The sequence below is a fragment of the Scyliorhinus canicula genome, chromosome 1, assembly GCF_902713615.1.
Source record: "Scyliorhinus canicula chromosome 1, sScyCan1.1, whole genome shotgun sequence".
Taxonomy (NCBI): domain Eukaryota; kingdom Metazoa; phylum Chordata; class Chondrichthyes; order Carcharhiniformes; family Scyliorhinidae; genus Scyliorhinus; species Scyliorhinus canicula.
Genome location: NC_052146.1, coordinates 53693742 through 53837920, shown reverse-complemented (window position 1 = coordinate 53837920; position 144179 = coordinate 53693742). Strand labels below are relative to the sequence as shown.

The following is a 144179-nucleotide window of genomic DNA, read 5'->3' as shown; positions in this document are numbered from 1 at the left end:
TGGTTAATTAGACATTAATCAATGACTCCAAATGAATTAACTGTCCCATGACTTTTGTCCCATGTTCAAACTCCGTTATGTCACACCTGGTCTCAGTTACAATATTGTTTCAGTCTTGTCGAATGTATCTTCCATATCAGAACTTGTAGTACATTATTCATAACATTTGAGACAGCCATGGACAGTATTCAAACAATGATAACTTACTCATATTTCTACAAGTTCAGTAATTTTCTAGAATCATTTTAGCTAATTATTTTAAAGGACCCCCGTCTATAATTGTTGAATCCAACAGGCATACATATAAATGCAGCGTAAATACATAGACACAGGCATTAGATGAAACATACAGGAGTACAGTACTACTCAGTAGAGAAGAGATCAGATCAGTCCAAATGAGGGTCATTCAGGAGGCTGGTAACAGTGGGGAAGAAGCTGTTTTTGAATCTGTTTGTGCATGTTCTCAGCCTTTTGTATCTCCTGCCTAATGGAAGAAGTTGGAACAGTGAATACCCTGGGTGGGAGGGGTCTTTGATTATACTGCCCGCTTTCTCAAGGCAGTGGGAGGTGTAGACAGAGTCAAAAGATGGGAGGTGGGTTCACGTGATGGACTGGGCTGTGTTCACGACTCTCTGTAGTTTCTTAGTCTTAGGCCGAGCAGTTGCCATACCAGGCTTTAATGCAGTCAGATAGGATGCTTTCTATGGTGCATCTGTAAAAGCTGGTAAGAGTCAATGTGGACATGCCAAATTTCCTTACTTTCCTGAGAAAGTATAGGCGCTGTTGTGCTTTCTTGGTCGTAGCATCAGCATGGGTGACCAGGACAGATTGTTGGTGATGTGCACCCCTAGGAATTTGAAGCTGTCAATCATCTCCACCTCAGCACCATTGATGCAAACAGGGGTGCGTACAATACGTTGCTTCCTGAAGTCAATAACCACCTCTTTCGTTTTGCTGGCATTGAGGGAAAGATTTTGTCATTACACCACTCCACTAGGTTTTCTATTTCCCTCCGGTACTCACTCATCATTGTTCGAGATCCAACCCAATATGGTCATGTCATCAGCAAACTTGTAGATGGAGTTGGAGACGAATTTTGCCACACAGTCATGTGTGTGTGTATAGGGAGTAAGACACTAAGGGGCAATTAACCCTTAGGTGGACAATCCACCTAACCTGCACATTTTGGGCTGTAGGAGAAAACCTGAGCACCCGTAGGAAACCCATGTAGACACAGGATGAATGTGCAAACTCAACACAGTCATACAAGGCCAGAATTGAACCCAGGTCCCCGGCACTGTGAGGCAGCATGCTTCTGCAATTAGAAAGAAGAATGCACCATCGAAAACCTGAACATGTGTAAAACTCAACATACTTGAAGGAGCAAAATCATCTCTCCAACAACCTTATCCGTTTTATTCTTTAATATTCAAAATAATTTTCATGCCCAGGGACCTTTAATCTCAGGAGTCGACCTGCTGCTATTCCTGGACTTTCAAGACTTAATCTGTCTCCATGCATGTATGGCCTAGGACTGTTTATATTTTTGTTTGCTTCTCAGTGAAACCAGAAAAAAGCAGAGAAAATGAAAGAAAGGTGAGAGATCAGAGAGAGAAGGAAGAGCAAAACAAGTTTTAAAAGGGCAGCTCAGATGGTGCTTATGGACCACTCAACCGTTTTCTCCCTCCCTCCTCACTGAAGTTGTTGCATGAGCATTGGTCTCTTTATTTTTATTTATATCCTGACTTAAAAACAAAAATTCAGTTTCAAAGAAAAACTCACACTTAATACAAAATTTTTCACAACCTCAGAACATCCCAAAATGTTTTGCAGCAAATGAAGTACTTTTGATGTAGACCCAAGGATCACTCAAGTTCCATCGGAGTTCTATGTATAATGGACCCTACTTAGCTATTGTGCTGCCAAACCACAGTATGAGCTGTCTCAACTGCTCAAGGCTGTTGCATCCCACTTTCATGTACACCAATAGTTTTTTTTTAATCGTAAACTAATTCTAACTTCCATATAACTTGCACTGTCGGATATGTAGTGACATCAGAAGCTGCATGACCTACAAAATAAACATATTCTATGGTGCAAACAAATTACGAGGATTGGTTCAGAAAATGAAAACTATTAAAGTATTTGCATGTTATATCACATCATAAAACTGTTTTGGGTAATTTCTAATCATTTCGTTGCGTTAAACAGCAAAATAAATATTTTATTGAACAATGGTCAATGCTAGAGGTCGAACATTCTGCCACCACCACCAGTCAAACAGTATTCGTAACATGTTATTATTCACAAACGTTTGGGAACAACTATCGAGTTCTCATTGTCAGCAGTATTAGGTTCAGACCCAACTGTCATATGCAACCAAGTAATCTTATCATCCCCACCATTAGCATTCAGACACAGCCAGCAGAGATGAGATATGAACTGTGGGAGTATGCATGTGATTTTCTAATTCCATTCATTTTCACAGTCGTTGCGTTTTTAAATCGACATGCAGCAGCCAGAGACTCAATTCCTATTGTCAGTTTGGTGCTCCTCAGCTCAGTATGGGCTACAAGTGTGTCTCTCATTGTATTAACTACAAACTCTTATTGGTTTTCAAACTTTTCTATGTTGACGGCGCCTTCGAAAAAAATGTTGACATGCCCCCAGGGACTTCTTGACCTAGTTTCAGAAAGGACGGTCAAAGGACAGTAGAGCTGTCAATCCAGCAAACATTGCTATTCACGTACAATAATAGAAAACAAAACATATGCAAGTCAGGTTAACAGTTGTAGAACAAAACATCAATTCTTGAAACTCAGGATGTTCAATCTATGCCAGACTCAAATCTGATAAACCTGGCAAACCTTGTGGGATCTTCTCTCGGACTCCCAGGCCTGCGGACTTCAATTTTAAGATTCTGACCGCAACTAGTTCTTGCTCAAGAATTCAAAGCTATTTAACTCCACACAAACTCTCCTCTCCTTTCATTTTCCTTCCCCTAACATTCTGCAGACCTTTAACATCCGAGATTCATAGTTTGTACTTGAACTTCACTCAGACTAGAATATGGGTCTGCCGTTTGATTGGCTTTGAAGCTCTGCTGCCTCTGGCCTCTCAGGTAATGTTTTAGATGCTTTAGATTTACTTTAAGAGCCTCTTCTGTCTGTGGACCCGCTTCCACCTGGTGATCAGAACCTGATGTTAGACTGGGCGTGTGTGTGGGGGAGGGGGGGTTTGAAGAGGGTGATATAATTAAAAACATTTTGGTTTTTGCCATTGTTCACTTGGTGGTAGCAAGGGTGTCACTGCACCACATTTGGTGAGTGAGGTGGAGAGCAATTTCTTCCCCGAGAATTCCTGAGCAGCCAGGCCTGGGGAATAGATCATCAATAGTCTGCAGCCAGGCCCTTTTGGCATTATCAGATCCCAAAGTGCAGAGCTATTTTTCCTGGAAGAGGTGTCCTAATCCGTCGCCTCCAAGCTCGAAAACAATTGAACCTGTGATGATGTTGGCCCACTAAAGGGGCCATCAGCTTTGACACCTCTGCAGCCCCATTGGCAGAGGCGGACAGGACAGAGATTGGGAGGGCACCTCAGGAATCACCCTTGTAGAGGTAAATTAAAGTAATCTTTCAGGGGCCGCAATCTGTGAGGCACCTTCGATTGGAAGGGAAGTCACTCTGAACGGCGCATTGGGTCTGTTGGAGCAGATGTGCCTGCCCACAGCCCATTCTTTAGGGGATGGGTCCTTGGACGCCGTTTGCTTTCTATATCACCGTAAGGAGGTCACTGCCTCACGTGGCAGGTGACAACTCTGCCACCAGAAAAATTCCTGCGAGCAGGAGAAATCACCCATAACTGGGCATCAGCTTCCAGTCTCTGAGCTGGCAGCCAATCTACCTGCCATCTTGCGCCCAGGGGAGTCCCCAGTAGTAGGAATATGCTAAGGCTGGGAAAGTGCCCGGCCTAGAAATACCTGCTGAAAGTTTTTATCCAACAAAGATTAGTTATCTTGCAGCCATTGATGTGAACTGCCCAACCACAGACTAACTTTACCACAGAATAAAATTTCTCAAAAATGTCCCAGACTTGCTGCAGGCTGATGGCATTTTGTTTGAATTGGAAGTTACCCTCGTTGTTTACATTATATTAAAACATTGCTAATTTTTGCCACCTAGCCTTGTGCAGGAATGAAAACTGCATGGAAATGTTTTTTGTGATACATTTTGCTCGGACCTTTCCTTGTTGTTATATTTTATGGAACCCGCCAAAAGTTGAAGTCAGAAGCAGAATAGAAACCCAGTTTAAGAGATGGAGCTCCTGGATAACAAAATGAAGATTGGTCAATCAAATTATTCTGAAAAAAAGATTTATATTTCCAAACTGGTGACACCATTTGGCATGTACTTTTAAGGTGCAAGAAAATTCCAGAAAAACGCATTGGCCTCTGAAAGCTCGATTCCACCTGAAACTCCGCCTTTCTTTCCATTTTGGACACCAACAGGCCAAATGTGTATTTTCCTGTTTTCTAATTCAGATTAACTGGCGTCCACAGCTTGAATTTACTTAAATAAGTGTCTTTTTCAATATACAATACACAATACAATTTGAAAGATCACCTCTGAAAAACTATTCTTTAAAAAATTGGACTTCCACAGACAAAAATGCCTGGGTTCATTAGAACCATTACCATTGAAGATTGTATCAAGAGGACATATTATTAAATCAAAGGGAAGACATCAAGCAGAGCCAAGTATGGGATGAAGTCAAACAAAAATTCAAAGAAGATTCAAAGAAGATTCATGACTAAATGCTTGAAATAGAAAGGACAATACCAGAACCTTCTATTCTACACAAGTTACAATATTAAAAAATTTAGACTAAGAGTGGCTCAGAGAAGCAAGAAGTAAGGTTTACCTGCATAATTCTCCCATGGCCCCACCAGTCAAGAATTTGGTGGGTACACAAAAATCGATTTATGCCGGCATGAATTTCCCGTGGGATCTTCCACTGGTGCCCGCCATGGTGAATTGAGAAATGTGCTGGAGGCTGGAGTAAAACTGCGCTGCATCCCGCTAATGGGATGCAAATGAAGGACCGACTGGCATCTTTACCCAGTCTCGATTCTCCACGACGGCAGCAGGAAAACACATGGCCCAGAACGTGTCTGGAACAAGGTGGCGTGCAGAAGTCGGGACTCACCTGAACAATGTCTGGGATGCCTCCGGAGTTTGGAATAGAGACCGCCAGCAACCCTGGACCCCAGAGCACCACATAGTGGGAAATTGAAGCATCTCCAGGTGGATATTCCAGATTTAGTGCCATCGAGGAGTTCCATCATCCCACCTCAGAGTGTTCCTGGGGTCCATCTGCCTTTTCAGGAGGTCCATTTTCTTTCTTCAATGGTGGATCAGTTGTGTTTTCACCATGGCACTCAGGTATGGTGGAGAGACGTGTGTCATCATGCCCGCCGCCCCACAGAAATCAGCACTAAATCCCCATGTGCATATTAAATAAGGTTGGAGCCGGAATATATGGTGTGGTTTCCCAGCAGCCTCCACAGCACAAAACAGTCCCCATTCCTGCTCCCGCCATGGGACCTAGACCCTGATTGGATAACTCTGCCCGACATGTTTGGACATTGCTCGGAGAGCAAGTCTTCACTGTCCTCTGTGTTAAGGCAATAAATCATAGCAATAAAAACCTCTTTGGCTGAAGGTTTACATAAGTATCCAATATGGATTCAGAACTAATAATTCTTACAAATCCAGCAACTAGATATTCCAACCACTCACTCAGGGTGTAAACCAAGAGCCACAGTTGGACAGAATTAAAAGAGTCTGAAGATAATGGAAATTATTTTAAATTTGGGCAATGTTGTAAAGTCCTTTGTTATACTTCATGCCCAATTTACGTTTTCATTGATATCAACGGCTCATCATATGTCACCTGTTTTATAACATCATCCAAAGCTAAAATGACTTCCAATTTATTTTTCTAAAAGATGCTGGAGGCTTAAGAGGAAGTATGTAAAAGAGACCTCTGCTAAGTTCATTCATGAAATAAAAAATGAAAATCGCTTATTGTCACGAGTAGGCTTCAATGAAGTTACTGTGAAAAGCCCCTAGTCGCCACATTCCGGCGCCTGTCCAGGGAGGCTGGTACGGGAATCGAACCGTGCTGCTGGCCTGCTTGATCTGCATTAAAAGCCAGCGATTTAGCCCAGTGAGCTAAACCAGCCCCGAGCCATTCACCGTTTTTGCTTCCTTTTTCAACCAGTGCAGACACGATGGGCTGAATGGCTTCTTTCTGTACAGTAATAAATTTTCTACAGTTTTATCACGATTCAAAAATTGAACAGTGTGAAAGACGTAAAATAATAAATGGAGCATTCAGCAGTGATGATTGCAAAAACAATTGCTGACAAACTAACAAGAATTGGCAAACGCTTATAAAATTCATCCATAAGGATGATCAATTCTCCCATTGTTCTTCCAGGAAATCCTTGTCAGAGACTCATTCCTACAGTAGGAGGTCCCGAAGCACGGATGTAAATTGAACCTCCACCACTCGAGTTCACAATGGTTTGTGCTCCTTAAATAGAACGCATGGCATGTGTTGCAAACCATTTGTTTTTTGTTTTAGTATTTATGGAACTAATCTATTTTAAGATATTAAGGAACCTTGACTGGTTAATATTACAAAATGGATGGTTACCTCCCAAAGAATAAACAATTGTCTTTACAATAAGATTACTTGAAAGCACGAAATACAAACATATATGTTAAGCTGAATCATTAGAATGCTTTCAGGATTATGTCCTGGTAACTATCACAAAATCTGTCAGTAATATTATTAATTTCCACAAAGTCTCAAGCTGTAAAATGCTTGCTGGAATTGCATTCCAATAATTTGACCACAGTACTTTATTTGAAAGCAAACCTTTTATTATACCTGCTGTAATGTTCGAGAGTAGCCTGGCACGGGCTGGGCTGGGGGAGCAGCATCTCACCTTCTGGTTAGGCTAGTTGCAGCCCTCGAGATTCAACAATGAATTTGGCAGCTTTAGATTTTGACCTTTCTCCTCCATCGTAAACCCCCTTTTTTCAATATCCTGTACATGTATTGCTTAAGTGCAACCCCCCCCCCCCCCCCCCCCCTTTCCTTCTCACACCAGGCCATCTGTCTTTTGTTCTTAAAGTTGCTAATTTTTGTTGCCGTTTCTACAGTTCTAACACATTCTCCCTCCCTTCAGTTCTGATGAAGAGTCGATGGACTTGAATTGTTAACTCTGTTTTATCTCCTAATAGATGCTGGCAGACCTGCTGAGATTTTCCGGCGTCCTCTGTTCTTGTTGCTGTTATTATACCATTTTGCTATCCGTTTCCCCCAGGAGGGATGGACCTGCAGTGAAGCAGATTAGGGCCGAACTGTAGAAGATGAGTGGCAATCTTTTGATGCTGCTATCCTCTCAGCATGGGATCCAAAATAAGTGATTATGACTGGGACCAGAGTAAAAAATGTACTCTCACATGCAAAATGGCAGACAAACCATTTGTGTCATAAGGGATACTCTGATATATGATGTAGATAATGATGTACTACCGACATCAGTCAGTTAAATGTTAGGCTCCTGAGAGAGAGGTTGGAATCATGTCTAGGAGCTATCTCCCTATCCTGGAACCTGTTTAGATGTAGTACCAATAAACAAGTGTTGAGCAGTGTTATGTTTTTGGGGATTTTATTTTTACTCACGGTATTAAGTCATAGAGGTTTACAACATGGAACCAGACCCTTCGGTCCAACTTGTCCATGCCTCCCAGTTTTTACGACTAAACTAGTCCCAATTGCCCGCATTTGGCCCATATCCCTCTATACCCATCTTTCCCATATAACTATCTCAATTTTTTTTAAAAACAAAATTTCACCTGCCTCTACTACTCGATCTGGCAGCTCATGCCAGACACCCTCTGTGTGAAAAAAGTGTCCCTCTGGAGCCTTTTCTATCTCTCTGCTCTCACCTTAAACCTATGCCCTCTAGTTTTAGACGCCCCTACCTTTGGGAAAAGTTGACGATCTTCCTTATCTATGCCCCTCATTATTTAATAGACCTCGATAAGATCGCCCCAAGCCTCCTACGCTCCAGGAAAAAAGTTCCAGCCTATCCAGCCTCTCATTAAACTCAAACCATCAAGTTCCGGTAGCATCCCAGTAAATCTTTTCTGCACTCTTTCTTGTTAAATAATATCCTTTCTATAATAGCGTGACCAGAACTGTACACAGTATTCAAAGTGTGGCCTTACAAATGTCTTGTACAACTTCAAGACACAGTAAGAAGTCTTACAACACCAGGTTAAAGTCCAACAAGCGTATTTGGGATCACGAGCTTCACTCCGAAAGCTAGTGATTTCAAATAAACTTTTTGGACTCTAATCTGGAGTTGTAAGACTTCTTGCTGTGCCCACCTCAGTCCAACACCGGCATCTCCACATCATGGCTAACTTCAAGACGAACAAAGGATAGCGAGGTTGCTGCACTGTAGGTTACTTAACCAGTTGTTAGAGTTTATTGCAGGGGTGTTGTTGGATCACATCAAAAATGGAGGAGAGGAAAAATCTCCCACTGCCTCTGATCATGTCTCCATGTAATCATGTGACACACTATACAGAGAGGCATTGGTTACAAGCAGATATCAGAGTATGTCTCCAGCCTGCCCAAGAATTAAGTTCCATAGCTGGAATTCAAGGTACAAGCGGAGCACAGTAGTTAGCACTGCTGCCTCACAGCGCCAGGGATCCGGGTTCGATTCCAGTCTTGGGTGACTGTCTGTGTGGTGCTTGCACATTCTCCCTGTGTCTGCATGGGTTTCCCAGTTTGTTTTTCACTCTAGATTTGATTTTAATACACCAGAATCTTCTCCTAGGAGCCCGGCTAATTGACAGGTTTTGGCTTCTGATCAGGCGAGGAACAGTCCACAACAGTCCCCAGGTACTGGGTAGGGGGTCTATTAGCAGTGGTGGGAGGAGGAGAGAGGGATGCTGTTTGACCTAAGGGAAGATGATACGTTTGATGGGCTGGAAGATTGCACTGCTACTCGTTCTGTCCCACAAATAGAGCTGCAAAGGCATAAAACTTCTCCCCATAGCTGTCTTTGCCTTCCTTGAACTGCTCCATTTGCTGAGGTTTGGAAATAGACTAACGTTATGAGGTTAAATCTGAGGCGGCCGACTTCATTAAAATAATTAAGTGCCCAACTCACCTGTTGACAGTGGCTTAGCTGCCATCTCCTTGTCATGCTTCCATCACCATTCAACCCAGAAGTGAGCAAGTTGGTGCCAGTGTTTGAGATTTTTAAAACATCTACTGACCCAACCCATCCATCTTTTGGGGTTAAAATACAACACATTAACTGGACTGACCTCATTAACACTACATCCTGTATGCTTCACCCGATGCCGGTGTTATGTAGTTACATTGTATACCTTGTGTTGCCCTAATATATATTTTCTTTTATTTCCTTTTCTTTTCATGTACTTAATGATCTGTGGAGCTGCTCGCAGAAAAATACTTTTCACTGTACCTTGGTGCACGTGACAATAAACAAAATCCATTCCAATCCAATCCATAGATGTTGCCTGTCCTGCTGTATTTCCAGGATGTTCTGTTTTATTCAAATTCACCTTTCAGAGGATTGGTGCTGACTCGATGGGCCAAATGGCCTCCTTCTGCACTGTAGGCATTCTATGGTTCTATTTTAGTTTCTCGTGTCTTGAAGTTTTATTAAATGTATCTGTTTGTGCAATTCTGGTATTAATGTCCAGACGTTCTCTTAATAAGCTATTATGAAACCTTATTCAAGGATCCCAGTGATTGAATATGCTGCATAAAATATTGTGAATAAATCCCATCAGTAACTTTGCATGCCCAGGTGGCTCAGGGCGCTGCAGTGCGGCGTGGTTAACTCAGCCTCTAGACCAATCGGAGAGCCATCACATGACTGGTCTCAACCAATCGGTCGAGAGACACATGACCGACCAGGGCCAATGGTAAGCCGGTGTTCTGCACCAATGGCAGACAGCTATGCAAATCATACCACCACACCATCGATATGAGTGCAGGACTCATATAGAAAGCATGGAGACCTTTCTTTATGCTTTGAGGTAAGAGTAAACATAAAGAATAAAGTTGCCGCAGTCCCAGATGACCATAGGCTGCTTTCCTCTTTGAGGGGGAGAGCTGTCTGGTGGCGATTGAACCTGAGGATCATCACACTTCAGGCGAGGGGCAAGGTTGAGAAGGCAACTCTTTGAGGTAGACTTTCTCAGACAAACTCATCATTAATTTGTTCATCCAGATTTGCTGCTTCTTTAGAAGTAAAAATAGTAAGAACAGAGAAATAAGAATACTGGTCTGCCCTGGTCTTGTAGACCTTAAAATGGAACACCAGTAAAAACTGGAAAATAAGAGTTCTGGTGCAAACTGTTTTTTTCCCCCCTTCTGCCATGATCTCTGTAACTCGCTTCCCTTTGGCCTCGAATAGATAGCAAAATTCAAATGCCAATGTTGTTAAAGTTCACAACAATGAGAAAAGTGATGTCATACTTCGTTTATTGATGTTTCACTGTAAACTAAGGTTTATATTCACACTGAAGAGAGGGAATATTGCGCGCAATTCAAATAAATACAAGCTACAGAGGCTTTTTATTTCTTTTTGCTCTGGTGCATTTAATTGCTTGGTGGTTACTGTGACTGATGTGCCTGTCCGATTAACTGGGGAGAAAGCTTCATTGATTTTGGTGTGCACTTCTCATTTGCAGTCAAGAAGCGAGCTGCCAGCCTGAATCTCACTGCATATAAAGCAGCTTGCTTTTTTGGACAACGGGAAATCCCATGGGGCAGTGTTCATCATAGAACTACAGCAGTGCCTTAAAGGGGAGGAGTCTTGGGAGTGTATTGGGACTGTAGGTTTCAGTAACATGCAGCAGCATCCACAATGACAATGGGATGAAATTATGGAAAGAAAACCATGAGTGCCAGTACTGCTTCCCGTAATTCCCTCGATAAGGGTGTCGTTACGGCCACACCCAACCTTGACTTCGACCTCACCTGGCCTGTGGGCTGGCTGAGATAGAATCCCTATAGTGTAGAAGGAAGCCTTTAGGCATATTGAGTCTGCAACGACCTCTGAAAGAGCACTCTACCTGGGCCCACTCCCCCGCCCTAGCCCTATAACCCCACTGAATCTGCAGATCCCTGGATACTAAGGGAAAAATTTATCATGGCTAATCCACCTAACCTGCACGTCTTTGGACTGTGGGATGAAACCAGAGCACCCGGAGGAAACCCATGCAGACAGGGGGAGAAAGTGAAAACTCCACACAGCCATCCAAGGTCGGAATTGAACCCGAGTCCCTGGCACTGTAATGCAGCAGTACTAACCACTGTGCCACCGTGATGCCCCCGGAGATGTGTTGTCTTGGTGGGGAGGGGGGATGGGGAGGGTTCTGGCTGATGTTAGCTGGCCTTTATTAGCATACATTAATGAGGCCCGAGCACTGGCCACCTAAACTGAGGTCTACCCAAAGCTTAGAATGTAAATCAAGAGGTTAAAGGGAGAGAGGAACTTGGTGAAATTACAATCACTAAGGAAGTGGTACTGGGCAAACCTATGGAGCTACAAGCTAACAAATCTCTGGATCCTGAAAAACTTTGTCCTAGGGTCTTAAAATAGGTCGTTAATGATATAATTGTTTTTGATTTTTCAAAATTCGACACATTCTGGAAATGTTCCATCAGACTGTAAAGTAACAAATATGACCATTTATGAAGGGAGGGAAGCATAAAACAGTAAATTATAGGCCAGTTATCTTGATGTCTCTCGTGGGGAAAATGTAAAAACTGATCCTTAATGAGGTTACAATTGGGCACTTAGATAAAAAATAAGGTGACATGAAGAGTCAGCATAACTTTGTGAAAGAGAAATCATGGGCGGGATTCTCCAACCCCTGCCAGGTCGGAGAATCTACGGGGGGGGCGGCGCGAATTCCGCCCCGCCGCCCCAACGCCGGCTGCCGTATTCTCCGCCACCATTTTCAGGCAGGAGTGGGATTCACACCATGCCGGTTAGCCCCGCTCCGGCGATTCGCTGGGCCCCAATGGGCCGAGCAGCCGTCCGTTTTTGGCCAATCTCGCCGGCGTGAATTACTCAACTCACGTAATGGCAGGACCTGGCAGGTAAGTCGGCGGGGGCGGTCCTCTGGGGGGTGCGGGGATCTGACCATGTGTGGGGGCCCCCCACGGTGGCCTGGTCCGCGATAGGGGCCCAACGATCTGCGGGTGGGCTTGTTCCGTGGGGGCTCTTCTTCCTTCCACGCCGGCCCCTGTGGGCTCCGCTATGGCCGGCGTGGAGAAGAGAACCCCCCGCATGCACAAACTTGCACCGTCCCTTTGGCGCTGGCTGGAGCGGTGCCAACCCCTCCGGCATCCACCTAGTCCTGAAAGTGCGGAGAATTCCGCACTTCCGGTGGCTGTCGACGCCGGAGTGGTTAGCGCCGGTTCTCCGCCGGTGTGGGGACTTAGTCCCCAGAAGGAAGAAACCCGGCCCGTGTTTGTCCAATTTATTGGAGATCTTTGAAGGAGTAATATGCCTTATGGATAAAGGAGAACCTGTAGATGTATTGTACTTGGATTTCCAGAAGACATTTCAGAAGGTGTCACATCAAAAGTTATTGCGGAAATTAAAAGTTCATGATGTAGGGGTTAACATATTAGCCTGCAGAGAAGATTGGCAAGTTGGCAGGAAGCATAAATGGGTCTTTTTCTGATTGGCAGAATGTAACAAATGAAGTCCCATAGGGGTCTCTGCTGGGGCATCTACTTTTTACAACTTATATCAATGACATAAATGATGGAAACAAAGGCAAGTTACCTAAATTTGCCGATAAAACAAAAATGGAGGAATGTATGTTGTGAAGAGGTCATAAGGGGGTTGTAGATGGATATAGGTTAAATGAGTGGGCAAAAATCTGGCAGAAGGAGTATAATTTGAGAAAATGTGAAGTTGTTGACTTTGGCATGAAAAATTAAAAAGCAGTATATTACTTAAACAGAGTACAACTGCACAATACCAAGGTACAGAAGGATCTATATGTTCTAGAGCATGAATCACAAACAGTTAGAATGCACGTACTGCAAGTAAGTAAGAAGACTAATGGAATGCCAACTTTTACTATTAGAGGAATTGAACATAAATGCTACATTTATACAGAGTATTGGTGGGACCACATCTTAAATGCTGTGTGTAGTTTTGATCCATTTATTTAAGGAAGCATGTAAATGCATTGGAAGTGATTCAGAGGAGGTTTACTGGATTGATCCCTGAAATGAGCAGGTTGTCTTATGAGGAAAGGTTGGATAGATTGGGCTTGCTTCCAATGGAAGTTAGAAGAGTGAGGGGTTTCTTTACTGAAGTATATAAGGTCCTGAATGGTTTTGATGAGGTGGATGTGGAAAGGATATTCCCTCTTGTGGGTGAGTCCAGAACTCGGGGGCACTGTTTTAAAATTAGGGGTCACGCTTTTAGGACATTTTTTTCACAGAGGGTTATGCGACTTTGGAACTTTTTTCCTGAGAAGGCGGTGGAGGCGGGGGTCATGGAATATTTTTAAGATGGAGAGAGATGGATTCTTGTTAGACAAGGGAATCAAAGGTTATTGAGAAAATGGGAATGTAGAATTCGAGACACAAACAGATCAGCCACAATCTTAGTGAATGGTGGAGCAGTTACGAGGGGGCTGAATGGACTACTTCTCCTATTTTGCATATTCATATGTAGTTTGAGAGGAGCGGTAAGCTGCAGCAGAGGGTACGTAACAGACAGTGTTCAACCTGGAACCAACAGTTGAAAATCTTTGAATAAGAATCAGATTTAGCAGCCAGGCCAATGTTGTGTGTTTGGTTTGGTAGCCTTTTGGAAGGCAGAAAGGGTCTCAAGGTCTGCCTGGAGTCCTGTCCTTTCTGGCCTGCATTTGGGTGCCCGCCTCCAGGCTCTGAGAACAGGTTGGAAAACCAGCAAACTGGGTAGTGCGTGCTTTCGGGCCTCGCCTGTCTCCAATTCCGATCTGAGTGGCTCTGAAAATTCAGCCCCAATTAATTCTTTTTAATTGGGAAACTGGGTTTTGGAGGGAAAATCATTTCCTGCCAAGCTTAATTTAAAAAAAATTTAGAGTACCCAATTCATTTTCTTCCAATTAACGGGGCAGTTTAGTGTGGCCAATCAACCTACCTTGCACATCTTTGGGCTGTGGGGGCGAAACCCACGCAAACACGGGGAGAATGTGCAAACTCCACACGGACAGTGAGCTTAATTTTAACCCGTGAAGATTATAGGAGGAAGGAATAATTGGGAAAGAACGATAAAAGTCAAAAATCAAAACAGCAAGGATGGGCTGAAGGGAAGGAATGCATCAATAACTTTTGGCTGTAAAGTAATATCTTGCTTAGCAAGGCTGCAGTTGTTGGAAAACTTGAATAATGGGTAACGAGAGGCTATGGGAGCTGAGAGATCACAACCTTTCTCATCACCGGTCTCCGAGAAAAAAAACTCACCTGGCTCCAGGCCAATTACACTTTTGACTTCATCTGAGGGGTCACGTTTTTACCCTTCAGTCCTTTTGTATTTTTTTTGTAGTGGGAAGGTTTTAATTTATTAATCATGTAATGGTTACCTTCATTGGAGAGGGACTGTAATTTAGTCCATCTGCTTTTCTATTTCTAGTTTTGACAGAAGTTTCATCAGTGGATAGGATCTGAATCACTTCTGTCTTCAGATTCATATCATTTTAACCTCCCTCAGGTCCCGATGAAATCCCAAAGGGCATAGTTTGTCAATATAACACAAAATGCATTACAAGGAGCCGCCGAAACTTTCCATAGTTATATTGACGCATGCCAGCAAGCATTTGAAACACATCTTCAAGATGCCAAAACATCTCTAAATCAAAATGTGAGGCAAACAGCTCCTTTGTCCAGGAATCGGTTACTTTACTGTCACTGTCCCTGAAATATAATGATAGAAAACAGTTATTTGGGTTTTTATAGCTTGTCCACTAGATTTAAGTGCAAAACTACCTCTTTCCAAGATTGCCAACCTAAAGATGTTAGGATCCTATAAGCCGAAGTTGAATTGACATTAATTCTTAACAGTTGCATTAAACCTAGATTGTTGTCGCATATTTTGCTTGATGTAGCTTTTGAATGTTCAGAAAATGAAATCCTTCCATCAGAAGCGGGAGGCTTGACGGACGCAGGAACTTAATTTGGCGGGAGACCAAAAATCAGTTTCCCAAAAGAGGGATGATCCTTGGCAGGTCTAGCTTCCCAACAAACAAGGTAGGGAAGGTCTTTTGCATACATTAGCATGTTGTGTATACTCATTAAAAGGCCAGCTCATCAGAGTTCTGTTCCCCCTCCAAGGCAAGCTCCCTGCCATCATGAAGTGAAAATGTTCACATTTATGACAGTAGATAAGTGACCTGGTGAAGTTGACTCCTTCTGTGATTTTGAAGTGAGTAGCTGCTGCTTTGGCTATCTTGGGGACTGGCCACTTCATTGAGATCAGGCGCCAGTGGATTAAGCTGTATGGAGGGTGGGCACAGGAGGCAGGACTTGGGGGGGGGGGGGGGGAGTGGGGTGGAGGCTGACATAGCTGACAGGCTAAGGGGTTTGGGTGTTGGTGAGGGGAAATTAGACTGGAGCCAGGACAAGGAAGGGAGGACCAACAGGGAAGGGTCAGAGGATGTTAGGGGAAGGAAGACAAACTATCTGGAGGAAAAGGGAGGTTGTCCGAGGAACGAAGACAGATGGTCCGGGAAGGGTGGGAATGCAAGGGTGCAGGAACTTGGGATGGCAGGATGGGGTTTCTTGTTGGAAATTGGGATCCTGCGACTGGGTGGGGAAGCGATTTTCTTTCCGAGAGAGATGGCCCTAGAGGTCAATGTTGGTGCTGTGTTCAGTGGGATCGTGAAGGTTGAACTGAGGGTACTGGGCAATAGAGGGAACAGTCATAATGAAGGGGGGAATGGGATGCATGTAGGGTGGCAGGTCCAGAGGAATAGTTGGAGGATAAAGGGTGTTCAGAATAGCAAGGGTTACTGTGGGGCTGGAGAACACAACTATCCACAGTATGATGTAAAGATATACATGATAGTAGATAGGAGATAGAATTGTATGGAAAGAGTCAAGGAGAAGTCAGGAAATTAGCTCCCAGTTTGAGCTATACTTTGTCCATGTGTGTATCATTCTATGTTACCAGTTAACACAACTGTTCAATCTTAAAAGCCTTTGAACCTGCAGTGAGAGCCACTGAACAAACCCTTACATCAATAGAAAGGTAGCTGATGGTTTCTGAGCAGGCACGTCACAGAAAAGATTGAACAGTTGGTACGGCTAATGAGAGGGGTCAGTGTCAGGGTGGGAATTGGGACAGTAATGAGTGCAAGTTCAGAGGGAGAGAGATGGCGGAGGATGATAATTATAGGTTAAGGCTAATGGGGGGGAATGTTCAACAGTGATGGGGACAAGAGATGATTATATTGGGTGCGTCACGGATGAAGGGTGGGTGGAATTGGTGGGTGGAAGGGGAGGGTAGAAAGTGATGGAATGTGTCTGGCAAGTTATCCATGCCATTTTGTCAAGTCTCTTCTTCACGACACTCTTGTTCTGTGTGTGTGAATCCTTGAAGTGGGGAGAGGGCCTTTTCTGGTGGGTGAAGTTAGAGCTGAGCACAATTGGCCAACCAAAGGGACGCCCTAATAATCACATGTAAACCGCATAAGAACCATGCTCAGCTGTGTTCTCCTCTCTTTGGTGAAGCCCACATTGGTCCACCCACCAATTCCACCCACACTTCATCCTTGACGCACCCAATAGAATCATCCCTTTCCCCCATCACCGTTGAACATTCCCCCCATTAGTCTTAACCTATAATTATCATCCTCCACAGGTTTGCTCCTTGACATCACAACATCAAGATCCCAGCAAGGTCAGGAGCGGCAGTAATCTTAGCTCATGTGATAATCCCCCAGTTCCTGAAATAATTCTGGTGAATTGTGATAGCAACCTCTTCATGTGAGGTCAATCCTTCCCTCGGTAAGGAACAGATCAGAACAGACAGTACTCCAGGTGAGGTCACACCAAGGCTGCAGTCAACTGCTGCCAGACTTCTTTAATCCTACAATCTATTTCTCCTGCAATCAAGGGCAATGTGCTAGTTGCCTTCTCACTTGTTGGGCTGTGCCCCCATATTAACCTTGAGTTACTTTTGAACAAAACGATGAAACAATAATGAGAATGCAGCAAACCCGAACACAGTGTCAAAAAACATAAGAACTAGGAGCAGGAGTCGTCCATCTGGCCCCTCTAGCCTGCTCCGCCATTCAATAAGATCATGACTGATCGTTTTGTGGACTCAGTTCCACTTACCCACCCGCCCACCATAACACTTAATTCCTTTACTTTTAAAAAGACTATCTTTGCCTTGAAAACATTTAACGGCGTAGCCTCAACTGCTTCACTGGGCAGGGAATTCCACAGATTCATAATAAGAACCTTTATTACTGTCAAAAGTAGGCTTACATTAACACTGCAATTAAGTTACTGTGAAAATCCCCCAGTGGCCACATTCTGGTGCCTGTTCGGGTCCACTGAGGGAGAATTCAGAATGTCCAATTCACCTCACAAGCATGCCTTTCAGAACTTGTGGTAGGAAACCGGAGCGCTTTGTGGAAACTCACACAGACAAGGGGAGAAAGTACAGGTTCCGCACAGACAGTGACCCAAGCCAGAATTGAACCTGGGACCCTGGTGAGAAGTTCCTCCTCAACCCAGTCGTAAATCTGCTCACTCTTATTTTGAGGCTATGCCCCCGAGTTCTAGTATTACCCTCCAGGAGTAACAACTTTCCTGATTCTATTTTATCTAGTTCCTTCATAATTTTATATGTTTATACACGTATACACAATGGTTGTACACCTATGCCACCTGTGTGTCTTCAATACTTCCTTATCATTCTTTTCCTATTACCAACCCCAGGTGCAGCCCCAACGTCCACAGCTGAGCTGGAGGCAGCCTGCTGCCTGCTGCCTGCTATGCCCTTCAGCCTCCGGTCCAATCTGCACATGACTGGCATCTCTGCCTAATGTTTCTCCGCCTGTCACTGCATCTCCAACATGTTTCTTCTGGCCATTTCCATAGGCTCGTTTTCTGCATGGGTTGATCAGGGGGCCTGGTCTATATACTTTGGACCGATGATAATTAGGCTGTGTTACCATGCTGATGATACAACATGGCAAGTAAAAGATAGTTGACGGTGCAGGCAAGAATTTCTTACTCACCATGTTGGGAAGCAATGGATTGAATCGGTCACAGTTATCCTGCGATGATATTCAATTCCCGTGTGAGAACCGTGGAACTTCAAAGCACAAAAGGCAGCGTTTGATCAATCATTGTCACTGCACATCTCTCAATGAGAACTATCCACGTCATCCTATTTCCCATACTCTTCTTTTAGTGTCATGTGGGAAACCTACGCAGAAGTCGATTCCTACTATTGTTGCTGGTGAGAACATCCCCTGTCCAAACAACTGCTCAATCCGTAACAGTGGTCATTGCATCATCATATTTCATTTGGTTGAGAAAACTATTGCTGAAGACAATTTTCTGCGTCTGCTTTGAGAATGAGTTCAATTTTCAGGTACGAAGAAAAGTTTCAATAATAGCGATTGAGGCCTATTGGTTGATGGAAGTAAGTTATAGAGAAGAAAAATAAAGTTATTCACATAAATCATCATAAAGTAGCCTCAATGATAAATATTTCACAAATTATATAACCTTGGCAAGATTGCATGTATAGGTATCAGATACAGCTGAAGTTCACTAAAGCCATAATTGAATGACAAGAATGGATTGGAGTAAAAAACAGCTGATCAGGTGGCATTCCCATGGTAAAGCTTTATAAATTCTTTTTTGTGGCCAGAAAGACCACATAGGCCCTCTGAAATATTTAGCATGGTGGTTAGGATTGATAAGTAGGTTATGGATGAAATGTAAACACATATGCTCTGTATTCATTTTGACGATCGAAGATGAAGCGGGAGGTACAAACACTTTAGACATTGACTCCTTGAATGTAAATGAATAAATGACCTTAGCTTGGTTTAAGGCCCCGACGGTTGATCAGGTTGCCGGACCTGATAACATTTAACCTTGAATGCTGTAGAACATCAGAGAGGTACTATGCGATCCATTAATTGAGCTGACCAATATAGTTCTTTGAGACCTGGACTAGTTTGAACTGACTGGAGAAAGAGCTTGATGCATGAATGCTTGCACATATGTAACAAGCCCCATTCATTAGTTTCTAGATCGGAACACAGGAACAAGAATAGGCCATTCAACCCCTTGAGCTTCTTCTGCCATTAAGGCTAATCTGTACTTTAACTCTATTTACCCAGTTTCGTTCCATTTAATGTCAGTAAAGCTTTATAATTCATGTTTTTATATGCTTGAATTACATAATTAAACTGTTGCATAATAAATTTCTAGCTATGCTAAGTAATAACGATTCAATGATTCATAGTTGGAACAAAATGGCAACGTTATCTTTCCTGTAAAACTACGAAAGGTTTGCTGGTGTTTGAGGTCTCAAATGATTAAAACATAGGAAAACAATGTAATAGAATATTGAGGAGGAAGTGTGCAAGGGGTGGAGAGAAGAGTATGTGTGCATGTGTGAGGGGTTATGTGAAGAGAGAGTGTGTGAGGGTGGGGAGGTAGAGGATGGGAGCGGCTGTGAGAAGAGAGAGTGTGCAAGGGGTGGGGAGAAGAGCATGTGTGTGGGTGAGGAGTTGTGCAAAGAGACAGTGTGCGAGAGGTGGAATGAAGAGAGAGTGTGTCAGGGGTAGGGAGAAGAGAGAGTGTGTGAGGGGTAGGGAGAAGAGAGAGTGTGTGAGGGGTAGGGAGAAGAGAGAGTGTGTACGAGGTGTGGAGAGAAGAGAGACCGTGTCAGGGGTAGGGAGAAGAGAGAGTGTGTGAGGGGTAGGGAGAAGAGAGAGTGTGTGAGGGGTATGGAGAAGGGAGAGTGTGTGAGGGGTAGGGAGAAGAGAGAGTGTGTGTAAGGGGTACAGAGATGAAAAAGAGTGTGAGGGGTGGGGAGGAAGAGAAATTGTGTGCAAGGGGTGAGGAGTAGACCAGCAGGGACTGGAGGTCGAGCCCAGGGAGAAACCGCAGGACCAGCCAGATGCTGCAGGACAGGCAGCCGAGGGAAGATCCAGCAAGCCAGACAGCCAGTGAGGCCGTCATACCCGCCTGATTCACTTAGGATGTAACCTGGTCCATCATCGCTACCTTACCCACCTCATCTCCCACCCTCCCTGGGTATGCGTTACATCACTCCAGGGTGCTAGGACTGTGTCGTCACCGTCAGTGGGTCACTGTCGAGGACAGGGGTGGGGAGCGATGACAACCCGCTGAGAGCTGAGCACCAGTGCTCCTCAATCTATGCCTTGGTCTGACCCCTGCCTGTCTGCTGAGTGCTTGTTCACACCCAGCACCTGCACGTGGTGTGCCTGGAAAGGGGGGGATGCCCGGAGAGACGACCAAGGCTTCGGAGGACAGCCTGCATTGTGGAAGAAAGTGACAGAGAAGACATACTGATTTGGCACAAGGGTGTTTATTGTGTTTTACAATTCCCACCCTCCACCCTCACCTCCTCACTCCTCCTCTGGTTCCCTCAGTGATCCTCGATGTGCTTTGCATTCCTAGCTCTAACACTTGGTCTAAGTGTGTCCCGTGGATGCACATCTGAGGTGGAGGCAGCCAGCTGCTTACCTTGTCCCGTGGCCTTCAATGTCCCTGGCGGGCATCCTCTGAAGGCCCTGGGGCCGGAGGTACCCCAGTGCACTTGTCGTCAGCACATGCACAGCCATGCCGCCCTGTTCTGGGCGCTGACAGTGAGGCGCAGCCTGATCAGAGGGGTGGAACTCGGGGAGCTGGTGCCCACTCCTTGGGACAAGTCCGGGTTGCCACCCAGTGCCCCCTTTTCCTGGTGGGTACCCCAAAGGACCATGGGGTTCACCTTGAGATGGAGGGGCAGCTGATTTGAGCCCCTGCTGCTCCTGCATCATTGGGTTCTGCCAGCCTTGGCGGTTCACCATGATCCACATCATAATGTCGACGCCCTGGGCCATGCTCTTCAGTGACAGGGACATGCTCTGCAGTGCCTCGGCAATGCCCACCTGCGACAAGCTCCGAAGCACCTCGACCATGCCCATTTGAGAACGGGACATGTCCCGCAGAACCTCATTAAGGTCAGCTTGGTACTGTGTAACATCCCTCAGTGAATCGGGCATTCTGCTGAGGCCTTTGGATTTTGATTTGATTTATTGTCTCAAGTACCGAAGCACAGTGGAAAGTATTTTTCTGCGTCTGAGAGAATGTACACAGTAGACAAAAAGAATAATCAACAGAGATCATTTACAATTGGTACATCGACAATCAGTGATTGGTTACAGTGCGGAACAAGGGGCCAAACAAAGCAAATACACGAGCCTTCAGTCATGGCTGTCACCGATTGCGCCACGTCTTGGACACCTCCACTAATGGTGCCATGTTGTGCACCAGGCTCACCGCTGCGGTCACCACCATAGGGAGTGTTGGCCTCGTGCCATGCATTGCCGGTGACATCATCCATGCCCGTAGCCTCTGGGACTCCTCCAATTGGCCATGGATCTGGTGGAGTGTCACTGCCATCTCCCTCGTAATGTCCTGACTGCTCCCTATCATCTCCATCAGCTCTGGGAATACCACATCCATAGGCTCAGCATCAGGCTGGGATTCAGCTGGGTCCTGGAATCCAGCAAATCTCCAGCTGCTGTCTCGCCTGGAGGTTCCTGCCTCCACCTAATGTACATCAGCAGCAGTGTGGTGCTCACCAAATTGTGGCCCAGAAACCTGACCACAAGCATTTCCCACCAAGGTGTGCATATCTGTGCTTGGTGGAGGGTGGGGGTGACAGCTGTGATGCTATGAATGTGTCTCCCTTGAAGTTCTCCTCTGAGGTGGTCTCGTGGGAGGCCGGAGAGGGTGTCACACGGGATGGGCCATCGCCATGGGCTGGAGGTCCTGCGGAGAATGGACATATGGTCAGGGGTAGGGAACGGGCGGGCAATAACAACTCACATTTGACAGATCTGAGGGGTGGGTAGTATCTACTCACTCATGCTGCCTGGTGTAGGTCATTGATCTTCTTCCTGCACTGAACGCCAGTCCTCCTGGTCACACCCCCAGAGCTCACAGCTGCTGCCACCTCCTTCTAGACAGCTCTGGCTGCCTTGTGGCTGACCCTCCGGGACCCTCAGGGGTACAGGACATCTCTCTTGGCCTCCACTGTGTCTCGGAGCCTCCTCAGATTGATATCCCCGAAACTTGGGACTTGGGTGGGTGCCATTGTTGCAAGCTGGCTGGGGTTGGCTGAGCAAGTGCAGTTTAAGTGCTGCTCAACCTTGTAAGCGGGGAGCTGGCGAGCACGGCGCCGGCGAATTGGTTGGTGAGCCTTCATTTGCAGCGAGAAGCCCGTGGGGCCTCGTTAAGTGGACCGATTAATGTAGAATAGTGTTGACGGCCTCGCTGGGCCGAGCACCGTAAGCTTGCGGCAGTTCCTGTTCGCTACCAGACTTAGAAATCTTTCTGGAGAATCGTCCCCACTGTGTGCGAGGGATGTGGAGGAAAGGAGTGTGTGCAAGAGGCGGGCTTCATGTTTCAGATCCTGGGATGGGAGGGAGGCCCTGAGAATGAAGCTGAGCACTGGTGGAAGGTGCAGGTGAACATGGTGATGGTGCATTCCTCTGAGGCATCCTCAAAGGTGGGATTGGGAAAGTTTTGATGATTGGGAAAGTTTTGGTGACTGGCCTTCCTTATTGGCCTCTCCCTTTTCTACCTAGAATGGAGTGAAGAAAGATTTAGTGGATGCCCAAGCAGGCTCCCTTATTAAAGCAATGTTTTACTCTTTGGGCACAAATGACAACTGCAGACTGGGAGCAGCACTTGAGAAGTCATATCTCTCCCTCAGCACAGGCATGTTTTGAGTCCTCCCCAGCTAGTTCTGCAGACTCCTTGAATGTAATGAGGATCCAGATGTTTGGCAGTTCCCCACCGGTCTTGAACAACTCCCTCTTGTTGTGTGTGTTCCTGTCTTGCAGACACAAGTATTTTTTTGTCATCCTAATGAGTACATGAGCAGTTTGGGAGTATGCATGTCTCTGGCATCTCCTGAGCTCTCACAGTAAGTGATTAATAAGCAGGATGTCCTGCAAATGATTGTGCATTAAGAGCATGAAGTGGCTGGCACACACTCAATGTACATAGCCCATCTGCTGCTGAATCCTGCAACCCAAAGTCCTGTCCATCACCCCTGTGAACCTTCATACTGACATTGCCTGATGCACTTATGAGTGTCACTTTGCAGTGAGGAGACAGTGCCGATTACCCTGGCAGATCATTCATCCTTTCATATGGACCCCACAGGCTTTGCTTCGACCACCGCCCAAACTGCCATGGTCAGTGGAGGGCTGCCTGCTGCCGCCCTTGGGAAGTAGCCCCTTCTACCTTTCCTGGACACCCTGAAGAAATGTCTGCAGGGAGACTACTAAACTGTGAGGCGGCACGCCGTCTTCTCCGGCACACACTGACTACGATCTGGAGAGTATAGAGCTCTTGGCTTGCAATTGGCAAATCGGTGTCAGGACCTTTGACTCCACAAGGTAACAACAGGGACAGAAACCACCTGACTGTCTCCACTGTGAAATTCACCATGCTCATTGTGGTTGTATATATAATCATCTGAACAGCATGGGTTTGAGTGAAGTCAACCTCTTCCCCTCCCCAGCAGCGGAAATCAGTCACTTCTACTCCCACCACCGAACCTAGACTCCAGAAGGGAAGATTCCCGCCCCCCCCCCCCCCCCCATGTCTAATGGCAGAAAATGGCATGATTGCCAATGGTGGGCAAGAAGGTACAATGACAAGTTCCAATCACCTTTCAGAAACATTCGCAAAACATAAATATACTTTGTGCGCTTCTGTCGCAGAAAAGCTACAGAAGAGCAGGTTTGACACTTCCTCCACCTGTGACGACCAATACAGATTTTAAATTGAAGATGTCACTCTGCTTGTAATTCACAATTGTTCAGTACCGACAGCATGAGGTGTTAATCTTGTCTTCACCAGCACTTTTAAATCGAGTCTATATTTTGCTTTCAGGTCCTTTAAAAAAATTTCTAGCAGTGATTAAGGATGTGTCATGGTCGAAATCTCATAGTTTGATCTCTTCTTTTTGTGCTGGAGATTTAAATACTTAGGGTGAGCTTTCACAACATTGTTCCGATTGTTATCTGCCTTAATGGAAGCTAACTGGGGTATCATCCAGTGTTACATCTATGGATTCATGTCTGTACTGCCATTTTCATTGGGATATTAGGTATAAAGCTTTCAAGAGCTGTGAAGAGAGAATTGTTCTCATTTATCTTTAAACACTGTAGCCTTGATTTTAATTTAGGATTTGGATCCTGCCCAAAGAAGGTTCAGATTTTGGTGAGCCTTCTGGGAGCAGGGGAGAGCCCAAGGAGGGAGAACTAAATATTCTTTGTCAGCTCAAATAGGAGCTCGCCTGCTCATCCTGCCCCCACACAAACAATAAATCAAATACTTTTCTTTAATGGCTTATTTGATCTTGGATCTTTTACCTCTGTCTCTGCTGAAAAGCCACTATGGTTTTCCCCATAGAGCCCAGATTTAAAATGGCAGCTGGGGTCCACTGACATCATCAGAACCTGATCTGCAATCTAAAGAAGGACCCCACCATAGTTCAGGTGGCTGTTTTTGTTACCTGATCAGAAGAGATGGCTACAAATGGAGACTGAGATCCACTCAAGATCGGGTGAGTTACCTGGCAGATTTTAACTGCCCACCTATTGGGTTGTTGTCAGGCTGCTCGTGTTAAACTTGTGCCACATGCCTTTTGACAATGCCTTCAAGAAAACACAAAAATCCTTGCATTATAGATGCTGAAATGGAGAGCAAATAAAACAGTAAATAGATGGCAGAAGTACTTATTGACAGTAAATGTGGCAAAACACTGGGAAATCAAAATAGTTCTGGTTTTAACATTTCAATCCATACAGATAAGAACAAATTTTTTTAAAAAGACAACAATGATTTCTTCAATATATGCATCGGGCTGAATTACAGAATGGATTCTGTTCTGGAAGAGGTATTCATATTATCTTTGTCTATTTCTGTGTATAAAATTTAGTGTCCATTGATACATGGCTATCATGGTTTTCTTCCTGCTTTATTGTTGAGGAGATTCCATATTTATCTGAACAGTTTAAGGGGGGGAAAAAAAGGTCAAAGTATTCTGACTAAATGGATCATGTTCATCTCATATTTTTACAACCAGAGCCTTGAGAATATGTTTTCAATATCCACTCGTCGCTCTATGTTAGTGTTTTACCAAGCGACTAGCTGCAGGGGTCTTGACCTCTCCTGTCTCCCAGGGAAGGGTCAAGCTTTGTCAGAAGACTGGAGGCTGCTGCTTGTGTGACCTGATAGGATAGTGCTTGTTCCTCCCTTCATCTGTAATACAGTTAGCCTTTTAGAAAGAGTTACATTGGTTACACCCAGCAACAGATTACATTACTGCTTGTATGATCAAGATGTTACAAATGGATAGGAGGAACACAATTGACAGCAAATCAATGTTGAGGCAGATATGTTTTGAATCATTCCTTAGATCTGTCTACTAAGGGGGGAATATTTCATTTCTCAATTTGAGTTTGTGTCGCCTCAGCCCGTAGCAGTCAAGGGTTTAGTGCAGAATACCTGTCTCTTTGGATACTGAAAATCAAAACTATGCAGCATGCTTAAAGGTCTCCCCACCTCCCAGGCTCCAGATTTTAATGTCCCTTTGTTCTGTCGGGGACAGACATGGACAAGGCAATTGGGAATCAGATGTGATTTAATTAACTTCTTTGAAATGAAATTAAAGACACTGGATATGGTGATATTGCAGACCTTTTGTATTGAGGTTTTTCATTCCCATTTGTTGTCTCCTCATCATCTCCTGTTACATAGCCTTACAGTCAGGCCAGACGTTTGGTGCATTGCCTGATAGGTTTGTGAGCAGGAGACTGCATTTGGCACATTTCTGTTTGTTTTTAAATCTTGCATGGTTTACTTCTTTGCTGATTTATAATTCATTGTAACTTAAGTGCTGCCTTTGCAAAGTCAGCCTCTGCTCTTTAAACTTGTAGTGCTTTGGTTAGATCTGCTGCTAATGCCTAAACAGATCTGATGGCCAATGCATGATTTGTTAAATAATCCACAAGCACTTTGCGGATGACATTTCTGGACTTGCTTTGCGGTGTGTTTTACTTTCCCTCTGTGCTAATTGCACACACACACACAGAGGGTTTGCTGCTAGGAAGAAGTGATATGTTTGCTCTCAAACACCTCTATTATTTCAGTGGAAGGAAATGCAGATGGTTTAGCTTTGTAGGTTTGAAAATTTAGATCTTGCGTGCGGAGAAATATTTCAGGACACCCAAAATGTGATTTTTAAAAAAAAATAATCATTTATGGGATGTGGGCGTCGCTGGTTAGGAAAGTATTTATTTAGCCCATCCCTAGTTGCTCTTGAACAGGTGGTTGTGAACTGCCTTCTTGAACATCTGCAGTTCTAGAGGTGTAGGTACACCAACAATGCTGTTAGGGAGGGAGTTCCAGGATTTTGACCCAGCGACAGTGAAGGAACAGTGATACATTTCCAAGTCTGGTGGTGAATGACTTGGAGGGAACCTCCAGGTGATGGGGTTCCCAGGTATCTGCTGCTCTTGTCCTTCTGGATGGTAGCGGTTGTGAGTTTGGAAGGTGCTGACTGAGGAACTTTGGCGAGTTACTACAGTGCATCTTGTAGATGGTACACGTGGCTGCCACTATTTGTCGGTGGTGGAGGAAGTGGAAATTTGAATTAGAAAAGTGCAATATTTGCTTGTTCAAAAATGCCCCACACATCAATATAGCATCATATATTTATTATAATTCTATCCAGGAGCTACAAATACAAAATATTAGTTTCAGCAATCTGCAATTGGGCTTTTCTCTTTTAAGAAGAATATGTTAAGCATTGCTCATGTCTACAGTTCTGTGCTGCACATTTATGAGGTGTTTGCCAGAGCTGCCATGAACTTTGATGTGTGCAAATTGTAATCAAGAATGGAACCGAGGATGGTTTGGGTTTGCCCCAGAAGATCTGGTTGTAATGTATTCTGGTTGTAATTGTGGTCTTTAACTTCTGGAAAGTATAAGTAATAACTGCAACAAAAAAAACAAGTGACTGTAAGAGTAACTTGACAGAATTCTGTTAGCGTCTGAGTGAGCATACTTTACATTGTGTCAGTGAGACAAGCCATCTGGTTTATTCACTCTTTGCAATGTACATAGCCCTTTCCCATGCAAGCACACAATGCTCTCCTATTAAATTTTCAACCTGCACAGAAGGCATTCTGAAGCTTTGAGTAAATCTATGGGTAAAAGTCACCATTTGGGAGACAAATGTGGGATTCTCCATAAAGGTTTCTAAGTGTTGTAGCGAGCGGAAATTGTCGCAAGCTTCCCGGCGCTTGAGCCAGCGAGGCCAGCAAAGGTATTCAACCTTAATTGGTCCACTGAAGAAGACCACACGGACTTCTCGCTGTAAATGAAGGTTGGCCAGCTAACTCGCCGGCACCGTGCTCGCCAGCCCCCCGCTAACAAGGTCAGCAGCACGTAAACTGCACTTGTTCAGCAAACCCCAGCCAGCTCGCAATAATGGCACCCAAGAGACCAGCACCACGATTCGGGGTGCTGACCTGGGGAGACTATTCAATGCTATAGAGGCCAGGAGGGATGTCCTGCTCCCCCGAGGATCCCAGAGGGTCAGCCAGAGGGCAACAACTGATGTCTGGGATGAGGTGGCAGCGGCGGCGGTGAGCTCGGGGAGTGCGACCAGGAGGACTGGCCTCCAGTACACGAAGAAGGTCAATGACCTACACCGGGCAGCACAAGTGAGTTGACAACAATCCCCCATCCCTCCACCCTCCCCTCCCCCCCCCCCACCCCACCCCATAGACCTTTCTACCCACACAGGAGAATCCACCCCCCACCTCTCCATACGCCCCCAACCCTCCCTCCAACCTGCATCCCCCTTCAACCCCCCCAACCCCTCCTTCATACTCCCCACCCCCCACCCCCACCCCAACCCCACCACTGTGGACCACGCGTGTGGCTAACAATGCCCTCTGTGTCACCTCAGGAAAAGCTCTCCCACAATCACCGGGAGGGTGCCAAGACTGGAGAAGGTTTGCCAGACATCAGAATTCACACCACCTTCGAGGAGCGTGTCCTAGAGGTGACTGGTGTGGTCGAGGATGGTGCTGGCAGAGGTGAGGACATGTCAAATGTGAGTACTGATTGCCTTACTGACTGACCCATCCCTCCCATTGACCATTGACCACATGCCCATTCTCCCGCAGGTTCCCCAGCCGACAGCGCCGGCTTGTCCCGGGTGGCATCCTCCCCAGTCTCCCATGACACCACCTCAGAGGAGATCTCCAAGGATGCCACCGTAATAGTGGCATCACAGCAATCATCCCCACTATGAGGTGGAGAATTCAGCCCTGTACACGATCAAACCATTTTAGTTCAGAGGCAGCAATGGAGTTTAATTCCTTTACAATCATTTCAGACTCTTCTTATTAATGGAAACAAATGCAGAGGAAGATGACATAAGGATCAAAAGCAAGTGGAGGGTGGTGTGGCTGTTTGGAGAGGGAAGCAAAGGGGAGAACCATACCAGATGGTAGGCAGAAAAAAACATTGAACGACAAGGGATTGAGTCAAAGAAAAGAAGGAGAAAAATGTATAGTAGAAAGAAAAGAAAGAAATTAAGTTGTGGAAAAAAAGACAAAGAGAAGCAATGCAAACTATAATATTAAAGGTAAGGGAAAATTGTTCTCAAAAGGTTAAATCAGAATATGGAAAAGGAACACCATACATTTCGACATTGATTAATCCTATTGCCTGAACACAAGACCAAGATTGGGTGTATATTTTCCTCTGCGTTTTAAGTAAAGGATTGAAATTAAAATAAGCCTCTTTATCTATCTGTGTGTTTTTGTATAATATGGCTTTATTAAAATCTTTAGGCTTCCAATCGCTTAGTATTTTCAGACAAGCAGTTAGTTCGGACATTGAACAGCTCTAAATATTTATTCGTATTTGTCACCAGCATCCATGCTTCTGCCAATTTGAAGCTCATGTCTGCATTGCTTGCTTCATGATGAACTTGGAACCATCTTCATCCTTTCTTCTCCAGTAGGATTCTCCATCCATTATTCTCAAACTCTATTTTGGCTACAGCCTACACTCTCCTTAATGACCTGTTAACTACCTTAATGACCTGTTAAACTCCAAAACCTAGAACTTGGTTCATCAACTGGAGCGTCAACTTCTTGACCCATAGACCACAATCAGTAAGGATAAACAACACCTCCTCCACGATAATCCTCTATAACGAGACCCCGCAAGGCTGCGTACTTAGTTCTCTACTGCACACACGACTGTGTGGCAAAACTTAGCTCCAACTCCGTCTACAAGTTTGCTGATGACATGACGATAGTGGTTCGATCTCCAACAACGATGAGTCAGAGTACAGGAGGGAGATACAGTACCTAGCACCATGGTGCAATAACAACAATCTCTCCCTCAATGTCAGCAAAACAAAGGAGCTGGTCATCGATTTCAGGAAACAAAGTGTCGTACACTTCCCTCTCTGCATCGATGGTGCCGAGGTGGAGATGTTGACAGCTTCAAATTCCGAGGTGTACACATCACTAACAATATTTTAAATTTAATTTAAAAAAAATTAATTTAAAGGAATAATTCATGGCAGGACAGCTCCAAGGCGTGGTCTGCTCCTCTTGCACCATGTGGCAGGCTGGGGTCAGTTCCAGTCCCCAGGGTCAGCAAGTGTGCAGGAAGTGTCTCCAGTTGCACCTCCTGGAAGCTCGAGTTTCAGAGCTGGAGCGGCGGCTGGAGACACTGTGGAGCATCGAGTCGGAGAGCATCGTGGATAGCACGTATAGAGAGGTGGTCACACCGCAGGCTGAGACTCTGCAGGCAGGAAGGGAATGGGTGACCACCAGACAGAGCAAGAAGTGAGGCAGGTAGTGCAGGAATCTCCTGTGGCCATTCCCCTGCAGAACAGATATACCACTTTGGATACTATTGAGGGGAATGGCCTCTCAGGGGGAAACAGCAACACCAAACTCGTGGCACCACGGTTCATTCTGCTGCAGAGGGGAGGGGTGATAAGTGTGACAGTGCAATAATAATAGAGGATTCAATTGTAAGGCAAATAGACAGGTGTTTCTGTGGCCGCAAATGAGACTCCAGGATGGTGTGAGGGTCAAGGATGTCTCGGAGCGGGTACAGGACATGCTGGAGGGGGAGGGTTAACAGCCAGTGGTTGTGGTAAACATCGGTACAAACGACATAGGTAAAAAAAAAAAAGGGATGAGGTTCTAAAAGCAGAATACAGGGAGCTAGGAAGGAAGTTAAGAAATCGAACCTCAAAGGTAGTGATGTACCGGTGCCACATGCTAGTCAGAGTACAAATGACAGGATATATAGGATGAATATGTGGCTGAAGGGATGGTGTCAGGGGGAGGGTTTCAGATTCCTGGGGCATTGGATTGGATTGGATTTGTTCATTGTCACGTGTACCGAGGTACAGTGAATAGTATTTTTCTGCGAGCAGCTCAACAGATCAATAAGTACATGGGAAGAAAAGGGAATAAAAGAAAATACATAATAGGGCAACACAAGATATACAATGTAACTATTTAAGCACTGGCATCGGATGGGACCGGTTCTGGGGGAGGTGGGACCTGTACAAACTGGATGGGTTACACCTGGGCAGGACTGGAATTGATGTCCTGGGGGGGCTATTTTCTAGAGTGGTTGGGGAGTGTTTAAACTAATGTGGCAGGGGGATGGGAACCAATGCAGGAAGTTGGAAGGTAGTAAAACAGGGACAGAAACAAAAGGCAGTAAGGGGGAAAATGTAAGGCAGAGCAGCCACAGTCAAAAATTAAAAAGGGCGACAGTACAAGGTACAGTGACTGAGGGGAGCTCAGTGAATAGGTCCAGTAATACTAAAAGCAATAAAACGGGAAGTAAAAACATAAATTGAAAGTGACGTGGCAGGTTGTTATGTGAAGATATGGTTTCAACGACAAGGAAAATTAGGAGAAAAGTTAAGAGGAAAAATAACTTAGGAGAGGTTACAGATCAAGGTGTTAAGATTCAAAACAGAGGTATAAAAGCCAACATAAGTGTACTTTACCTGAATGCTCGTAGTATTCGGAATAAGGTAAATGAGTTGATGGCACAAATCATCATGAATGACTCTGATTTAGTGGCCATCACTGAAACATGGTTAAAGGATGGTCACGACTGGGAATTAAATATCCAAGGGTATCAAACTATTCGGAAGGACAGAGTGGATGGTAAGCGAGGTGGTGTAGCTCTGTTATTCAAGGATGACATCCGGGCAATAGTAAGGGATGACATCGGTGCTATGGAGGATAAGGTTGAATCCATTTGGGGGGAAATCAGGAATAGTAAGGCAAAAAAGTCACTGATAGGAGTAGTCGAGAGGCTACCAAATAGTAACATTATGGTGGGGCAGGCAATAAACAAAGAAATAACGGATGCATGTAGAAATGGTACAGCAGTTATCATGGGGGATTTTAATCTACATGTCAATTGGTTTAACCAGGTCGGTCAAGGCAGCCTTGAGGAGGAGTTTATAGAATGTATCCGCGATAGTTTCCTCGAACAGTATGTAATGGAACCTACGAGGGAACAAGCAGTCCTCGATCTGGTCCTGTGTAATGAGACAGGATTGATTACCGATCTCATAGTTAGGAAGGAGCGATCACAATATGGTGGTCACAATCAAATACAGATGGAGGGTGAAAAGGTAAAATCAAACACTAGTGTTTTCTGCTTAAACAAAGGATATTACAATGGGATGAGAGAAGAGCTAAGGTAGACTGGGAGCAAAGACTTTATGGTGAAGCAGTTGAGGAACAGTGGAGAACCTTCCAAGCGATTTTTCACAGTGCTCAGCAAAGGTTTATACCAACAAAAAGGAAGGGCGGTAGAAAGGTAAATTTGACCGTGGATATCTAAGGAAATAAGGGAGAGTATCAAATTGAAGGAAAAAGCATACAAAGTGGCAAAGATTAGTGGGAGACTGGAGGACTGGGAAATATTTAGGGGGCAACAGAAAGCTACTAAAAAAGCTATAAAGAAGAGAAAGATAGATTATGAGAGTAAACTTACTCAGAATATAAAAACAGATAGTAAAGGTTTCTACAAATATATAAAACAAAAAAGAGTGGCTGAGGTAAATATTGGTCCTTTAGAGGATGAGAAGGGAGATTTAATAATGGGAGATGAGGACACGGCTGAGGAACTAAACTGGTTTCTTTGGGTCGGTCTTCACAGTGGAAGACACAAATAACATGCCAGTGACTGATGGAAATGAGGCTATGACAGGTGAGGACCTTGAGATGATTGTTATCACTAAGGAGGTAGTGATGGGCAAGCTAATAGGGCTAAAGATAGACAGGTTTCCTAGCCCTGAAAGAATGCACCCCAGAATGGCTAGGGAAATTGCAGATGCACTAGTGATGATTTACCAAAATTCACTAGACTCTGGTGTGGTCCTGGCGGATTAGAAATTAGTGACACCACTGTTTAAAAAAGGAGGTACGCAGAAAGCGGGTAATTATAGGCCAGTTAGCTTAACTTCAGGAGTCAGGAAGATGCTGGAATCTATCATCAAGGAAGAAATAGCGAGGCATCTGGATGGAAATTGTCCCATTGGGCAGATGCAGCATGGGTTCATAAAGGGCAGGTCGTGCCTAACTAATTTTGTGGAATTTTTTGAGGACATTACCAGTGTGGTAGATAACGGGGAGCCAATGGATATGGTATATCTGGATTTCCAGAAAGCCTTTGACAAGGTGCCACACAAAAGATTGCTGCATACGATAAAGATGCATGGCATTAAGGGTAAAGTAGTAGCATGGATAGAGGATTGGTTAATTAATAGAAAGCAAAGAGTGGGGATTAATGAGTGTTTCTTTGGTTGGCAATCAGTAACTAGTGGTGCCCATCAGGGATCAGTGTTGGACCCACAATTGTTCACAATTTACATAGATTATTTGGAGTTGGGGACCAAGGGCAATGTGTCCAAGTTTGCAGACGACACTAAGGTGAGTGGTAAAGCAAAAAGTGCAGAGGATACCGGAAGTCTGCAGAGGGATTTGGATAGGATAAGTGAATGGGATAGGGTCTGACAGATGGAATACAATGTTGAAAAATGTGAAGTTATCCATTTTGGTAGGAATAACAGCAAAAGGGATTATTATTTAAATGATAAAATATTAAACATGCTGCTGTGCAGAGAGACCTGGGCGTGCTAGTGCATGAGTCGCAAAAAGTTGGTTTACAGGTGCAACAGGTGATTAAGAAGGCAAATGGAATTTTGTCCTTCGTTGCTAGAGGGATGAAGTTTAAGACTAGGGAGGTTATGCTGCAATTGTATTAGGTGTTAGTGAGGCCACACCTGGAGTATTGTGTTCAGTTTTGGTCTCCTTACCTGAGAAAGGACGTACTGGCGCTGGAGGGTGTGCAGAGGAGATTCACAAGGTTAATCCCAGAGCTGAAGGGGTTGGATTACAAGGAGAGTTTGAGTAGACTGGGACTGTACTCATTGGAATTTAGAAGGATGGGGGGGGGGGGGGGGGGGGGGGGGGGGATCTTATAGAAATATATAAAATAATGAAGGGAATAGATAGAAGTGTTAACTGGTTTCATAAATAAGCATTGTTTTAATTTAAAAGTACTATGGATCTCTGGTGCACCATACCTGTACAGTAGGCCCGTGTGCTCCCCATTACCACGATCTACTATAAGTTGTGGGTCCGGTGAACGCCATGATACACTTTGGGGTTCTCCAAACCTGGCCCATAACATCATGCATGGAATGATCTGCCTTGTCTGTATGTAAAACAATACTTTTCACTGTACCTCGGTACATGTGACAAATCCACATCTAAATCTAGACCATGCCAGCCCAATGTGGTCACCTCCTTACATTGACACAGCAAGGAGGGACGCTTGCAAGAGACAAGCAAAAATGTAAAGTTGCCATGGTCCATAACCTGCTGTCCCCTTTTGAGGAGGAGAGCTGACTGGTGGTGATTTAACCTGAGGATCACTACACCTTGGGTAAGGGGTAAGGTTGAGAAGGGGGCCTTCTCGGGGTGGCATGGTGGCACAGTGGTTAGCAGTGCTGCCTCACAGCTCCAGGGACCCGGGTTCAATTCCGGCCTCGGGTAACTGTCTGAGTGGAGTTTGCACTTTCTCCCCGTGTCTGTGTGGGTTTTTTTCCAGATGCTCCGGTTTCCTCCCACAGTCCAAAGATGGATTGGCCATGATATATTGTCCTTTAGTGTCCAAGAGGTTGGGTGGGGTTATTGGGTTGCGGGGATGGGGTGGAGGGGTGGGCTTAAGTAGGCTGCTCTTTTGGTGTGCCAGTGTGGATTCAATGGGCCGAATGGCCTCTTTTGCACTGGAAATTCTATGAATAACCTCAGCTGGTGTGGAAATTGAACCCCGTGCTGTTGGACTCGCTCTGCATCACAAACAAGTGTCCAGCCAACTGAGCCAAACCGGCCCCGTAGAGGAGGAGACTGACACTGAAAGAAGGAGAGAAGTGTCACCATGTTGGTGTAAAACAGTGCCAGATTTTGTGTCTTAGTCCCTGTCTCCTGCTCTGGTCCCTTCCCCCTCCACCTGATTCGGCAGCCTTAAGACCCAAGGCTAAAATCTCATCTGAAAGAAGGCACCTACAACTGTGCAGCACACCCTCAGTTCTTCACTCACATCAAACTACATTATGTACTCCGATCTTTTTCTGAGGCTTGAACCTACAGCCTCCTGATTGGTGTGAGTGCTACCGACTGAATCAAGCCGGCTGTGAGATTTATATATAGCTTGTGTACTTTCATACATTTTTTAATTGTTCTCTATTATGTACATTAATATAATGTCAAATGCTAAATACTGTGCATGTTTCACAAGATTTGCATGGCAAAATTGGCTCCTACTCCATCTGCAAATTTGCTGATGACACGGCCGTAGTGGGTAGGATCTCGAACAACGATGAGTCAGAGTACAGGAGGGAGATAGATAACCTAGTGGAGTGGTGTAACGACAACAATCTCTCCCTCAATGCCAGCAAAAGTAAAGAGCTGATCATTGACTTCAGGAAGCACAGCATTGTATACACCCTTGTCTGCATCAATGGGCCAAGGTGGAGATGGTTGACAGCTTCAAATTCCTAGGGGTACACATCACCAAAAATTTGTCCTTGTCCACCCACTTCAACGCTATGACCAAGAGAGCATAACAGCACCTATACTTCCTCAGGAAACTAAGGAAATTCAGCATGTCCATATTGACTCTTACCAACGTTTACAGGTGCACTATACAAAGCAACCTATCTGGCTGCATCACAGCCGGGTATGGCAACTGCTCAGCCCAAGACCGTAAGAAACTACAAAGAGTCGTAAACACCGCCCAGTCCATCACACAAACCCACCTCCCATCCATTGACTCTGTCTGCACCTCCCACTGGCTTGGGAAAGTGGACAGCATAATCAAAGACCCCTCCAACCCGACTTACTCACTCTTCCAACTTCTTCCATTGCGCAGGAGGTGCAAAAGTCTGAGAACATGCATGAACAGACTCAAAAACCGCTTCTTCCCCCCTGTTATCAGACTCCGAAAGGACCCTCTTATGGACTGATCTGATCGCTTCACACATCTTTTCTGCTGAATAGTACTACACCCCTGTATGCTTCACCCGATGCCTCTGTCTATGTATTTACATTGTGTATTTTATGTTCGCCCTATTATGTATTTTTTCATGTACAGAATGAGCTGTTTTAGCTGCATGCACAACAGTACTTTTCACTGTACCTTGGTACACAGGACAATAAATCAATCCAATCCGATCCAGATATAGGAACAGAAGTAAGGCATCCAGCCCCTCAAGCCTGCTCTGTAATTCAATATGATTATTGTTGAATTTTCTACATTAACTCCTCTTCCTTATGATAAAGGGGCTGGTTTAGCACAGTGGGCTAAACAGCTGGCTTGTAATACAGAACAATGCCAGCAGCACGGGTTCAATTCCTACACTGGCCTCCCTGAACAGGCACCAGAATGTGGCGACTAGGGGCTTTTCACAGTAACTTCATTGAAGCCGACTTGTGACAATAAGTAGTTATTATTATTATTATTATTATTTCCATGCCTATTTGTTGTAAAGGTAAAATGGATGCACCTCACTCATTTCTGTTCTGTAACAGCTTGTGGCAGGTTTTTGTATTCACTGATGAAGTAACAGTGTGATACCCATACTGATTAATTTATGTATGTAACTATCATATGCAAGGGTACAAAGGTTCTTCATTCATCATCAAAGCTATGATGAGCAAATAGCACATTACACCTTGATTTTACATTCTCTGTAAACCCATATCAGGAGAGGTGAGCTTCCAGTTCAGTGTTGCATTACGTTGACAGCGCATCATTTTGCAATGTACGTTTGTTTGAATATTTAGCATAAGATCCCATATTGGAGTAAATTATGATTTAATCTTTGTAAAGTCGAGTGGTGGTACAAAATATTTGTCAACTTCTACCAAAGCTGTGGATAAGTGGCAGGCAAGGATAGAGTAAAAGTAAGGAAACCTATTATGCTATTATGGAAGAATATAGTAGAGTCCGTGGTCAACCCCTTAAAATGTCAATCAACCAGACAATTAAGGAATCCATAACAATAGCTATAAGCATTTGACACCTCTTCATCTTGTGTGAATAAATGTTGACCATTGACAAAATAAATCTAAGAAAATGCTGGCAGTCAAGTAATGTTGACTCTTATGTGCAGCTGTTTCAATGAACTCATGGAAGTGTAGGTTCTCAAATTCTCTATTGATACTTTAAAGGTTTGCTTGACTGACACTTTTAGGGTTGTCATAACAGCAGTCATAAGTGGGTGTTTTCTTAAGCTTTTCCATATGCCATTGGTTCTATACAAGAATGTATACTAGGTGAAGTGATTAGTTGGTATGGAGGAAATGAGGAGCCACTGAGGGTGAGTGGGGGCATAGGTTGGCATGAGTTAGCATGGATGGAGTAAGGGGGTAGTGAGGGGACATGAGGGGTTTAGGATGACAACTAGGCCAAAGTCCCAGAGAACTAAGGCTGGCCTTTCAGCAACCCTCCTCAGCATTCAACAGCCCCTATGGCCACCTCCGAGCTGTTTTCAGGGGTGAAAGACCCCATCAACCTTTATCTGCTTCTGAACAAAAATATGCAGCCTGCCACTTTTTCCCAAGCTGGGCCCACCAAGCCAGGAAAATTCCTGACTCGTGTTACCTACCTCTCACGTGAAAATAAGAGCCCATCATGTAACAATGCATTTTACTGACCTTTACCATGCACTGAGGTCATTTTATGGCATGGTTGCCTGGTCCCCACGGCCAGACACCAGAAATTCACTTTCTTGGTCTCCTGATCCTAATCTCTTCTGAGGGTAGTACTTGAGGGCCTCCTGGACCCTCAGAGAAACAAGTCACCTCCATGACTAAAGCCTCCAGCACCTCATCAGTGAACCTGTGAGACCTCTCTCTGTCCTGGCGCTCAATTGTTCTTCAGAATTTCAATAGCATTTAACAGCAGCCTCCCTGATTCAGTGTAGCTGCCTATTAAGAGGGACAGACTGCCTTTGAGAAGAGCAGGTTTCTATACCATGTGCTGACATTGAACGCTACCCAGCTTCCTGCTGAATATCCAGGCAGGCAGCCAAATGGGTCCATGTTTATAAAACTAGTAATGCTTTTGTCATTGTAATAGCAATAATTTGATTTGAATATGTAGTAAATACAGAGATGTGCCCAATTTAGACCTCTGCCTTCACAGGCTCAATGTGAGCCATCTGATATGGCACCAATGTATAATACATACATCTAGGGTGCCCACACCTCATGGAAGAAACCAGAAGGTCTATGGTTGGAGGGAGAGCCCTCCCATCTCAACCTTGCAATGGGGCTGCTCAACAGCATTTTTAGCTGAATGAAATGCCGGGTTACACAATGCTGGTACGCTCCCCTGCCACTATTTTGTCCTCTAGCAAACCTTTAAAAAAAAAATTTAGAATACCCAATTATTTTTTCCAATTAAGGATCAATATAGCATGGCCAATCCCCCTACCCTGCACATCTTTGGGTTGTGGGGGCGAAACCCACGCAGACACGGGGAGAATTTGCAAACACCTCACGGACAGTGACCCAGAGCTGGAATTCGAACCCGGGTCCTCAGCGCCGTGAGGCAGCAATACTAACTACTGCGCCACCGTGCTGCCCCAATCCTCTAGCAAACCTGCTCTCTTCTGGACTACCTGCTCCTGGATAAACAAAACCTGAAGAAAGTTCAAGAAAAGTGAATGCTGATACCATTTCCCTTTTCTAATAACATTGTGCAGGACAGATGGAGGATCAGCCCCTGCAAGACTACCCTGAAAATCTTGGGGCCAAGCCAATGTTTTATATAAGTTAGCTCCAGTCTAAATGCCAGCAAAAAAGGCAGACAACTGGTGTCACAGTGAGAGCCTACCAAAACAGTAGGAAAGCTTTTTGCCATTGTGTACTCTATGTTATGTTGAGTCAATTTTAAAGCAAGTGGGTCACTAATATTATTTGATTTAAATAATTTTATTACTTATCACAACTTCAAGTTTATATTTCAATTTCTAACCAGAGTTTTTAAGCAGTCAATACTTGATAAACTGTTTGAAACTGCTAACCCTTTCAGATTACACTTTTTGGAAAAAAATCATATTTCATTTTCATGAGAAAAATCATTTTATTTATTAACTGCAGAGATAATAATATGATTATGCCTTTAAGTTTGCCATAAAGAGAAAACTTATGCAAGTGCCACACACTTACTAACACGATGAGAGGTCTATTAGGAGATGTTTCTCATTCAATCGAAGATGGAGAACTGAACCCTGCACAAACACTCTCTGCTGACGTCACTACAGATTACGTGATGCTTCACCAGCAGGGATTTCTTTCTCTTGTAGATAACACCGCTCCCCCTTTACTTCCTTAGTACAATGACAACTGCTGAACATTTCTGCAACAGAACCACTTATGCATTATCTCTATACAGACATACAACTCAGTAAGACAGTTTGCCAGGTAGACATCTATTCCTTTTAGGTTGGATTTGATGTTCTGGACCTGGCTACTCAAGACCTCGGATGTGTCTCTTTTTCTTCAGTAGGTGGTACTTCCTTGGAAGTTATTCCAGTGTCTGTCACTATAGGTATTGGAAAGTCCTCAGAAACAGGGTTTGAACTTGTCTCTGCATTTGGCCTCTGTTCATAGAACATAGAACATAGAACACTACAGCGCAGTACGGGCCCTTCGGCCCTCGATGTTGCGCCGACCTGTGAAACCATCTGAAGCCTATCTGACCTACACTATTCCATTTTCATCCATATGTCTATCCAGTGACCACTTAAATGCCCTTAAAGTTGGCGAGTCTACTACTGTTGCAGGCAGGGCGTTCCACACCCCGACTACTCTCTGAGTAAAGAAACTGCCTCTGATATCTGTCCTATATCTATCACCCCTCAATTTAAAGCTATGTCCCCTCGTGTTGGTCATCACCATCCGAGGAAAAATACTCTCACTGTCCACCCTATCTAACCCTCTGACCATCTTATATGTCTCTATTAAGTCACCTCTCAGCCTTCTCCTCTCTAACGAAAACAACCTCAATTCCCTGAGCCTTTCCTCGTAAGACCTTCCCTCCATACCAGGCAACATCCTAGTAAATCTCCTCTGAACCCTTTCCAAAGCTTCCACATCCTTCCTATAATGTGGTGACCAGAACTGCACGCAGTACTCCAGGTGCGGCCGCACCAGAGTTATGTACAGCTGCAGCATGACCTTGTGGTTCCGAAACTCAATCCCCCTGCTTATAAAGGCTAGCACACCATATGCCTTCTTAACAGCCCTATTAACCTGGGTGGCAACTTTCAGGGATTTATGTACCTGGATGCCGAGATCTCTCTGTTCATCTACACTACCAAGAATCTTGCCATTAGCCCAGTACTCTGCATTCCTGTTACTCCTTCCAAAGTGAACCACCTCACACTTTTCCGCATTAAACTCCATCTGCCACCTCTCAGCCCAGCTCTGCAGCTTATCTATGTCCCTCTGTATCCTATAACATCCTTCAGCACTATCCACAACTCCACCGACCTTAGTGTCATCTGCAAATTTACTAACCCATCCTTCTACACCCTCTTCCAGGTCATTTATAAAAATGACAAACAGCAGTGGCCCCAAAACAGATCCTTGCGGTACACCACTAGTAACTGAACTCCAGGATGAACATTTGCCATCAACCACCACCCTCTGTCTTCTTTCAGCTAGCCAATTACTGATCCAAACCGCTAAATCACCTTCAATTCCATACTTCCTTATTTTCTGCAATAGCCTACCGTGGGGAACCTTATCAAACGCCTTACTGAAATCCATATACACCACATCAACAGTTTTACTCTGATCCACCTGTTTGGTCACCTTCTCAAAAAACTCAATAAGGTTTGTGAGGCATGACCTACCCTTCACAAAACCTTGTTGACTATCGCTAATCAACTTGTTCTTTTCAAGATGATTATAAACCCTATCTCTTATAACCTTTTCCAACATTTTACCCACAACCGAAGTAAGGCTCACAGGTCTATAATTACCAGGGTTGTCTCTACTCCCCTTCTTGAACAAGGGGACAACATTTGCTATCCTCCAGTCTTCCGGCACTATTCCTGTCGACAAAGACGACATAAAGATCAAGGACAAAGGCTCTGCAATCTCCTCCCTGGCTTCCCAGAGAATCCTAGGATAAATCCCATCTGGCCCAGGGGACTTATCTATTTTGACATTTTCAAAAATTGCTAACACCTCCTCCTTTTGAACCTCAATTCCATCTAGCCTGGTCGACTGAACCTGAGTGTTCTCCTCGACAACATTGTCTTTCTCCAGTGTAAACACTGACGAAAAATATCCATTTAACGCTTCCCCTATCTCCTCTGATTCCACACACAACTTTCCACTACTATCCTTGATTGGCCCTAATCTAGTCATTCTTTTGTTCCTGATATACCTATAGAAAGCCTTAGGGTTTTCCTTGATCCTATCCGCCAACGACTTTTCGTGTCCTCTCCTCGCTCTTCTTAACTCTCCCTTTAGGTCCTTCCTGGCTAACTTGTAACTCTCAAGTGCCCTAACTGAGCCTTCATGTCTCATCCTAACATAAGCCGCCTTCTTCCTCTTGACAAGTGCTTCAACTTCCTTAGTAAACCACGGTTCCCTTGCTCGACAACTTTCTCCCTGCCTGACAGGTACATACTTATCAAGAACACGCAGTAGCTGTTCCTTGAAAAAGCTCCACATTTCGATTGTACCCATCCCCTGCAGTTTCCTTCCCCATCCTATACATCCTAAATCTTGCCGAATAGCATCATAATTGCCTTTCCCCCAGGAAATTTGTCTTGAGAAGTCTTCATAATTTCACTTCATGAAGCTAGTAACTGGTCAGCATGACGTCGCCAAACTCATTTCATCATCCGTCTGTACGTGTATGATATTGGACCTGTCTTTGTTAGGATCACAGCAGGCACACATTTCTCATTTGTGGTGTAGCTCCTGGCTAGCATTCGCTCTCCTTTATTGAATACTCACTTTTTAGAGTTTTCGTTCCTCCTATCAATCTGCGTTTGTTATTGTTGTTTGACAATCTCTGAAGTATACGGTGGCAGCAACAAATCAAACTGTGTTCTCAGTTCTCTTTTGAACAGCAGCATTGCTGGTTACTTCTATGTTGTTGCATGTGTGGTGTTCCGATAAAACATTAAGAATTTGTTTACTCTCCTTGCCAATATACCTTGGTCCTTCAGTGCCTTGATGGAATGTTTCAATGATTGAAGGTAATGTTTGGCCAACCCATTTGTTGCAGAATGGTACAGGGCTGACTTTTATGTGCTGTATATCGTCCTTGAACTTCTTCAAAGAGAACTGAGTACCGTTGTCACTTATGACCTGCTCCGTTATACCAAATACTTGCGAATATATTGACTAGCTTCGCAACTGTTTGTTCTGTTATTGTGGATTTCATGATCATGACTTATGGTCATGTAGAGTGTCCATCTGCAATCTCTAGGAAGATGTGACCCTCCACTGGACCAGAATAGTCAATGTGTATTCTCTGCCATGGCTGTGTAGGCTAGTCCCATGGATGTAATGGAGTGGTGGAGTGTTTCGTAGTTTTACACAGGACTGATATTGTCCTCATGTCTCTTTGATTTGAGCATCTTATCCTGCCCATCAAAAATAACTGTGGCAGTTCCTTCATCCTCGTCACACCAGGATGTCGCACATGCAGTTGGTCAAGGATTTTACTGTGCAAGCAGAGAGGAATAATATCTCGGATACTCTATAATAAAACTACATTCTAGACTGTCAACTCAAGTCTTCGTGTGATGTCAGACTTGAGGTCTGGATTTTTATGATGAACATCTGACATTGTTCCTTTTTGGACCAAGTTCATCACCTTCCCCATCACTGGATCAGTTCTTGTATACCTCTGTACTTGAGATGAAGTCACAGATACATTATCCACTAGTGAGGAATACAGGATGTTAATGAAATGTTCTTCAGATTGTTGCTTGCCTTGTAACGGCAATTTGGACAAAGCATCAGCGTTTGCATGTTACTCTGACTTACTTACTCTGATATTGGATATTGTACTTGTGTGCCAGCAATAACAATGACCATCTTTGTAACCTACTTGCTGCTAAAGAAGGAATACCTTTATACAAGCCAAAGATTGTCATTAAGGGTCGAGGTCTTCAAGCTCGATTATTACCCTTTCCACAAACATTCAAACCCTCCACCACCGATAAACAGTGGCAGCCGTGTGTACCATCTACAAGATGCACTGCAGTAACTCACCAAGGTTCCTGAGCATCTTCCAAACCCATGACCACTACCATCTAGAAGGACACGAGCAGCAGATATCTGGGAACCCCACCACCTGGAGGTTCTGCTCCAAGTCACTCACCACCCTGACTTGGAAATATATTGCCATTCCTTCACTGTCGCTGGGGCAAAATCATGGAACTGCCTCCCTAACAGCACAGTGGGTGTACCTACACCTCAAGGACTACAGCAGGTCAAGAAGGCACTCACTACCATCTTCTGAAAGCCAACCAGGGATGGGCAATAAATTCTAGCCTAACCAGTGACACCCACATCCCGTAAATGAGTTTTTAAAAATAACCCATCAAATGAGTAAAATGATGTCCAGGAACTTCTTACCCCGAAAATGATGCTCAAAGCCTCTTTTTCTAGCTGAGCAAAATTCATTTCTGCGCTAGTAAAAGTTCATCAAGCAAATACAATTGGCCGTTCCTCTCCTGAAGGCATTATGTACGAGACAACTGCACCAAACCCATAGCGTGACACATCACAAGTAAGTGGTAACTTCAGCTTGGGATTGTACTGAACCAACAGCTCTGACTTCTGGAAGGCATCTTGTATCTCGTGATATGCACTTTTGCATTCTCCTGACCAGTGCCATACCTACTTGTCATGGAACAAAGTGTGTAAAGGTTTCTATTGTGTTACTATATTCGGCACAAATTTACCAGAATATTTGATCAATGCAAAAAATGACTTTCATTGTATCATAATTTGAGGACATGGTATTTCTAAAATTGCTGTCATCTTCTTTGGCTCCTTGTGTCAGCCACCTTTATCAAAGACATGGCTCAGGTAATTTATGGATGTCTTGAAAAAGTCATACTTTTCCTTTTTAACTCTGAGATTTTGGTTTTATAGATGTTACAGAGTAGCTTCCAAGTTCTTCAAGTGTTCCTTTTCACTCGAACCAGCAATGAGAATGTCATCTAAATAACATTGCACCCCATTTAACCCACTCAGAACTTGATCTATGGACCTCTGGTAAAAGAGAAGGAGCATAGATTATTCCAAAAGAAACAAAATAGATCTTTGTGCGTCATAATAGTGAGTAGCGGCTGTGACAGATCAATTTTACTGAAATTCTGTCCTCCAGAACATCCAGTAAACAAGTCTTTAATCAGCGACAAAGGAGAGTGATCTGTGAACAATACCGGGTTAATAGTTGTTTTAAAAACTCCATATATTCTTACTGAGTCATCGTATTACAGCACAGGAACTGTCGTTGTTGCCTGATCACTTGTAGCAACTGTTCAATGACTCTTATTTGGACTAGCCTTTCGAGTTCTTCTTTGACATTTGGCCTGATGGCATATGGTACAGTTCTAGATTTGAGACATTTTGGTGCACTTTGCTTACACTTCAAATCCGGCTATTGAGCCTCGTGAATCTTCAAACACCTTCTCATACTTCATTAGAAGTTATTGTTGGTTATTCTTTCAACCTACCAGTTTATTCACTGGTCTCCAGTTGCATTTGAGCTTTGCCAGCCATGCTCTCGAAATAAACCAGGAAAATTACCATCGCCAATGTGAAGAGGCAACTCTGCCGTTTGTACATTTACTTCTACATTTGCCATAATGCATACTTTTAATGGTACAATATTTTCTGTGTATGGCCTTAGCATCACATTTGATGATTTTAATGGCAGGTGCATCAACTTATGACAATAGATTGCCTCAGGAACAGACAATGCAGTTGCACCATATCCTGTCTCGTTTTAATTTTGTGGCCATTAAGTTTTGGAAATGCTCAAAAACGTTATTGATCGTCCCACACCAACAAAGCGCCTAGTTTCAGCTCCTCGCATATATCATCTTCTAAGTTTTCTTGAATTTAGGTATTCTGTTCAGATGTGTTTATTTTCTTGCACATTCTTGGTGGTGGTGAAGTTTTCTAAGCCCAACATGCCTTGACAATATGGCCCCTTTTGCCACAGTTCTTCCACTTATTTTTGCTACTCCAGCATTCCCCCACTGAGTGTCCAGCCTGTCACATGGTTTTACCCTTGCTGCCTTGTTTCTTGTGGTGTCCATTTTGTGGATCTTCACTCCAGCCCCTATCCGTGAAGCTTCTTTTGTAGTTAGCTCCATAGATGTGGCAACTTCCACAGCAGATTTGAGAGGTAAATCACTTATAGTAAGGAGCTTCCTCAGAATAGCTTCACTGCAGAGTCCACAAACCAGCCTATCGCAAAGATTGTCATCAAGTGTTGCACCAAACTCACAGTATTTTGCTAACCTTCTTAAACCTTTTCAGGGGCTGGTTTAACACAGTTGGCTAAATAGCTGACTAGTATGCAGAATAAGTCTAGCAGCGGGGGTTCAATTCCCGTACCTTCCTCCCCGAACAGGCGCCGGAATGTGGTAACTAGTGGCTTTTCACAGTAACTTCATTTAAGTTTAGTGTGACAATAAGCAATAATTATTATTATTAAATTTTCCACGAATTGTAAAATGCTTTCACCTTCTTCCTGACTATGGCGATGGAATTGAAACCTTTCAACAGTGTAGGTGAGAAATGCCCATCTAAAATCTTCATTAGTTTGCTATAGGACTTATCTCCTGGTTTTGATGGATGGACTAAGTTTTTGTAGCAGCATAAAAGTTTGATGTTTGGTTCGCTATGATATACAATTGGAATCTTTCCTCGTATGAGTTCTGAGTCTTACAGTCTTCATCAAATGTATTCACGGCGCCCGTTTTTCCCCACCATTTTGGATTATAGTTCCTCAGGTTTATACTTTAACCAACTGTCTCTTTTCAATTCTTTTGGATATTCGGCACAAACAATCTGCTTATCCACAATGCAGCTTAGAAATTTTATTTTTGCTTGACTATGGTTTGACTTTTTACCAAATAGTCACTTGGACTGAGTCAGAAGGCTTCCAAATCTCTGTTCCCACAGACCATTTAACTTCACCACGTGAGCAGTCCCTGCAGCCCAGACTCTACCCACTTCAATGGCAAGCAGGTTTTTGAACTGTAGTTGTGCCTCAATCCTCATCGCCAGTTTTCTTGATTGATATGCCATTGAGTTTGCACAAAGGGAAAAGGCATGGGGGTGCCACCTTCTTGGAATCTTACAAACCAGATGAGATGTTTTATTAGGAGATGTTATTCATACAATCTAAGATGGAGAACTGAAGCCTGCACAAGCACTCTCTGCTGATGTCACTATAGATCATGTGACACTTCAGCAGGGATGTATTCTCTGATGCATAACAAATATTATCTGTATAATTGTGTTAATTTATTTTTAAATGCCTTATTCTGTCCATTTGGATAATTATGACACATTAGTTTTAATATATTACTTTTGGTGTTTCATTTTATCTCACTTGTGTCTCATTTTTAAACTGCAAGATCGTCGAGAGGAAAGAGAGGGGTGCCGACTACTAGCAGTTGTAAGAGTGAACTCTAGCAGGAATTTGATTCTCAAATTGGAACAATATTTTAAATTAAAGTGCACTACCTGGAACAAACTGTGGGGGCGCAACAGGGCCAAATAAATGAGATATTCTGAGAATTGCATTTAATTCAGGAATTTTCAAAAGAAATTCTTGCCAGTTGAGCATTTTTGTTATTATCTTGCGTAAGCGGAGCTATGTATGTTTTAAAGGGAGAATGTGACAAAGAATAACAAAGTGCCATAAAATATGTTTTCTGCATTGATCAATTGTTACGTTATTTAGGACATTTGGAGCCAGCACAAAGTTTTAAATAATCAAATATTGAAAATGTGAAACATTTTTCAATGTAAGCTTCAATTTAACAGATGATGTTTCTCGATAGATCTATTTAAGTTTTAGGTTCGCAATGTTCAGAATTGAACTATAAGTGAATTGCAAAAATTTGCTGTTTGCAATGATTTATTTTGAGGAACAAACGTGGAGCAAAAGTCACTGCCAAATCATGAAACACTTTGAATCTGTTCTCCTGTCTGTTATGTATTCTGTTCAGATGTTCGTATTTACCTTTTACTGGTTTGAACCTTAGATCCCTTGTGCATCTGTCATAACTTAGTCTGAAGTAATATTTTGGATTTATGGGCAGCAGGATGGCGCAGTGGGTTAGCCCTTCTGCCTCACGGCACCGAAGTCCCAGGTTCGATCCCGGCTCTGGGTCACTGTGTTTGCACATTCTCCACGTGTTTGCGTGGGTTTCGCCCCCACAACTCAAAAAGATGTGTAGGCTAGGTGGATTGGCCACGCTAAATTGCCCCTTGATTGGAAAAAACAAATTGGGTACTCTAAATTTTAAAAAAATAAAATTAAATTAAAAAAATAAAAAATATTCTGGATTTATATTTTTATTCAGTTTATCATCTAATTAGCAGACATCCAGTGGAATTGAGCATAGTAAATGGGACATTTTGGTCAGTCACTTTCCCGTCTCTTATTTTTATGTTGCTTCTCAGGTCCATCGACTCGAATTGTCATGGGATTGGAAGGGCTCCGCACTTTAGCCAAAATGGCGCTTGAGCCCTAATTCCAGACATCTCACTGAACCTGACACCCATTGTTTTCACTGAGGTTGGGGGATGGGCTATTGGAGCAGATTGTAGTATTCACATCCTTCTTTTATCCATTCATGTAAAAGTGCTGCTGCCTTCAAACACATCCAATTTCTATTTGTGGGGATGTCCAAAACGTGACACATGGGCTTTAGACATTTGGAGTTTTTCCCTTTCTACCTTGTATAAACCTGTCATAATCTCGCACACGACTATCAAATCTCACCTCAAACTCCTGTGCTCCAAGGAGAACAATCCCAGCCCTTAAATGCTTCCATCCCTGGAACCATTCTCTGCACTCTCTCGAGGTTCCTCACATCTTTCATGAAGTGTAGTAACCAGAACTGCTTGCAATACTTAAGTTGGAGCCTAACCAGAGTTTCATAAAGGTGTCAAAAAAAGTAGCAAATTACTGCTGATGCTGGAAACTGAAACCAAAAGAGAAAATGCTGGAAAATCTAAGCAGGTGTGTCAGCATCTGAAGGGAGAGAAAAGAGCTAACGCTTAGAGTGCAGAGGACCCTTTGTCAAGCAAAAAGGCATAGAAAGTGGGAGATATTTATACTGTGGGGTGAGGGAATGAAAGATGAGTCATAGCCACAGAAACCAAGGGGAAACCTGCTGAGATTTTCCAGCACTTTCTCTTTTGGTTTCAGATTCCAGCATCCGCAGCAATTTGCTAATGGCAGTCCCCAGAGAGAATAAAAGGTGTGAAAAGCTAAACAGCAGAGAAACTAAAATCAGAGTTTAAGCTGTGACAGATGTAGGGGGGGGAAGGGGGGAGCAAAGGGATAAAAGGTAAGGATGGGGGGTGGGGAATATATATATAAAGAAAGACAAAAAAGAAATAAATGGCAAAAGACAGTTAAAATGAAATGGAATGAAAACAGAGGGGTCGAGGTGAGGTAGAGCTAATCATCTGAAGAAGTTGTCTCTCGCTATAATGGGGGGTTCCGGCCATCAGAGCACCCCAACGGGGCTATATGCGGCCTCGGCCGGGTGTTCCTCATTCAGTCCCCTCATTCAACACGACTCACAATATTCAACACGTGCAGTTCCCCACACGGCGAGTGCCAGGAACCATGAAGCTCAACACGCTCGCAAGGGGACTTTGTTCCCTTTTGGTAGAATCGCGCCCTTCGTATCATGAGCCTCCAGAGATATTAAACTACAAATCAGATTATATTTCTGGGTCCCGCACATGGTAAGCAAAATGTCTTTCTTTCTCCTTTTTCCCTCTCTATTCCGTTAACGCTGAAAAAATACACCAGCCATTCGATACTGCACCCAATTCTCAGTAGTCGGGTCAAAGGTTTCTAGCTTTTCAAAGAGAGGTATGATTATTTTCTCTTTTTTGGGCCTCGAATGGTCTTTGCAGTTTTGTTTTAACGATGCTCTCGTCGAATTTCGCACTTCTAACAAAGTTGTTGTGATTTACCTCATCGCAATGTCGTAAAGGAAGGATTGATGACCACCAGTCAGTATGTATAACAAATTATAACAGTTTATTTTCAAACGGTATTCACACAGAGTCTTTCACAATGATATCACTACTAGCTCTAGGATCTACTTTGGCTGCAGGAGCCTGTGCTCTGCGTCAAAATCCCTGCGCTTGATTCCCATTGGGTGATACGGTCACATGACTATTCTGAGCTACGCTCCTTAAAGAAACCAGTTGCTACACTTGCAAAAGAAAGCTGAACCTGTTTGTGTCTGAGACAAATATTTGCTCATACTAGAGGTAGATATTCTGTGATATAAATCAAAGACTAGTCTGAAGAAGTGTCATATGGATTCGAAACATTAACTCTATTTTCTCTGTCAACAGATGCTGCCAGACCTGCTGAATGTTTCCAACGTTCTGTTATACACTAGTGTTGGATGCATAAAGGGGTAAAAGTGATAATTTACTGGATTTTGTCTCCCTGAATGGCCTGTATTTTTGATTGATGTTTCACCGTTCCAGGAGGTTACATCGCTCCCCTCTTTGTGCACGACCTCGCCAGTGGTTTAGGGGTGTCTCGCTCACACCAAAGTCAAGCAAAGCCCAGATGAATTTCTATCTCTGGCTGTATTACTGAACAATGATTTCTGGTATATTAACCTATTTATGTGGGATCCCTGCTTCATTTAAAGACCAATCTGATATGAAACATGGCTATTACCCAGCTACACATGAAGTAAATATTTTTAAATTGTATCAGGCAAGGTTGTCAGCTCATTTTATTCTCCCAGGGATGATTTATCAACAATGTGCAGCAGTTGGATAAGCTGCCTGTTTAATTCAATAAAATAAGTACCCTTATTATTTTTACATTAAGTCGGAGTTTGGAGTGAATTGGAGCTCAGTCCTAATTAAAGTAGATTGGCCACATCACTGTACTTCTGCTAATGTTATAAAATGTTTCCTAAAGTTAACTATTTTCATGCTGAAGTGGAAGAATTGCCTCATTTACAAAGCAGAAGAAACTTATCTCATGCACTTTTAATGAGACATGGAGCATGCTCCGGAATTCCCTTTTGAAACCCACCCACATTCCTCTCTTCCACGCCTGCATCAAAACCCATCTCTGACCAGGCGTTAAGCCAGCTCTCTCAATATCGCCTCGTGTCATAGGATTTTACAGCACAGAAAGTGTCCCTTCGGCCCTTCGTGTCTGCATCTACCATCAAGCACCTATCTATTCAAATCCCATTTTCTAGCACTTGGTCCGTGGCTTTGAAGTACTTGTGAGGTGCTTTGAAATTTTTAAAACGTGCTATATTAATGTAGAAGTACTTTTGTCACAGAGCCATTCAGCATCCTGGCTTTTGTCAGTGAAGGACAGTGACAGTTGTGATGTGGTGTTGACATTTGATCGGGGCCTGAGCAGCATTGACGTCAGGTGTTGAAAGCTTGGTATACTCGAGCCCTAACCAGTGCCCAAGTTTCAGGACCATTCAGCAGTGTTAATAGTTTGATGGAATGAAGTTTCATCTGTAGGCTGACCGTTTTAGCTTGTCACAGGTGCAGTTGAAGGCCGAACATAATAAATGTGGCAAGACTGATTTCTTGACTAGTTTCCATGGTAATATTATTGCCACAGTGAACATTTCTACCAAGGTGCATATATTTTATGCTTTAATTTATAATGTTACACTTTTGATTGGAACCAGGTGCAATGTAAACTCACACATTATAGAGTCCAACCTCTGAATTACACCATACAGGACTGTTCTGGTTAGAAATGAACACAAGTCAAGGAGTCTGACTTCAGTGTGATGAATAAGCTGAAGGTATATTCATCATACTGCCACAACAATGGGCCATTAAAGACATAACTCAGTCATACATATAAGTTCAGGGAACATGACATTTATTGAAGACAGGTAGTCATGAGCTACGATTTCAGGTCAGATCTGGTTCCTATACACCCTCACTATGAATGTATGGGCCGAATTCTCCCATCTGGGACTAAGTCCTGTGGCAGGGGCAGGACCCACAGGGCCCACTGTGGGAGCCAACAGGAAACTATGCCATATTTCCCATTGCAGGCACATTTAATTATCCATCCAGGCGCTTTAGTAATGTGCAGCATCTCCAACTTACATTACTTCACTATTGGCAGCCAAGCCTTCAGTTATCAAGGGCCTAAGTTAGAAATTCAATCTCTACTTATTTCTCCCCCTGTGAGACATTCTTGAAGACTTCTCTCCTTGACCAAGGTTTTAATCATCTGGCCTAATATTTCCATATGTAGCTTGATGTCGAATTGTGTTTTATAGCGTTCTTTTAAAGCACCTTGGGATGTTTAATTACATTAAAAGCACTATATAGCAGCAAGTTCAGATTAATATTATAAACATTTACTGTTTGTGTTACAAGTCTGTCATCTGTACCTCCACTAAAAGATCTGCTGAATGCTACGTCACATATGAGGAGGAACACCCAGCATCGCTGCCTTTGGGAAATTGGGTAGAGGAAGATATATGAACGGGCAGGGAATAGAGGGAAGTAGATTCTTGGAAAATAGGCAACAGGTTTAGATAAAGGATCTGGATCGGCACAGGCTGGGAGGGCCGAAGGGCCTGTTCCTGTGCTGTAATTTTCTTTGTTCTTTGTTTGTACCAGGTGGCAGGGACTCCGTAGAATTGCTGCCCTGCCTGCTTTTAGTTTCTCACCTGTCCCAAGTACAGTTTACTAGCTGAAAAATAAATTTGTCCCTGCCCTATGTTAGGGATCAGGCACAAGAGGACAGAACCATTCTGAGATTCAAGAAGTTGTGGCAGAGTCCATTATAACAGGGGTGTGATCTTGTTGGGACACAAGTAATGATACTGAATGGGCTTTCCTCATTCCAGGCTAAGAATTATCATTGTGTTTATAATGCACTCTTATCAAACTCCTCACTCTGTTATTTTAATGGTCAACCATCTTAGTTCCAGGACATCACTGAAGGAGTTCTTCAGGGGTGTGTCCTAGGCCAAACCATCTTCTCTTCCTTCATCAATGGCCTGCCTTCTATCATAAGGTCAGAAGCTGTTTGCTGATGACTGCATAATGTTCAGCACCATTCTCAACTCCTCAGATACTCGAGCAGTACACAGCCAAGCAAGACCTGGACAATATCCAGGATTGGGCTGACATGTGGTAAGTAACATTCATGCCACACAAGTGACAATGACCATGTCCAACAAGAGAGAATCTAACTATAGCCCCTTTATATTCAATGGAATTACCGTTGCTGAACCCCCCACCATTCAGCAGAAACTGAACTGGATTAACCATATAAATATAGTGGTTATAGGAGCAGGTCAAAGGCTAAGAATCCTATGGTGAGTAACTCACCTCCTGACTCCCAAAGATCTTGCACCATCTAGAAAATACAAGTCAGGAGTGTGCTGGAATACTCTCCACTCAACTGGATGAGCTCCAACAACACTCAAGAAGCTTGACCTATATTGAGACAAAGCAGCAAGCTTGATTGGCACAACTTCCACAAACATACACTCCCTCTCCCACTGATAAACCATGACAACAGAGTAAACCATCTACAAAATGCACTGCAGGATCTCACCCAGGCTCCGAAGGCAGTACCTTCCAAACCTGTGACCACTGCCATCCAGAAGGGCAGGGTCAACAGGCACATGGAAAAACCATCACCTGGATGTTGCCCTCTGTTTTGTGTCTGGGAACACATTTTTGCTGGTTCTGCATCCCATGATGCAATAATAATAATTGCTTATTGTCACAAGTAGGCTTCAATGAAGTTACTGTGAAAAGCCCCTAGTCGCCACATTCCGGCATCTGTTCGGGGAGGCTGGTACGGGAATTGAACCCACGCTGCTGCCTTACTCTGCATTACAAGCCAGCTATTTAGCCCAGTGTGCTAAACCAGTCCCATGTGCAGTGACGTCAGCAGGGTGTTTGTGTGGGCTTTGAATGATCACCATCTTGATTGTATGAGCATCACCCTTAATAAACGTCTCATCGTGTTTGAGAAGAATCCAGAGCGTGGGCCCCTCCATACCTTTTCTCTTTGCGGCAACAAAGAAATATAACAGGTGAGAAAACTGGGAACGAGGATTGAGGCAGAAATTGTGGGACGGTACCGGCAGCAATGGAAGATTCTCGAGACCGGACTTGCGCACACACACAGGTGTCAGATGAAGCAGCGCTGCCGATGTGAAGGTTCATCAAAAGTTTTCGACAGCAACTGTGAGTAAGATGACTGGCAATGGGGAAATACTTGCTTGCATTGAAGTGAATGGGGTCTGGGCTGCAGGGACTGCGCATGTGACAAAGCTACACAGGCTGCAGAGAACGGCGATTTTGAAGTCTGACAGCTCTGTATGGGTCACTACTCAGGGGGGGGGGGGGGCAGGGGGGCGGAGGTCAACATATTCAGGCATAAAAGTGAATGATTTCCCAGTTGCTTGTTCAAGGGATTGTTTGTGCATGATTTCCAACACAGTCGGAAGGAGGAAGTGTAGATCCTGGCAGGCGGGATCCAAAAATGGTGGGGAAAACAGATGCTTTGGACTCATTTGAAGAGGGTTATGAAACATGGAATTCATATTTGAAACCAGAGGACAGAATCTCGTTCATCCAGCAAAACCAGGAAACAAGTCATTCGGTGAAATAAGAAAAATCTTCGAGGAAGAAGGTGAAAACATTTTACTGTTTGCAGCATTTTGCTGGTTCTGCAGCACATGATGTGCAGTGATGTCAGCAGAACGTGCAGGCTTTGCGTGGATCACCATCTTGATTATATGGTTATATGAGCAACACCCTTAATAAACCTTTCTCCTCCTGTGGAGGACACAGAAAGCCACCTCAAAGCGGAAGTCTTTCTGGGGAATGTAATGCAGGGCACCACCAGAGTGTTCCAGGCATCGGAACAGCATTTTGAGAAGTCCCATGCATCGCTCAATGACAGAACAGAAGGCAACATGGGCCTCATTATATTGGGTCTCTGCATTGGTCTCCAGCCTCTGCACTGACATCATTAGCCAGGACCTCAACGGTGCCCCTTATCCCCAAGAGCAAACCTGTCATCCTGGGGTGATCCTCAAAGACGCCATGGATCTCCGAGTGTCCCAGGATGTAGCTATCATTCACACTCCCTGGAAAGTGTGCATACACATGCATGATTTGGTCTCACATGGATTGAACATTCAGGGAGTGGATCCCTTTCCTGTTAATGAGTGCTCTGGTGTGTGCAAGGTGACATGCGTGCCCATCAATTACCCCCTGTACCTGGGCATCCCGGCGATGGCAAATAATCCTGCAGCCTGGGTATCTTGGTGGGCATGGTCCAGCTCATATTTAATATAGTTGCTGCCCAGGCATACAGGGCATCTGTGACCTCGCGGATGCACTTATGGGTTATAGCTTGGGAAGTGCCACACATGCCCCGCTCGATCCCTGCAATGAAGCCATTGCATAAACGTTCAGGGCTGCGGTAACCTTTACGGTCACTGGGAGTGGGCGTCTTCCTCCTCCACAGGGTGACAAATCTGCAAGGACATGGCACAGGTGCCGCACCTTCTTCTTGTTAAGAAGGAACCTCCTGTGGTACATGCTGTCCGCCATTTTCTCAAACGACCAACAATGCCTGTACACCTTGGGCCATCACCGGTGTCCCCCTCTGAGTCCCTCCCCAGCCTGATGAGCGGTCAGGTCTGCACTGCGGAGTCGACAACACCATCCATATTGTTATATCTGTAAGGAATTGGAGAAGGTGAGAGAGGTGCAATCAGTTAGGGATTCCATCCCAGGACCCTCAAATCCCCAAGCCTGGGCAGCATGGTGGCACAGTGGTTAGCATTGCTGCCTCACAGCACCGAGGTCCCAGGTTCGATCCCGGCTCTGGGTCACTGTCTGTGGGTCATTCGAAGCCGTGTTTGTGTGGGTTTCATCCCCACAACCCAAAGATGTGCAGGATAGGTGATTTGGCCTTGCTAAATTGCCCCTTAATTGGAAAAAATGAATTTGGTACTCTAAACGTCCCCAAGCTACTCCACCCTTACATATACTCACCCCCGAGTACCTCCAGCCTCCAGACCCCTGTCAGGAAAACACAGCGGGCCTTGCTCGGAGACCAGCCCCCCCCCCCCCCCCCCCCCCCCCCCCACAACCCCGATCCACACACTCACAATCTGGTTGCGGGGATATCCCCAGTGCTGAAGCCCAGCTCTTGGGTGTTTGGTTGTTGGCTGCTGCCTCTGTGGTGTCCCTAGGGAGCAGGCAGAATGTCTAGGCCTCACAGTTTGATTGGAATACGAGGCAATAAAACTTGTCTGAGGCGTGGTACATGTACCCATGAGCGTGCACTTCAGAATATTTTGTTTATTAAATGATTAACAGTAGCAAAGATTTGAAAATCAACCATGCCACATTCCACATATCACACTAATCATTAAACAAGAAGGAAATGTCACCGTTCCATATTGGTACCAATATAAAGCTATATCAGCTCACTTTCACACAAAAAACAAACACACAGCATCACCCCCCTGTAGTTTCTCAACAGAAACGGAGGTTAAGCCTGGGAAAATGTTATTATGTCCAGAACTTTGTTGGAGAAATGATCAGTTTATCAATGTGTTGCTTGTTCTACATATCAGTGCCATTCCCATCCAGGAGCAGCAGCTGTGCAGGCCCCTCCCACACGGCCCAATCTCACCCAAACCAAATCCTGGCATCCACATATTCAAATGGCGCTCGAGGTGCAGTTGAACATCCTTGTCTTCCAGCGTGTTTAAGCCACGGTCATGTGCCAGTTAAACGCAGCACTCACCACATTAGCAACAAAGGCATCAGCAAGCTGCAAAAGCATTTCTTCAACAGCATCATCAGGTGGCCCATTTGGATGAATGTTGCTCACCACGTACTGCAGTGTCTTTTTGCTTCAAACCGGATTATCTTCTTTCTGGCTACAGAAAAGGAAGGAAACAGCAACAGTATCCTCAATTAATCTGCAACCACTAACAGGAGAAAACAGCAAACGCAACCTGCAGTTCTGAAGTGTTCACGTGACTAACAATGCCAACTCCTTACTAGCAATAGCCTTCAGCTGTGCAGCTAGAGATTGCTCTCGGTCAGAGGGAGTTATAGTGACCTTCAGCATATAACAAAGAACAGGGTTCTGTCCTGGAAGTATTTGATGGGACAGACCGGTAGAAGCTACAGTTGCCCCTGTTATGCACATACACAATTCGGGGGGTTGACCTGTAGGACCCACAGGCGTTGAGCCTCTCACCACCCAGAGGCAACCCGGACCGATGGTGCCCAACCCCTAGACCAGGTCCTTCTCCACCTGGGCCCCCCCTCCGCCCCCTCTCGAGCACTTGGCCAGCAGCTCCAGTGCCTTTGGGCTGTATGTCTAAATACAAAAATGGCTACTCACCTCCTCCGGTCCCCTCGGCAGTTCAGGGGTGTACTTTTACAATAATCGCTTCTGGTTTTCAATCTGTCAAAAGAAAATTATCTTTGTACTTTTTGCAACAAGAGCCTGAGTATTTTATAAATATCAGTTTGCACACCCACACACTCCCTGACACATACACCCACATGGGGTGGCACAGTGGTTAGCACTGCTGCCTCATGGCACTGTGTGGGTCTCACCCTCACAACCTAAAAGATGTGCAGAGTAGGTGGATTGGCGACGCTAAATTGCCCCTTGGAAAAGAATAATTGGGTTGTGGTGAATGTATTCACCGAAGTATGAACTGTCTGCATAGTGCTGTGAACTATGACCCAAAATGTTGATACGGTCTACTTCCAGGTGCTGTACTGGAACCCCGGTGGGCTCCGCCCTCCCCAGGGCGATATATAGACCGGCCACCTGTGGGTGGCACTCATTTGTACAGCAGACATTGGCAGGCGAGTTCCTGGATAATAAAGCCTTCTGTTCTCTTGTTCTCACAGTCTCGCTGTGAATTGATGGGATATAAATTTATTATCCAGCGACATCACCATGGAAGCTGCTCTAACGCCAGATTAACTCAAACTCGATGCACGAGCAACTAGGCTAAGGAGATCTTCTCACACTGGCTTCGCTGTTTCGAGGCCTACTTCAACTCCTCCGCAACGCCTCCCTCTGAAACCTCAAGCTGCGACTCCTCCACGCACGGGTGAGCCATTGAATCTCCATAATGATAGAGAAAGCTGCCATGTATGAGGCGGCGGTCGCGAGCCTCAAGACGCATTTCGTGAAACCCGTAAATGAGGTTTTCCCGTGACACCTCCTCACTACTCGCCGTCAACTCCCCGGGGAATCGCTGGACGAGTACCTAGAAAACCTGCCCCTAAGCGGATGGAGGTGGCTAGCACGAGGGGACATAGCCTTAAATTGAGGGGTAATAGATATAGGACAGAGGTCAGAGGTGGGTTTTTTACGCAAAGAGTGGTGAGGCCATGGAATGCCCTACCTGCAACAGTAGTGAACTCGCCAACATTGAGGGCATTTAAAAGTTTATTGGATAAGCATATGGATGATAATGGCATAGTGTAGGTTAGATGGCCTTTAGTTTTTGACTTCCCATGTCGGTGCAACATCGTGGGCCGAAGGGCCTGTACTGCGCTGTATCGTTCTATGTTCTATGTTCTATTCGCAAGGAACTGCAACTATCGGGATGTGACGGCGGAGGAGCACATGAAGCTGCAGATCCGGGACACCTACGTGGCTGAGGCCCGATCTAACTACATCAGGTAGCGCCTGCTGGAAGACGGGACCACTGACCTGCAGGACACGGTAAAACTAGCCACCTCGTTAGAGGTGGCCTACCAGAGCCTCAGTGCATTCCCCGCGGACCCGGTGAACCCCTCGTCGGCTCCACCGTCACGGCCCCCACCGGACCCGACTACATCACTGTGTCGCGCGGCTGCCCGTCCAGACCGGGGAACCGCTGTACTACTTCTGCGGCCAGGGTCAACACCCCCAGCAGCGTTGCCCAGCCCGCACAGCAATGTGCAGCGACCATAGCAAAAAGGAACACTTCGCCAGAGTCTGTTTGGGCCTACCTAAAGCCCAGAAGTCGAAAACTCACCAGACCCGACCCATGGACTCACAGGCCCGCAGATCCCGCAATGTGGCTTAGTGCCTGCCGGGTACGCCCCCTCCAGACGCATCATCAGCCTCGTGCGACTCGTGTTGGCGGCCATCTTGGCCCCCGGCTCCAACACTGACCGACACGTGCGACTCGTGGGGGCCGCCATCTTGGTCGCCATCTTGGACACAGCCCGACACGTACGACCGATGGGGGCCGCCATTTTGTGACCCCGATACCGCCGACCGCAGCTTGGCGCAGTCACCCTCGACCAGTCGCAGCCAAAGCACCTGAAAAGTTCTACGATGGTTGTCCGGGTCAACGGGCACGAGATGCCCTGTCTTTTCGACTCCGGGAGCACGGAGAGCTTCGTTCAGCCTGACAACGTAAGCTGCTGCTCTCTTCACATCTACCCCACATCCCAAACAATCTCCTTTTCCTCCGGATCCCATTCGGTTCAGATCGATGCAGGGCACTGAGTACGACCATTTAAAACTGTACATCCTCCCTCACCTCTGCACCCCCCTACTGCTTGGATTAGACTTCCAATGCAGTCACCGAAGCCTGACCCTACAGTTCGGCTGACCCTTACCCCCCCCCCCCCCTCACGGTATGTAGCCTCGCGACCCTTAAGGTCTTCCCCCTTCACTCTTTGCGAACCTCACTCCCGATTGTACGCCCGTCACCACCAGGCGCAGGTGGTACAGTTCCCAAGACATGATTTTTATCATGAAGGAAGGGGGATCATCAAGGCCAGCAACAGCCCCTGGAGAGCGCAAGTGGTGGTCGTCCGGATCAGAGAAAAGAATCAGATGGTTGTGGACTACAGCCAAACCATTAACCAGTTCATGCAACTGGATGCCTACCCCCTCCCCCGCATAGTGGAGATGGTCAACCAGATCGCACAGTACCAGGTGTTCTCAATGGCCGATCTGAAGTCGGCCTACCACCAGCTCCCGATCCGCCCGGAAGAGCACCACTACACTGCTTTTGAAGCAGCCAGCCGACTCTTCCACTTATTCCGGGTCCCTTTCGGCATCACTAACGGGGTCTCGGTCTTTCAGAGAACGATGGACCGAATGGTGGACCAGTACGGGTTGCGGGCTACATACCCGTACTTGGACAATGTTACCATCTGCGGCCATGATCAGCAGGACCACAATGCCAACCTTCAGAGGTTCCTCCAGGCTGCCTAATCACTCAATTTCACATATAACAAGGAGAAGTGCGTTTTCCGCACAACCCGGATGGCCATCCTCGGCAATGTCATGGAGAACAGAGTCCTAGGGCCCGACCCCGACCATATGCGCCCCCTAAGGAAACTTCCCCCTCCCCAAAGCCTCAAGGCCCTCAAATGATGCCTGGGGCTGTTCTCCTACTATGCCCAGTGGGTCCCCAATTATGCGGACAAAGCCCGCCTACTTATTCAAACCACTACATTTCCCCTGATGGCTGAGGCCCGCTTAGCCTTCAGCCGCATCAAGGCTGATATCACTAAGGCCGCAAATCACGCGGTGGACGAGTCCGTCCCTTTCCAGGTAGAGAGCGATGCGTCAGACGTCGCACTGGCCGCCACACTCAACCAGGGGGGCAGGCCAGTAGCATTCTTCTCTAGAACCCTCCACGCTTCCGAAATCCGAAACTCCTCGGTCGAGAAGAAAGCACAAGCCATACTGGAAGCTGTGTGGCACTGGAGGCACTACCTAGCCGGCAGGAGGTACACCCTCATCACCGACCTGCGGTCAGTCGCCTTCATGTTTGACAATGCACAACGGGGCACAAAATCTTGAGGTGGACAATCGAGCTCTCCACCTACAATTACGATATCAAGTATCGTCCTGGGAAGCTCAACGAGCCCTCGGATGCCTTGTCCCGCGGCACATGCACAAGCGTGCAAGATAACCGACTGCGGGCTATCTACGATGACCTCTGTCACCCGGGGCTCACTCGACTTACCCACTTTATTAAGGCCCGCCATCTGCCCTATGCCACCGAGGAGGTCAAGGCAATGACCAGAGACTGCCAGGTCTGTGCGGAGTGCAAACCGCAGTTCTATCGGCCAGACAAGGCCCATCTGGTAAAGGCATCCCGGCCCTTTCAGCGCCTCAGTATTGACTTCAAAGGGCCCCTCCCCTCCACCAACTGTAATATATACTTCCTCACCATTGTTGATGAGTACTCCCGCTTCCCCTTCGCTGTCCCCTGCCCCGACATGACCTCGGCCACTGTGATAAAGGCACTGCACAGCATCTTTACACTGTTCAGTTTCCCTGCGTACATCCACAGCGACCGGGGTACATCGTTTATGAACGATGAGCTGCGTCAGTACCTGCTCAGCAAAGGCATCGCCTCGAGCAGGACTATGAGCTATAACCCGCAGGGAAACGGGCAGGTGGAGAGGGAGAACGCAACGGTATGGAAGGCCGTCCTTCTTGACCTCCGGTCTAGAAGTCTCCTGATCCCCCGCTGGCGGGAGGTCCTCTCCGACGCCCTCCACTGAATTAGATCACTCCTCTGCACATCCACGAACGAGACCCCTCATGACCGTTTGTTTGTCTTCCCCAGGAAGTCCATCTCCGGGGTCTCGCTTCCACCCTGGCTGACAACTCTGGGACCTGTCCTTCTCCGGAAGCATATGAGGAGCCATAAGACCGATCCCCTGGCCGAGTGGGTGCAGCCCCCAGTACACCTACATCGCACACCAGGATGGACGGCAAGATAGGGTCTCCCTACGGGACCTGGCGCCAGCTGGTTCCCCGGCCAATGCGCTCCCCCCCCACAGCCTACCGCTACCAACGGCGCCCCTGGGTCTCCTGTATTGTCCCACGCCTGCACTGCCGCCAACCGCCACCCCTCTGCGTACACCCACCTCTCAACTGTCTCCGACACGCCTGACTGAAGCTCCAGACAACACGCCCCCGTTGTCACCATCTGCAACAACCGTGCCCGCCGCATCGCCAGAGCTGAGGACATCTAAAAGAACGATCCAGCCTCCAGACAGACTGAATATTTGATGACCCCCACGTCACCCCCGCTGGACTTGATTTTTTTAACAAGGGGTGAATGTGATGAATGTATTTACCTGAGTATGAACTGTCTGTATAGTGCTATGACCTATGACCCGGAAATGCTAATACGGTCTACTTCCAGGTACTGTACTGGAACCATGGTGGGCTCCGCCTCTTGCTCCACCCTCCCCAGGACAATATATAGACCGGCCACCTGTGGGTGGGACTCATTTGTACAGCAGAAACTGGCAGGCGAGTTCCTGGATAATAAAGCCTTATGTTCACTTGTTCTCACAGTCCCGCAGTGAATTGATGGTATATCATGGGTACTCTAAATTTATTTTATAAAACACATACCCCCACACCTACATTACCACATTGGTTAAAATCGACATTTCTTTGATAGTAGAACACATCATAATTTCCAGGCTAGCGTCTTTGGTTCATATTGTGTTGTGGGTTCACACATATTGGGTTGTGGGCTGCCTGAGGAACAGATTGAGCTGTGGAGTGTTTGCCCTGCTTTGATAAACAACCCCGGAAGGGTTTTTATTTGTTTATCCTTACAATTTGTGAATTAGGTGTTCTTACAAAAGTTTCCTGAGCCTTTAAGTCATTTTATTTGTTTCTTTAAAACTGAGTTCAGAGAACAGCAAATATTCATGGGTCAAAACTGATAATGAAAATAATTTTCTAGACGTAAGACCCATTTGATTAACCACATTATGTCTGAATTAATGAACTAAATCTGTTGAAATGTATGTTTGTTCGACATCAACATTAATTTGGATATGGGCTTAATAGCCTAATAACCAAAACTCACAATCAGGACTCATTAGCATTAGTGCCACTATACTCTGTCCTGTTAGCCCTGGGCTCATATTTTATACCTATTCTGATAATGTTCCTTTCTATTCGTTAGATATGAACATGACATTGAATCATTAATGAGCACACTGAAAAGGCAACCGTGTTGGATTGCTAAATCTTTAACAGAAAAGGGAATATGACGTTTTACTTGTTATTGTATTTATAAAGTCAAGCAAGGAATAAGCAATGCAATTTGGTTGGTTTTATTATAGTTTAAATTGCATCTGGAGTATTTGGAAATCTGTTTGAAGCAGAGAGACTCAATCAAATCATAAAGTAAATGCAAAAATACTTGATTATTAATTTCATATCGTGCAATAATCCCCAGTTTGATATGCATATTTTTGATTGACCTAAACATTAGTATGCTTTATATAACTTTTGCATATGCAGTGCAGCTCCTGTATATAGCTGACTGCAGGTTTTATAACCATAAACGTGATATTATAACACAAATAAATGATTTTGTAGTTCTGTGAAAGATCTTTCTTTTTTTTCTTTGGCTAAGTAACTTTTGAAAGATTTATCTGGCTAATATGGAATTGTTGTTGCTGATTTATGCAATTTTGAAGCCACTGTCATCGATATATTTAACGAAGGAGGTTGATGAATTGAAAGTCTTCGCCTTTTTGGATACATCGCAGTTGTAGCTTGAGGCGGAATGCAGCTTGACAATGAGTGCTGGAGATGATTCAGCATGGGCTGAGGAATTTAGCAAGATTCTTACCTGATCTGAAACAATTTGGGCGGGATTCTCCGCTCCCGGGATTAAGTGCCCGCACCGTCGTGAACACCGTTGCGTTTCACGACGGCGCGAACAGGGCCCGGACACGACCTATTCTGGCCCTCACAGGGGGCCAGCACGGCGCTGGTGTGGAAGGAGGTAGGCCCAGGGGGGGGGGGAGGAGCTGGCCCATCAATCAGTGGGCCCCGATTGCGGGCCAGACCCAATCGGAGGCCCCCCCCCCCCCCCCCCCCCCCAGTGAAGGAGCCCCCCTCCCCCACCCACAGGCCGCCCCACCAGTGTTCTCGCACAGTTCCTGCCGGCGGCGACCAGGGGTGAACGGCGGCAGTGGGACTGTCATTTTTTTTCGCCGGCCGCTTGGCCCATCCGGGCCGAAGAATCGCTGCTCGCTGTTTGCACCGATTCTCCGAGCGGCCCGGCGCAATTCTCGCGGCGCTGGTTTCGGGGGGGTGGGAGAATCGCATGCGGGTGTCGGGGCGGCGTGCCCCGGGGAGAGAATGCTGCCCTTTGTGTTTAGTTTCCCATGGAATAGAATTTTTCCTATTCAAAAATAATAAAAGCAATAGTGGTACCGCAGGAGGTATATTGACCACTTCATCCTAGTCATGAGTTGTTGTCATAAGCTTGGCTGCCTAATTTTATGTGGAAGATATATTCCTCATTGTCAGGCAAACAAGCAGAAGACTCACTTCAAAAACAATATCATACATTATTTTCTGTTATAACCAGGAACTTGAACCCATTAATTTCTGACTCAGAAGGGGAAGTGCTATACATTGATTCTTGATGAACCAGACATTGCCTTCATCCAATTTCTGTCTCAACTAGAATAAAGGAGTAGAAAATGTGGCACGTAGAAGGAAGTCTTGCATTTATAAAGTGCCTTCTACATCTTTACAGTTAAGGATGTAATTTTGTAATGTGGTCACGATTGTAATATTGGGAACACAGCAGCAAATTTGCACTCAGCAAGCTCACACAAACAGCACTAAGAATCACCAGATAATCTGTTCATAGGTGTTGGTTAAGGGATCAACCAACTGGAGAGAACTCCAATATTCTTCTTTGAATAGCGTTGTAGGATATTTTCATTGACCTGAGAGGGAGGTAATGGCCTCAGCACCTCTCATTGTGTAGCACTCACTCAGTATTGCACTAAAATATCGGCCTAGTGCATGTGCTCAAATCTCTGGAGTAGGGAGTGACCCCATCACCTTCTGACTTTGAGGCTGGAGTGATAGCACTGGGCCACGGCTGACATGCACTATTTTTCTCTCTCTAATTCCGGGGATCAAAATTGTGACCTTCTGGCAGTACCTTAACCCACTCAATGAATAGACTTGTTGAAACAATGGGGCAGCTACAGGTCTACTCTTTCTGTTCAGCCATTCCGTGCTGGTTTCTGAGCTTTCGTACTGTTAAAATGTGATTGCTTCAGGACGTTTGCACTTAGTATCTCTGTTACAGAGATCACACCCCCACCACTGAACTAGAAACTCTGGGTCAGCGTCCAACACCAGGACTTGTTGGCCATGATAGGAGCGTTCACAAACGTGGTTCAACAGGCTGATGATCAGCTCTGGCATCCTTCCACCGCTTCCCCACTATTTCCCACAGGGGAAAAAAAACAGTGTGGGTGTGACGATATGCTCAACAAGAAAATGTGTTATAAGAACCTTTAACTAAAACTTCATTGTCTCCAATGATTGTGAATGAAATTACATTGTACTTCATACGAATGAAAATCAGGAAATCCTGAGCATCATCACATGTATAAAATACATTTGCTTCTATCTCTCCTGTTGTAAGATTGGAGTGAAGTGCACGTCAATTCATTCTGCCCTCCTTGAAGGGAAGATGTCTAAAAGGAGGTTTGGTAGAGATGTTCAATCAGGAGGGGGCTGGAAAAAGTAGATAGGGAGAAACTGTTGCTCCTCATAAAAGGATCAGAACGAGAGGGCACAGGTTTTCAGTGATTTTCAAAAGAAGTAGACGTGATATGAGAAAAAAAATAGTTCACACAAGTGGCTCAGGTCTGGCATGTACTGTATGGAAGTGAGGTGGAGGTGGGTTCAACTGGGCTTCAAGAGGGCTTTAGATTATTATTTGAATAAAAACAATGTGCAAGGATATGGGAGAAAGGCAGGAGAATAGCACAAAGTCATACAGTGCGTTTGAAGAGCTGGTGCAGACACGATGGGCCAAATGGCCTCCTTCTGCACCGTAACGCACTTGTGATTATGGTTTACAATATATCTCTCGTTGAAGTTGCTTTTACCATAATACTGTTACAGGTCAGGTTCTGGGAGACTAATGTCTCTGAGTGAGCTTCCATATTACACTAGCTGCTGAATCCACCTCCATTACCTCGGGAGTGAACACCTTGGGATGGATTTCCATTTGTGCCATGGTATAAAATAAGTGAAAAACAAGTCGGATTGCAGCCTGTTTCATATCTCCAATCTAAAAGGATGTGAAATGGGCCGGTGAGTCACTATTGCCTGCTTTACCCTATCACACAAAGTCAAGCGTTACTCCACTGGCCCTCTGACAACCTGGGGCTGCAGTCTGCCCCCAGAGTAAAAGATCCCGATTTGGCAGCGCAAATGTTAGGAGCTGTCTGACGGAGGCCAATCTCCTGGGGGATCTGATGTGTCACAGCAGATGCTGTTACAGTCATCTATAGAATTGAACAAATTGTTCGTAACTCATGAATGGCACAAATCTTTTTTTTTAAACTGTCAATGCTGGAAGGCTGAAAGGAAATAAGAAATGCTGGTGTCCACAGAATTCTGGAAAGAGAAAATAATAGTGAACGTTTTTCTTACAGAGTGATTTCTGGAAGGTTACAACCAAATTATTAACCTGTTTTCTTCATAGATCGTTCTAGAAACCCTTGGCATTTCCCAGCATTATCTGTTTAATTCATAAGTAAATGATTTTTAAAAGAAGATCCGCTGCTGCTGGAGGACAACGTGCAAAATACTTATCCTCACACTCCTCAGAGCAGACCCACCCTTAAATCGCTCACCGCCCTCCCTCACTCTATCCCCACACTGCTCAAACCTACCCTCACGTTCCTTATTATGTTGCCCCAATCCCACATAGGTCGGCTCAGTCGCACCCTCGCACAGCTCACCATCCCCCTCCCCCTCACAACATCCCCTAGCCCTATACCCGCATGGTTCATTGCACGGCCACTGTCACACTGGTCATGGCTTCACCAGCCTCTCCCAGCTACAGCTTGTTATCTTTGCAAGGGAGACCGTTGCAGTCCTTGGGCTAATATTCCTGTCGCAACTGATTTTAGCCAAAGCCTAGACATGAGTGGCAAAAGATGACATTTTTGTTAAGTTAGCAACAGAGCTACTCCTGTCTATTCCCCCAGCCCTCCATCAAACCCTGATTATGTTATACAAGCTCAGTGGCCAGTGATAAATGATGCTGAGATTTGAGTGTTTGCAATAAGGAATACAATAGAGAATAATTTCCATTAAATCCTGTTGGCATTTGGCCTGGACCTTGAAGTGTTGCTGCAATAGATAGTTGGCAATAGATAGTTGGCTGCTGCATGGAGGGTAGCCATTAGTGCAGCTCACATTGGAGAGCAATAGCATTACACCCAAATGAATTCCATTGAATTTACTGCTCATGTAGAATTGTTCAGTCATTCAAAGTAATTCTCTGCTTCTCTGGATTAATATCCAGCTTGATCAATTCGCACAACACAATTTGGGACTTTGTGTAATAGAAACAGTTGGTATTTTGAAAGTTATAATGGGATATCAATATTTAGAGTAAAATGCTGGATAGCATCTTCTGGCTGTACACACTGGCAGGATCTTCTGGTCCCACTGACGGCGCAACACCACCGTAGGTTCGCAAAGGCATGGGGTGGATTCAATGAAAGTACCTTTGAAGACAGTGGACCAGAAGATCTCGTCACCAACCAACAACGGGACATCTCCCGCCGCCAAGAAACATGCCACGAGGAGGCCAGAAAATCTCGTTCTTTAGCTGAGGTTTGCTTTGAAGTAAAATTACAATAAAACTTATGCTGCTGCACAATCTGCGTGACCCAGAAATGTTTGTAAGCATCCTTACAAGGGACTGATATTAAGATGCAATTAAACTGTTTGTTTGAAACAATGGATCAATTCGACTAAATGGGAACAAAGTCCCATAGTGAGCGCGTTTAGCTCCATGTTTCCTGGCGCTCGCAGCGCTGATAAACAGATGGCTATTCAGTATGAGTTGCGTTGTTTTAGGGGGCTCAGCAGGGAAATGCGAGCCCAAGACTGCACATGGCCCAATTTTATATACTGGGGAGTTCTGCTTGCAGTGCATTAAGAAATCAGAACACCATTTTTAAATGGCGTCCGATCCCCGAGGCCCCCAAAGCAACCCCCTGACAATTCTCTCAAGACCTCATTGGATCTCACAAGGCGCAGCAAGCCGGGTAGATCTCGGAAGCGGGGCCTTCCGGCTTTTATCGGCCACCCTGTGCTGCAGCGAGCTGCATTCCGGGTGCAGCATGGCCGTTGGATCGTGTCCAATGTCCAAATGACCACAGGCTGGATTCTCCAGTCCCCAAGCTATTTGTTCCTCAGCGATGCATCGTTCGCTAGTGCCGGCATTCTAGATTCCCGGCGTTGTCAATAGGATTTCCCATTGAAGTCATCCCATGCCACCGGTCATCCTGCAGGCCGGGCTGCGCTGCCAGTGGGAACAGAGAATCCCAATGGCCAGAGAGTTCCTTCCCACAAGCAGGATTTTCCATGGGAGTTTTGCTGATCCCCTTCTGGACCTATGGTGTACAGTCTTAAGCTCTTAATCTGTTAAGCATTAATCATTAAAATGTAACTCATGGTGTTTCAGTGATCTCCTGCTGGAACTTCCTGGTGGAAATTACAAGCACTTATTTTCAGTCAAGTCCTGACCTCACTCTATGATGGTTCACAGCACTATAAGTATTCGGAAGCTGAGTGGTTTTAGCTTGTTGCTGCAGGGTGGATGGTGTCAAACCTAGGTTTAAGAAAAGTATTTATAGTTCCTTTGGATCCACAATAATTAGAAATGTTACAAATCCATGTTTTATGAATTCACAGGCCGGCCATCACTAACTGTATTTTTTTAAAAGGACGAAAGGAGTGAGATGTTAAGATAGCTGCTGAACATCAGGTGATTTTTGCAATTTTAGAAGACTCAAAATTACTTCAGGTCTCCAGAAATGCCTGAATTAAATGGTGCTGGGTGGGTGCCGTTCCTTGAATGGACATGCTGAGGCAACAACATCTGTGGAAATCACTCCTATTGCATATGGGGTTACCAAAATGGACTCACAGACTCACTGGCTGCGACCTACCGGCCTCATCTTGCCCGACTTAGGATGCCACAAGGCCAGTAAATCTTCCGAGAGGACATGTAAAGGTACCATTTGTGGCATCCTGGCACCCCTGATGCCACCAGAGCACCCTGGTAGTGCCATCCAGGCACCTGGCAGTGCCAGCCAGGCAGTGGCAGGGTGCCCAGGTAGCTTTGTCTGGCTGACAGGGCAATGCCAGGCTGGTAGTGCCAAGGTGCCCAGGTATCACTTTGCCCGTGCCGGTATTTGGTCCGAGAGTGCCCTGCCGTTATGAGGTGGGGCACTGGAGGACCACCTATTGTTGAGTTGAGGTGATGGGGCATCCAGAGGTCCTGGTGGAAGGTTCAGAGATTGGGGCCCATAAATGAAGCAGAGTCCCGTTTAATCGTGGGGTCGCTCTTGGCACTGCCAGCACCAGGACTCTGTTTCATTTCTGTTAAATCGTGCCCCTTATCTCCGAACTCAAAACGTAACAAAGTGTTCTGTAATGAATCAACTCATCATAAGTAAGTTTGAATAGCCACCATCTTCCCTATTGTTGAGCAATGGCTACTAACATTGAATTCTTTATATGGACAATGGAAGTATTGAGAAGGTAATCATCTGATTAAAACTGACTTCAGATAACCAAACTCACTTACTTCTAGCACCTGGAGGACTCAAGCCAGTCTGAAAACGAACAGCACAGAAGATTTCTCTGTGGATTCCTCTCCCGGTGCACTTATTTTTCAACAAGCTCGAACTCTGTCTGCTGTTTTTAACTATCCATGTGCTGCAGGAAGTGATATTTTTAAATAATTCAACCCAGCAGCTGCTGTCTTCAGAGGAACATATAAATTATCCGTTTATATCTTTAAACCCCTGGACTATAAACCAGAAAGACCACCGAGCTCAGCCTGGATACAGCCAAGTCATCAACCTTCAAAACGTCTCACTTTAATCTTTATTGGTGGCATAATGGTTAATAATAATAACAATCTTTATTATCACCAGCAGGCTTACATTAACACTGCAATGAAGTTACTGTGAAAAGTCCCTAGCCTCCACATTCCGGTGCCTGCTCAGGTACACAAAGGGAGAATTCTGAATGTCCAATTCACCTAACAGCACGTCTTTCGGGGCTTGTGAGAGGAAACCACAGCATCCAGAGCAAACCCACGCAGACACAGGGAAAACAGCAGACTCGGCACAGACAATAACCCAAGCCGGGAATCGAACCTGGGACTCTGGTGCTGTGAAGCAACAGTGCTAACCACTGTGCTATCATGCCGCCACTGCTGCCTCACAGTGCCATGAACCAGGGTTCGATTCTGGCTTGGGTGACTGTCTGTGTGGAGTTGCATCTTCTCCCCATCTTCGTGTGTATCCTCCAGGGGTTCTGGTTTTTTCTCTCTCAGTCCAAAGGTTTGCAGGTTACGTAGGTTAGGACCATGATCAATGCATTGGGTTACGGAACTGGAAGTGGGGAAGGGGTGGGGGGGGGGGGGGGGGGGGGGGGGGGGGGGGGGGGGGAGGCCGCAGTGGGCCCAGGTAGAGTGCTCTTTAGGAAGGTCAGTACAGACTCGATGGGCCGGATGGTCTCTTCTGCATTTTAGTGGTTCTTTATCCTACCACTTGGTAATCTATTTTTGTATGTGTAAACCTGAGACAGAGGATGGGGTTTATACGATCCTTCCCACGAGTGGGATCCTCCATGCCCACAAAAGTACAGCCCCGTCTGATCATAACAGTCTATTTAAATGTTAAAAGGCATGGACAGCGCCCCCCAAAAGAAAATTGAACATAAACAAGCTGATAAGATCGCTGCCGCAAATCATGCGACTTCTGCAACTGGACCACAGACACCCTCACCTATGCCCATCTTTAATTAGGTATTCACTGGAGACTTGCTGCTATCTCATTCCAATTGTTTCACAATGGCCTCCCCCATTCAAATCAGTCTGGGTGGGTCTCAGAAGTGTGAACCCAGCAATCATGTGATCGATGCTGGTTTCATGGACTGCACCTGTAATATTTCAGGACCCATATTCATTAATAATTTAGTAATCTTTATTGTTACAAGTAGGCTAACGTTAACACCGCAATGAAGTTACTGTGAAAAGTCCCTAGTCACCATATTCTTGGACCTGTTCAGGTACGCGGAGGGAGAATTCAGAATGTCCAAATTACCTTACAGTGTGTCTTTTGGGACCTGTTGGAGGAAACCGGAGCACTCGGAGGAAACCCATGCAGACACGGCGAGAATGTGCAGACTCCACATAGATAGTGACCCAAGCCAGGAATCGAACCTGGGACACGAGTGCTGTGAAGCAATAGTGCTAACCACTGCGCCACCATGCTGCCCATTAATCATCAACTAATCTGAGAAATGGACTCTGAAACAACTGCAACCAAAGTTAACCTGTTCCAGTTTCAAAGTTCACCTGAGAGCCAACTGCCTAAATGTTTCACTACATGAAGCCTTAAAATCTGCTCTAAACAATTCACTCTCACTTCAACTTTAAATCATTGAATCCATTTAAGGAACGACATGAATGCCATTCAGGAGACTGTAAATTATAAATCAAAGACAAAGTAATCTGTAACAATGCTCTATCTTTATCTGTATCCAGTATGCGTGAGAGTAGGTGCAAGACATGTGTGATGTTGCACCAAGTGAGCATGTGAGAATAAATAGCCTTTGTAATTGTTTAAACTCATGAAAGCTTGCTGCTGAATTATTTAATTGGAATGCACACTCCAAAGAGAAGAAATGATGCACCTCCTTCCATATAAAACATGTTGGTTACAGGCAGTAAGGGAGCACTGACATTATTGCCTGTGTATCACAGAAAGAGCATTTTGGAGGACCTCAAGTTTATAGAGGTAGAATTTGGGGAGACCAGCCAGGTGAGCCATGCACTAATTGAGTCTTGGGGCCAGTTTAGCTCAGATAGCCAGTTTGTAAGAGCACAGGCAGCAGTGTGGGTTCAATTCCTGTACTAAGGTTATTCATGAAGGCCTTGTCCCTCTCCTGAGGTGTGGAGATCCTCAGGTTAAATCACTGCCAGTCAGCTCTCCCCCTCAAAGGGGAAAGCAGCCTCTGGTCATCTGGGACTATGGCAAATTTACTTTTATTTCTATATATAACAAAGGCAGGAATGAGGATTGCAAAAATAAACCTATGAAGCAATTTGTTACTTAAAGCTTGGTGATTACTTCAGCAAAAGTAATATAGCCAGTGGTGTCCATCACAGTTTCAGAAGGAGCAGACCCTGATGAACCAGCTCCCTGAATTGTCTGAGAAGTGACTTCCCAAGTGGATGTTGAAAATCTCCATGATTTGGTAGATTTGAGGGGGTGAATAGCCGAGTCCAGTTCTTATCCTCCTTCTATACCTAGACTCCCAGAAAGTCTTCAATGATGTTCCACACAAAATTATTTACACTCAAGACAATGTTACGTGAAGTAAAACTTGAAGATGAATATGGTGTCGGCTGATAAAAAATCACCAAGAATACGAGCTGGGAGAATAATGTTAGACCAGTGACTGTTTCCCGTCAATACAAAAAAAAATCTAGATTCAGAAACACATTGCAAATTATTCAAGTCTGATGAGGGAACTAAAATTGGCAGGATTAGAGGTTGGGGGGGGGGGGGGGGGTGAGTGGGTACAATATAATCTGAAATAGAATTACAGAAGGACCCAGATGATATTTGCAAGCTCGCAAAATTATGACAGTTGAAATTAAAAACCGTGAACACTTGCCTTTTGGAAGAAAAACAATCGGAGATAAAGAGTGTTGAACCGGGAAAGGAAAAAAGAGGAAATCATAGTAAACTTGATATTGATCATGTTCAGTTAGAGCAGCAATTACCAAAGCAAATGGGTCCTGAGTTAGATTGCCAATTCAGTCAAGTATATGGATAGATTTACACTCTATTTGTAGCCTCAGTGAGAAGCGGTTTCACTTTGTCCTGATGCTCCAGTTTTAGCTTTAAATTGTAAGCTAAATCCAAAGTCAGGGCCTAAATTAATTGGAATGAAAAGTAGTGAGAGATCCTGGGTAAATCACATACTGTTCTGCTCAAGCACCAGTTGGGATCTTAACTCTGTATTTACATTGCAGAAAGTGCTTTGTGTTGATGCTGAACTTCCTTGTTAATAATCCCCAAGTCTGAGAATGCCATATTGAAGTGGCATGGAGCTCTGGTCAGTCTGCACCTTGGATACTACATTCAATTCTATTATTAAAACACAAATCAAATCTGAAATATCTAAGCCCTGGGAGCCGTGACTAAGGACCACAAGGTTGCTCTCAGGAGGAGGAAATTGTTATAATAATAATCTTTATTGTCACAAGGAGGCTGACATTAACACTGCAATGAAGTTACTGTGAAAGGCCCCTAGTCGCCACATTACGGCGCCTGTTCGTACACAGAGGGAGAATTCAGAATGTCCAGGTTACCTAACAGCACGTCTTTCAGGACTTGTGGAAGGCAGACGGAGCATCCGGAGGAAACCCATGCAGACACGGGGAGAACGTGCAGACTCCACAAAAACAGTAACCCAAGCCAGGAATCGAACCTGGGACCCGAAGCAGCAGGATTAACCACTGTGCTACCGTGCCGCCCACTATGACCTATTTTCATATAACATTTCACGAACAACTTGGGCCCCAACCAGAATCCCCAAGGTTGACGTAAAATTGTTTCTCGGGCCTTATTAACATTTTGTCAGCAAAAAGCCTGTTGTGTCTCCACAGGCAGATCATACACTTACCTGTCTGAATTGGAGGCTGGATTTTACAGGACTTATGGAGACAGGACTGGAGGTGTGGAGGAGAACGGGGGTCAGGGAATTTGAGAAGATACACGTTGGGAGAGCTCCCAGGCGAGTTCCTACCTCCAGGGACTTCCCCCTGAGCAGCTTGGGAAGAAAGTTGGTTGCAGGCTCCAAAGAAGTGGGTAGCCATATAGCTCAACTAAGACCCAACAGGAGTTATTTTGCGATGGCACAAATATTTCTCAGTCATCGGGCCAGCCTTGTGGCGAGGCCACTGGTTCGCTCAAGGCAGCCTCCTGGCAGGAAGCTGGTGATGGCCATCACAGCCCGTGGCCCCATGCTCCCATGAAGGGGCCAGGTTTTGAAAGACCACAGCCCTCTTCTTCACTGCTCATGTGGAGTCATTTCTCTCCATCCTTCTCAGGCTTTGGGCTTCTTTATTTCATTATTCCGACCTTGGACCATCTGATTCAGTAGCATCAGAGCCGAACCATTCTCCTCAGTAGGACAGCGAGTCCAGAGGCAGATATTTAGGCCGCTGCCTCCATAAAGGATGTGCTGGCAGGTGTACCAATGGCATAGGCGATCCCAGGACCCCCAAATGGGCCGAATGTCAGGGTTTTGACATCAGCTGAAAATTCTAGTCCAGTTTCTAGTCTCACCTGCGTTAAAAACAAGACGCACTTATAAAGCAACTTAATTACATATTTGATTGCTTTATACAAATGTAACCCAATACGGCAACCACCCTACTCGAACAAAGGCAACAGGCAACAGTGAAATTTGTAACTAGTTTTTCTTGGGGGTTGTATTGCTTGAGGGAGGATTTTTGGCCGGGGAGGAGGCCAGCAGAACTCCCGATCTTGACACATTGGGTCATTGAATCATGATCAACATCAACTTGAACCTCAGAACTAGACAGGTAGAATGTCTGTTTGACAGATCATCTGAAGTGTGGTATGTTTAGCAACCCAGTTGTTCCTTGATGCTGCAGGGAGTGCCAATCTAGATTACATATTCACATTCTGGTGTGGGACTTGAACCCGCAAACTCGTAATCCATAATTGAAAGTGCTCCAAATATTAGCCAACATAGTGTATTCTGTAAAAAGACTTAAATGTAGCAAGATCTTTTGGAATGATCAGAAGGTGTTTGACAAAGTCCCGCGTAGGAGATTATTGTGCAAAATGAAGGCGCATGGGAGTGGGCGAAATGTATTGACGCGGATAGAAAACTGGTTGGCAGAGGGGAAACAAAGAGTCAGGATTAATGGGTCCTTTTCAAATTGGCAGGCAATAACCAGTGGGGTACGACAGCTATTCACAATATATATTAATGATTTGGATAAGGGAACAAAATGTAACATCTCAAAGTTTGCAGATGATGCCAAGTTAGGTGGGAGGTTGAATTGTGACGAGGATGCTGGGATCCTACAGCATGATCTGGACAGGTTGGGCGAGTGGGCAAATCAATGGCAGATGCAGTATAATTTGGATAAGTGTGAGGTTATTCACTTTGGAAGCAAAAACAGGAAGGCAGATTACTACCTGAATGGTTGTAAATTGGGAGAAGGGAGTGTGCAGCGGGACTTGGGCGTCCTTGTGCACCAATCGGTAAAGAAGGCGAATGGTATGTTGGCCTTCATTGCAAGAGGTTTCCAGGAATGGGGCAGCAGGGTAGCATGGTGGTTAGCATAAACGCTTCACAGCTCCAGGGTCCCAGGTTCGATTCCCGGCTGGGTCACTGTCTGTGTGGAGTCTGCACGTCCTCCCCCTGTGTGCGTGGGTTTCCTCCGGGTGCTCCGGTTTCCTCCCACAGTCCAAAGATGTGCGGGTTAGGTGGATTGGCCATGCTAAATTGCCCGTAGTGTCCTAATAAAAGTAAGGTTAAGGGGGGGTTGTTGGGTTACGGGTATAGGGTGGATACGTGGGTTTGAGTAGGGTGATCATGGCTCGGCACAACATTGAGGGCTGAAGGGCCTGTTCTGTGCTGTACTGTTCTATGTTCTATGTTTCGAGTATAGAAGCAGGGGATGTGTTGCTGCAATTATACAGGGGCTTGGCGAGGCCACACCTGGAGTATTGTGTGCAGTTTTGATCTCCTTCTCTGAGGAAGGATGTTCTTGCTCTCGAGGGAGTGCAGCAAAGGTTTACCAGACTGATTCCAGGAATGGCGGGACTGTCATATGAGGAAAGATTGACTAGGTTGGGATTGTTCTCGCTGGAGTTCAGAAGAATGAGGGGGAATCTCATAGAGACTTATAAAATTCTAACGGGACCAGACAGGGTGGATGGAGGGAAGCTGTTCTCAATGATGGTTGTGTCCAGAACCAGGGGTCACAGTCTGAAGATTCAGGGTGAACCATTTCGGACAGATATAAGGAAACATTTCTTCACACAAAGAGTGGTGAGCCTGTGCAATTCATTACCTGAGGAAGAAGTTGATGCTAAAGCATTGAGTATGTTCAAGCGACGGCTAGATATAGCACTTGCGGAGAATGGGATCAAAGGCTATGGGGAGAAAACAGGATTAGGCTATTGAGTTGGATGATCAGCCATGATCGTGATGAATGGCGGAGCAGGCTCGAAGGGCCAAAAGGCCTCCTCCAGCTCCTATCTTCTATGTATCTGTGTATCTATGAAACAAACTGTTTTAAAATTTGTTTTAGTTGCTGGGAGAGAGATCCATTGGTATCAGGAGACATGTTAGAGTTAGTTTCTCCCGGTGAGTTCAATGCAGTCTCATAAAACATATTTGGGGAATATTTCATCTTTTGAGCAAAGGAAAATAGAGTGGTGAGTGCGCTGGATAATTGATCCTACATTGCCCGTTTAATACCACTGCCCAACGATAAAACCCCACTCTGGAGAGGTTGGGAAGAATTTCCCTCTCTTTAGTCTGAACTTCTGGTATCCTCAAATAAATAGCCCCTTGCAACTGACACACCTCGATACAATCCCTACATTAATAAAAGTTTGTCATAAAGAGCCTGTGGGATTATATTATCTCGCTTCAGACAGAAAATAATAATTCTCACACATTTTTGACAGTGACACGCCACATTTTTCAATGGAATATAAAAAGAAATAATGACAAAGATTACATTGAATACTTAACATTGACTAGTTGCTAGGGAGTGCCATCTCCCAGTCAATATGAATAGGATTATGGGATTAATTCAGAACATACTTTTTGATTTGTCTTTGTACTTTTGTAACCCCTGACACCTTGAGGGGTTATCTAAGCATGGTTTCGCAAGCTGTGTTAATCTTGTCTGGTTACTGAGTTTGCTAATCCTTCACCCACTGAACACTCAAATCTTATTTTGGACGGCATGTTACCGAGGCAACCTCTTTTCATAACTTTATGGCTGGCACTTGATCTAGCTGCACATGCAGTGCTGATCTTTGTATCTTGCAAGCTTACAAAACGTTTCACACCTCGCTAGTACAGTTAGTGGTCGTAGGATATGGGGCAAAGGAAGTAAAAATTGAAGCAAGAGTCTAAGGTCACAGCACAAGGAGTGGCACCTTCTTTTAAGAGATTAGGTAAAATGAGAAACAGTTCTGCATCTACAAAATCCGAGTAGGAAATCTGCTTAAGGGAAGAGGCGTTGACTCCTTCGCATAATTATTGACCTGAATCAAGTATGTCGTTTGCTGTCGATTCAAAATATGTAAGTGTTTGTTAAAGAATGCTACATTAGTCAAAATAATTTAGACTTCCAACAGTGCAGAGGGGGCCATCTGGCCCACTGAGTCTGCATCAACCCTCTGAAGGAGCACCCGATTTAAGCCCACTCCTTGACCCTATCCCCGTAATCCCAAACCCAACCTAACCTGTACATCTTTGAACATGAAGGGATAATTTAGCATGGCCAATCCACTTAACCTGCACATATTTGGACTGCAGAAGGAAACTAGAGCACCTGGAGGAAACCCACACAGACATGAGGAAAAAGGGCAAACTCCACACAGACAGTCAGCCGAGGCTGGAATTGAACCCGGGTCCCTGCCGCTGGGAGGCAGCAGTGCTGACCACTGTACCACCATTTGATTACGCACCCGAATTTCCTGTGGCTACAAAAAAATGGATAAAATGGGGGATAATACCAGGGCAAACTAGCCAGGTATATAAAAACAGATTGTAGGAGCTCTTACTGGAGTATTGAAGGGAAGTGAGCAGCTAAAGGAAACAATGGTCTCCCAGAGGCAGAGACGAGAGAAAATATTATGGGGAATCAGAAAATTGTAGATGTAAAAGTTACAAATTTCACAGCAGAAATAGAGGATCAATTAGGTTATGATAAGTGTGAGGAAACTGGAAATTAATATCAACAGACAAAAAGCACTGGAGAAACACAACGGACTAAAACCGGACAAATCATCATGACCTGATGGCCTACACACATCTTAGGATTCATGAAGATATGGCTGCAGAGATGGGAAAAGCTCTCGCTGTGATTTTGCAAAGTATCCTGGATTCTAGATTGGCGCCAGCAGATTGAAAGCTGACAAACGTGACACAGCCTTTCAAAAAAGGAGGGAGACAAAAAAATGAGGAACCACAGATGTCAGTTTTAAGGTAAGTACTGGAATCTATTAATAAGGAAATTTGAACAACACACTAAGAAAATTATATGACAAAGTCAACATTGTTTTACGAAAGGGAAATCATATTTGACAATTTTTTTGGATGTAACTAATCGTGTAGATGAGGGGAACCAGCAGATGTACATTTGGATTTCCAAAAGGCAATCGATAAATGCCACATAAAAGGTTCATAGGCAAGATGAGGGGTCATGGAGTTGATGGTAATATGTTAGGGTTGGGCAGAATTTTACCATATATTTTCAAAGTGTTGGTTCCAGAGAGAAAACTGTTGACAATCCTGCTGAAGGTGGGAAAAGTAATTGAACATTTAACCTCTTCAACAAAATGTATTTTTCCCCACGTGATTCATGTTGCGCTTGTGCTGGCTTGCCACTGATTCGCTTGCGCTGGGGAAACTTAATCTCTGTAATCAGCTGGGTGCTCCTTTTTAACACCCCTCCCAAATCCCCCAGCACTCCCCTACGCTTGATAAAAGTGAGAACCGTCAAGACATGCAGCAATGATACAGCCCTCACGTGATGCACTAAGGCCATCTCATTTCCCTTGCAGGTAGTTCAGACAACCAGGCTGGACCATCCTCACACTTTCTGGACACCACAAACCCGAGCAGCTCTGTGGGGAGACAAACATCGAGGAGACGTCATAGCTTTTGCCAGCACCCTCCACCAGCGGTTCCCTCACATCTCAGTGGGATTAACTAGTAGGTAGGCTTCAGGGTCACTGACTGCTGAGCACCTCAAAACTGAAGATCCGGTCAGCACGGTGGCGCAGTGGGTTAGTCCTGCTGCCTCACGGCGCCAAGGTCCCAGGTTCGATTCCGGCTCTGGGTCACTGTCCATGTGGAGTTTGCACATTCTCCCTGTGTTTGCGTGGGTTTCACCCCCACAACCCAAAGATGTGCAGGCTAGGTGGATTGGCCACACTAAATTGCCCCTTAATTGGAAAAAATGAATTGGGTACTCTTAAGTTTACAAAAAACCTGAAAATCCACAGCAGGCGGAGGAAGAAATGTCCCAGGGCACTCGGAGGGATGCCAGAGACTAGGACACAGCTGAGCCCCAGGCAGATGACGTGTCCCTGGGCCCAGTTATATCACAGAGTTGCCGGAACTGCAAAGGCAGAGTCGCGAGCATCAGGAAAGGATGACAGCATCCCTCCATTTTGTTGAACAGCAGAGCAGGTTTGATGGGCTGTATGGTCTACACCTGTTTCTATCTCTTACGTTTTTTTGCGTGACAACTTTACATCATAAGCTTCTTTTGTCATTACGGTTGGTGGCCCCCAGGTTAATGATGATGTACTGAATTGACCTGCTGCAATTCAGGTACGCCCGGGTACTAAGGATAATCTAAGGATAATTTGTACAAATGTTTTTGGCACTGAATATCTGAGGCGAGAGTCTCCGTCGGCTGATGCTGGAATCGGGAAACGTGGTTGGGCGGAGAAACAATTCCAATGCTGAAATCGTGGTGGGTGTCGGTTTCACGCCAAATTGCAATTCGACAGTGGTGTCAATGCATTCCAGAATGCATGTACAGTAAACAGCCCTTGGCATATCATTTGCGGTCCCGATCCGGTATTCTCTGGCACCTCCGTGATTCTCTGCGTCCACTGGGACGAATTGCCGATGGTGAGGTTCACTTGTGCTTTTAAAAATTGTGAAACCGGTGCCGTGGCTGATGAGGGAGAGAGAGGAGGTCGGACACGAAGAGGCGTGGTTGTGGGCTGGCGACACTGGACACTGGCCGGTCTGGCTATGGTTGTGGGGAGGCTCTGCCAGGGCCGGGGCGGAGGGTGACAGGGGAATGAGCCGTGCGGTCGGGTGACCCCAATGAGACTAAGGCAATGCCCAGGGTTGGACCGTCATTACCATGGCCTGCAAGGCAGCCATCTTGCTGCCCAATGACCACCCAACTTGGCCCCTGGTTCTGCAGAGTGACAACGGCCATATGGATGCCCCCACCCTCCACCTCAGCCACAACACTACCACCCCGCCACGACTCCACCATCATTAGGGGTAGCACAGTGGCTAGCACAGTGGCTTCACAGCACCAGAGTCACACGTTCTCCCCGTGCCTGTGTGAGTTTCCTCCGGGTGCTTCGGTTTCCTCCCACAGTCCAAAGATGTGCAGATTAGGTGGATTGACCATGCTAAATTGCTCTTAGTGACCAAAAAGGTCAGGAGGGGTTATTGGGATACGGAGATAGGGTGGAAGTGAGGACTTAAGTGGGTCGGTGCAGGCTCGATGAGCCGAATGGCCTCTTTCTGCACTGTATGTTCCATGTTCTATCCCCACACCCCACCCTCCGCCATAACCACCCCCCCACCCCCCCACCCCCACGCCCACATACACAACCGGCCACCAGGGCATGAGCAGCCCACCTCAGGCAACACTCACTCTAGCCCCTATGGGGACACCGGACGGGTGGCGCAAAATGTGTCCTACCTCCTCTCTTCAGCAAGGGCAGCGACAGCCAGTGGTACCCTGACAGAAGGGATGGGTGCCAGGTCCAGAGGTACTGATGGGGCCAGGGCTGACATGTTACATATGGGAGCGGGGTCGGCAGTGCCAAACGGGGGCACCTTGTAGTTCGTTGGATCCGGTTGGGCACAGTGGTACGCACCATACTAACATGTCGGTCTTTCACCCCCTGAAGCCAATTGATACTGGAATTCAACCAGCAATGGTGGCCTTCTTTCTAGTTGCCACAGCTCTGGGGGATGCTCTGTGGCTGTACGAGCTGGAGTTGCTTGAGGAGGAGGAAGCTGCAGCAGCGGAGTGTGCAGCAGTGGAACAGGAGGCAGCCTCTCTGGATGGAGAGCCGGCCGTCCAACAGGTCGAGGAGAAGGAGGTGCAAAGGAGGCGCCGCATGAGGCCTCATGTGTACCTGCAGCGCCTGTCATTCGAGGACCTGCCGGACTGGGTATGCCGTCGAAGACTCCAGCAGTGCGGAAGGACAGTGCGACATATCTGCCTGATCATGGCGCACCTGGCACTGCGAGGGAATGGGGAATGACACCTGTACCCGATGGCCGTCAAGGTGATGGTCGCCCTGAACTTTTACGCAAAGGGTTCCTTCCAAGATCTCACAAAGCTTGATGCACAGGTACATCCATGCCGTCACGGAGGCCCTATATGCCCAATCGGCACAATATCTCCATTTCAATGTGGACCAAATCCACCAGGATTCCTTTTTTAGCGGGGCTCGCCGCCATCGCCGATCTGCCTGGGTCCAGAGGGTAATTAATGGGATGTATGTTGCCCCACTAGCACCTGAAGATGACAGGCTGCTTTACATAAACAGAAAGGGGTTCCACACTATGAACGTGTGGCTGATATGTGAACATCAGCTGCATATCATGCACATGTGCGCCTGATATGGCAGTGTGCACAACACCTTCATCTTGGCACACTTGACGATTCCTGGCCTCTTCAACATGCCCCCCCCCCCCCCCCCCCCGCCCGTCAGGGGTTTGGCTCCTGGGCGACGGGTTATCCACTGTAGTCGTGGTTGATAACACCTATCCAAAGGCCACAGACGGACGCGGGGACCCGCTACAACGACGGACATGCTGCAATCAGGGGCGTGATAGAGAGGTGCTTCGATAACCTGAAGATGCGGTTCATGTGCCTGGACCGCTCTGGAGGGGCCTGTGGTAGTCACCACTGATGTATTATACTGTATATATATATACATATATGGGTTTTACGTTAAGGCCCCTGTACTACAGGTACGGGGGTAGATCCCTGCCTGCTGGCTCCGCCCAGTAGGCGGAGTATGAATATATGTGCTCTCCGTACAGCAGCCATTTCGTCAGCTGCTGTAGGAGGCCACACATCTCTGTGTAATAAAGCCTCGATTACAGTCTACTCTTGTCTTGTCATAATTGATAATGCATCAGGACACTCCAGTATGACTGTGTGGCCTCCTACAGCAGCTAACAAAATGGCTGCTGTACGGAGAGCACACATATTTGCGGAGAATCCAGTGCCAGCGTCAGTGCGGCGTGGCGCGATTCGCGCCGGTCGTGAGGATTCTCCGGCCCAGCCCCTGGCTGAGAGAATCCCGCCCCAAGAATCGTGATCACAAAATGCCCAAATTACTACCCAAATTAGAGGGCTGATTTTCACTTTGTGGGAGGAGTGAGGAGGTTGGGTGGGAAACAATTGGCCTTTCCAACTCAGGACTTTACATGGAAAACCTTGAGTGACTTTAAATGGGCAGAAAGGGGCAGCTGGCCAGTTTTGATGAAATCACAGAATCCCAGAAGACGCCCGCCAGCACCAACCAATTTAAGTCAGACTGAGATGAGGAAGGGGAGAAAATTGGAGCCGTTTTGCAGATGAGAAGAGCGGATAAGCCAGGGACAGCAGTGGCCCAAATGCATGCTGATCGTGGCCATACTGAACAAGCTTTCCACTTACCTTGGGAGACCTCTTCCTCCCTTCCAGCTGTTATGGACATTATATGACTTTGATTAACATTTACTGGATTCGGTGGAACCCTCTGCTGCCTTAAAGAAACTGTTAAGATGGCATTGGGTGGAAATTGAGTGGGCACCACGCAGTAAGTCTTATACAAACACATTAATTGTACAACCACCCTGATCCCACAGGTGGAACTGGGTTAAGTTCTGCCTTTCATTTTAGACAGCTGGTTTGTGATGCAGAGCAAGGCCAGCAGCATTGGATTGAATTCCTGTACCGGCTGAGGTTATTTATGAAGGCCCCGCCTTCTCAACCTTGCCCCTGGCCTGAGGTGTGGTGATCCTCAGGTTAAATCACCACCAGTCAGCTCTCCCGCTCGAAGGGCAGAGCAGCCAATGGCCATCTGGGACTACGGCGACTTTAGTTTCTAATATAATTCAGAATTCATCTGCTATAGGGCGTGTTTTTCAACGTGAATTTCCAATCCATAATTGTATGGATTGTATGGAATTATAAGGGGCTGGATTAGCACAGTGGGCTAAACAGCTGGCTTGTAATTCAGAACAAGGCAGCAGCGCGGGTTCAATTCCCTTACCAGCCTCCCCGAACATGTGCCGGAATGTGGCGACTAGGGGTTTTTCACAGTAACTGCACTGAAGCCTATTTGTGACAATAAGCGATTATTATTATTAATATGACAAACTAAAAGCATGAAACTAAAAGAAGCCAGCTTAGCGTTTAAAGAAACACCCATCAACTGGCATATCAATGCATTGTACTATAAACTGATGAGACCCTATTATTTTCATACACAGTGGGCTGGATTCTCAATACTGGGGCTGTGTCATCACGCCAGCGTGGTAACGTCAGAGAAAATGGTGCAAAATGGCCACCGATTCCCCATTTTGCTGGGGGCTAGCAGGATGGCAGCATAGCGCACACGGCTCTAGCAGCTGATACACTCCGGCCAATTGCTAGGTCTGTGGCCGCGCATGCGCACAGTGGTGGCATTCAGCGGTTGCACCATGCTGAATGACCTGGCCCGCAAAATAGTGCCACCCCCTATGGCCAGCTCACGTGCCCTGGACCACTCCGCACAGTGCCCCCAGCCCCGAATAATGTTCCCCCCTTCCCGCAGACCGGCCCTCCCCTGACTGTGGCGGCGCTGGACTGAGTCCGCATCCACCACGCTGAGTTCCCGACGGATAAGACCATGAGAGAGCCACGCCATCGGGAACTCGGCCGGTCGGGGACGGATCATCGGGGGGCAGGCCTCAAGCAATGTCCTGAGGCCGTAGATATGTGGAGCGGCATACTCCTAGAGTACGCCACTTTGGATGGGGGGGGGGGGATGAGCATTACGAATGTGGTGCCGCCCCCGATTTGGTTGGAAACTTGAATTTTCCTGCCGTCCGCCAAACGCGATTTTGGCGTCGGCAACCGGAGAATCCAGCTCAGTGACTATCAATTCTTAACCATGGAAGCAGATAATTGAAGTTGGGTGGACATTGAAGGCTGAGTTTCTCTGGGTCACCTTCACATCTTTCCAAGTGACCCCTGACAAAGTGGAATTGACTGCAAGCAAATTAGTTGCTTGCCGCCTTGAGCAAACAGGTAAGAGAAGTTAAGAGAGCAGAGCATAGAAACAGAAAATAGGAAATGGCTAGTTGCATTTTCCAGAACCCAGAACAGCAAGACAGAAGTCAAAATATATTATGATGGGAAATGGCCTTTAATTTCCCCTGTATTTTTGTTAAAGGTTACTATTTATGTAACCTACTTAAGTACATACGTGTGACCTGGAACTGACAGGCTCCGGATTTTAATGCTCTTGGTCTCATATGTGACTTGACAAACACACGATGATTTGGTTGAAAAATGAATGCTGCAATCAGTGTTGCAATTTATTTTCCGGAGCAAAGTGGGAACATTTTTCACTATTGTTTATAAGGATCACAGTTGTAAAAACATTTGGTAGTTTATGTTCTTTAAATAGCAGCTAATTGTAGCCAAGTAGTCTAATGATTAAGATGATCATTTCACTGAGCCTGGAGCAACAGATTCAGTTGTCAAGTACTTGACTTCTATCCAATCAAAACGTCCTGAGTTTGAGGGTTTAGGGAGTTCCTACTTACTCCACTCACTCTCCTGGTTGGGATGGTGGGGTTGGCGATGAAAGGGGACTGGAGGGAGAAGAGGATTGGGAGTACAGTAGAAGAGTCACAGGATCACAGAATTGTTACAGCACAGAAGGAGACCATTTGGCCCTTCGTGTGGATGCCAGCTCTCTGCAAGAGCAACCTATCTATTCCCGTTCCCCCCCCACTTTGCAAATTGCTTCTCCCCCAATGATTATCCAATTCAAAAGAGAATTGGATTGTCATCTGAAAAGCAAGAATGTTCAAGGCTGTGGGGAGAAGGTGGGGGAGTGACACGAGGGAAATTGTTCTTACAGAGAGCCAGCACAGCTCCAACAGGCAAAATGGACTCCTTTAGGGCTGTAAGAATTCTGTTACTCAATTCTCTTTCAAAAGTATTGATGGACTTTCCTCTAATCTCACGCAGTACATTCCAGATTCTAACCACTCACTACATACAAAGGATTTTATTCAAGTTACCATTGGTTCTTTTGTCATTGATCTTAAATCGGTGTCCTCTGGTTTTTGATCCTTCAACGAATGGGAATGGGAACAGTTTCTGCCTATAAACTCTGTCCAGACCCTTCATGGTTTTGAATACTTCTATCAGATCTCTTCTCAATCTTCTCTTTTCAAAGATGGACAGTCTCAACTTCTCCAACCTATTCACGTGATTAAGTTCCTCATTCCTGGAACCATTCCCATTCATCTTTTCCGCACCCTCTCCTTTGCCTTTACACCCTTTCTAAAGTGTGGTCATAAAAGAAGTGGCTGGAGAGTTGATGGATACATTGGTTATAATCTTTCAAAATTCCCGAAGTGATGCAAAAGCCCGAGTGAATTTGAAAGCGGCAAATCAAACAAACACCTCTATTCACAAAAGGAAGGAGACAGAAAGCAGAAGAGTATTGGCTTGTTAGCCTAACATCTGTCATTGGGAAAATGCTAGAATTCATTATGAAGGAGGTAACAGCAGGACATTTAGAAAATCATAATAGAATCAGGCAGAATTAACATGGTTTTGTGATAAGGAAATTCCATATGACTAATTTATTAGAGTTCTTTGAGGTTGCAATATGCAAAGTAGATAAAGGGCTACCAGTAGATGTAATGTAGAAACCAGTAGATTTCCAAAGGCATTTGATTAGGTGTCATATAGAACAGTGTTTTTAATTTTTTTTTTCCTGGGACACAACAATGGCAACCGGCCAACCTTCGTGGCCCAAGCTGATGAACCTTTGCAACGCATGCCGGTCAAACTTCGTGACACACGCCGACCAACCTTCGCGACACGTGCCAACCAACCTTTGCAACACACGTCATATTCGCTTACCTTTTAATGTGAATGCAGAACCTGCTTTGTTCTCACAATCTCACTTGGATCCAGTTCAAAGGAGCAGAGGGCAATGCACATATCATCTGCAGACTTCAGCTAGTTTCTTTGTGGTGTCATCACCTTTATGTAAACAGAAAATCCAACCTCACACATGCATGTCGCCCTGAGGGCAATAGCAACAAACTGCATGTTTTACTCAGCACTGGATACTCCTAGGAGATGCTGACAGCCTTGTGATGTAGTAACTGCTAGGAGTATCCAGTGCTGAGTAAAGTAAGCATTTTGTTCCCACGATCCTCTGTGTAACAAACTTGCCTCTTACACCTCCTTTAAACCTTGCCCCTCCCAGCTTAAACCTATGCCCCCTAGTAACTAGCCCCCTAGTAAGGGGCTGGTTTAGCTCACTGGGCTAAATCACTGGCTTTTAAAGCAAACCAAGCAAGCCAGCAGGACGGTTCGATTCCCGTACCAGCCTCCCCGGACAGGCGCCGGAATGTGGCGACTAGGGGCTTTTCACAGTAACTTCGTTGAAGCCTACTCGTGACAATAAGCGATTTTCATTTTCATTTCATAATTGACTCTTCCACCCTGGGAAAAAGCTTTTGACTATCGACTCTATCCATGTCCCTTATAATCTTGCAGACTTCTAACAGGTTGTCCTTCAATCTCCGTCATTCCAGTGAGAACAAACTAAGTTCCGCCAACCTCTCCTCATGGCTAATATCCTCCATACCAGGCAACATCCTGGTAAATCTTTTCTGTGCCCTCTCCAAAGCCTACACATCCTTTCCTTCTGGTAGTGTGTCGACCAGAATTGAACACTACATTCCAAGTGCTGCCTAACTATGGTTCTTTAAAGTTGCAACATGACTTGCCAATTTTCAAACTCAATGCCTGGGCCGATGAAGGCAAGTATGTCGTATGCCTTCGTGACTACCTTCTCCACCTGCGTTGCCACTTTCAGTGGCCTGTGTATCCTCTGCCTTTCAATATTCTTAAGGGTTCTGCCATTTACTGTATATTTCCCACCTGTATTAGACCTTCCAAAATACATTGCCTCACATTTGTCCGGATTAAACTCCATATGCCATCTCTACGCCCAAGTCTCCAACCGATCTATATCCTGCTGTAACCTCTGATGGTCCTCATTACTATCTGTAATTCCACCTACTTTTGTGTCATCTGCAGACTTACTAATCAAACCAGTTACATTTTCCTCCAAATCATTTATATATATATTACAAACAGCAAAGGTCCCAGCACTGATCCCTGAGGAACACCATTAGTCACAGCCCTCCATTCAGAAGCACACCATTCCATTTCTACCCTCTGTCTTCTATGACTGAGCCAATTCTGTATCCATCTGGCCAGTTCACCTCTGATCCTGTGCGACTTCACCTTCTGTACCAGTTTGTCATGAGGGACCTTGTCAAAGGCCTTACTGAAGTCCATGTAGACAACATCCACTTCCCTACCCTCATTAATCAGCTTCGGGGCAGCAGGGTAGCATGGTGGTTAGCATAAATGCTTCACAGCTCCAGGGTCCCAGGTTCGATTCCCGGCTGGGTCACTGTCTGTGTGGAGTCTGCACGTCCTCCCCCTGTGTGCGTGGGTTTCCTCCGGGTGCTCCGGTTTCCTCCCACAGTCCAAAGATGTGCGGGTTAGGTGGATTGGCCATGCTAAATTGCCCGTAGTGTCCTAATAAAAGTAAGGTTAAGGGGGGGTTGTTGGGTTACGGGTATAGGGTGGATACGTGGGTTTGAGTAGGGTGATCATGGCTCGGCACAACATTGAGGGCCGAAGGGCCTGTTCTGTGCTGTACTGTTCTAGAGTTCTAGAGCTTCGTCACTTCCTCAAAAACCACTGCGGGAATGGTGGGACCGATTGCTTCACGACCCTCCTGACACCCACCCATGACCCACCAGCGGGTCGCGGCCCTGACTTTGAAAATCTCTGGCATAGAAGGTTGCTACACAAGACAAGAACTCTGTGTTAGCGGTGATATATTAGCATGGATAGAGAATTGGTGCATGAACAAAAGTATAAAAGTAGTAGTTTTACAACAACTGTACAGTGCAATGCATGGGACTGCACCTAGAATACTGTGTACAGATTTGGTTTCTTTGCTTAAGAAGGGATATACTTACATTGGAAGCACCTCAGACAAGGTTCACTGATTCCAGGGATGAAGGGGGTGTGTTGGGAGAAAAGATTTAGCAGTTCAGATCTCCAGTCATTGAGGTTTGGATGAATGAGAGTGATCATTTTGAAACATCGGGATTCTCTAATTATGGGGCTATGTCCACACGCCGGTGTGAAAACCGTCGCCAACCACTCTGGCGTCAACGGCCCCTGAAAGTGAGGAATTCTCCCCTTTCTAGGGGGCTAGGTTGCTGCCGGAGTGGTTCCCACAGCTCCAGCCGGCGGCGAACGGCGCGTGCGAGTTTGTGCATGCGCGGAACGACTGGCGTATTTTTACACATGCGCGGAACGGCCGGCGTATTTCCACGCATGGGCGGGGGTTCCCTTCTCCACGCGGCCCCTGGGCAATATGGCGGATCTCTACAGGGGCCCGGTGCGGAGTAAAGTAGGCCCCCACAAAAATGGCCCGCCGATCGGGAGGCCCTGATCGCTGGCCAGGCCACCGTGGGGGCCTCCCCCGGGGTCGGATCCCCCTGCCCCCCTCCAGGACGGCCCCCGCACACTTAGCTTCCAGGTCCCGCCGTGTGAGAGGTGAATAATCCATGCTGGCGGCACTCGGCCAAACTCATTGGCCACTCGGCCCATCGGAGCCCGGAGAATCGCCAGGCGACCGCTGTCCAAGGCCCCCAACCGGCGCGGCGGGAATCCTGCAGGGGCCTGGAAGAAAAGGGAAGCCAGCGCGGGGCAGTGGGGCTGGATTCGCGTCTCCCCACTGGAATTCTCTGACCTAGCGCAGGGTCGGAGAATCCCGGCCAGAGGATCCTGAGGGGAATTGACAATGTAGGTGTTGAAAGGATGTTTCCCCTTGTGGGGGAATCTAGAATGAGGGGGCACAGTTTCAAATTAAAGGGTTTCCCATTTAAGGTGGAGATGAGGGAGAATTATTTCATTGAGGGTCTTTAGTCTTTGGAATTCACTTCCAGAGGGAGAAGTGGAGGATGGGTTATTGAACATATTCAAAGCTGAGATGGACAGATTTTTTGAAAAATGAGGGGACCAATAGTGTGGGGGATGGGCAAGAATGTGCAGTTCAGACCACAATCAAATCAACCATGATCTTATTGAATAACAGAGCAGGCTCAATAGGCCCAATGGCCCCATCCTGCTCCTATTTCTTTTGATTGTATGAATTAGACACACATAGGTTCTTCATAATTTTTGATTTTTTACTGTAAGCCCCTACTTATATTGTCGAGAATCCCAATTGCTTTTTTAACTCTGATCCTGTTTTCTCACCTTCAGTAATTTGTGCACATATATCCCCAGGTCCCTCTGCTCTTGCACACCCTTTGGAAGTATACCCTTTATTTCATATTGCGGGGGTGGGGGGAGTGACATTTTCCATGTTACCCATTTAAATTGGACCTCTTGCAATTTCAGTACGGGATATAACTGAGGAGTTCAGTTAGGCCCCTTCTCTTCGACAGGGCTGGGCAGGATATATGAAGAAAAGAAGAGTCACAAAAAACCTTCGGCTGGATTCTCTACAGTCATGATTCTCCGTTTTGCCGGCAGCCCAGGGGTTTCACGACGGCATGGTGCTACCGCACAATGGGAAGCCCCATTGACCAGTCGGCGAAAGGGAGCATTCTGCTGACGTGCTGAACCAGAAATTTGGCGTGGCGGGACAGAGAATCGAGCCCCTTAAATCCGCCATTCAGTTAACTGTTTTTCACTTAAGCAGCCACTGATGGGAAGATTTAATCCTGTTGCTGACAATTAAATGAGTTGCAATATGTTCCACCTCAGAATAAAAAAAACAAATGGTTGCGTTATGGAAGGAGTTCTCTGGTCTTCCATTTGCAGCAAAATGTACGTGAACAGCTTAGCATGCCTCAAGTTACAGGAATACAAATGCCAGGTGTGCAAAATTGAAATAACCCAGACGCAAGGATCCCTGAGGAATAAACATTGCCAATGTTCACCATATCCTCCCCATCTGGTGTTTCCTTGACACCCAAACTGAACTAATCCTGAGGTTGCTACCGCTCCTTTTCCCAATTCCAATTCTACCACTAACTATGCAGACACCACCTAATCCTATCCTAATGCCATTGCCAGAATTTCCCAAATTGCCATTACTAACAAAGCCCTTCAGATTAAGCTGTACGTCAAAGATCTTGTTGGCAAAACGTTCGGCCACTTTCTTTTCAAAGAGTTGCATTGGATTTTGAGACAGCTGTAGGCTGAGTAACTATGATGTGCAACATTGTTCTGTTCCCAACTAAATGATTTTCATTTACATTTTATTTACATGAACACTCGTCATGGAAAATCCACCCCTGTGTCTGTACTATAATCACTTGCATATGTATCAGATAGTACTGTGAAATTAAGTATGCTGAAATCTTCACAAAGCCAGACAAGTGGAAGGAAGTTTGAAAAAAAATTATAATACCCCTAAATTTCATTTTCCTGTCAGCCTGCACACTGATTCTAAAGACCCCACCATGGATATATTTTAAACAATATTGGTTGAAGGATCATCCTTGCCTTCAAGTTCTGTTGGGAGTAACCAGCCATAACGTTGTTCTTTTGTGACCTCTATGAGAATTTATGTTTTATTTATTTAAACTTTATGACTTTCTGTTTCTGTGAAATGTAAGGTACCACTTTTTGTCACATGCCTGGAGGTGAAATGAAATTTAAAAAATAAAGATAGGAAAAGAGTGAGTGTTTGGGCCGGTTCCCGCTCTCTCTACTGTGTAGCTGCACTAAAGTAGTTAATGAATTTGCAATTACTCAATTAGCCATTGTTTTATCTTGAATATTGAGAGGTTAATTAGGAAATGGTAATAGAATTTTAGCTGGTCCTCCTCCCTTTTCAGGTCCATTCGGGAGAATGGCGAGGTGTTGGTTCAAACGTACTCGGAGGAGTTGAAACAGATATTATAAAAAGCAAATCAGTGTGAATCAGGGTTCTTTGGCCTCCTCTCAGATCTGGAGTCTGTGTTGTAAATATTTTCCTTCCTTGTAGATGATTCGACTGACACGGTGCCAAGTGCCTTTTTTTTAAGCTGAGAGGGCTCGTATCTGGTGAGAGACATTGCTTCAGCTATTAATAGTAAGAAGCGTAGATTTGGTGGGAAGAGCCGAACCCTGCCCGGGGTGACGGTGCCACCCATTAAGGAGGTAGATAGTGGCAGTTGAAGTCTGTGCCAAGAAGAAGTGGCGCCAGCCACGTAAACATGCACAGGAATCAAACAGCAAGACAGCTGTTACACGCTAACATTTACAGAAGCAGAGCTATCAAGAAATGACAAATGTATCATTGAAGCTCATAAAATACTGGCTGCTATTTTTGTCTCTTTTGCATTCAATTCTTGTTCCGTTCCGATGCTATTATATCTTTTGAGAGAATATCCCCTGCCAGCTCCAAAATGTAGCGTAATGTCCAAATACTAACCTCATTGGCTTGATGGATCCAAACTGAACAAACAAAATTAAACCAGTGATTTGAATTTTTTTGCCTGCACAGTCAGCTAGTTGTTATTGTTATTCCACCACCAGTCCCGTCTCCTTCAATTTTCTTCCCCCTCCTCTGGAATACACTGACCCATGTCACAATGTCCTTTGGTGGTCACTAACCATTTTAGGTACATTTTGTGTATGTCAGTATCAACAGGATATTTAACTGTGGGAAGAGTCACAGTTATGCCTCCACATATATACAGTAATCAGAGAGAGATCAGGAGATGAAGGCCTGGCTGATTCTCCTGTCCAAATGCCAGCAGGATTGAAGGTAATTGCAGTGCATCTAACACCACTCTGGCCACCACAGCACAGATTGGGAATCAAACTTCTGAGGCTGGATTCTCCGAAAACCGGCGTGATGGCCGGGACCCGGTGGCAAAAGCGGCGCGGATCACTCCGGCGTCGGGCCCCCCTAAACGTCGTGAAGTCTCCGGGCCCGAATGGGCTAGCAGTGGCGTAACGCCATTCGCGACGGTGTCACCGGCCGTGGACGCGCCGTGTCACTGACGGCGCGCGCCGTAACAGCACAAAAGGCTCACCCCCCCCCGGAAGACCCGCTAAGATGGACGCCCGCCACGCAAACCCGAGGTTCCAGGAGCACAACATCGAGGCGCTCCTGGGCGCAGTACAGGAGAGGAGGGAGGCCCTGTACCCCGGACATGGCCGCAGGGTCGCCCCATGCCTCAGCCGGCGCCTGTGGGGGGAGGTGGCAGAGGCCATCAGACAGGCACCCAGTGCCACAAGAAGGTGAACGACCTCGTCAGGGCAGCCAGGGTGAGTACCCCCCCCCCCGATGTGCGGCACACCCCCAGGTTCAACCAACCCTAACGCTAAGCCAACCCTAACCCTAATGTGCTGCGCACTTCTGCCAAGATACGCGCAACCGCTGGCGTGCATTCATATACCTGTCTAACGCTGTTGCCCTTTACCCCTGCCACCCACCCGCCCACCCCCACAGGAGAAGCGCGCACACGACAGAGGACTGGAGGGGGCCCAGCTCATGAGGAAAGGGCCCTGGAGCTGGAGGACCGAGAGGTAGCCGATGCAGAGGTCGGGGGCCCACCAGCAAGTGAGTCACCCACGGCCCATCCCCATTCCCCCATATGCCCCCTCCTCCAAATCCCCCATATCCCCCCTCTCCCATATCCCCCTACCCCATATTCGCCCTCCCCATATGCCCCCCTCCCCCATGTCCCCCAATCACCGCCCACGTGTCTAACCATGCATTCTGTATTGCAGGACCAAATGTCGAGGCACCTGTCCCCACGGATGCCGACCGCCCGCAGGATGCCACAGGGCAGCCACGAGAGAGGGAGAGACCCGGCACCTCTGGCATGCAACACCCGCAGGACGGCCATGAGAGAGGGAGAGACCCGGCACCTCTGGCATGCGATGCCCGCAGGACGCCCCAGGGCGGCCACGAGAGAGGGAGAGACCCGGAGCAACAGGGAAACGACGCCCCCGTCTTGTGCGGGTGCGGCGACACAGGCGTGTGACACCCAGCGACGAGGGGGGCAGCCACAGGCCGGGGGGGGGGGTCGCAGCCGAGCCAGAACACCACTACCCAGGACAGCCCTACCCAGGACAGCCCTACCCAGGACACCACTACCCAGGACACCACTACCCAGGACACCACTACCCAGGCCAGCCCTACCCAGGACACCCCTACCCAGGACACCCCTACCCAGGACAGCCCTACCCAGGACACCACTACCCAGGACACCCCTACCCAGGACAGCCCTACCCAGGACAGCCCTACCCAGGACAGCCCTACCCAGGACAGCCCTACCCAGGACACCACTACCCAGGACACCACTACCCAGGACAGCCCTACCCAGGACACCACTACCCAGGACACCCCTACCCAGGACACCCCTACCCAGGACACCCTTACCCAGGGCAGCCCTACCCAGGACACCCCTACCCAGGGCAGCCCTACCCAGGACAGCCCTACCCAGGACACCCCTACCCAGGACACCCCTACCCAGGACACCCCTACCCAGGGCACCCCTACACAGGACAGCCCTACCCAGGACAGCCCTACCCAGGACACCACTACCCAGGACAGCCCTACCCAGGACACCCCTACCCAGGACAGCCCTACCCAGGACACCGACACACATGACACTGAAATACAGGACACTGGCACACAGTGGACGGGTGGAGACGAGGCGCCACCCCAGAGTACCATGGACTCTGAGTCGGACGATGCTCACGACACAACGCCACTGCTGTCTCCAACACCCTCCACCATCGCAGAGACACTCACCTTGGTTGGGCACTTTGATGATGAGGCTTCTGGTACACTCACTGGCGCTAAACACAGCCGTACTGATACAGCAGGTGGAGGTAGGAGCAGCAGAGGGGCCGGGAGGTCAGAGCGCATCCTGGCGCAACCAAACATCTGCCGCCCAGACGGGTCCCGGGTTCCTGGAGTTACCACACACACCCATAGACCCGATGCAGTCACCAAACCTGGGACGAAGGAAGAGGATGATGGCTGGCTTGCAGCAGCTGCAGACGCAGGTGGAGGAGTGCACCCGCCTCCAGGAGCTGGGAGTGGTGCCGGTCATGCGTGCCACCCAGTACGAAACCGCACGGGTGGCGTCCGTGGTGGAGGCAATGGGTGCGATGGTGTCAGACATGGGGAGCAGGATGCGAGGCCTGGGGCGTTCTGTGAAGGCGGCGTGTGTGGCCTAGGACATGGCTTCCCTCTCACAGGAAGCCATGAGCCAGGGACAGATAGCAGAGGCGTTCAACGGCGTGGCCCTGTCCCAGCAGCAATGGCCCAGTCTCTGCAGGCCATGGCCCAGTCTCAGCAGGCCATGGCCCAGTCTCAGCAGGCCATCGCTGAGGGAATTGGCGCCATTGCCCATGTGCTTGCCGTCGTTGACGGTCACAGACAGGGATGGGCAACTCCCTGAGCTCCATGGCTGCAAACCCGCAGACCCTTGTCGATACCAACACGGGCCTCCAGAACTGGCAGCATCTAAGTCTAAGTGTCGGCCCTGCCATATTCAGATCATAGAATTTCATAGAATTTATAGTGCAGAAGGAGGCCATTTGGCCCATCGAGTCTGCACCGGCTCTTGGAAGGAGCACCCTACCCAAGTTCAACACCGCCACCCTATCCCAATAACCCAGTAACCCCAGCCAACACTAAGGGCAATTTTGGACACTAAGGGCAAGTTATCATGGCCAATCCACCTAACCTGCACATCTTTGGACTGTGGGAGGAAACCGGAGCACCCGGAGGAAACCCACGCACACACGGGGAGGATGTGCAGACTCCACACAGACAGTGACCCAAGCCGGAATCGAACCTGGGACCCTGGAGCTGTGAAGCCATTGTGCTATCCACAAGGCTACCGTGCTGCCCATCATAGAACCCCTGGAGTGTAGAAGGAGGCCATTCGGCACATCGAGTCTGCACCAACCCTACCTAAGCCCAGCCCCCACCCTATCCCTGTAACTCCACCTAACCTGCACATCATTGGACGACGCGGGACAATTTAGCATGGCCAATCCACCTAACCAGCACATCTTTGGACTGTGGGAGGAAACCGGAGCACCCAGAAGAAACTCGCACAGACATAGGCAAATGTGCAAACTCCGCCCAGACAGTCTCCCAGGGCTGTTGTACCCAGGTCCCCAGCGCTGTGAGGCAGCAGTGCTGGCCACTGTGCCATTGTGCCGCCAGTTTGGACCACTCTTGTGTCTTTCCCAGGTCGCGTTAGTTTGAGAGTGACTTCCAACATGTACTCCAGTAAAAACGCAGCAGTCCTTTTAGAGGTGGTGCAAACTGGCACTTATGGTAGGTTTTTGCAATTTGATGGGCATCTGCTCACCATGTCACCACCCAGGTGGCATTATTTTGCCCCAGTGAATTTCAAACCATTATCCATTAAATAGGCCATACAGAAGCATTTGAATGTTGCACTGATCAAAATATGTCAAAGACCACTATCTGCAAAAGGATTACTTGATTGAAAAAAAAAGGCCAATCATTGAAAGACTGAATGAGCAACCAGCATTCACCTCAAAAAACACACCAATCAAACTGCTGAAAAATACTTGGTACACCTCTGAGTGGTCATGTTGATTCCAACAGCCTTGATGTGTGGAGCTTTTAATATATTCAATCTCATCCTGTCCTGACAAATCTAGTCATGACATTATCCAATTAACTTATTCAATCCACATTCAATGCCGAAACAATTTTTGATGGCATGATTAAGCCCTCCTCCTCATGAGTGTTAGGCTTGCCCTTGCTCCATTCCCTCAGCTAGTATGCTTTAGCTCTCTTTCTCATACTTTTCATACATGTGTATCTTTGAAGCTAATCCCTAACCCTTCCTCGGACAGATTTAGCTCTTTGGGCGCGATTTAACATAAAAGTTTCTAAAGGTGGGATTCTTCGGACCCAGTGACTGAAAATTCTTGACCTTTACATGGTCCATGGTCCGTCTGTCGCGATCATGCAGGGGGCGAAGACGCAAGGCCAAAGACGGCCTAAGTGTCATTTCAGGCGTGTTTGGCTGGGAGTTTCCCTCCACTTTCTGACCACCCTTTAATTACTTTCTTGGGCCCTGGGGACTTTCTTCCCGGGCTAGCCCACGCTTCGAATTGTGTCCATTATTGGACTTTTTGGTCAGACCGGCACCTCAGAGATCGGGCCACCATTTTGATAGGGTGTCCCGATCTCTAAGTGAGAGTCCCCAACCTCCCACCACAGATAATGTCACTTCCCACACACAAGGCCACCACCACACACTACCCCGCCAAGTGAGGACATTCTGCTTTGTGGTCGCTGAAGGCCCCCATTTTCAAGCCTTCCCACACACTCTTTAGGCTCCCCCAAACTTCTGGAGGCCCCTTCATACCTGCCCTTCACCTCAACCCTTCATATCTCCCCATCCCTCATTTCATTGGCATGGCCTGCCTCAGGCACTAACGCTTGGCAGTGCCACCCTGGCATGCAAGCACCCTGCACTGCCACCCTACCAGTGCCAAAGTGGCAGTGCCAAGATGTAAGCCCGGCAGTGCCAAGGTGCCCATGTGCTGGGGAGAGCCATGTGCAGCTATGCCCTGTCCCTGATCACCCAGTGGCCTCCAATTGCCTGGGAGACCCCCCAGGTGCCATTCTGTCTGGCCCACTTTGCTTGGACCAGTGCTAATTGGCACCCAGTTGGGGTCTCCCTGGGGAGGCAAATAAATGCCTGGAGACAGTTAGATCTGATGTTAGCACGGTTAAGTGGGCTAATTGTCAGTGACTCAATGGCTGTCGGGAAGCCCAGGAGGGACCTCTCCTGGAATCTACCAGCCGTGTCGCTCTCTAATTCCGGCAGGAGGTGACTGATATATCACACCCTACATTTGTGCTTGTCAGTAATTATTCTGATGATACTGCTTTTTTTAAAAAAAATTGTCATCCTTTATTTCCAAAAGCTTAATTGGACAAGGTGAAAATGATTGTGTCTTTTAGAGATGTCGAATCTATCATCTCCCCTTTAAATCTGCACTTCATTATGGTCATTTTTTGACCTTGTGAAGTGCAATTGTTATCTTCCAAATGCACTCCAACAACTTGCATTTCTATAGTGATGTTGAAAGAGAGCTCGGAGCGTGTTACACACAGGACCTCAAGCAGAAGGTGGGTGGATGAATTGAAGAGTTACGCGGGACTGAATGTCCAGGGAATGATAATGGTTTTTGAGTGTGTCGAAAATGAAGAATCATGCAGGGAACAAGAAGTAGAGAGGAAAAGTGAAAAGGGAGATACGAGGAGGGAAGTGACGGTATGGAAATAGATATTGGCAGGAAAAGAATTGCCAGATGAGGCAGCACGGTAGCACTGTGGATAGCACAATCGTTTCACAGCTCCAGGGTCCCAGGTTCGATTCCGGCTTGGGTCACTGTCTGTGCGGAGTCTGCACATCCTCCCCGTGTGTGCCTGGGTTTTCCGGGTGCTCCGGTTTCCTCCCACAGTCCAAAGATGTGCAGGTTAGGTGGATTGGCCATGATAAATTGCCCTTAGTGTCCAAAATTGCCCTTAGTGTTGGGTGGGGTTCCTGGGTTATGGGGATAGGGTGGAGGTGTTAACCTTGGGTAGGGTGCTCTTTCCAGAAGCTGGTGCAGACTCGATGGGCCGAATGGCCTCCTTCTGCACTGTAAATTATATGTAAAGAGTGGTGAGGCCAATTATGGACCAAAAAGGAGAACAATTGATGGAAGTAGAAGGCATGGCTGAGGTGCTAACGGTAATCCTTTGCTTTGGTTTAAAAAGGGTGAGACTTGGCTGAAGAATAAAATAAGAATATTTATTGGTGTCAAAAGTAGGTTTACATTAACACTGCAATTAAGTTACTGTGAAAAGCCCCTAGTCACCACACTCTGGCGCCTGTTCGGGTACACAGAGGGAGAATTCAGAATGTCCAATTCACCTAACAAGCATGTCTTTCTGGACTTGTAGGAGGAAGCCCACGCAGCAACGGGGAGAACGTGCAGTCTCCACACAGACAGTTGAGCCAGCCAGGAATCGAGCCAAAGTCGCGGGAGCTGTGAAGCAACAGTGCTAACCACTGTGCTACCATGCCGCCCTACTACTATTGTCAGGATTGCAAATGAGGTACCAAGAGAAATGGGAAATTCTCAAAAGGCCGGCAGTAGTTAAAGCTGATGGGTCACCAGTTTTGGGTCAAATGCATCTTAGGCTGCAGAGGAAAGTATGAGTAGAATTGTGGAAGTGTGGCCATATTCTTCCAATCTTCCTTTGGCAGAGCGATGAAGTGAAAGGACGAGGGATATAACCTTCTTCAGAAAGAGGCAAAGGATAAACCTAGCAATTACTGGCCAATCTATTTAATGGTGGTGTTGGGAATGCTTTTGGAAACAGAAATCTGGGGAAAATTAATCTTGGACAAATATGGACTGCTAAAGGGGAGCCAGCATAAATTTATTTGTGGCAAGCTGTGTTTGATTTTGTAGGATTGAGTTTATTTAATGAGGTAACTGAGAACATGATGAGAGCCGAGATGTTGACATTTGGAAAATGGAATTCCAGAAGGTGTTTGAAAAAGTATGACATAATGGTCAAGATTTTGCAGCCATGGTGTCGGCGAAATGTCACCATTACTTCTCTGAAACGGAGAGCAACATCTGGAATCTGCACATGGACGTATAAATCCAGAAGTTACTGTGAGCAATTCTCTACTTTCCCAAGGGGTGCACTGTTGAAATACCTTTTAGACAGCAATTAATTAGAAATCGCTGATTTGCTGAGAACTTGCCCTTTTATGGTAATACTCTCACGGTAAAAATTTGAACTTCCTAAATGATGTGCACGTGGATTATTAATGGTGTGCTGAGCTCACATTTGCTGAAAAAACACTTTGACACTATTTATGGAATGTAATATTTCCACACATTTTTTTAAAGGGTTGTTTCAGATTTCAACTTCTGGCTTAATTCCATGTGTATGACCCAATCATTTATTTTGCGGTCTGTAAAATGTAATTAAAGAGTAATCAGGGCATTTTACATCCTGATTTGTTGTCTACGAGAATACTTCAATGTGATTGGCCAGCTTGATGACATCAGTGCCGTTGGATGCATGATTTTGAATGGATGTCAGGTATTGTAACCCCAATGGAGGTCCCGGGATCAGGGCAATACGGTTTCCTATGACCTCCCTGGAATATGAACTTCCCCTTTAAGAGGGGACAGGACTTCCTCTTTAAGAGAATGAGGCTTCCCCTTTACAAGGAGAGCCCCAGGTGTATAAAAACCCGGCCTAGATGCAGGTCAGAGAAAGAGTCCCTTAGGGAAGTGGAGGAGTATTGGAATTGTAGTGAAATAGACCTTGTTCATGATATCTACTATCGCCTATGCATTCTACTTAGCGCAAATTCAACATCCATGGGTCAGTAGCAGCATGGATACAAAACTGACAAGGGGATGAATGTTTTTGTGGTGAATTAATGTTTTTCGGACTAGAGGGATGTACATGGTGGAGTTCCAAATTGTTTGATTCTAGACCAAGTGATCTATCTCCCTTCTGTAATCTGATTTGTTGTTGTTTGAGATACGACCCACCACAGACGTATCATTCACAAACTTATAGATTGAGTTGGAGTTAAATCTTGCCACACAGTGGTATGTGTACAGGGAGTACAGTAGAGGACTGAGCACACATCATTGCGGAGCCCCGGTGTTGAGGACTGTTATGGAGGAGGTGCTGTTGCCTATCCTGGCAGATTGTGGTCTGTTGGTGAGGAAGTCATGGGGCTAGAATTTGAATAGCCCCAGGTTTTGAGTATAGAGGTCACCACTCCTGAACTGCTTGTGCCCATGCAGATGAAATGGATAAAATTGTAAAATTTGTGTACCTATTTCCTCTTCATGATCGTCGCACTAAGCAGTTAGCTTCTAGTGGTTCTGTCTGCTCCTGATATCTTCTGGTGAGCTTTTCAAACAGCAGGTGGTCCTGGTAGGATTGTTTGCAGACCACATGGTCCAGGGAGCCTGCTTTTACCTAAAGGCAGGCCATCTCTCAAAGGGAATCTGCACAAAAAGAATCCTGCTATGCAAATTTCTACAAAATGAAGACCCAACCAGAAGATCCGTAGTGACGGATGTGATACTGGAGCTATCATTGGCAGAAGTGAATATGAGGACAGACACCATCATCCTTCAGGAGGTCCGGGGAACCTTCAAGCTTCCCCCTCCAAGAAGAGAGTGGGAAAAGATAGCCAGAGAGCTGAACTCCAAAGACTGGACCTAAGGACCTAGCAGCAACACCATGAAGAGTGGATGGTCAATGTCAGTAACATGATGTATCCTATTCACCACACTATCTGCTCCAGGGTCCCAGGTTTGATTCCCGCTTGGGCCAGTGTCTGTGAGGCATCTGCACATTCTCCCCGTGTCTGCGTGGGTTTCCTCAGGGTGCTCCCACAAGTTTCCTCCCACTAGTCCCGAAAGACGTGCTGTTAGGTGTACCCAGTGTACCTGGACAGGCGCCGCAATCTGGCGACTCGGGGCTTTTCACAGTAACTTCATTGCAGTGTTAATGTAAGCCTACTTGTGACCATAAAGATTTTTTTTAAATTAAAAAATATCAGCCTGTCATGCTGCTCAATATACCGTACCTCCACCACCTAGCCAGCAACACTACCTGGCAATTGGCATTCAGGCCTAATTCCCAGCGACACATTGCACACACATACACCCACCAATGTTGCCAGCCTCACGTCCACCTCTCTCAGCTTTTACATACTCCCAGCTATTCAGCTATGGCATGCAAATGACCCAAATAATATGCTACACAATCATTGACACTACGGCCCCCCTCTTGCAAAGATAAGGTGGCAAAAAATGTAAGGGGATAAATTTTCTGGTCCCGCCCGCTGTGGGAATCTTCATGAGTGGGATGGACAATTCGATGGACCAATGAAAGGTCCTTTGACTTTGGGCGGGAATTTCTAGTCTTGGGGTGGGCCCCAGCAGAAATCTCTGCCAAAGGGAGTGGATCAGAACTCAGTGCCGAACAAGGATAAACGCATCCCCTGTCTTCTACAGAGGAAATGGTTCTCTGTATTATGTTGCCATCTGTAACGGGACCTGTAGCATTACTGATAACATTCAGGATGATGGCATATTACGACCTCATGATGCTTCTGAATTCCCAGCTCACCCTCATCCTGTTACCTGGCATAATGAGCAATCTGCTGATGGTGCGATGAAGGACCTCTTGATTCCTGCCTCAACAACCTTCCTAAACACATACCTTCCCCTTCTGAATACCTACTCCTCAGACAAGCAAGAACTGACAAAACTTGACAACAAAAAAAATGCATGGGGAAATTAACTTTGGGGGAGAGAAAAAATGAGGAAGTGACAAACTGGATTTCTTTTGAAAGAACCAAGACATTCAATGGGCCAAATGGCCTCCATCTTTACTGAGCTATTCCATAATTCTGTTACTGAGGTGAGCTTAGGCGTAGATGTTGCTTTATTTAATTTCAGTGACAAAACTCCAGAAAGCTGGAGCATGGTGAGATGAGGATTGTTGAAGGGGCAACATGGGAAGTGGGGTGAAACCTGATGCCAATAAAGAAGAAGGCTTGTGGGGAAATATCCTGCTGGAAGAGTTCACAGAGATAGTTTGGAGGTGAGGACAAGGATAACAAAATGAATTTGAGGAGGGCAAGTTAAACCAGTGAGGCTTGGCAAAGAGAGAATTCACACGGTTTGGTGCAGATGTAGACATAGGTTACGGAGGTTTTGAAGTTTATGAAAGAGGTCAGCATGGAAAAGTGATGTAGCACATTCATAAATTTTAAGAATAAAAAGGAAAATCTAAAGCGTTCTGAAGCATTTTTGAGGTAATTAAATTTTGCCTTCTAACGATATGTGTAAATACAACATAAGAGCTCCTCTCGTGACTTACGTGAAGAATGTGCACTGATAAGTGTGGTACAAAATCATCTGGAGTAAAAATCCTTCATCTTTGCTGAACTAACTGATCTCAGCCAGGAAGCAGTTGGGAAACCATTAGGTCAGAGTTGTCTGGAATTCTCATTCTCAATTCTGACGCAATTGCCACAGATGGAAATCGCAATAGGCCAGTATTGGACTAGTTTATGATGCTCTTCATGGCTGAATAACCTGTTGACGCTCACTGAATGGACGTGCGTCTGAAATAGGGTAACTCTACTGGGTAAACCATATTTCCCACCTTCATAGGAGGAGAAACAAAACATTGGTGCAAATTGTTCAAAGAAAATAATGTGCAAATTAGCTCCATATGGTAAATAAATAATTTGACATTTGTGTGAGTCTGTCCGTTTTGTCAGAGGAACATGTGACTGCAGTGAGTTTTTACACTTCTCCAGTCTGAGTCCATTTCTTTTAAGATTCAAAGCAAAATCAGTGCTTAAGTTAAACAATAATTCACTATAATTTCTTTATAATACGTTGAAGTGTTAGTACAGTAGTTCTCAGATCCCTCTAATGTGAAATTTTAAGTCAAATTTAAGTTAATTTTTTGCCCAGTGTTGTTGTCTAAAATGTGTACGTGTGGAGTCTTTGAATATTGCATTTCAAGAGAGCCTGTATCTAATTATTATATTCAAGAATTGTGGAAATAAGTACGCAAACAGTAAACAGACAGTGCAAAAGACATAATAGCCTTAAACTGAACAGCCAAGGAAAACATGCTGTACTTTTTGCTAGGTGACAGGCTCCCAAATTTCCCTTCTCCTTCTCCAGTAATTATATGGAAATTCTACATTGTTTAGCAGTTTAAAAAATTGACAAACAGAAGGGGTAGAAGTAAGAACTGGTAAACCCACTCCACATTGATCAAATTACTAGTTCGTTTTGAAAAATAATATTCCAAGTGGCTTGTAAAGGAATTTATTTGCTCTGCACAGACGTTTAGCAGAGGGGGAAATAAATCACAAACTGATACCTCTGATAATCACACTCAGAAAGGATTAAAGCATGATCCAGATCTTACCACCCACCAGTCTGTCTAGGTTAGCCACCGACGTTCAATTTTAAACCTATGGTGATTGTCTTTTTCAATTAATTTGCTTACTTTGGCACCTATTGAGTTCCTACTTGCTGCTATTTTACATTTCAAAATTAGATTCTGGTGAAGCATATTTATTTGAATAATGATTTTGACCCCTTTTCCACCCCTCTGCAGTATCTCACTCCACTGACACTATTCTGTTGCTGCCTTCATTAATTTAGCAGGCTATATATGTGCCAAAGTTTCAGAGATTGTGCTGAGATAATCTGGCATTCTTCACGTCTGACACCAATGAAATGTTAGCTGAAACGATCCTGAATTTTGTTCTCCAAATTGCCTTGGTCGTCTCTCTTTGTGTGCTGACCAAATACATTTAAATCCTTGAACGATACAATCAGAGGATTAAAGGTTTTTTTTCCCTTCTGTCTCTATTTTGGACAACTGCTATCGTAAAAACAGCTCAAGGCACATAAATAATGCCTCCTGTTCATTTTAATAACAACATTTTGTAAACTCAGGAGAACAAATTAACGTATGGCTGAATTAAACCAGTAATTTATTTAAATCATTTCGCAAATAGGCATTTTGAGAAGTGCAGGAAAGAATCAGAGTGCTGTGCATTTTGAGAAATAACTTACTTGAGGCTAGCTAGTCGTCTGCATGTATGTCAAGTATTGCCATTCAAATTTTGGTATAAAATGATTGACCCAGATAATAATCCAGCAAAGCTTATTTTTTATTATATCTCATTTTAATATTATGTCCAGCATTTCAATTTAATCCTGTGCATATGTGTGTTTTATAAATTTTAATAGTAGATGCTACTCATGTTATTTAATGTGATATATTTTGGACTGCTTCTTTTCACATTAATTGAAAGCTGATGTACACTTTGTTCTCGGCCATTTCGCTGAACACTATCATATTTTACTATCTCCTTCATAATGTGAAGATGATCTTAATTGCTGTGTTGGAATTTTGTCTATGATGTGCTTTGTTGAATGAGGCTCTCCTCTTCAGTTAGCGAATGCATGTCATTATGTTCTATAGCTTGATGCAATGGGACAGCCGTTGACATTATCAGTGTGTGCATGTGTGTATGTATGTGTGCGTGTATGTGTGCGTGTGTGAAGGGTGCATGCAAAAAAAACTGGAGGGGTTAGCAAGCGACACGAGAATGTGCAGATACAATTAAGAAGATTCCTGACTTCTTGTCAGGAACTGTTATGAATAATCCCAGGCAAGTTCCCTATACCAGAATCTTAAATTAAACCTTTAATTATGAGACATCATGGACATTTAACGACTTTTTTTCTTAAGACTTCTGGTAATTTAATCTTTGCGTTGCAGTCAAATGTGCAAAGACAGCATGTTTAGCATTTCTGTGGATTTATTGTTTTACACCATTTTGCATTGCCCCAAGCCAAGAATTAAATCTTCATTTTTTTGCAGAACCAGTTTAAATGCTGCGGGGTAACTTAACAATTTTACTCACCAGCTTTCATCACTTGTCTGTACTTATTTGCTGCTGTTTTATGGGTAATTTTTTGCTCAAATCTGTTGTGCATATATCAAGTAATATTTTTAATACACTGAGTGCTTTTTTAATGTCATCATGTGTTTCTTTTATGTTTGTCAAAAAGCCACTTATGTTCCTGTAGGTGCCAGGGCCTGACCCTTTCAGTTGGCTGTTCTGCTTTCAAAGCAGAAGGAATTGGTTTAATAATTTCAGCAGAAGAATCAGGCACACCCTCCAGTCAGTATTCATTCGGTTGCACTCTTGCAGTTCTGTTTAACAGATCTCACACAATATCTAACAAGTAGCTAATTTAAGAGTGCTGCTACGTTCCCTCTCTTATGTCCTGAGGGCTGATTAATATCTCTGGCGAGTCTCAAACTAGTGCCAACAACTGAGTTGTCCCATACATTCTGTATATAGCAACATTAGTTGTGCCAGGTCCCTGTTTTCTCATGTGAAACATAGCTTCGCCAAGTCTCTTATCATACCCAAGGACCAATAAGAGATCTCTTCTGTCTGGATAATTCAAGAACTCTGTAGTGTCAGCTGCTAAAGCATTCTCAATTTGAAAGTCTCATGCCCATTAATGTCTTGACCTTGTAAAACTATGCAGTTAATGGAAGATATGGATGTGACCATGGTTTCAAGTCACAGCTGTGCTTAACTCTTGTGCTGCATTCATCTTCATTGTTCCTCCTTAATAAGTTTATTCCTCCATATAAGGATTCCTTCACTGAGTGTTTTGCGACATCATATAAAAAGGACTTAAACGTATTTTATGGGGCACAGTCACATTTTTCAACAATAATCAGTGCACGGCTATTATGCAGCAGATAGCATGTGTCTCAAAAGGCAGTTTCTTTCAGTCTTTCCCTTACGTGTGCACTTTTCCTCAGTATTAATTAAAGTCTGTTGCAAAATGACAAGAGTCAGTGGCCCATATCTTCCTGGCAGTGTTAACTGCAATAACTAATTCTCCAGGATTATTTGCAGCTGCTTAGGAAATGACTGGGGTTGGTGTGACTCTGTTGAAGGTGGAGGGGCGGTGAGAGGGAAGAGGGAGGGGGGACGGCTATGGTCAACTAGGTGGAATAAGATTATTGGACAGTTCACTCAGATTATCAAACTGTCTTATGATTTCCTAGTCTCGAAAGTGTGAGCAGAATTAACTGGAAACTTTATTTCCAGAGTTTATCCAGTAGATGGATGAGCAGCACAGACCAAGAAGGATCAAAGTTCTGTCCCAAGTCTGCACCAAGGTACATGTTCCTAGACAACATACTTTGGTACTCTTGTAATAGAAAGAGAATTTGCGGCAAGGAAATTATTCCTGCTCCCGATTAACAGCAGTAATTCTTGCTAAAACCGCATCTGACTGGGTTGGATTATGAGAGGATCAGCATTGCCTGTGATGTTGTCTTTCATGCTCTGCAACCCCTTGGCCCCCCCACCAAATACACACCCCATGATCCACGATTCTATAAGTGGCAACCAAGAGGCGGCTAGATATAGTACTTGGGGAGAATGGGATCAAAGGCTATGGGAGAAACAGGATTAGGCTATTGAGTTGGATGATCAGCCATGATCGTGGTGAATGGCGGAGCAGGCTCGAAGGGCCAAAATGCCTCCTCCTGCTCCTATATTCTATGCATCTATGTAACCGTTACTGTAAAGGCCGATGTACTAATACCAGCCACTGGCTGATCAGGTGTACCATACCCTCAATAATAATCTAACACTTTAAAGAAGGGATTAAGTTGTCAAGAACAAAAAGAAAAAAAAAAGTAGTTTCAGGTTTATATTGGCCGATTGTCCTACAACTTTGGAAACATAAATTAGCCTAGTACTGACTGGGTGGACACTTGAAGCCTGCCTTCCAACTACACAATGGATGAAACCAGGGTTGCAGTGAAGAATTTAGTCGCAACCTAATATTTACTCGTCCTCCTCTCTGTTACTACTCATGATAAATGAAATGCCATTTTAACATATGAATCTGTTGATTACCAGAAGTGCAGCAAAATACACTCTGTGGTTTGTTTACCAATTTAGAGGCAAGGGGCGAAGTTGAGAAAACACCACAGGTATTTTGAAATGACAGGTGGGACCCCATTTCCAATCAGTCCAATTTTTGCTGGTGGGGAAGGGGGTGTGGCACGGCACATTCAGGAAGAAAACCCAAACTCAACACAGCCATCTGAATTCAGTTCTAGGTTCAAACAGACGGTTTTTTAAGCTGGTTCAATAGCCTTAAACTACAATGTGGCAGCCATGACTTGAGAGCCAGAGTGGAATAATCAATGGGCAAGATTCTCCAACCTCTCTGCCATGTGTTTCTCGGTGGCAGGAGGTAGCATGCCGTTTGCTGGTAGCGGGGCTCTCTGCGCCCGCCACTGTCAATGGGCATTCCCATTGAACTCAGCCCACACCACTGGGAGACCCATGGATGGGTGTGCGCTGCCTGTGGGACCAGAGAATCCTGCCACCAGCCAACGGCTGGAGTATTCGGCCAATGTTTAGCTCCCTAAATTTTGACTCCACTGAAATTTCACCGACTGATCATTAAAGCAATGAGCCCTAAAGCTGTATTTTTGCATAAAATAAATGCCTTTTGATATTATTAATTATTAAGCTGAATCTTTCCTGTGAACTAATATTTGGAAAGAGAGAAATCATGTCATTCTCTTCCAAATCGGGGTGTTTTTAGCACAATTGTGACTTACTAACAAATAAATTTTGTTTGTGAAGCATACTGATAATGGGCGGCATTCTCCCCTACCCGGCGTGACGGAGGGTTCCGACATAGGGGAGTAGCGCCAACCACTCAGGGGTCGGGCCTCCCCAAAGGTGGGGAATTCTCCCCACATTTGGGGGCCAGCCCCGCGCCGGAGCGGTTTGCACCAGACGACTGGCGCACAAAACTGATGCCCCCGGCAGCGGGGCTGGCCGAAAGACTTTCGCCGGTCGGCGCACATGCGCCGACAGTGACGTCAACAGTACTGGCCGCTGATGTCACTGCTGGCACATGCGCGATGTGGGGTTCTCTTCTGCTTCCGCCATGGCAGAGGCCGTGGCGGACGCGGAGGAAAATAGTGCACACAGGGCACTGGCCCGGAGTCTGAGCGGGGGGCCCCGATCGATGGCCAGGCCACCGTGGGGGCACCCCCGGGGTTCGATCGCCCCCCGCCCCCCCAGGACCCCGGTGGCCTGCTCGCGCCGCTGATCACGCCGTTCCAGAGGTGGTTTAAACCTCGGCGACGGGAGAGGCCTCCCAGCGGCGGGACTTCGGCCCAATCGGGCCAGAGAATCACCGCAGGGGCCTCTCCGATCGGAGTGGCGAGATTCCGCCGCCGCCACTTCCCGGGTGGCGGAGAATCTCTGCCACGGCGGGGGCGGGATTTTAGGCGGCCCCAGGCGATTTGCCGACCCTGCTGGGGGTCGGAGAATTTCGCCCAATGTTCTTGACATTAGTTGTCTTCTTAAATAATATGAATATTTGAGTTGCATTTTGTTTCTTTGATTACTGTCATACTTCAATAAAAGTGGTTTAATGAAAATGGAGCTGATTAAATTCTTTCACAGGCACTTTCTGCTTATTTGCTGGTTTCTGCCCATAAAATAGTTGGTGCTGAGGAAAGGGTCAGCCACTTGCTTTGTAGTTATGTGTGCTAAGGTTAACAATTTTAACCTTTTTGGTTATTATAGTGATTTGAGTGCATGTTGTATTAAACACTGAACTCAATAAAGGGCTTTACAAGGCTACCTTGTTTTTGAACTTTTGAAAAGCAAATCAAGAGCTGACAAAATAAGCTTTTCTCTTTTTGGAACATTTTCATTCGTCATTAACACTGCGTGATTATCAGAAAGTGCAGTAATGTGAGCACCTAACTCCAATTATTGCAAGTATTTAATACGAAAGCATAAAATACGAGAGAACAAGCTCCCATTTGGAAGGGATTTGGCAGCACATCAGTGTCAAGTGAAATTTAGGATGAGCGGGAGACATTTCAAACACACGTGTTTGGATAATACAGAAAATTACTTCCTATACAGTAAACTCTGAAAATGTTTAGTTTAATGTCCCGGTCACACTGTCTGTGATCTCTTTGTTATATGGTCAAAAAAACCTGTTTCCTATCACACACTGCAAGAGAACTTGACAGTCTGTGTTGCCCGACTTCGGCAACCAGCAATTAATAGCGGGGTCTCATAACACAAGGAAGTGGCGCTGTGATGTTTATATTCAGTAATAAACACAGTCAAGAGTCTGGCACGATTATCTGCAATGGTCAGCACTGCGCTGAAAAGCTGGATGCCTGCTGTCTGATTCTGGATGCTCTTTCCCTTTCTGAGAGTTTTGGAAAGTGAAACCTCTAAAGTGCTTTGCATTTGGGTATGGGGTGAACATTTCGAGTATAAATATTTGTGGAAACAGACTCTCTCACACTTGCTTTGTTAATGAGGTTAACCGTGACATTCTTCATGCAATGAAATTTGATTCAGTGAACTCTTTCTTTTGGAACAAAGCTGCGTTTGGCAGAAGCCAGTTCACTCTACTTCATCACAGCAGGAGCAATAAAACTCCTGCAGACTTTAGCACAGGGAAGCATCAATGAACATAAATACGTTTTAGACCTGCCAGTTAAATGAGACATTTAGTTAGTAAAGAAATGCACCATTTCTGTAATTTCAATGCTTTGACATTATGCCACAGATCAATAAGTGTTTCTGGGTCGCTTTGGGAACAACTAACCAACAGAAGTAATATAGTTTATATATATTACATAATATATATATTGTAGTAATATATATACAGAAACACAAATGGAAATATTAAGATTGTTTCATAAAATAGGTTTGACATTTATCATCACACACAACCCTTTTACTTCTCCAAATTTCGGCTGAAGAGAAAGGAATTGGCTTCAAAGTAAAGGAAAATTCATAGTGGTATAAAATGGTTGACTGACTGACTGTCCCCTGTTCACACCTGGCAGGAATGCTTCAGATAGACAACAGTGATATGTGGCTTCAAAATCTTTAGCATTCTCTGCTGCCTCATTCAAGTCCATTCTTCTTGGGTGATGACTGGTGGTATCATATGGATGGCATAATATCCGCTCCTTATTCTATCCGCAATATAAACTTTGGTCTCCTACTGTAACATTGGCTGATTTTCCCCAAACACACCTTCTTTTCTACCTGAGGGACGTTGAAGACAATTCTAACAGTCTGATTGACTCCTTGCATGAAATCAAGCTAACTTGGAAAGAACGGAGTTGGACCCTGGTTTCTGTAAAACCAGTATCCTAAGTGTACATAGAACATAGAACAGTACAGCACAGAACAGGCCCTTCGGCCCTCAATGTTGTGCCGAGCCATGATCACCCTACTCAAACCCACGTATCCACCCTATACCCGTAACCCAACAACCCCCCCCCCCCCCCCTAACCTTACTTTTATTAGGACACTACGGGCAATTTAGCATGGCCAATCCACCTAACCCGCACATCTTTGGACTGTGGGAGGAAACCGGAGCACCCGGAGGAAACCCACGCACACAGGGGGAGGACGTGCAGACTCCACACAGACAGTGACCCAGCCGGGAATCGAACCTGGGACCCTGGAGCTGTGAAGCATTTATGCTAACCACCATGCTACCCTGCTGCCCTTGTATTTGCCAAATGTTATATCAAAGCGATTGATGACCTTGGCATAATAAAATTTTAAAGGCTCAATAAATTAATAAAGCATATGGGAGGAATGGGCAAGGATTTGGTTGGGCCTTGGGTGACACTGACACTAAGAGGGTAGAGATGACCTGAATTGGGTTTTGTTTTTATTATCGGCACAAGCAATGTTTGGTGTGAGGATATCTATTCCAACATATGTACCGCCCAATCCCAGCAGGCATGGTGCACACCTAATTATCCAGACTGGGAGTTGCAATTAGAATCTCCAAAGTCCAGTTATTGTTGAGGGTGGGCTGAAGTGATCTCCTTTGTAAATGTGCCACTGAATTCCATGAGTGCTCATTCTTAGGGAGAGGATAATCCCAACAACATCGCCAACCCACACTCCACACCCACATTATAAATATAATTTTACCCAATTTTCTGATGACTGTAGAACGAGTTTCTGTTACCATCACGAACGACGGTTAAAGTGACAACATCATTGGTGGCATGGTGACACAATGGTTAGCACTGCTGCCTCACAAACCAGGGACGCCGGTTCAATTCCAACCTTGGATGAGTATAGAGTTTGCAAGTTCTCCCTGTGTCTACGCCAATTTCTTCCAGGCGCTCCAGTTTCCTCCCCACAGTCTGCCATGCTAAATTACCCCTTGGTGTCCAAGGGTTCGGTGGGGTTACGGGGATAGAGCCAGGGAATGGGCCTAGGTTAAGGTGTTCTTTCGGAGGGCTGATGCAGACTTGATTGCCTTCTGCACTGTGGGGATTCTCTGATTCTATGATCATCCCATGCCAACAGTGATTTGGTTTTCTCAAGCAAGCCGTCAGAGTGAATGATGTAGCAAAGGGATCGGGGTAGAATTGATTACTATCTGCAGCATTTGTTACTGCAGCTTTTGTAATGTGGTTTTAGTTATTTTTGCTATGTTTGGCCTGACAAAAGTAGAATGACATGTCAGAGGCAGCTATCAAATGTGATTAATTCAATAAGTGAATTTGACTACTCAAGAATACAGTTGTGGATAACGTGGTCATCCTCATGAATGTATTTGGATGAAAGGTTCTACAAATTCATCAACTTGAGTAAGATTTTCAATATGGTAGCCAGAAGCTTGGTGAAGTTTAGTTTAATTGATTAAATAGAAATCCTTATAAAAATTGCACAGAAATACATTGAATAAAACACACAGAACAGGCTATCCACGCTAACTTGTCTTTGCTGGTGTTTATGCTCCCCATGTTAATCTCCCTCCATTCTATCTGCCTCACCTCAGCTTTTCAAACTGATCTTTCAGTTTCCTTTCCTCTCACGTACTCTTCCAGTTTCCTTTTGAAAACATCTTTCCTCGAGGAACCTTCAGCATTTTCTGTGGTTCCATGTTCCTCATTTTACTGAAGAAAAGACAACCCTCCTTATTCCTCTGAGAGAAACTATCTTGAATTTATTGCCCTAGTTTTGATTTTACGCAAGTGGAAATATTCTCTCCATATCCACCCTCTCCACACCATTCTTAATTTTAAAGGCCCTATTAAGTCTTCAAAAGACTAAAAATCTTAACCTGCTCAATCTTTCCCATAGGTTTTGATCTCTGTTCTACTACCATCTTTGTAAGTCTTTTTTGCACTTTCTATTGTCCTTCCATGTTCATTTACAGAATGGAGAACAGAATTGTGCACAATACTCTTAAGTGTGACCTGACCAGAATTCCATATATGTTTAATGTAACTTCACCACTTTGGACGGCATTGACAAAGAGCCACCCAGACTCGAAATGTTAGCTCCATTCTCTCTCCACAGATGCTGTCAGACCTGCTGAGATTGTCCAGTATTTTCTATTTTTGTTTCAGATTCCAGCTTCCACAGTAATTTGCTTTCGCCACTTTGGAATTGTACTCCTTTAAAAATTAATGAGTACTCTGTTCGCATTTTTAAATGCATTGGTGACCTGTGATGCTGCTTGCAATGATTTATTTACCCATATCCCTAAACCCTTTGCTGTCTATTGCTGTCGGGTTTCTTATTTTCTTAGTTGTTTCTATTTTTTCCAACCAATGTGCACCATCTTGCATTTATCAATTTTTAAAAATAAATTTAGAGTAGCCAATTACTTTTCTTTTCCAATTAAGGGGCAAATTAGTGTGGCCAATCCACCTAACATACACATCTTTGGTTTGTGGACATGGGGAGAATGTGGAACGTCTACACGGACATTGACCCAGGGCCGGGATTCGAACCCAGGTCCTCAGTGCCACAGTCCCAGTGCTAACCACTGCACCACATGCCGCCCCACATTTATCAATGTTAAAATTAGTTTCCCACTTAATTGTCAGCATTCAAATTTTCTGTTGTCTTCCTGTATTATGTTGCATTTTTCTCAACACCTATAGAGACATAGAGGTCTACAGCACAGAAAAGGCCCTTCAGCATATCACATCTGCACTGGTCAGAAACAACCACCTATCTATTCTAATCTAATTTTCCAGCACTTGGCCCATAGCCTTGTATGCCTTGGCATCGCAAGTGCACATCTAAATACTATGTAAATGTTATGAGGGTTTCTGCCTCTTTAGGGAGTCCCTTTCAGACTGTGAGATCCAGACTCCCACCACCCTCTGGGTGAAAACGTTTTTCCTCACTTCCTCTCTAAACCTCCCTTCATAACTAAAATTACCCAGCCCAGGCAACATCCTGGTAAATCTCCTCGGCACCTTTTCCAGTGCTATCACATCCCTCCTATGATGTGGATTCCAAAACTGCATTCCTCCTATGATGTGGATTCCAGAATGCTCTAGCTGTGGCCCAAAGAACATTTTATACAGTTCCAGCATAACCTCCCTTCTCTTAAAATCTATGCCTCGGCTAATAAAGGCAAGTATACCATATGCCTTCTTAACTACTTTATCCACCTGCCCTGCTACTTTAAGGGACCGGTACATGCATACCAAGGTCCCTCTGATCCTCAGTGCTTCCCAGGGCCCTGCCATTCACCATGCATTCCTTTGCCTTGTTTGTCCTGCCCAGTGCTTCACCTCACACTTATCTGGATTTGAATTCCATTAACACTGATCAGCCCACCTGAACAGTTTGGTATAATTTGTGAATTTTGTATTGATTTACTTGTCCCACATCCAAATCATTCATGTAAATTGTGATTAACAATGGTCCCAATACTGATGCTTGTGAATCACAGTTTTTTACGTTCCTCTGATCTAATCACCCTTTATTCTTAGCTCTCTGCTTTCTGTTTCTTTTACAAGATCATTGTACCATTTGCCCCTGACTCCACATGCTCTAACCATTCTCAAGAGCCTACTGTGTGAAACCTTTTCAAGGGGCTTTTTGAAAATCTATATACAAAGAATAAAGAAAAGTACAGCGCAGGAACAGGCCCTTCGGCCCTCCAAGCCCGTGCCGACCATAAACATTACCATTTTATACTTTTCCACCTTTATTATTACCCCTTCAAAAGATTCTCTCATGTTAGCCACAGCCTTTTGGAATACATCAGACTTATTTTTTTTATTATATTATCCATCACTCGGTGCTGCTCTGTTACTTCTTTTCATATAGGTTCCAATATCTTTTCTATCACTGACATTAAGTAAATTTTTTAAAAATACTTTTATGTGATGTGAGCGTGACTGGCTAGGCCAGCATTCATTGTCTCTCCCTAGTTGCCCTTGAGAAGGTGGTGCTGAGCTGCCTTCTTGAACCGCTACAGTCCATGTGGTGTAGCTACACCCACAGGGCTGTTAGGGAGGGAGTTCTAGGATTTTGACCCAGCGACTGTGAAGGAACAGTGATACATTTCCAGGTCAGGATGCTGAGTGACTTGGAGGGGAACATCCAGGTGGTGGTGTTCCCATGTATCTACTGCCCTTGTTCATCTTGATGGTAGTGGTTGTGGGTTTGGAAGGAGTAGGGATTAATGGGTCCTTTTCAAATTGGCAGGCAGTAACTAGTGGGGTACCACAGGGATCAGTGCTGGGACCCCAGCTATTCACAATGTATATCAATGATTTGGATGAGGGAACAAAATGTATCATCTCAAAGTTTGCAGATAATAACAAGTTAGGTGGGAGGGTGAATTGTGACGAGGATACAGGGATCCTACAGCATGATCTGGACAGGTTGGGCGAGTGGGCAAAACAATGGCAGATGCAGTATAATTTGGATAAGTGTGAGGTTATTCGCTTTGGAAGCAAAACCAGGAAGGCAGATTACTACCTGAATAGTTGTAAATTCGAAGAGTGGATTGTGCAGCGTGACCTGGGTGTGCTTTGCACCAGTCGCTGAAGGTAAGCATGCAGGTGCAGCAGGCGGTAAAGAAGGCGAATGGTATGTTGGCATTCATTGCGCTGCAATTATATAGGGCCTTGGTGAGACCATACCTGGAATATTTGTGCAGTTATTGTCTCCTTCTCTAAGGAAGGATGTTCTTGCTCATGAGGGAATGCAGCGAAGGTTTACCAGACTGATTCCAGGTGTGGCGGGACTGTCATATGAAGAGAGATTGACTAGTTTGGGATTGTTCTCACTGGAATTCAGAAGAATGAGGGGGGGATCTCATAGAGACTTATAAAATTTTAACAGGACTAGGCAGGGTAGATGCAGGGAAGATGTTACCAATGATGGGTTATCAATGATGGGTGTGTCCAGAACCAGGGGTCACAGTCTGGGGATTCAGGGTAAACCATTTCGGACAGAGATAAGGAGACAGTTCTTCACACAAAGGGTGGTGAGCCTGTGGAATTCATTACCACAGGAAGTAGTTAATGCTAAAACTTTGAATATATTCAAGAGGCAGCTAGATATAGCACTTGGGGAGAATGGGATCAGTCTATGGGGAGAAAGCAGGATTAGGCTATTGAGTTGGATGATCAGTCATGATCATTGTAATGAACTCCAATTGGCTTTATTGGTTGGCCAATTGGAGTATGAGCTCCCTCAATGATAGCTCATTGAGGGGGCCCATATAATCACCTGTGTAGGCTTTGTGAGCAGTCTTAAGTTGACTGGACTGCTAGCAGCACTGTTTGTAGCTGCTCCTGTAATATCGTTATTGTAAATAAATATTGGTGTGGTGATGGAACTCCTGCCTCCCGTGGATTACTACAGTGGCGACGGGGATGGGATTCGAACCCACGCGTGCATAGCACAGCATCGACAATTGAAAAGCTCAGAGCCTCGTTTGCAACACATGGACTTCCGGAGGTATTGGTGTCGGACAACGGAACGGCATTCACAAGTGGGGAATTTGGAAAATTCCTGAAGGAAAACGGAGTCCGTCACATCAAACCGGCCCCTTACCATCCAGCGACCAACGGCCTGGCAGAGAGAGCGGTCCAGACACTTAAAGCGGGACTCAAGAAGCAGCCGGCAGCGTCAATAGACACAAAGCTCTCCCGCTGGCTGTTTGATTACAGGACCACACCGCATTCCACAACGGGCATACCGCCAGCTGAACTCTTAATGGGAAGGCGGCTGCGAACGAGGCTGAGTCTCCTTTTCCCAAATTTAACGGGGAAAGTGGAGAAACAACAGGAGGCCCAACGCAGGGGGCATGAAAATAGTCGGCAGCAGAGACATTTCCAGGTGGGGGCACCAGTTTGGGTCAAGAATTATGGGAATGGACCAACGTGGGTCAAAGGCACGGTTGAGTCCCAAACAGGGCCCATATCCTATGAGGTTTCAATAGGAGGTAAGGTACTGAAGAAACACCTAGACCAAATAAGGGCAGCGGAACCACACCTGGAGGCAGGCGAAGCAGGATCGCCTCAAGCTGGGATAGCCCAGACGGAAGGGATACCCACACCCCAGCCCCGAGCAATTTCTCCAGACCCCGTCATCCAGTCATCAGAGTCGGAGATGGACACACTCGACGAGGCCGCCGCGACACCTCTCCCCGAGGAGGAGGAAGAACAACTTCCAAGGAGGTCGTCAAGGAAAAGACGGGCACCTATAAGGTACACCCCACTTCGGAGAACGACTTGGCGGACGACACAGAGGTGACAGACCCAGACATGAGGAGCAGGAAGAAGCTCAGAGGAATGCCAGCTGGCAGGAATTCCTCGGACCTTGGGGGGGAGGGGTGTAATGAACTCCAATTGGCTTTATTGGTTGGCCAATTGGAGTATGAGCTCCCTCAATGATAGCTCATTGAGGGGGCCCATATAATCACCTGTGTAGGCTTTGTGAGCAGTCTTAAGTTGACTGGACTGCTAGCAGCACTGTTTGTAGCTGCTCCTGTAATATCGTTATTGTAAATAAATATTGGTGTGGTGACGGAACTCCTGCCTCCCGTGGATTACTACAATCATGATGAATGGTGGAGCAGGCTCGAAGGGCCAAAAGGCCTCTCCTGCTCCTATCTTTTATGTATCTATGTATAAGCTAAATCATACATAATCTAGGGATGAAAATAAATTAAGTGAATCATAAATAAATAGTAAACATTGTAGATACTGTAATCTGTCAATTTCATACTTCATTTAACCCCTTGATTTCAGCAATGTTGTGCCTCATTCCTATTTGTCACAATCTCTAACACAAAGAATGTAGACCAAAGGGAAATCTGAGCCAAGACAAGTAATCACAGAGGTGAGGGTTGTTGTACTAACTCCAGTAATATATTGTGATTTGTAGAAAGCTGACTCTTGGGTGGACTTTGGCAGGAATTGTTAGTTGAAGGCTTCATAGGTGCAGAGCACTCTACCTTTGAGAGCGGGGGAGGAGAATGCAGAAAAAGAGAAGGAAAACTTACATTGCAAATGTCTGTTAATAATCTGGGAGCCCTAACTGAAGACATGGGGAAGCTTGCAAAAGACTTAACCTAGTTCGGAAGGAAGGTGCACAAGAGGAAGTGATCGCTCATAGAGAGAATTAGAGAACTGGAAGAACAATTTGAGGATGTGAATCAACAAATATTAATGAGTGCACTGAGGGAGATAGGCTAGGAAGGACAGATGCTGTGTACCCAATTATTTGACTTCAGTTAGGGTTCTGGAAGTATAATTAAAATACCCACTCCTGATAATTTTGAATGCCGTCTGCTGGAAATTGTGAGATAATGGATTCAAATGTGGTATCCATCAAGGGTAATAGTCTGTTAATGCTCACTGTCTAGATCTCATGTGGAATGGCCACTTGGATACCTGTTTGGTCATGATGATTGCATCAATGGGACTGCACTTCAGCATGAAAAAACATTCTGCACAGAGGAGAGAGAGAAACTAGATAGACGTGATTATGTAGACTGAAAGCCCCAATTTCTTTTCCTTTCTGTGCGTAATCGATGTTGTTTAATTTTAATATGGCTGATGTATTCCCAAAAACCTGTAAGTGACTGCTCAATTTAAACGTCACCAGCGCCAGAGTTTCATGGATTTAAACAAGGAGAATTAGTTACTCGCATATTCAGCCTGGACAGGTCTATCACTACACCAATCACACTACACCCACCCAAATAAGATGCAATCAAAGACAGTAGTGCACTTCTATAAATATTAAAGCGAAACAGAATAGTTAGCAGTTTGCATGTCTTTGAGAGTTCAGTGAAGCTGGGAGCCTTTCTCTCTCTGGAATTGAAGTTCAGGTAAATTCAGATGGCTGGGGTCAAATCTGGATTGACTGCAGGATTCCTATGAAGTAAAGACTGTTCAGCAGATCATGTAGACAGGCCTGATGGCTGTTTCAACCAGGATGTTTTACAGGCAAACTCGGAGCTGTTCAAAACATGTTGGTGGATCCTTTTAAGCCTCACAGGTGTTGAAAAGGCAAGATGACACAGCCTTTCTTTGCAGTGGTGATGCTGTTGCAGATGTTTTACAGACTGCCAGGCTTCTCTCTCAGTTTTTGGATAAAAGGATTTGTGCACTTTTAAGCCAGCCAAAACCTCCAGTAAGCCCTCCCTCCCTATGTTAAACTGTTCAAGAACTTCATAGTCCCTCTGTCTGAATTCTGCATCCACAACCTGCTTCTCCAAAGTGAGGACAGATGTGAAGTACTCGTTTAACACCCTACCAATGTCATCGGGCTCCCTTGGTCCCTAATGGGTCTTACTCTTTCCATGGTTACCTTCTTCCCTTTAATATACTTCTGGAATACCTTGGGATTTTGCCTAATCTTACATGCTAGTGCTTTTTCATGCCCCCTCTTTGCTCTCTTAATTGCTTTTTTGAGTTGCTTCTTGCATTTTCTGTGCTCCACGAGGGTCTCTAGCTTTGCTCCCTTTTTACCTGTTAAAATCCTCTTCTCCTTCCTATCCAGTCCTGAATATTCTTAGACACCCAGGGTTCTCTGGACTTGTTGCTCCTACATTTATCCTAAAAGGAACATGTTGGGCCTGTGCTCCCACCAATTTCATTTTGAACGCCCGCCCATGCCCCTCTCCCCCTACTGTTCTGCTGTAGATTTACCCAGAAGTAACTGTTCCCAGTCTAAGGTGGCACAGTAGCACAGTGGTAGCATTGTTGTTTCACAGCGCCAGGGACCCGGACTCGATTCCCTGCTGGGTCACTGTCTGCGCAGTCTGCATGTTCTCCCTGTGGTGATATGCATCACTGTAAATACACAAGGGGTTAATGTAAATATTCGTAGACTAGCTAGACACTAGAGGGAGCACCAGAGACATGAACACAGACATTCAACCAATAGGCCAGTAAGTTAGGATACGACCAATGGGCATTCACGACACACACAGAGGTGACACTACCACAGGAGGGCATTACACCAACCCGTATATAAGGACACAGCACACATGATCTTCCTCTTTCCAGTGGAGACACTCAGTGTGTACACAGGGTTGATTTGAAACACATCACACCCACCACCTGGATTGTAGCAGACTGGTTCGTCAGTCTGAGTAGCTATAGCAGGATTAACAGGAGAGTCGAATCCAAGTAGGAGAATCGTTAACAGTTTAATAAATGTGTTAAAGCTATCTCCAAGTCTGACCTTCGGCATGTTGAAATAAAAAGCTCTCTTGAATCCATTTCAAGAAATCTGCTCCCACTAAACCCTTTACAATGTCATTACCCAATTAATGTTGGGAAAGTTGAAATCCCCGAATATAATTACTCTATTATTCTTTACACACACTTCAGTGAATTGTCGACATATCTGCTGCTCTATTGTCCACTGACTATTTGGTGTGTGACTGCTACCTTTTTATTCCTAAACTCTACCCACAAAGCCTCATTGGAAGACCCTTCCAAGATAGCGTCCCATCTTACTTCAGGAACAGACACCTTAATTAATAATGCAACACCACATCCTCTTTTACCCCCTTACTGTCCTGCCTGAAGATCTTATACCCCGAATGTGGAGTTGCCAGTCCTGCCCCTCCCTGAACCATTTCTCTCTGATAGCAACATTACAATTCAACGTGTCAACACACGCTCTGAACTCATCTATCTTACATGTGACACTCCATGCATTAAAGTAGCGGCCGTTCAGCCTTGCAGCACTCCCTTGAAACTCAACGTGCTGTGTCTCCAATGTATAAACACTCTGCGTCCCCTCCCCTTGCCAGACTAGTTTAATTCCTCCCAGATTGCCTTCCAGGTGTCACTATAAATTAACTGGTCTTTCAGGTATACTGCACAATTGGTTAATCTAGCTACTACCTCGTTTGTCAACCTCAGAAAGGTTGCTGGGGCATTTTGAAGTCTGCAGGACATGACCTTACACTGGTGTAGATCGTCTGATATGACAAAAAACAAGATTTCTCTCACCCTGGGTGTCACGTGAACTTGCCAGTACCCTTTCTTAGATGTCCATTTTGCTGCAGTATTAGTGCAGCCTATCTCATCTATACAATCCTCAATTCAAATTCTACCCTCTGGCAAACAATCACCGGTTGACGAGGCTCTCAGATAAAATATTTCTTTGGCATGTTAAGGTGATATAACTGTTTTATTTTCCTCCAGTCAGGGGTGTGGGTCAAATAGTTTATTTCCTTCATGGGTTTAATTGTGGCCTGGGGTCTTGCTGCAACCTGACAAGCACGGCAGGTTTTGCATTAGGCAGCCACATTGGATCAGAGGCAAGGTTAGACACAGCGCATGCTTATGCGGGTTAAAGTTTTGCGAGTACCCATATGTCCAGCCATCAGAAAAGCATATGCAATTCCTAATATTTCTATTGGATATCTGAGGGCCACTACAATCTGGGGCAGCACCATCCAATCCTCATCTCCCAGGGAGCCCCCATTTTCCCATTACTAACCCACCTCTTAAATGGAAGGGATCTGGGAAGCTTCTACCTCAGAGCAGGCAGTCCGTGCTATACATTTTAATTTTTATTAAAATGATAATATTTTCATGCCTGCATTGGCAAGTCAATAGCAGGTCCAGATGGGCAGTGCAAAGTTTAAAAAAAAATTTACAGTACCCAATTATTTTTTTCCAACTAAGGGGCAATTTAGTGTGGCCAATTCACCTACCCTCCACATCTTTGTGTTGTGGGGGTGAGACCCACGCAGACACGGGGAGAATATGCAAACTCCACATGGACAGTGACCCGGGGCCAGGATCGAACCTGGGACCTCGATGCCGTGAGGCCACAGTGCTAACCACTGCGCTACCATGCTGCCGTCAAGGACCGTGCAAATCTGAGAAGAAATTAACAATTGGCATGTCAGTGACCAGTTCATAACTTGAACTCCACACTATGGAGCTTTATGTCTTTGCAACGGCTTATCATGAATGAATTCCCAAAGCTTTCAAAATGTTACGACTGTAATTGTTAGCAGAACAATTGATAGTCTTACTATGTTACAGGCACCATATTGTTTGCTATGTTACAGGCAAGTTGTTGCTGTTCTAGATTCAGTTCCTTTCCTTGGATCAAAGGTTTTAATGTTCTACCTCTGTTGTTCCTTTGAGCCACACTTTCTGCGTACAAAACAGATTCCAGACCACTCTCATATACTTACGAATGTCGAGTTGGCAGATGTATTATTTGGTGGGTAACATCGATATTAGCAAGCTCTTCTTCACAGAAATGGTGATTTATATCTGTAGATGAAAAAGTAAAACCTCCATTTATATAAGGCTGGAATTTTCCAAACTTCCTTGGCAGATTCTCCTGCAGTGGAGGCGGCTCACCATTGAGCACCGGTGGAATCTTCCAGCCCCGTTGAAGTCTACGGTGTCTTGCATGGCTCGCACGTCCCGCCACCGGAGAACCCATGGAGGGAGTCCACTTTTGCGGGACTGGATAATCCCTAAAATTCTGCCCTACCTCTATTTTTGGCCTCAAATATTCCAAGGCGGTTTGCAGCAAGTAAAGCACTTTTACACTGTCATCATTCTTGTAATGTAGGAAATGCAAGTCGATTTGTGCGCAGCAAGTTTCCAAATAATGCAAAGTAGGTAAGGCAGTGAAGGCTTGCAAGAGCCAGTTAAGCGCTAAGAGATGGGGGATTGGGAGCTTCTACAAAAGGATGACCTTGCTGTGCCAAATAGCCTTCTCGTCTGTATTTTTATTCCTGGTACGTTTAAGAAAAATGTGTCAAATATAGACCTATAATTTTTCAAAAAGTCTAGCATAATCCTGCTGCGACTCTGACGGGCATTGATTGCTACTAATTGATTTGCATGGAGCCGACAAAGACTTTTGGGTCTTGTTCAGCTATTTTAACACTACTCAGAGAGTCAGTGGATCACTCATTGTTCCTTTCTCTGTGTAATTCTTATACTTGTTACTATTAAATTTCACATTCCACCGTTCGTCCCACACAAATATTTTACCCAACTTATCCTGTAATTTCTGAGTTATTGCCACGGATTTTACTGACCATTCCAGTTTGGTAATGTTTGCAAATGTAACCAATTTGCATTGAGTTTCTGTCTGCATTGAGGCATTGATATAAACTAGAAATGATAATTGTCCCAACACCAATCCCTGGGGCGCACTATCCAGCTTTGTTGCCATCCTCTCCCAAAGCACTGTAACATTTATGTGATACTTTCAACTATCTCCCAGTCCCTTATTCAATTATCTTCCATTAGCACTGATCTGAAATAAATTGTGAAATTTTTCAAAAATCTTCTGCAAGTCAAAAGCAGACCAAGGCGGGCCAGAACACGTACCAGCCTCCCTGAACAGGCGCCAGAATGTGGCGACTAGTGGCTTTTCACAGGAACTTCATTTGAAGCCGACTTGTGACAATAAGCGATTTTCGTTTCATTCATTTTTCATTTCGTAATGCTGTGAACCTTTCCTCAGTCCACTTGGGTACTTCTTCAAAGGATTGGACAGTTTGAGCAGACTTTATCTTTGCTACAATTCAAAATCAGACCCTGCCTCAAAAAATAATCAGAGCGTTTTACAAGTGTGAGAGATTAAATACATTAGCTGCAAAAGCTGGTTGTGTACTGTCCATGTGTTGGCATTGTAGATGCCATTTCAGGCTCAAAATGGCATCTGTGGCAGGATGCATGCAAGCACACCTGGTGCAGGCTGTGCCGGAGCCATCTCATGGGTACAGAGTGAAGGCAACGGAGGCATGTTTAGTAGGTAGACTGTGATGTCAATCAGTAAGTAAATCAGAGCAGCTGGTAATGAGATGGATCAATGCCAGCCTACCAGATGATCTCGATCCATTGCAGTTCGCCTATCGCCCCAACCGGTCCGCCGCAGATGCTATCTCTCTGGCCATACAATCAACACTTGAACACCTCGACAACAAGGACACCTACATCAGATTGCTGTTCATAAACTACAGCTCCGCCTTCAACACCTTTATCCCGACAAGACGAATAACCAAACTCTGCAATCTTGGACTTGACCCCTCCCTGTGCAGCTGGATCCTTGACTTCCTCACCAACAGACTCCAATCTGTCAGGATAGGTACACCACCTCCTCCACAATAGTCCTCAACACCGGGGCCCCGCAAGGATGTGTGTTCAGTCCTCTACTGTACTCCCTATACACACATGGCTGAGTGGCGACATTTTACTCCAGCTCGATCCATAAGTTTGCGGATGATGCTACTGTGATGGGCCGTATCTCAAACAATGGTCAGTGTTATATTACAATGGTGTAACATATATGCTACTCATTTGTCTTGCCGCGTTATACTTAACTTGATGATAAACATTCAAAGTCTTCCAGTTGATGACAAATTATTTATTGAGTAACAAAATAATATACTTGTGAGTTCTTTACTTTAATACTTTGTTTAGTAGTAGAATTATCTAAGATTAGATTAAATTAACAAAGAATATAATACACTACACTCTGAGCTGGTCACTTCTTTCCTCTAGCTGCAACACATATGAAGAGAACAGGAGAAAGAGAGTGGGAAACTGCATGAGCTTTTTTATATAGTCCTTGTTAGTGTTGCCATCCAGGGATTATCTGACTGTACTGACTAATCATGTATTTACATATACAGAGATCACGACATCCCCTTTTTTGTGCTACATTTTTCCATATATGATAAAGAAAATTGTACATAAGAAATGAAGTATTCTGTCATGCATTGTACATCAGTTATGAACCAGTCAGTCAAATGTTCATCAGTTCAAATGTTTTGGTTTTCTTCCTCGTTGACTTGATCTTCTTAATTTCCTTGGAGAAGTAGATACTTTAATGTTCTTCTGTTCACTTTCAACAGGTTTTTTGACATTCACATGTTGACTTGAAGATTGACTTAAATTCAAAGTTGGAAATACAGGTTGACAAATTTGCACTTTCAAAAGGTCATTACTATTCCTTCTAATCAATCCACCTTCTGTAATTTTGATTATGTAGGAGCGTGGTAATATTTGCCGAATAACCATAGCAGTATGAGACCATTCTCCATCAGGATATCTGATTCTAACAATGGCATCTGCTGTTAGAGGTTTCAGTGGCTTTGCATGCATGTCATAATAACTTTGCTGTTTTTCACGCTGCTGTCGAATTCTTTTCAGCACACCTTGTTGATCTTGATTTTCAACTTGAACCTTTGGTAGTGTTGTTCTTATTTCACGATTGTACAACATTTGAGCTGGAGATAAACCTGAATTTAACGGAGAGGCTCTGTCTGATAGTAAAGCCAAGTAAAAATCCAATTGGCAATCACTTGCTTTGCTTAACAATTGCTTTACAATGTGCACACCTTTCTCTACTTTTTCGTTTGATTGAGGAAAATGCGGACTTGAAGTAATGTGGTTGAAATGATATGTTCTTGAGAATTCCGTCCACTCCCAGCTTGCAAAGCATGGACCATTATCTAACATAATGGTTTGCGGACTGCCATGTCTCGCAAAAATTGCTTTGATCACTGCTGTGGAGGTGAGATCAGGTAGTCTCATCACTTCCGAAAAGTTGGCATAATAATCAATGATAAGAACATAGTCTTTTCCTCTTGCATGGAACAAGTCAATGCCTACTTTCACCCATGGTGACGTAGCAATGTCATGCTGTTGTAGTGTTTCTTTACATTGTGCCGGTTGATGCTGTTGAAACGTTGAGCACAACGTTATCATCTCTGCAATGTCTTTGTTTATTCCCGGCCTGTTCACAGCTTGCCTAGCTTTTCTTTTGCACGTCTCGATTCCAAGATGTCCTTCATGAATTTGCTGAGCATTTCTGGTCTGAGATTTAGTGGAATGACAGTCCTGTCATTTCTTAATAGTAAGCTATGTACCACAGTAATTTCTGCTTGCACGCTCTGATACTGAGGACAGTGTCCTTTTAGCCACCCATGCTATAGATGATTGATAACTCTCAGCAAGGTTACATCTTTTTGTGTTTCATCACGTATCTGCTTCTACTTTTCATCTGATGCAGGGAGTGTTTCTCTATATAACTACAGTTGTGCTTCTCCGTCATTGATGAATTCAAACTGTAGATTATCAGTATTTATGGATCTTGAAAATGTATCTGCAATTTACGAGATCTTTGCCAGGAGTGTAGATTAATGTAATAAATAATACCTCCTCAACTTCATCATCATTCTCTATAATCTTGGTGTCATATCATTAAGGCTTTTCTCTATGATATTTACTAGAGGTTGATGATCAGTCTCAACTATGAACTTAGGTAGACCAGGCACATAGTGATGAAACTTAGTGATGCCTGTTATTAGTCCAAGACATTCTTTTTCAATTTGTGCATACCTGGACTCCATGGCAGTCATCGGCCTCGACATGTTTACGACAGGAATCCAATTTATCTGGTTGTCTTGTTGAAGTAAGACTCCACCAATTCCATCTTGACTTGCATCTGTCAAGATTTTTGTGCTCTTGTTTGGATCAAAGAAGTTTAAGCTTGGAGCTGTCATTAATTGCTGTTTGAAGTCCAGCCGTTCTGCTTGGTATTCTTTCTGATCAAATTTCGTAGAGCAAGTTAAGTTGGAAATGAATTTCCCGAGGAAATTTACGAATCCAAGAAAGCTAAGTACAGCTTTCTTGTCTTTTGGTTGCGGCATTTTCTGCATGGCTGATATCTTTTCTTCATCCGGTCTTTTCTTCATCCGGTCTGACGCCTTTAGCTGAAATGGTATCACCTGAAAAATTCAAAGACGAGGTAACAATGTGCATTTAGATTGGTTCAATTTGAGACCATATTGATGTACGCGGTGAAATACTTTTCTTAGCCTTGCCATATTCTCTTCCTCAGTGGTTGACCAGATAATAATGTCGTACACATAGACTCTGACACCATCTATGTTTTCTGTCACCTGCTCCATGATTTGGTGAAACATCTGAGGTGGTGACGATCCCAAAGGTATTCTATTAAAACAGTACCTTCCAAATGGCTGGTTTAGCACACTGGGCTAAATCGCTGGCTTTTAAAGCAGACCAAGGCAGGCCAGCAGCACGGTTCAATTCCCGTACCAGCCTCCCCGAACAGGCGTCGGAATGTGGCGACTAGGGGCTTTTCACAGTAACTTCATTGAAGCCTACTCGTGACAATAAGCGATTTTCATTTCATTTCATTTTCAAATGTACAGAGTAGTTCGCTGGCGTCGTCGAGCTGCATCTGCCAAAAGACTTGTGATGCATCTAATTTTGTAAAAATGTGTGCGTTTGGCATCTCAGAAGCAATTTCTTCTCATTTGGGAATAAGGTAGTGTTCCCGACAGGTGCTCTTATTTAGATCTTTGGGATCCATACAGAGTCTGAGATCTCCTGAAGGTTTTTGACGTAAACCAATGAGCTGACCCAGTCAGTCAGTTGTGTGATTTTGGAAATTATGCCTGGGAGATTGTAATCTCAGCAATTCAACTTTTAGTCTCTCTCATAGAGGTGCTGGAACACTTCTTGGCGGATGTATGACGGGTTTTGCATCATTCTTGAGCAAAACTTTGTTTTGGTATGGCAATATGCCCATACCTCAAAATACTTCAGGGTATTTACCAAGTAGTTGTTCAATGTCTTCTTCCAGTCATGATATCGCATTTGTGTGTATGAAGATTCTTTGGATTAATTACAGCTCCTTGCATGTTTGAGCACCTAATAGAGAAGCTTTGTGATCATCCACAATTTCAAAACAAAGTGGTTTCTGCACTTTCATGTTGACAACTTTTAAATCGCACGACACTTGTGACATAATTTGGTTACCATTATAATCTTTTAACTTGCATGCCGCATGTTATATCTCGTAATCTCCTTGGATTTATGAGAGATCTTTGCTCGTCATCAAGTTGGCTGAAGCACCAGTGTCAAGCTTGAATAATATCAGACTGTTATTCGCATGTACTGTCGTTGTCCATTCACTGTTGTTGTCAATGAAGTTAATTCGCTGAAGATCCTCCACTGTGTCGATGATGAGAAGTCTTACAACACCAGGTTAAAGTCCAACAGGTTTGTTTCAAACACTAGTGTTTGAAACAAACCTGTTGGACTTTAACCTGGTGTTGTAAGACTTCTCACTGTGCTCACCCCAGTCCAACGCCGGCATCTCCACATCATGACTGTATCAATGATGCCAACAAAAAACATATTTTCCAGAGGAAAATTGTCATCATCTTCCGAGAAGTTCTTTTTTGAATTATTGTTTTTCATTCGATCGATGGTTCGAACATTGAAATGTTGTTTCTGGCTTGTACTAGGATATATTGCTGTTGATTTACACTGAGAAGTGAAACGGTTAAGTTTTGAGCACTTTAAACATTTTTTCTTTGAGCAGGGCATTTCCCCTTTAAGTGGGCATTACCACATCTGTAGCTTGTCATGACGTTGTCTCTCTGACTCATGAGTGAAGTTCGCACATGCACAAACTTCTGTTGAGCCTCGCATTTCTGAACGAACTGCGCATGTCTCGAACTAGAGTGTGCGCGCGCAAGATAGCTGCCATCCTAAACGTGCTTCTTTGCTGCGTGCAACACCACCTTAACACTCTCAACCACATGGTGGACGTTTGCGCCCTTTTCCCGGTGATAAAATTCCAAATATTGATTTCTGCTTTGCTCATGCGAAATACATTTTTCTATCGCTATTTTGGGAGTTAGATCATACTGTCGTAGTAATGCTTCTCTAAGGCTTTTCATCATTTAGTCCATAAACGATTCGATCTCTTATGAAAGAATCATGCAAATCAGCAAAATTACATGTCAGCGCTAGCAGTTGTAAATCGGTGACAAAGCTTATGGTTGGTTCGCCAAATTTTTGTCACCTCTTATGAAACCTGAAACGTTCCAGTATTTCATTTGTCTGCATCCTGCAGTGGTCACCAAACTTTGCGATAATCACTCCAAATTTGCATTTGTCTTCCCCTTTAGCGTACCAAAATGAATTATACATTTCTACAGCTTGCTGACGTGCCATTGACCGTAGCAGTGCTATTTATTCTTTGAGCTTCAGAGGCTGTGTTTAAGTCATGAGCTTCCAAATAGAGTTGGAACTACTGTTGAAATAATTTCCAATTTAAATTTAAGTTACCAGTAGTTTTCAGCTGCCATCAGATGCATCCAAGAGGTCTGAAGCTTCGATGTACAGCAGAAACCTTTGCTTGAATGTCCGCCAGTTGACACTGAGATTGCCAGAGGTCCTGAGCTGGTGAGGAACCTGAATCTTCTCCATGGTGCCGGGATACATTCACTGGTCGTCACGAAACGGACTGAGGTAAACCACCTAGATTAGGCAGTCTCCTGGTAGCATGTTTTGTTATGTACTCTGGGATAACACAAGCTGCAACTGGATGCAGCTTTAACCAAAAGATACTGTGCTAACTGTGCTACTGGTTCAATAAATCAGATTGAACTAATCTGATTTATTGAACCAGTAGCACAGTTAGCACAGTTCTCTATGAGTTCGACTCTCTGCTAACCGAAGTGTGGTTACTCTGTCTGACTGAACTAGACTAGCTCTTAGCCACGTGCTGGAGGTGTGAAACTCTACATACACCCTGACTCACTCTATAGATGCTTATCTGTGGAAAGAGGCAGAGTGTGAGTGCTTTGTGCCTTTTATAGTGAGATATCACCCCTGAGTGTCCTGCCTGCCCATCGGTCATGTCCTGTTCCCTGTGTTCATTCTGTGCCTGTCTGTATATCATTATCTGCATGTCTGCATATCATGACATCTCCCTTTTTAAAAATGTTTTGTTGGCACATGGGAACGTACTTACATGTGGTGGCATATATTAACATGTTTACAAGTGGTGGCATATGTGAACGCATTTACATGCAAAGACAACTGTCCAATGTGAGAAAACAGAACATAGCAAACAAAACAAATGTTCAGAAGTCCAGCCTCTGGGGCTTGCGTCTGATCCTTGTCGACTGCCAGATAGGCGGTGGTGGGGACGACAGCGGCTTGACAGGCAGGATGGAATCCTGACTGGTGGCCTCGTAATTCGAGGTCCCAGGAGGTGGGAAAACAACGGACGGAAATGGAGAAGAAAGCGGTTGCGAGCAGGCAACTTTGCGCAGTGCCCATCTGTTTCGCCGCACGACAGAACCATCAGCCATACGTACAACATACGCAGCCTGTCGAACAACGACAGCTGGAGAAGGCCAGCCACCATCCGGTATTGTGATCCTGACAGTGTCTGCCGGGGATAACACGGGTAAATCACTGGCATGAGCATCATAGCCCTGCTTTTGCTGCTTTCGGAGCTGCTGCAGCTTCTGCAGCACTGGGAGGTGATACAGGTTGGGCAAGGGTATGGCTGGAAGTGTTGTCTGCAGGTCCCTGTTCATCAGGAGTTGAGCCAGCGACGTGCCAGTGGGGTCTCCCTGTATGCAAGCAGCGTGAGGTAGATGTCAGAAGCAGAATCAGCGGCCTTGCAGATGAGCTGTTTCACAATGTGCATCCCTTTTTCAACCTTCCCAGTGAGCTGCGGATAGTGTGGGCTGGAAATGACATGTTTGAAATGGTATTACTTGGCAAACATACCAAGCTCCTGGCTGTTGAAGCAAGGGCCATTGTCACTCATGACAGTGAGTGGGTTACCATGCCTGGAGAACGTCTCCTTACAGGCCTTGATGATGGTGTGAGATGTCAGGTCTGAGAGCTTCAAGACTTCAGGGTAATTGGAGAAATAGTCAATAATCAACACGTAATCATGACCATTCGCACAAAAGAGGTCGATGCCAACCTTGGACCACGGGGAGATCTCGATTTCATGCAGCTGGAGAGTCTCCTTGCTCTGCGCTGGCTGGAAGCGTGACAGGTTGTACAGTTGAAGACCATGTTCGAGATGGCCAATGCTGGGCCAGTAGACAGCCTGCCTGGCTCTGCGTCTGCACTTCTCGACGCCCAGGTGTCCCTCATGGTTTTGGCGGAGCACCAAGCTCTGAAGACTGAGTGGAATGACAATCCAGTCCAGCTTGAGGAGGATACCATCAATCACCGTCAGGTCATCCTTTACATTGTAAACCTGAGGGCACTGCCTTTTCTGCCAGCCATTGGCGAGGTGGCGCATGACACGCTGCAAGAGGGGGTCTTTGGCTATCTCCTTGCGGATACGAACCACCTTCTCATCAGACGCCGGGATGGTGCTAGCACACAGATGCACCTGTGATTCAATCTGCCGGATGATTTCCAGCGGTTCACTAGGCAATGTGATGTAGCGGGACAATGCATTAGCGATGATGAGCTCCTTGCCAGGCACGTACACTACGTCAAAGTCGTACCATCTGAGTTTGAGGAGGATGCGCTGAACCGAGGCTTCATGTCGTTCAGGTCCTTGTGGATAATGTGGACCAGAGGCCTATGATCCGTCTTGACAGTGAATGTTGACAGGCCGTAGACATAGTCATGAAACTTGAGAATGCCAGTGAGAAGACCCAGGCATTCCTTCTCTATTTGCACATACCTTGTTTCGGTGGGCATCATGGCCCTCATGCATAGGCTACCGGTGCCCAGGATGAAGTGACTTCGCGTTGAAGCAGCACCGCACCGATGCCATCCTGGCTAGCATCTGTCGAGATCTTCATCTCCCCGCCTGGGTCAAAAAATGCCAAGATGGGTGCAGTGGTGAGCTTGGCGTTCAGTTCCAATCACTCTGCCTGATGTGCTGCCTTCCACTCAAAGGCAATCGACTTTCTCACCAGGTTTCATAGGGCCGTGGTGTGTGAGGCCAGGTTTGGGATGAACTTGCCCAGGAAATTGACCATGCCCAGGAAGTGCAACACCGCTTTCATATCTTCAGGGACCTTCATGGCTTTGATGGCCTTGACCTTGTCTCTGTCTGGGCGCACGCCCTGCGGAGAGATCTGGTCACCTAGGAACTTGAGTGTCGACATGCCAAAGCAACATTTGGACCTGTTCAGCTTCAGACCATTGGCATGCACATGGCGGAATACATGCTGGAGACGGGAAACATGCTCTTCAGGGGTCGTGGACCATATGATGATGTCGTCCATGTGCACATGAACCCCTTCAATGCCCTTCATCATCTGCTCCATGATGCGATGGAAGATCTCCGATGCCGAGACAATGCCAAACGGCATGCGATTACAGCAGTATCTGCCAAACGGTGTGTTGAAGATGCAGAGCCTTCTGCTGGACTCATCCAGCTGGATTTGCCAAAATCCATGTGACGCATCTAACTTGGTGAAAAAATATGCATGTGCCATCTCACTGGTGAGTTCCTCCCGCTTCAGGATGGGGTAGTGTCCAAACATTATATTCTTATTGAGATCCTTGGGATCAATGCAGATGCGCAGGTCTCCCGAAGGCTTTCTGATACATACCATCGAGCTGACCCAGTCAGTCGGTTCAGTTACCTTGGAAATTATGCCCTGTTGCTGATGATCCTTGAGCTGTGCCTTCAGGCGCTCCCTCAGTGGACCCGGGACCCGGCGTGGTGTGTGGACAACTGGCTTGGCACCAGGTCGTAGCAGAATCTTGTATTGATATGGCAGCGTGCTCATCCCGTCGAACACATCCGGATACTGAGTGAGGATGTCGTCAATGCCGGCCTGAAGATCCACATTGGAGGATGTTGTGTGTTAACCCGCAGCACTAGGTTCAGCTGCATGCACGCCAAGTAGGGATGCCCTGTCTGGCTTGACAATTACAAAACATAACCGTGCTTAGGTGCTCCGGTTGGAGACGAGTAGATTTCTGGATCCCAGTGCCGTGATGGCATTTCCGTTGTCGTCCAGGAACCTGCAGGCTGCTGGAAGTACCCTGGGGGGGGGGGCTCCCTGATGCATTTGAAATCTGCCTGTGAGAGCAGATTGGCAGAAGCACCTGTGTCCAGCTTAAACTGGATGGAGCAGTGGTTGACCTGCATCACTGCACGCCATTCGTTTGCAGAATCCACAGCGAGGATGGATTGAATTTGTGTTGGATGTGGCATATTCACATTTGGTAATGATGCCCACACAGTTGGCAGAGTCCAGGTATTCTGCCTCTGGATCCATTGTGCTGCCAGGATCAAAATCTTGTAATCGTTGTTCATGCTCTGAACATGCCTTCAGTGGAATTGGGAGTGCTGGCCCCTGATTGGTGGTGCAGACCTGCACAAGGCTGCATTGTGTCCAGACTTCCCGCAGTTTAAACATCACCTGCCTCTTGCAGGGCAGTGTTTCTTTAAGTGGGCGTTGCCTTATTTCGAGCACGTCATGACGTCGGCGTCCTGACGCTCTGCGCGTCGTCGCACATGCGCAGTGCGGGTGCCGGCTGCTTCGTTATCCCGTTCGCATGCTTGACGCCCTGGGAAAAGTGCGCAAAATGGCTGCTTTCATCAATGCTGAGGCGCTGGATCAGGGAGATGGCCTGCACATTTGTTGCCTCGTGGGAGGCAAGTTTCTCATTTTCAGCCGATTTGTACTGGCATAGTGATTTTTGGCGTGCTCATGCACTCTGCATGTTACAATCGCGACTGGCAGGGTCATATGCTTGATTTTCAGGAGCTGCTCTCTCAGAGGATCAGAGTGAACTCCAAAAATAATTTGGTCTCTGATCATGGAGTCAGCAATATTGCCAAAGTTGCAGGACAGCGCTAGCAGGCGGAGGCTAGTTAAGAAGGAGTTGAAAGATTCATCTTTACCTTGTAGATGCTGTTTGAATATGTCGCGCTCGAAGATTTCATTGGTGCCAACTTCACAGTGACTGTCAAACTTGTCCGGGATGGTCTGAAACTTTGTCTTGTCTTGGCCTTCAGTGAAGTAAAAGACTTGAAGAGTTCGATGGCTTGATCACCCGCTGTTGAGAGGAGAAGCGCAATCTTCCTTGCATCAGATGCACCCAAGAAGTCTGAAGCTTCGATGTACAGCAGAAACCTTTGCTTGAATGTTTGCCAGTTGGCACTGAGATTGCAGGAGGTCCTGAGCTGGTGAGGAACCTGAATCTTCTCCATGGTGCCGGGATACATTCACTGGTCGTCATGAAACGGACTGAGGTAAACCACCTAGATTAGGCAGTCTCCTGGTAGCATGTTTTGTTATGTACTCTGGGATAACACAAGCTGCAACTGGATGCAGCTTTAACCAAAAGATACTGTGCTAACTGTGCTACTGGTTCAATAAATCAGATTGAACTAATCTGATTTATTGAACCAGTAGCACAGTTAGCACAGTTCTCTATGAGTTCGACTCTCTGCTAACCAAAGTGTGGTTACTCTGTCTGACTGAACTAGACTAGCTCTTAGCCACGTGCTGGAGGTGTGAAACTCTACATACACCCTGACTCACTCTATAGATGTTTATCTGTGGAAAGAGGCAGAGTGTGAGTGCTTTGTGCTTTTTATAGTGAGATATCACCCCTGAGTGTCCTGCCTGCCCATCGGTCATGTCCTGTTCCCTGTGTTCATTCTGTGCCTGTCTGTATATCATTATCTGCATGTCTGCATATCATGACATCTCCCTTTTTAAAAATGTTTTGTTGGCACATGGGAACGTACTTACATGTGGTGGCATATATTAACATGTTTACAAGTGGTGGCATATGTGAACGCATTTACATGCAAAGACAACTGTCCAATGTGAGAATTGGAGTATCTTTTAACCAAAAGATACTCCAGGCCTTGAAGTTAGTTCAATCTGATTTATTGAACCAGTAGCCCAGTTCTCTATGAGTTCGACTCTCTGCTAACCGAAGTGTGGTTACTCTGTCTGACTGAACCAGACTAGCTCTTAGCCACGTGCTGATACTGTAAATATACCCTGACTCACTCTGTAGATGTTCACCAGTGGAAAGAGGCGGAGTGTGAGTGCCTCGTGCCTCGTGCCTTTTGTAGTGAGATACCACCCCTGAGTGTCCTGCCTGCTCATTGGCCATGTCCTGCTCTCTGTGTTTATTAGCTGCCTGCCTGTCTGTGCCTGTCTCTATATCATTATCTGCATGTCTGCACATCATGACACACACTTAGTCCCCAGACTGGAAAACTCTGCCCATTATCTTTGATGGATTTTGATTCTACTTTAATGAATGTGCAACCTATAGTGATGCAAATTTGGGGTAGCCACCTTGGGTTGTGAGTTCAAGCCTCTTTGTCTGTGTGTTTTTCAAAGTCTATTTTTAAAAGTTCAATTCAGGTTTTGAGCCAGTGGATGAAAAATCATTGTATGGTGTGGAGCACATATTCATGACAAGCTAATGTCGTAAAAAATGCATGTTGTGCCAGTCTCAAATAGTTTCATGTTCCGCTTGGTAGAGGTGAATGTCTTGATATTATCAGCAGTTGTGACAAGTGTGCAGCAGTCACTAGTATCCCATATATTTCCCATTATAAGTGAATTCCTAGGCAGCATAGACAGCACGAATCCCGGATGCAGTCCGGCTGAAAATATAAATATGAATCAGATTTTAGTGTAGTTGTCAGAGATTAGATTTATTGATAACAGTATTTGTATTAATCAGTTTGGGTCAGTGCCTCGCTTAATAAGTGGTAACTTCCTATCACCACCCACAAATTGCGTCCTGACTTTGTGATTAGTCCTATTATGTACTAAATGGTTCAGAGGGTGCAGTTGTCCTACAGATACTGATACAAACCTGCTTAGGATGGCATATACCTGTGTTGTGAAATAGATTCTGCATTGTTTTCTGGCATTATATTCCTCACTGTAACAGTACCATATCATAGAATCGTATCATAGAATTTACAGTGCGGAAGAAGGCCATTCGGTCCATCGAGTCTGCACCAGCCCTCGGAAAGAGCACCCTACTTAAGCCCACACCCCCGCCCTATCCCCGTAACCCACCAAACCCTTTGGACACTGAGGGGCAATTTAGCATGGCCAATCTACCTAACTTCTTTGCACTGTGGGGGGAAACTGGAGCACCCAGAGGAAGTCCACACAGACACGGGTAGAATGGGCAAACTCCACAAAGACAGTCATTTGAGGCCGGAATTGAACCTGGGACCCTGGAGCTGTGAGACAGCGTTGTTAACCATTGTGCCACCGTGCCGCCTAAGAAGAATGAGCTTCCAAAACCACTATTTTTCATTTCCATTATATCGAAAAATACCTACATCCATGCATCTTTTAAAAGCTGTATAAATGCGACTATGATATTGACAATAATAATTACTCAAGGATTACTCGATCTTCAAAACTGTATGTAAAACATGATGAATATATGGTAGAGAGTCCCTTGCTGCAGGCAAGGTGATTACACCTTGGTATCTCAATGTTAGTCATCTGATGTCAGATCAAACCAAACAGTTATTTCAATCTTGTGATCAGTGCCTTAGTGACCTTTCACGATTACTCTTGCAGGAAAGATCGTACATGTCAAAACCTGAATCAGCCATGTAATTGAGCAAAATGGAAATGTAACGGCATGTAAGATATTCCTTCAAGCTGAAGCTAATATATTTCTTTTGGGGGGCCCAGCTTAAAATGTACAAATGCAATCACAGAATCACAGAATTATTACAACGCAGATGGAGGCCATTCGTCCTCTGGTGTCGGCACCTGCTCCCCAAATAAGCATCAATTCTTAGTGCCATTCTCTCTCCCCACCCCCCCCTTTCACCCTTGCACATTGTTCTATTCAAATAATCATTTAATGCCCTCTTGAATGCTGCTACAGTTACACTGGCGATGTGAGGAATGCTGAAATAAATTTTGATAGAAAGTTGCATGACCTTGAAGTCAGCCAGCTTCAGATGCTGGGGGCAGCACGGTAGCATGGTGGTTAGCATAAACGCTTCATAGCTCCAGGGTCCCAGGTTCGGTTTCCGGCTGGGTCACTGTCTGTGCGGAGTCTGCACGGCCTCCCCGTGTGTGCGTGGGTTTCCTCCGGGTGCTCCGGTTTCCTCCCACAGTCCAAAGATGTGCGGGTTAGGTGGATTGGCCATGATAAATTGCCCGTAGTGTCCTAAAAAGTAAGGTTGGGGGGGGGGGGGGGGGGGGGGGGGGGGGGGTTGTTGGGTTACGGGTATAGGGTGGATACGTGGATTTGAGTAGGGTGATTATTGCTCGGCACAACATCGAGGGCCGAAGGGCCTGTTCTGTGCTGTACTGTTCTATGTTCTAAAGTAAGGAACATTACTGCAGTAAGGAGAAAACTGGAAAATTGGAACAAGGAATGGAGGCATTAAGTTAATGTCCAAGACAAAGTAGAGAAGGGCTCATTAAAAAATGTCCGTGTTTCATGAATGTTTTCGTAATACTGTTTTTCCCTTAAAGGATATGTAAATAGGTGGATTAGACTTGCTTGCAGCAAACCAAACATTCGAGGGTAATAGAGGGGTTTTTTTTTTGCTTCTCCCCTCCCCCCTCAATCCCTCACCACAGTAATGATTCTGTTTAGAAAGAGGTGGCAGTGTAGGAAGGGTAAACACACTGCACTAATTAAATCATTCACTGTTCCAAGAAGGATGTGTAATTTTGACATTTAGCGGGGAGATAAGGGAAGGCAAGCTGAATCAGAATGGTAATCAACTGCCCTGGGCAGCCTGGCAGCGACTAGCACAATGAAGGCACAGAGACAGGAGCCGCAGGATGGTCATTACATGTAAGTACTGCTTTGTTGCCATTGCTGCTCTGTTCTTATCCTGCAGATCTGTCTGCCACATACAAGTGGCAGTTACCTGAAACAGCACTCAGCTCAAATTCAGGCAATATTTTTTTGATTTCCATATAGAGACTGTAAATTTGTCACTGTGATTTTCCAGGCTCTTCCTTTACTGGAAACCCAAAGACAGAAACCATATGTCATCTGACCCTATGGTTCATTAGAAAGTCAGAGGCTTCTAGGCTTTTTAAACCTGAATAATTATAAGGAATGTTAGGATATCACTGAGATGGCGTTCCCTGAGAAAATAGCTGCCAAAGAGTAGCAGGAAATTGGACTGGAGATTGGCATCTTGTGTGATAGGCTAGAAGCAATAACATGATGGCTGATGAATCTGGGAGGACAAATATTGCATGGTTTATGGCTGTCATATTCTGGCTGTCTCGAGGTTTACTCACCAGCCATCAAAGCTGCCTTACCTTAAAGGAACACCCCAGGTTATCAAGAGGGTCTCAGACTACAAGACCCAGCTGTTCAGTTTGTGCTTTAGTTTCCTGTGATTGTGCAGCTAAATCGAGACACTTGGCTTGCTCTCACAGAGAGAAAAAATAAATCCAGCCAGGCTTGGATTTTGTTTATAACTCAGTTTCATTTTGAAACTTGGAGACTGTCTTCGTATAAACATAATGCATTTTTTGTTTTTTACACACTGAAGGGTATAAATGTGGTTTTCATAAAAGCATTTTCAGAGAGGAGATGTAAAACCAACCCCTGTTGACCCTGTGAGTACCAGGGCAAGGTTCTTCACCTAGCCATTCCAACAGCACGTGTACGACAGACAACAGCAATTAGGAGATTAATTGACCATTAATTGACTACAGCTGGAACCAATTATCATTTTTGTAGTCAAAATGTTGCTGACATAATCACTTGCCACAGTCCTTTCAGCTACATGTTTCAAGGGCCACTATCTTAAAGAAAGTCAAGCTAGTTTGCAGTTGGGGAAAAGAGAAGAGTCCGAGGAAGGATGTCTCATTCACATTTGTTGCGACAAATTGAAATGTTTTTGTTTTGGGAATGCAGTCGTCCCTTTAAATGATTGCGAGACTAGTGCCGAAATTAGATATTTTCTTCTTCACAAAATACTATAGTTATGTGGCATTTTGTCCACACTATGATATAAAAAGACAACTGTCCCAGAGCCAAGGACAGTCTGGAGATGGAAAGGAGTTGGGTACTGACATGGATGGCATCAGCCATCTATCTGTACCCTCCACTATGTGTATGTACATAGTTCTGAATTGTTAATAAAGACTTGCTGTGAACATATTCCAGACAATGAAGCCTAACTTCATAGTGTCTGAAGCAGGATTCTTCAACCTTGAATTGTTTTTGGTTTTAGCACTGTTTTAAGTTAATGGGTGGGATTCTCCGACCCCCCGCCGTGCCGGAGAATTGCCGGGGGGGTGGCAGCGTAAATCCCGCCCCGCCACCCCGACGTTGGCTGCCGGATTCTCCGGCGCTGGTTTTTCGGCGGGGCTGGGAATCACGTCATGCCGGCCGTGGGCCACTGCCAGTGGACCCCCTGGCGATTCCACGCTCCGCGATGGGCCTAGTGGCTGCCTGTTTTCGGCCAGTCCGCCGGCGTAAATCAAACAAGGTCCTTACCAGCGGGACCTGGCTCTGCAGGCGACCTGCGGAGTCCTTGGGGGAGCGCAGGGGGATCTGGCCCCGCGGGTCCCCCACGGTGGCCTGGCCCGCGATCGGGGCCCACCGATCTGCGGGCGGGCCTGTGCTGTGGCAGCACTCTTTCCCTCCACGCCGGCCACTGTCACAGTCTACCATGGCTGTCGCGGAGATGAACCCCCCTGCGTATGTGCTGGGATCACACCAGAACACATTGGTGCCCCCGCGCATGCGCCAACTCACGTCAGCCGGCAGAGGCCCTTCGGCGCCTGTTGGCGCAGCGCGAACCCCGCCAGTGCCAGTCTAGTCCCTGAAGGTGCAGAGGATTCCGCTCCTTCCGGGCGGCCTGAAGCCAGAGTGGTTCACGCCACTCCCTGGCGCCGGTACGGCCCGCCCCGCCGGATAGCGGAGAATCCCGGCCAATATCTTTGCCTTTCTAAATATACCATGGGTGGGATTCTCTCGGGGGAGGCATATGTTCCTCCACGCCGGGCCCCTGCAGGGCTCCGCCATATTGCCCTGGGGCTGGCGCGGAGAAGTCAACCCACACGCATGCACGAACTCAGCCAGCCGTGGCACACATGCGCAAACACGCGCCGGCCGTGGCGGCACGTGTAAACTTGCCCCGGCCGTGCTTCTGCCCGTATCGGCAGCTGGAGCTGTGTGAAGTGCTCCAGTGCCGTGCTGGCCTCCTGTGCGGTGCAGGATCGCTGCTCCTGGGGGCCAGATGGCGCCATCGTAAACGTTCCGGCGTTTATGACGGCATCAACACTTCGCCCCAGGATCGGAGAATCCCACCCCATATTCGCGTGTGGGGTTTGCACATTCTCCCCATGTCTGCGTGGGTTTCACCCCCACAACCCAAAGATGTGCACGTTAGGTGGATTGGCCACGCTAAATTGCCCCTTAATTGGAAAAAAAATATACAATTGGGTACACTAAATTTATTTAAAAAAAACATTTTACAGACAAGACTTCAACCGCCATTCACATTGAGCATCAGCAATGTAACCTGGATCGTTGTGGGAGGTATCTTCATGGATGACTTTGCATCATTCATCGGAATCTCAAGCTAGTTTTCCCACTATTTCAGAGTTACTTTTAAGCATCTTCTTGTTGTCCACAGCAAAATCATTTATCTGTTGTCAATGCTCCACTAAAGATCATCTTTGTGATTTGGTAAGAGACATTTGCACCACATGACATGTCTATTGTACCCGCGTCTTTGCAAACAGAGCATCCACACTTGTCCTGTCGGTATTTGTAAGAACTTCCAATGAATGCCCACATGAAGCTGATACTCCTCCACTGTTTAAAGGATAATTTGCACAGTTCTCGGATTCTGAACAGTAGATGTGTACTGCTATAGAACAGTACAGCACAGAACAGGCCCTTCGGCCCTCAATGTTGTGCCGAGTCATGATCACCCTACTCAAACCCACGTATCCACCCTATACCCGTAACCCAACAACCCCCCCCCTTAACCTTACTTTTATTGGGACACTACGGGCAATTTAGCATGGCCAATCCACCTAACCCGCACATCTTTGGACTGTGGGAGGAAACCGGAGCACCCGGAGGAAACCCATGCAAACAGGGGGAGGACGTGCAGACTCCACACAGACAGTGACCCAGCCGGGAATCGAACCTGGGACCCTGGAGCTGTGAAGCATTTATGCTAACCACCATGCTACCCTGCTGCCCCCATGCTACCCTGCTGCTATGATGGTATGTTTTTTATAAATTAATTTATGGGATGTGGGTGTCGCTGCTTAGGCCAGCATTTATTGACCCTCCCTAGTTACCTTCAGAAGGTGGTGGTGAGCTGTCATATTGAACCGCTGCAGTTCCTGAGGTGTAGGACACCCACTGTGCTGTTAGGAAGGGAGTTCCAGGATTTTAACCCCGCTGCATGTTAATACAAAAAGAAACGGAATGTGGCATAATCTGTTTTAAGCATAGAAGCATTTTTGATGCTTTGATTGGATAATCTGGTCAGTATAATGAGTTTGACATCCTTATAATTTGCTTAACGATTGCTGACTGCTTCGATGAGGTTAAGGTTAAGAAAACTGAAAGGCAGAGTAGAGTAGGAGGGAAAATATGGCGGGTAGTACCGGTGGGAGGGGAGCGGGCTTGTGCAATATGTTACGATGGAAGTATTGAAAGTACGTGGATGTTTGCACATTTTTGCCTTTTTTGCTTCCTTTCTGATGATGTCTGTAACTGTTTATAAAGCCAAAAACTACCTCAATAAAATTGTTTATTAAAAAAAAGAAAACTGAAAGGCTAATGAAACATTGGTTGCTTAATCCTAGACCACACAACTCTGAAGCAAAGTGATTTTTATTTTGTACTAAGATTCTTTTTGACACTAACAATCTTTTGCTTTTTTTGTCCCCTGTATTTGCCACCATCTTCCCTTGCAACCTCTCATAAGTCAATACAATTGCTCAGAAGTTATTTTCTAAATAAATTTGGAGTACCCAATTATTTTTTCCCAGTTAAGGGGCAATTTAGCGTGGCCAGTTCACCTACCCTACACATCTTTTGGGTTGTGGAGGTGAGATCCATGCAGACAAAGTGGAAACTCCACAGGGCCAGTGACCCGGGCTGGGATTGAACCTGGGTCCTCAGGGCCATGAGGCAGCAGTGCGAATCGCTGTACCACCATGCTACCCTAAATTGCTGAGAAGTTAATCAAGTTCAAGCCTTCAATCAAAATCACTTGACTTTTTATCTTATTGGATGTTTTTGAAGAGGTTCTGGTTACAAAATTCAAATAAGTTTGACTTAATGTGAATTTAGTGATCATCTTCAGCAGAGACAAAAGAGAACCTGCAATGTGTGTGGTTGACCCAGCAAATGGGCCACGTTTGTGGAAACAAAACTAAGTGTAACTCGAGGTTTGCTTAGACACATGCTGTGAACCAGTTAGTGTCTGTATCAGAGACACGGGATAGAATTTTTGTTTTTGGGGTCAAATGTGGGTCTTGACCCCACAATGTATCAGGAGCAGCAACGCCATATCAATTGTATCTGGATTGGCCCATTAGTGGGCATATGCTGTGCTTGCCTCACCCTTATGGATGGCAGCCAGATTCTTGAAGCTGGAGGGTCAGTAGGAGCCAGAAGGCGCAGCAGACTGCCAAAGAAGGAAACGAGACACCTCCATCTTGAGGTGCTGTCTCAGCACTTTCAAAACTTCTGAAATAAATAGGACCACAGCTGTAGGACCATTATTGTGGAGGGGTAACCCCTTGACAAAGCAGCCTGCAGCATGAGCTTTGGCCAGTGAGGTCAGAGGAGGGGCTCAAAGATGCCCTTGAACGCTGGCTCTTCAGTATGCGGCAGGGAGAGCACCCCCAGGCAACAGTGCTGCTCCTGCCACGCCAAAGGGTCTGACTGGAAAATTCCAATCAGATTCTGATCAATGACCTTATTAGTGTTATAACCCATATAAACCTACGGGATTGGAGCAATCAGTTTCCCTGTGAGTCTCGCGAAGGGGGCGGGGTGCCCAATGACATTTATGATTTAGTTGTATATAAAGTCGGCCAGGTGTGGAATTGACAGACCAGAGCTGGCTGGGATCTGATGTGTATTGCAAATATAATTGCTTTGCAAGAGGTTTTGTTTTCTTTGACCGACTCGATTCGGACTCGTCTGTGGCCTACTAAAGTTAGCCTTTTAATTGCCTCGATTGGTGACATGATGCTTGCAGGCGGGTAACTGTTCTGTGCCTGATACAGCCTCCAGGAAAACATCTGTGGGTTGTATGCTGCCGACAAATTGTCATGCAAGACAGTGGCATGCCTGTCCTCCACCATTCCTGATTCCTCCTCTTCCACTCGCAATCACCCTCATATGAGAGTGAAAATCCTACCCAAATGTCTCAGAATTGAACATGTTCTGCAATGAAGTTTGCAACAGCCCAAATTCTGTTCTGTGGGGTATCGTTGGGACTGCCCGTCTGCTAAGTTTGTTTGAAAATGGCAACCACAAAATTATTACTGAGATGGTCACTTTCTGTCAACTGATCTCTGGGAATGACTTTTTTTCATTGATAACGACAGACTTAAACAAATTTATAAACCATTTCCTCAGCAGTTGTTGTGCCAGCTTGACTCAGTTTGTAACTGGCGACCCTTGTAGCCAAGTCAGGAGGTTGTGGGTTTGAGGCCTGTTTGAGTATCGAACTGAGACAGATACTTCAGTGGAAGAGGTACCCTTTGGACATGACTTTAAATGGAGGCATTTTCTGCCTATTCAAAGAGGCACAGTGGTTCCGAGAGCACTATTCAAAGCAGAACAGGCAGTCCACTAGGTGACTCAGGACATACTGCAAAAGTAAATTAATCAACCATTTGTTTCACTTTCTACGGTCTTGCTGGCAACAGGTTGGTTGGTGTTTAATAGTAACTGAACGTGCCAAATAATGATATGCTTGTGAATCATTTTGAAAGGTCCTGAGAATATGGTAGATAGTATAAAAACGTAAATTGAATCATTTTGAAAGGTCCTGAGAATATGGTAGATAGTATAAAAACGTAAATTCTTTTCCCTTCTAGTATAGCCAGAAAACTTGCCTTTTAGTGGTAACGTTTGTGCTGAATGGTGATGCCATTAAATAGAAATAATATTAATGTTACAGATGTTGTAGAAGCACATACTAATTAAGGTAATACTAATACAAGCTATCGAGCAAGAATCGAGCAAAGAATTTGGGGCAGCACAGTAGCATAGTGGTTAGCATCAATGCTTCACAGCTCCAGGGTCCCAGGTTCGGTTCCCGGCTGGGTCACTGTCTGTGCGGAGTCTGCACGTCCTCCCCGTGTGTGCGTGGGTTTCCTCCGGGTGCTCCAGTTTCCTCCCACAGTCCAAAGATGTGCGGGTTAGGTGGATTGGCCATGCTAAATTGCCCGTAGTGTCCTAAAAAGTAAGGTTAAGGGGGGTTGTTGGGTTACGGGTATATGGTGGATATGTGTGTTTGAGTAGGGTGATCATTGCTCGGCACAACATCGAGGGCCGAAGGGCCTGTTCTGTGCTGTACTGTTCTAAATTCTAAATCACCATCATCACAATAATGACAACCATATTGATGGTGAATTGTTACCCAAAGTAACTGAAGGAGCTACGTCAGACAGGTCACTGCTTGTATTTGAAGAGATTGCTTCAATTGATCCTTATCCAAGTTGATACACGTGATACAGATTATGTATTTTTGTCTGAGTTACAGCCTGGCTATATTCAGCAACCAGCCTTTATACAAAATATACCTGCCATCCACAGATAAACTGAGGGTCAATCCATTGTTGCTTCTGTAAGGAATAGTTCAGCAGTCGCCTGAGCATCTGTCGTGCTGTCACCTCAGAAAGCCTCCGAGCAAAGCCAGCCTAGATATTTGGCAGTGTTCTTACATGTGATCCAGTCAACTAATAGGGAGAAGAGGCTGAGGGACCATAGCATAAAAGCATACATTTATACATCAGGCTGACAGGTGTGGTTCAGTATTTCCAACCCCATCATTCAACTTAATTTTCTTGCTGCCAGGCAGTAGGATAGGGTTAAGTGAACCTGTACTTCAGAAATGTCAATTTTTCTCTCTTCTCTGCTAGCTGTCTCGCTCTAATGTGCAGATTTGCTAAAAAAAAATGATGCGCCCACAACGGGCGGGATTAACATTGCGACGTCTCAAAAGATCGTATTGGACCTCATAAGGCGTGACGGGCTGGGTAGATCCCAGAAGAGGAATGCCCGGCATCTACGGGCCATGCCGTGCCTCGGCGCCTTTCGGGCACAACGCGGCCGGTAGATCGCGATGTGCTGTTAGGTAACTTGGACATTCTGAATTCTCCCTCAGTGTACCTGAATAGGCGCCGGAGTGTGGAGACTAGGGGATTTTCACAGTAACTTAATTGCAGTGTTAATGCTTACTTGTGACACTAATAAAGATTATTGTTATTGTTCGTGTGACATACAGAGATCCCTGACAGTTTAACCAGCTATATGCAATGAAGGGCATCACTC

At 45.5% G+C, this 144179-nt stretch overlaps 1 long non-coding RNA gene across 1 annotated transcript; it reads right to left on the bottom strand.

Moving 5' to 3' along the window:
* Positions 1-55761: 55761 nt before the first annotated feature.
* LOC119977352 lies at positions 55762-121121 on the bottom strand. The gene is made up of 3 exons (XR_005463183.1): positions 121040-121121; positions 56764-56826; positions 55762-56290 (listed from the first exon to the last, which is right to left on the bottom strand). It is a non-coding gene; the product is annotated as an uncharacterized LOC119977352 (long non-coding RNA).
* Positions 121122-144179: the final 23058 nt, after the last annotated feature.